At 40.8% G+C, this 144,179-nt stretch overlaps 1 long non-coding RNA gene across 1 annotated transcript; it reads left to right on the top strand.

The window, feature by feature from the left end:
- Positions 1 to 64,566: 64,566 nt before the first annotated feature.
- Positions 64,567 to 143,268, top strand: LOC117082737. Its single transcript, XR_004436752.1, has 3 exons — positions 64,567 to 64,886; positions 141,699 to 141,753; positions 142,710 to 143,268. It is a non-coding gene; the product is annotated as an uncharacterized LOC117082737 (long non-coding RNA).
- Positions 143,269 to 144,179: the final 911 nt, after the last annotated feature.

Raw genomic sequence — 144,179 nt, 5'->3', positions numbered from 1 at the left:
CACCCAAAGGCACTGAAGTCATACCCAAGAGGTGCCTGATGCACAGTCCAGATTTAAAATTGGTTATTGCTTGAAAACCATCTTCTTAGAATATGTTCATCTTTAGCAAATTGCTGATCCCTAAGTAATGACCCCTGTAAGAGTTAAGTAATGTCAGCAGGATACTTGTTTCAAGCACCATTCCATCCATGAACAGAGCCAGCATTTGCAAAATATGTTCTTTGCTTCCTCTGTCAAAATACGAAGCTTTCATGAATGCTCCAGAGATTATATCTGAAAACAGATTTACTCCAGACATCTAGTCTAGCACATGCAGCCTTAGTTAATATCCTATAGAGAAAATAAAGAGTTGAAAGAATAAAACTGTTCATTTTATACACATGGGTAAGAAAGCATATCTTCACTCATTTCCAGAGCATCTTTGACTTTCCAGAAGCAACTTTCTTTTAGACTGGATGATTCAAATACAATTTGAAAATAATGTGAATTTTTACACTGTGTTCTCATATATGGCCCCTGAAAATTTTTCTTCTCTGAAAATATAGTATTGATTCTTTTATGGCCAAACTAAGCTACAACAAATAAGGTACGATTCTATTTTCTTTTTCATTGCAAACAGTCTCTATTGTTTAAAATAATATGGTCCCCTGGAGGCCAAGGCAGGAGGATTGCTTGAGGCCAAGAGTTTAAACCCAGCCTGGGCAACATAGCAAGACCCCCATCTCTACAAAATATTAAAAAATTAGCCAAGCGTGGTGGTGTACACCTGTAGTCCCAGCTAATAAGGAGGCTGAGGAAGGAGAATCACTTGAGCCCAATAGTTCAAGGCTGCACTGAGCTATGATTACACCACTGCACTCCAGCCTGGGCAACAGAGCGAAACCCTGTCTCCAAAAAAAAAAATATGCTTCTCTGGCTGATAAACCTGTTGCTGAGAAACTTGCCACTGGCTACTAAGCCAATCCTTGGAAAACTGATTGTAAACAAAGTATTCTGGATCTTGCTACACAGCTGCTCAACTCTTCTATTTGAGAATGAAGTGTAATGAAATTACAACTTAAACTTATTGAGAGGAAGAGTTCAGTAATGCTGTTGAAGACTTGGAATCCTTCTAGCTGGAAAAGCAACAAATGGCCAAGGTGCAGAAGGCTTCACTCAAGCTCAAAGGCAGCAAGCAGAGAAAACCTAGTCCCTCAGACTATCGGCCACTGTGATCCCTCTCCATTAATACATCAGGCTTAATTAGTTAATTAACCTATTAGAGGTTAGATATTTAATTTTTAATTAACCAATTATTAGCAATTTAAATAAAATTTATGTCTACCATGAGAATTCTACATGCCTATAAGAGCTTTTAAAGTCTTAACAAGACTAAATTAGAAACTATTATCTCTATGTACAAATAAAGTACCTGGGCACAGAGATGCTAAGGAAGTCCTCCAAAGTCATATAGCTAAGAAGTGCCACAGCTGGATTTAAACTCAGGTGACACTATAGAGTACCCCAATGCCTCCTTAATCTACATCTTCAATGCTTTTTTTTTTTGAGATGGAATCTGGCTCTGTTGCCCAGGCTGGAGTGCAATGGTAAAATCTTGGCTCACTGCAGCCTCTACGTCCCAGATTAAAGCGATTCTCCTTCCTCAGCCTCCCGAGTAGCTGGGACTATAGACTCATGCCACCATGCCCAGCTAACTTATGTATTTTTAGTAGAGATGGGGTTTCACCATGTTGGCCAGGCTGGTCTCGAACTCCTGATCTCAGCTGATCTGTACACCTCAGCCTCCCTCAATGCTCTGTTTGTCAAAAACAACAATTTGTCACATAGCGTGACAAAGAAATCAAGGGGAAGGAGTTGACCTTTATTATGGCAAATTAATCTTGTACAGATCCCTTGATCCCAGCTCCTTCTATCTCTCAGAGCCTAGGAGGAGTTGGGGGGAAATGGTGCCACAAAGTTAACATTGAGCTTCATCGATATCCTCCAGTTGCAAATGTTACTAGATGCTTCTTCCAACAAACTATCTGCCTGAGGACAGTGCACATGAGTGCATCACAGGCTCTGTGAAATCTTGTGGTAAAGAAACCTGTTTACCTGAGGATCCCTTTTTGAGAAGCATCTACTTGACACTCATTTGGAAGAAGGCAGTTTCAAAATCACCGAGGTGCAGAATATCACAAAATAATAAATTTGAAATCACAGCCCCTTGGCACCAAGCAATTCCCACTGGTACTCAGAGTGCAGCCATCACAGCTTGTCCTGGCATCCCAAACAGAAAATGTATGCATGGGTTTCTCACTAAGAGGAGTCAGACTATTCATTGGCTCAACAAGTATTTATGGGGCATGAGCGGCCAGGCACGGTGCTGGGTGTGGCGTTTCCATCCATGAACAGAATGGCCAGTGTCTGCCTCACAAAACGTACAGTCCAGTGGGGAGGGTGAACTTTGCCCAGTTGTACATGTGATGAGTATTACAAAAGAGAAGACAAAAGAGCTAAGGATCCTGTAACTGGAGGAACTGATCTTGCCCAGGCACCAGGGAAGTGACATTTCATCTGAGCCCTGAGGAATGAGCAGGAGAGGAATGGATTGAGGTGGGCTATGCAGAGAGACCTATGTGGGCAAAGGGCCTTTGTCCTGGTAATTTTCTACTCACCCTTCCAGCCTCCACCTGGCCATCCTCCCTCCCCAGGAGCTAGGCTGAGGGCCGCCCTACCGCTATCCATGGCACTTGTCACCCAGAGCCCTGGTGAGCTGTTTGCTTGTATGCAGCAGCCCTCACCACATGATGAGCATCTCAAGGGCTAGGAGTCTCGTTTCTTGTATCCCTGGTCGATTGCCTGATCTTCAGCACACATGGGGCACCCATCAAAATGTTAGTGAAAGGAAAGGAGGAAGGGAGGGAGGGAGGAAAAGAGGGAACAAAGTAATTAGCGAATCTCTAGCTACAGGCACAGGTTGATTCTCTGCAATGTCTCCCTTTCTGTCATACAGAAAAAGAGCACAGTTAGAGTTCACAGGGACCGCGCCCCCGCCACACATTAATTTATTCTCCAAACATTTGTGGAAGATGCTAGAGACACAGATGCAGTGTGTTTACAAGGAGCTTATGATCTAGCGGTGGAAGCGCAACAGTAGTGCAATTCTTTCATCCTTTTGCCCACACAAAGCAGCCAAGGCACAATTAATTTTGATGTCAACTACCCAGGCAGGACTTTGTCCCAGCCCAGAGACCCGCACGAGGCCAAGGGCAGAGATGAATCCCCCTCTCCACTGTAGTTGCAATATACTCTTCTGCCCATTCCCTTGATCTTCCCCTCAAGGAGCGGGGACAGTCTGAAATCCATCTTCCCCAAGGAGAAGGGCCTCGCGGGCCAGCGCAACTTGCTCCTCTGCAGACCTCGCTGTATTTGTGCGTCCCAGGCGTGGTAGGCTCGGCGCCCACTCCGCCCTCCCGCCCCTCCCCCGCGCCACGTCACCCGGTCACGTGAGTGACCAGGCTCCGCACCCCAACCCCCCTCCGTACTCCCGCCAGACTCAGCTGCTCTCCTCGGGAGCTGCGGAGCCGGGGGCGGGCAGCCGCGTCTGCCCTGCCCCTCCTCGCCCCTTCCCCCGCAGCCTGAGGAGGGCGTTAAGCAAGGGGCTTCGGAGAAATTAGAACCAGTGTTCTAAATTAAGGGGAGCAGATGTCCCTGTTTTGCTTGCGAGGCCTGGGTGGCCTGCTGTTCAGACAGAAATGGTTGAGGCGCTGACCTTCCGGGGCTGCTGTCAATCTCCGCGTGCAGATGGCCAGCCCGGAGCCTAGCAGCTCCCCTGCGTTGGAAATGCGGCAGCCGGGGATGCCGGCAGCTTGAGAGAAAAGTCTGCGTGGAGGAGGGGTGGGGGTGGTGAGGGGAGGCCCGGGGAGACAGAGGGCAGGAGAAAAAGGCCGGCCCCGCTCACAATGGAGCCCCTGTGGCGGCCCCTCCGAGGACAATGCGGTCCCCCGGGACCCGCGGTGGGTTGCGCCAGGCCGGTCCGCGCTCCAGCTGCCTCTTCAGAACAAGGCAGTGCAAATGTGCCCTCTTGATTCTAAATCCTCTTAGGCGCTGTCCATGTGAACAAGGAAAGGGGTGGCCCTAGGATCCTTTACAATCGGGAGGCCTGGGGAGGACTGGAAGCCCTGGAGCTCCAGAAAATGTCTGCACCACGCATGCAAATGGGTCATTCGCTTGGAGAGAGGCATCTGGCGACATCGGCAGAAAGGCTCCCTGCCCAGTAGACGGTGAACAAAACCTACAAAACCAGCTAGCCAACAGCGTGCAGTAAACACTCCTCTCTGGCCCTTCAATGCCACCCGGAGTCCTGAAAAATTTTCAGGGTGTTTCCCCTGGAGAGACATCCCATGAAATGTTCAGAAAAGCCAGCTGAGCTGTGCAGTCATTAGTCACCCAGGTATTTACACTGTTTTTCCTATTTCCTTTCTCTTTTGGCCTCTGTGGTCAGTGGTATAAAATTCCTAGGAACTCCCACCTAAACACCAGCTTCCTGTTTATTCTCGCAGTGGCTTTAATGTTTCGCTGTTAAAAGCAGTTGACCAAAACTCTGAAACAATCAGCAGAGGTTTGCAGGTGAATGGCCAAAAATTTTTTTAATTAAAAAGTATGTCTGTTGGTCAGGTCAAAGGTCCAGGTTCATTTTTACTACTTATGTCAGAATCACAGAGGGGAAAAGGTAAAATTAAAATGTAACTTAATGCCTAAGATCTTGGTTTAGTTTCATTTGGCCCCTGTGTCTACATGAACCTATAAAATACGATACACTAAAGTATGAATGTTTTCATTTCTAGCAGTGGAAGACCTTTCTTCGCTCCCCCCCCCCAATGTGGCATGACATTCTTTTGTTAGAGAAGGTTAAAGTTCATGCATTAGCACAATCTGTGTGCTCCTGCGTGTGCCTTACACCTCGCTATGCCTGTTCTGCCTTAAGTTCCTGTGGTAAAACCTTGCATTTACAGAGCCATCTGAACTGCAGCCTCTCTGGCCTGGAAAAGGACCCTTGAAGTCACCTCATTCAACCCTTTTCCAATACAGAATTCCTTGTGTGGTCCCTAGGGAGTGCATAACGATTCTCTGATAGGATCCCTTAGTGATGGGACCCTTTCTACCTTAGATTTTTTAAATTTATTTTTTTAAAGTAATCAATTTATTTTTTAGAGACAAGGATCCACTCTGTTGCCCAGGCTGGAGTGCAGTGGCGAGATCTTGGCTCACTGAAAGTACTGCCTCCCAGATTCAAGCTATTCTCCTGCCTCAGCCTTCCAAGTAGCTGGGACTGCAGGCGTGTGCCACCACGCCTGGGTTATTTTTATATTTTTAGTAGAGATGGGGTTTCACCACCTTGGCCAAGCTGGTCTCGAATTGATCCACCTGCTTAGGCCTCCCAAAGTGCTGAGATTACGGGTGTGAGCCACCGCGCCCAGCTCCAGGCTAGTTTTGAACTCCTGGCCTCCAGTGATTCTCCTGCCTCTGCCTCCCAAAGTGCTGGAATTACAGGTGGGAGCCACTGTGCCTGGGTAACAATCTTATTTTTCATAAATGTCTTCTAGCTATAAAACCAAAATAAGTCTCCACTTTTGAAGTCATGCAGAATAAATCTAATTTCTTTTGCACATGATATTACCCTACAAATATTTTGGAGATAGCTCTGCTGTCCCCACACAGTCTTCTCCCTGCTAAACATCCTCAGATCCTGCAGCAATTTCTCTCATGGGTATGAGTCTCTCTCATCACCCTGAGTTATCTAGCGATGCTCTAGTTAGTGTAAATCCTTTCGAAACTAAAGACAGAAATTCAACTCATGCCGAAACTCAGCTTCTCAGGTAGCACGAGGGAACATGGGTTAAAACCAAAAGAAAGATCGATCAGACCATGTTCAGGTTACTCAGACAAAACTACATTTCACTTTCTCATTTTAGTCCTTTTCTCTTCCAGGTCAGTTATGCCACACTCAGTTATGAAGCCTAGGAAAGAAGAAAAAAGCCCTACTGTGTGCTAGTTCATGTGCTTGCATTTTATCCTCACAGAGAACCTCTGAGTGGGTACTATGGTCTTTCCCCTTTTATAACCTCAAAGGTTAATTCATCCACCCAAGGTCACACAGCTAATAGGTAGGAGGGTTCATACGTCTGACCTGCAACTTACTCTTTACATTATGCAAAGCTGCTGCTGCAGACGTTTCCAGCTAAAACTTATATCCCAAATTTGTTTTTCAGCATATTCTATGGCATACAGTTTTTATTCAAGGCCAGCTTGTAGATATCATATTTATACAGTGACAAGAACTTTTGAAATACAAGTTAAGAACTTTAAGGAGAAAAAAAAGTTCTTTTTGGAAGCAAATGAAACAGAAATTCCAAGTTAAAGCCAAAAGTCATCCTGAACATGCTTTTAATCCAATGGCATTACTTAACAGCAAAGTGTTATATTACCCTTGAATTTCCTGCCTAAGCTAAGGGTAGGCCAGGCCCTTGATGCTGTTTAAATTGTTCCATGTAACTCAGCTATATCACAAGCAATGCCATCACTCTTTACTTGTGCCTGATCTCCAACTTGTCAGTTAGTCAAGAAGGAGGAAAGAATCTGTTTCCCTTGCACACACTGTAATTTTTTTTTTCCAGTGTTGCTAAGCCTGCCAGAACAAAAGTAAAACCACAAAACAAGATTTAGATCAGTGTCTTGATCAGCCCACTGCTATTTTACAGTTTTAGGAGGGTTGGACATCAAACACTTGAAACTGTCATCTACACATTCCTTCTCAGAATAAAGAAGCATTGGCCGGTACCCCTGCTAAATTATTCTCTACCCCCAAATGTTGGAAACTTTCTCTCCAGGAAAATGCTCTACAGAAGGCACGTTGAATTAATGGAGTTAGTTCTGAGAAAGGTTCTTACTGTCTAAGATGAACTGTCATATGCTGACTTCCGGCCAGGTGGACTCAACGCCTTAGCAGGAATGTTGCTTAGACATTTAGCTTTTTCTAATTTGGTTGCTATTATAAACAGTGCTTGAAAAACCTAAAGTACCTCCCCGCCCCCGCTAAAATTACTATCACGTTGATCTGTTTATCTTCTTTGTAATTGCTTATCCCAACCGAATGTTTCATTGCTTGCATGTTTGTTTACGTTCTACTTTCTTTCTCGGGATCATGACTTGGGCATGACACTAGTTACCTCTTCTATCTTGTTTATTACCACATAGTAAGGACTCAGGAAATATTTTTGAATGAATGAGTATATCTTTCATACACATGTATTTTACTGTTGTACAATTATCTTCTTAAGATAAATCTTTTGAATAGCCAAATTCATAGACGCAGAAAGTAGGATGGTGGTTGACAGGGGCTAGGGTGGTGGGAGGAATGAGAAATTAGTGTTCGATTATTTGCTTTTATTTTATTACTATTATTACTTTTGAGAGACGGTCTCACACTGTTGTCCAACCTGGAATATAATGGCGTGATTATGATTCACTGCAACCTGGAACTCCTGGACTCAAGCAATCCTCCTGCCTCAGCCTCCCAAGTAGCTGGGACTACAGACGCACACCACCACACCTGGCTAATTTTTTTTAAATTACTTTTTGTAGAGACAGGTTCTCACTATGTTGCCCAGGCTAGTCTCAAGCTTCTGGTCTTAAGGGATCCCCTTGCCTTGGCCTCCCAAAATACTGGGATCACAGGCATGAGCCACTGCACCTGGCTGAGAGTTAGTGTTTAATAGGTACAAAGTTTCACTTGGGGAAGATTAAAGAAAAGTTCTGGAGATGGACGGTGGTGATGATTGCACAATGTGAATCTGCTTAATGCCACTGAGCTGCATACTCACAAATGGTTAAAATGTTAGTTGCCTCACAGCTTGAACAAGTAAAATTGAAGCTGTAATTAACCTTAAAAAATATATGTGTGTCCGAGATAGAATTGTAGGAATCTCCCTTCTGATCCGTCTCATTCGGGATACTGCTGGCTTCCACAGTCAGGGCAGGGTTCTGCTCTACCTAACAAGCCTTCCTTCATCCTCTTTTTTTCCTCTACATTCTTGATGTGTTAGTACCATGAGTTTTATTTTCTTGCAAGGGATGGCTTGGTGGTGGATTAGGAGGTCTGTTTGGCCTTAAGTCTCAACCACAGGCCGCAACGCAACTTAACCAGTGAGCATCTGTTGGGGGCAATTGGGAAATAACAATAAAGTGGTAATATGAGTATATGTGTACAGATATGTAAAATTTTTTTAAAAAATAAACTAGAACAAAAATATTTTACATTTACCTGTAAAATGGTTAAAATGGTAAATGTTATAGTATATATATTTTACCACAATCAAAATAATTAAATTTGTTGAATTGCCATTCTTGGGCTAAGGGTAAGTATGCATATTTTAAGCTGTGGTATGTATTTCCAGACTGCCCTTCAGAAGAATGATGCCAATTTACATAAAAACTAAGCAACCATCAGGGCATGAGAATACCCATTTCAACAGTAGGTTTTCTCAGTCTCTTTATTCTTTGCATTTGATAGGCAAAGACAAGACAGACACAGACACGGACACACACACACTTTACTGTTTCATTTATTATTTTATTTGTGAATATTAATATTAGTTCAATCTTAAGGTTGAACATCTTTTTTTTTTTTTTTTTTTTTTTTTGAGACGGAGTCTTGCTGTCGCCCAGGCTGGAGTGCAGTGGCTCGATCTCACTGCAAGCTCCACCTCCCAGGTTCACACCATTATCCTGCTTCAGCCTCCCGAGTAGCTGGGACTACAGGCGCCCGCCACCACTCCAGGCTGATTTTTTTGTATTTTCAGTAGAGACGGGGTTTCACCATGTTAGCCAGGATGGTCTCGATCTCCTGACCTTGTGATCTGCCCGCCTCGACCTCCCAAAGTCCTGGGATTACAGGCGTGAGCCACCATGCCCGGCCAAGGTTGAATATCTTATCATATGTTTGGCATTTCTTCTTTTATAAGCAGCCTACATGTATCTTTTCTCATTTTTATTGGGCTCTTTAATTCTTTTTATTGATTTGTAGGAGCTCTGTATACAGTAAAGGTATTAATTCGGTCCATCATATCATTTGCAAATAATTTTTCTCCAGTTCTTTATTTCTGTTTAAATGTCATTTGTGATCTTTTGCCACAGGAAATTTAAAATTATATATTGTATCAAGATAATCTTGGGGTAAGAAAAATCCTCGTTCCAAGATTATACAAATATTCATCTGTGTTTTCACCCAGGACATTTCTGGCTTTGTTTGATGCATCTGTATTTTGATAATAAGGAATCAGGTAAAGATATAACTGAATTATTCTTCTTGCAAATCCATTATTTGATCATAATTTGTTATATCATCCATGCTTTCTATCAGTTATTTGAAATGTCATCTTTTCTTTATAACAGGTAACCATATTCTTAGGTCTATTTCACTGATCTGTCTATTCCAGCACCTAGACCATGCTGGTTTACTTACAGTGAAAGCTGTTATACCAATCTATCTAGATGGCGTTTGTTGCCGTAAATCCTCAGTTAGTGAGTCATCTCTGTGTTTGGGAATTAATGGAAGACTGGAAAAATTTTAAGTTATATATAATCATAAATTGGAAAGGCCCAGTGAGATCAAGAATTTTCTGTAAATGGGAGTTGGCCAGTGTGTTAGAGGTAGGTCCCTAGAAGGACCAGCAATGGTAGGTAAGGAGAACCGTCACTTCCTGGCAGAGCGGGACACCTGGCACAGTGTCAGGCTTTGTGCTTAGATCCAATGTATTTCCCCCAGCTAGATTCACTTAGCAGCCAGTGTGTTGGACAGCAAGCTGGTGGGCTTTGCCCTCTTGATAGTGAATGTTCTCTCTGCCACCTACTTTGCAATCTTAACCAATCTGCTAATTCCGAGACTAATAGCAGCTATCCAATATGATTGTTATAAAGATTAAACACTACATGTAAATGCACTCTGAAAGTGATCATATTGAAATATTGATCGTCATTATTTTTACTATTACTACTGTTGGGGAGGGATGCTTCCCTCCCATGTCTTCATGCTTGTGCCCATTCACCTGCCTCCTGGCCTTGCTGCTTCTCGTGAGACAGACTCCTCCAAGGAAGCGCTGCTATCAGGACAGTCAGACTCAGAGGTCACCTGTTGGCCTCCTTTGATGATGGATGGGATTGCTGCTTGCAACGTGATGGACACTCCAGGAGTCTCCCTTCTGATCTGCCTCATTCGGGATACTGCTGGCTTCCACGGTTAGGTCAGGGCTGTGCTCTACCTAACAAGCCTTCCTTCATCCTCTTTTTTTCCTCTACAAACATTCCTAATGTGTTAGTACCATGAGTTTTATTTTCTTGCAAGGGATGTCTTGGTGGTGGATTAGGAGGTCTGTTTGGCCTTAAGCCTCAACCACAGGCTCCAACGAAACTTAACCAGCGAGCATCTGTTGGGGGCAGTTGGGAAATAACAATACAGTGGTAATTTGATTGCTATTCCATGTGTGTTTTTAGACTTATTCCCCTTGTGTTATTACACACAATCAAACCTCATGGGAGGAGGACCGATTGACAGGGGATTTGGCATTCCTAGTTCTCCAGCACAAATACCATCCTGACTGTCAAATCCTCACCTCTTTAACCTCTGACCTCTATCAATGACCAATCCTTAGCATGGATCAATTACTCCCATAAGGAGGATACTCTGCACAGCACAGTACCCATAGTAAGAGTTCAGTCCATGTTTGTTATTATGATTGCTACTGCTTTTATTGCTACTGCCCATACAGAAAGCACAGAAGTGGCGTGCTCTGTGAAAGAGGGTAGCTCAGTGCCCACGTCTCCTTCGCTGTAACCTTGGCCTTCTGCCTGACTCCTTGCCCTTCATATGGTCTTCCTTCTGGCCCCTCAGGCCTGGGACTGCATACCTGGCTCTCCCTTGATCATCTGCCCTCTGAATCCAGCCCATTTTTAAGCCAGTCCCTGCCTTTCCTTCTTGGGTTTGCCTGTGCCTCTGCCTTTTATCTCCATTTCTCAGGCAGCTTGCCCTGGTCAATAAAAGAAAACCGAATTACTGTTCAAGGTATCCTGGGTCACAGCAGAAAGGTGAGAACTTCAAGGCCATCAGGGAGTTCTATGAGGTGCAGGCACACTGCAAACCATAGGCCTGGGGACACTGACAACCTCGTGGCCTGCTCTTATTAGAGGAAGGCTGCCGCAATCCTCAGGCAATGTCCAATCATTAGTTTAATGAGCATTTACATTTATTGAATATGTGTGCCACATACTGGGAATAAGAGGTGGGCAAGACAGACATGATTCTTTCTTTCTCCTTTTTGACTCAGGGTCTTGCTGTGTCACCTAGGCCGGAGGGCCGTGGCATGCTCTCATGGCTCACTGCAGCCTCAACCTCCTAGGCTCAAGCAATTCTCCCACCTCAACCTCCCAAGTAGCTGGGACTACAGGCCTTCACCACCACTCCTGGGTACATTTTGTATTTTTTGTAGAGATGGGGTTTAGCCATGCTGTCCAGGCTGGTCTTGAACTCCTAGGCTCAAGCAATCTGCCCATGTCAGCCTCCTGAAGTGCTGGGAATACAGGTGTGAGCCACTGTGCCCAGTCCAGACATGATTCTTAGCCTCGAGGAACTTACAGTCCAATGAGAGAGACAAATGCCATCAAAACTAATGAATGAAATGACCCACTGTGGCCACTGTGTCCAGGTGAAACAGGGTGCTGAGATCAAGACCGAGGGGCTGGCACGGTGGCCCACTTTAGATGTGATATCAGGGATGGCCCGAATCTGAATCTCTTAATCCAGCTTTCAATATGAACAGTTTTTTCTCATCCCATAAATATTTGGAAAGATTCCGACCAACTTTTCCTAAATTTGTGACTTTTCTCTTGACAAAAGAAAAAAAAAATCACATGAGTCAGAGAAACCTGAAAAATAAAGTGTCACTGTTCCCAGTCATAGTTTCCTCTTCTTTTACCCTTTGACACCTTTTACTTTATTGCTTTTAGATCTGGATTAATTTTGTCTGGCCCGAGCCCCATGCTAATTTGCATGGCTATTCTGTATACGGGTCAGATGCACGAAGACAGCAGGCCAGCCTGAATTCACAAACTAGTTCACATCCATCAAGTGGCACTGAGCTCAATGTACTCACTGCAGAAGAATGGAGGATAATGAAAAATCCTACCACGGCCTAAAATCCTGACTCATCAGGGTTGCCCTGTGGTCAAGCTTATGGGTAAACCACTCCATCATCCTTATGTTCTACTTGTCAAACCCTTGTGGGATTCCATTTTGGGCTTTGGACATGTAATTATGGTTCCCATTATTTCCAAAGCCAGACTTAAGCCTCAGATTATATAATTAATTGTAAGTGGGTGGAGTGCCTTCTTGTATTTTACACTCTCGTCCATGATGCTAATACAAATCCTTCTTTCGTTCCGTAATACCACATATTGCCGAGCCACACGAGTAGATAAAATGTGCATTAGTGTTGTTGTATTTGTTGATGCTGTGAATGGATGACTGGGAGGCTTGCTTACAACTGGAAAGTCTGTTTTTTTTCCTGTATTTGTTGACATAGTCCACATTCTTTTAGTCTCCAGAAGTGTCTGTTCATTCATTCATTCATTCATTTTAGGCCTATCATGCATGAGGAACTATGCTAAGTGCAAGGTAAAAAACTTGGTTTCTAGCCTCAAAATCACACAACCAAGATGGTGCCCATCTTGAGATGGGATGTGGTGGGCTGCTGTATCTGAATCACCTGGACAGCATCTTTTTTTTTTTTTTTTTTTTTTTTTTTTTTTTTATTATACTTTAAGTTCTAGGGTACATGTGCATGACGTTTATATCATGTATAACTCCCCAATGCAATCCCTCCCTCCTCCCCCCTCCCCATGATAGGCCCCAGTGTGTGATGTTCCCCTTCCCGAGTCCAAGTGATCTCATTGTTCAGTTCCCACCTATGAGTGAGAACATGCGGTGTTTGGTTTCTCTTCTTGTGATAGTTTGCTAAGAATGATGGTTCCAGCTGCATCCATGTCCCTACAAAGGACGCAAACTCATCCTTTTTGATGGCTGCATAGTATTCCATGGTGTATATGTGCCACATTTTCTTAATCCAGTCTGTCACAGATGGACATTTGGGTTGATTCCAAGTCTTTGCTATTGTGAATAGTGCCGCAATAAACAAACGTGTGCATGTGTCTTTGTAGTAGAGTAATTTATAATCCTTTGGGTATATACCCAGTAGTGGGATGGCTGGGTCATATGGTACATCTAGTTCTAGATCCTTGAGGAATCGCCATACTGTTTTCCATAATGGTTGAACTAGTTTACAATCCCACCAACAGTGTAAAAGTGTTCCTATTTCTCCACATCCTCTCCAACACCTGTTGTTTCCTGACTTCTTAATGATTGCCATTCTAACTGGTGTGAGATGGTATCTCATTGTGGTTTTGATTTGCATTTCTCTGATGGCCAGTGATGATGAGCATTTTTTCATGTGTCTGTTGGCTGTATGGATGTCTTCTTTTGAAAAATGTCTGTTCATATCCTTTCCCCACTTTTTGATGGGGTTGTTTGCTTTTTTCTTGTATATTTGTTTGAGTTCTTGGTAGATTCTGGATATTAGCCCTTTGTCAGATGAGTAGGTTGCAAAAATTTTTTCCCATTCTGTAGGTTGCCTGTTCACTCTGATGGTAGTTTCTTTGGCTGTGCAAAAGCTCTTTAGTTTAATTAGATCCCATGTGTCAATTTTTGCTTTTGCTGCCGTTGCTTTTGGTGTTTTAGACATGAAGTCCTTGCCCATGCCTATGTCCTGAATGGTACTACCTAGATTTTCTTCTAGGGTTTTTATGGTATTAGGCCTAACATTTAAGTCTCTAATCCATCTTGAATTAATTTTCGTATAAGGGGTAAGGAAAGGATCCAGTTTCAGCTTTCTACTTATGGCTAGCCAATTTTCCCAGCACCATTTATTAAATAGGGAATCCTTTCCCCATTTCTTGTTTCTCTCAGGTTTGTCAAAGATCAGATGGCTGTAGATGTGTGGTATTATTTCTGAGGACTCTGTTCTGTTCCATTGGTCTATATCTCTGTTGTGGTACCAGTACCATGCTGTTTTGGTTACTGTAGCCTTGTAGTATAGTTTGAAGTCAGGTAGCGTGACGCCTCCAGCTTTGTCCTTTTGACTTAGGATTGTCTTGGCAATGCGGGCTCTTTTTTGGTTCCATATGAACTTTAAAGCCGTTTTTTCCAATTCTGTGAAGAAAGTCATTGGTAGCTTGATGGGGATGGCATTGAATCTATAAATCACCTTGGGCAGTATGGCCATTTTCACGATATTGATTCTTCCTATCCATGAGCATGGTATGTTCTTCCATTTGTTTGTGTCCTCTTTGATTTCACTGAGCAGTGGTTTGTAGTTCTCCTTGAAGAGGTCCTTTACATCCCTTGTAAGCTGGATTCCTAGGTATTTGATTCTCTTTGAAGCAATTGTGAATGGAAGTTGATTCCTGATTTGGCTCTCTGCTTGTCTGTTACTGGTGTATAAGAATGCTTGTGATTTTTGCACATTATTTTGTATCCTGAGACTTTGCTGAAGTTGCTTATCAGCTTAAGCAGATTTTGGGCTGAGACATGGGGTTTTCTAAATATACAATCATGTCATCTGCAAACAGGGACAATTGACTTCTTCTTTTCCTAACTGGATACCCTTGATTTCTTTCTCTTGCCTGATTGCCCTAGCCAGAACTTCCAACACTATGTTGAATAGGAGTGGTGAGAGAGGGCATCCCTGTCTTGTGCCAGTTTTCAAAGGGAATTTTTCCAGTTTTTGCCCATTCAGTATGATATTAGCTGTGGGTTTGTCATAAATAGCTCTTATTATTTTGAGGTACGTTCCATCAATACCAAATTTATTGAGCGTTTTTAGCATAAAGGGCTGTTGAATTTTGTCAAAAGCCTTTTCTGCATCTATTGAGATAATCATGTGGTTCTTGTCTTTGGTTCTGTTTATATGCTGGATTACGTTTATTGATTTGCGAATGTTGAACCAGCCTTGCATCCCAGGGATGAAGCCCACTTGATCATGGTGGATAAGCTTTTTGATGTGCTGCTGAATCCGGTTTGCCAGTATTTTATTGAGGATTTTTGCATCGATGTTCATCAAGGATATTGGTCTAAAATTCTCTCTTTTTGTTGTGTCTCTGCCAGGCTTTGGTATCAGGATGATGTTGGCCTCATAAAAAGAGTTAGGGAGGATTCCCTCTTTTTCTATTGATTGAAATAGTTTCAGAAGGAATGGTACCAGCTCCACCTTGTACCTCTGGTAGAATTCAGCTGTGAATCCATCTGGTCCTGGACTTTTTTTGGTGGGTAGGCTATTAATTGTTGCCTCAATTTCAGAGCCTGCTATTGGTCTATTCAGGGATTCAACTTCTTCCTGGTTTAGTCTTGGGAGAGTGTAAGTGTCCAGGAAATTATCCATTTCTTCTAGATTTTCTAGTTGATTTGCGTAGAGGTGTTTATAGTATTCTCTGATGGTAGTTTGTATTTCTGTGGGGTCGGTGGTGATATCCCCTTTATCATTTTTTATTGCGTCTATTTGATTCCTCTCTCTTTTCTTCTTTATTAGTCTAGCTAGCGGTCTGTCAATTTTGTTGATCTTTTCAAAAAACCAACTCCTGGATTCATTGATTTTTTGGAGGGTTTTTTGTGTCTCTATCTCCTTCAGTTCTGCTCTGATCTTAGTTATTTCTTGCCTTCTGCTAGCTTTTGAATGTGTTTGCTCTTGCCTCTCTAGTTCTTTTAATTGTGATGTTAGAGTGTCAATTTTAGATCTCTCCTGCTTTCTCTTGTGGGCATTTAGTGCTATAAATTTCCCTCTACACACTGCTTTAAATGTGTCCCAGAGATTCTGGTATGTTGTATCTTTGTTCTCATTGGTTTCAAAGAACATCTTTATTTCTGCTTTCATTTCGTTATGTACCCAGTAGTCATTCAGGAGCAGGTTGTTCAGTTTCCATGTAGTTGAGCGGTTTGATTGAGTTTCTTAGTCCTGAGTTCTAGTTTGATTGCACTGTGGTCTGAGAGACAGTTTGTTATAATTTCTGTTCTTGTACATTTGCTGAGGAGTGCTTTACTTCCAATTATGTGGTCAATTTTGGAATAAGTGCGATGTGGTGCTGAGAAGAATGTATATTCTGTTGATTTGGGGTGGAGAGTTCTATAGATGTCTATTAGGTCCGCTTGGTGCAGAGATGAGTTCAATTCCTGGATATCCTTGTTAACTTTCTGTGTCGTTGATCTGTCTAATGTTGACAGTGGAGTGTTGAAGTCTCCCATTATTATTGTATGGGAGTCTAAGTCTCTTTGTAGGTCTCTAAGGACTTGCTTTATGAATCTGGGTGCTCCTGTATTGGGTGCATATATATTTAGGAGAGTTAGCTCTTCCTGTTGAATTGATCCCTTTACCATGATGTAATGGCCTTCTTTGTCTCTTTTGATCTTTGATGGTTTAAAGTCTGTTTTATCAGAGACTAGGATTGCAACCCCTGCTTTTTTTTGTTCTCCATTTGCTTGGTAGATCTTCCTCCATCCCTTTATTTTGAGCCTATGTATGTCTCTGCATGTGAGATGGGTCTCCTGAATACAGCAGACTGATGGGTCTTGACTCTTTATCCAGTTTGCCAGTCTGTGTCTTTTAATTGGAGCATTTAGTCCATTGACATTTAAGGTTAATATTGTTATGTGTGAACTTGATCCTGTCATTATGATATTAACTGGTTATTTTGCTCGTTAGTTGATGCAGTTTCTTCCTAGCCTCGATGGTCTTTACATTTTGGCATGTTTTTGCAATGGCTGGTACCGGTTGTTCCTTTCCATGTTTAGGGCTTCCTTCAGGGTCTCTTGTAAGGCAGGCCTGGTGGTGACAAAATCTCTAAGCATTTGGTTATCTGTAAAGGATTTTATTTCTCCTTCACTGATGAAGCTTAGTTTGGCTGGATATGAAATTCTGGGTTGAAAATTCTTTTCTTTAAGAACGTTGAATATTGGCCCCCACTCTCTTCTGGCTTGTAGAGTTTCTGCCGAGAGGTCTGCTGTTATTCTGATGGGCTTCCCTTTGTGGGTAACCCGACCTTTCTCTCTGGCTGCCCTTAAGATTTTTTCCTTCATTTCAACTTTGGTGAATCTGGCAATTATGTGTCTTGGAGTTGCTCTTCTGGAGGAGTATCTTTGTGGCGTTCTCTGTATTTCCTGAATTTGAATGTTGGCCTGCCCTACTAGGTTGGGGAAGTTCTCCTGGATGATATCCTGAAGAGTGTTTTCCAACTTGGTTCCATTTTCCCCCTCACTTTCAGGCACCCCAATCAGACGTAGATTTGGTCTTTTTACATAATCCCATACTTCTTGCAGGCTTTGTTCATTTCTTTTTCTTCTTTTTTCTTTTGGTTTCTCTTCTCGCTTCATTTCATTCATTTGATCCTCAATCGCTGATACTCTTTCTTCCAGTTGATCGAGTCGGTTACTGAAGCTTGTGCATTTGTCACGTATTTCTCGTGTCATGGTTTTCATCTCTGTCATTTCGTTTATGATCTTCTCTGCATTAATTAATCTAGCTGTCAATTCTTCCACTTTTTTTTCAAGATTTTTAGTTTCTTTGCGCTGGGTACGTAATTCCTCCTTTAGCTCTGAGAGGTTTGATGGACTGAAGCCTTCTTCTCTCATCTCGTCAAAGTCATTCTCTGACCAGCTTTGATCCGTTGCTGGCGATGGGCTGCGCTCCTTTGCAGGGGGAGATGCGCTCTTATTTTTTGAATTTCCAGCTTTTCTGCCCTGCTTCTTCCCCATCTTTGTGGTTTTATCTGTCTCTGGACTTTGATGATGGTGACGTACGGATGGGGTTTTGGTATAGGTGTCCTTCCTGTTTGATAGTTTTCCGTCTGACAGTCAGAAGGACTGTCTGTTGGTCTGTTGGAGATTGCTTGAGGTCCACTCCAGACCCTGTTTGCCTGGGTATCAGCAGCAGAGGTTGCCGAAGATAGAATATTGCTGAACAGGAGTGTACCTGTCTGATTCTTTCTTTGGAAGTTTCCTCTCAGGGGTGACGCCACCCTGTGAGGTGTGGGGTGTCAGACTGCCCCTAGTGGGGGATGTCTCCCAGCTAGGCTACTCAGGGGTCAGGGACCCACCTGAGCAGGCAGTCTGTCCGTTCTCGATCTCAACCTCCGCGTTAGGAGATCCACGGCTCTCCCCAAAGCTGTCAGACAGAGTCGTTCGCGTCTGCACCGCCCCCGCTCTTTCCCCTAATGGGCTGCAGCTGTGCGCTGTCCGCAGAGGTAGAGTCTACAGAGACAGGCAGGCTTCCTTGAGCTGCTGTGAGCTCCACCCAGTTCGAGCTTCCCAGCGGCTTTGTTTACCTACTTAAGCCTCAGCAATGGCGGGCGCCCCTCCCCCAGCCTCGCTGCTGCCTTGCGGATAGATCGCCGCAGACGGCTGTGTTAGCAGTGAGGGAGGCTCCGTGGGCGTGGGACCCTCCCGGCCAGGTGTGGGATATATTCTCCTGGTGTGCCTGTTTCCTTAAAGCGCAGTATTGGGGTGGGAGTTACCCGATTTTCCAGGTGTTGTGTGTCTCAGTTCCCCTGGCTAGGAAAAGGGATTCCTTCCCCCTTGCGCTTCCAGGTGAGGCGATGCCTCACCCTGCTTCAGCTCACGCTGGTCAGGCTGCAGCAGCTGACCAGCACCGATTGTCCGGCACTCCCTAGCGAGATGACCCCAGTACCTCAGTTGAAAACGCAGAAATCACCGGTCTTCTGTGTCGCTCGCGCTGGGAGTTGGAGACTGGAGCTGCTCCTATTCGGCCATCTTGCTCCGCCCCCACCTGGACAGCATTCTAAAGTCATTAGTGAGTCAGGCACGGTGACTCACATCTGTAATCCCAATGCTTTGGAGGCCAAGGCACGAGGGTCACCTGAGGCCAGGAGTTTGAAACCAGCATAGGCAACATAGCAAGACCCTGTCTCTACAAAACATGTTATTTTAAAGTTATCTAGGCATGGTGGCATGCACCTGTAGTCCCAGCTACTCAGGAGGTTGAGGCAGGAGGATAACTTGAACTGAAGAGGTTGAGGCTGCAGTGAGCTGGGATCATACTACTACACTCCAGCCTGGGTGACAAAGTGAGACCCTATCTCCTAATAATAGCAATAATAATAATAAAGTCATATATGCCTGCGCATCCCACCCCAAACTCATCATTTGAGATTCTGATTTGATAGGTCCAGAGGGAAATCCTGGCATGTGGATTTTGAAAAAACTATAATCAGAATTACATCCTTGAGTTATGAACCACAGGTCTAGTCGTCTTCCCAGAACTCTGCAGAACTCAGCTGCTTGCTGGAGATGTACAGCCATGAGCTTCTTTGAACCAAGCTGGATAGTCAGAAGGCTGACGGTGCCTGAGTTGGTCTGATGGTAATCCTGGGCTCCTGGTCTTGAGAACCTGCCCTCTGTGAGAGACTGGGCCCAGTCCTAGGGTCCGGCCCGCTCTGGTCACCTATTCTGATACAGTTTTGATCTTTGAGCCCTCCAAATCTCATGTTGAAATATGATCCCCAGTGTTGGAGGTGGGGCCTGGTGGGAGGGGTTTGGGTCATGGGAACAGATCCCTTATGAATGTCTTGGTACTGCCCTTGCGGTAATGAGTGAGTTCTTGCTTTGTTAGTTTCTGTGAGATCTGATTGTTTCAAAGGGCCTGGCAGCTCCCTCCTCTCTCTTTCTTGCTCTCTCTCTCACCATGTGACACACCAGCTCCCCTTCCTCTTCTGCCAGGATTGGCTGCTCCACGAAGCCCTCATCAGAACAGATGCTGGCGCCATGCTTCCTGTGCAGCCCGCAAACTGCGAGCCAAATAAACTTTTTTTCCTTGTAAACCTACCCAGCTTCAGTATTCCTTTACAGCAATGCAAACAGACTAGTACAGTTCCCACGCCAACTCTAGCCAGGAGCATCTTTGCTGTTCTTCATCCTGGGCTGTTTTGGCCCCCCTATGCTCAACTTACCTGATCGCCTGGCCTCTGAACTCGACTCATGACCTTTACTTTGGCCTCTAAAACCCCACCTTCTGATGTTGTCTCTGGAGCGACACCTCATGCCTGTCTTGTTCTCCTTCTGAGCCAAGTGAGCACAGGTCATAGATGTCAGACACTGGGCTGAGCGGTTACTTTTCTGTGGGCCCCGGTGTGGGGAGCTGACAAAGCAGTCAGAAAAGTAGCACTTAGGAAAGTGTTGAATCCCAAAGGAGGGGATGGATGGGAGGGCTCAGCTACCCAAAGGGGCTGTACAGAACGGGAGAACTCAGCACGGTGTCCCAGACAAAGAGAAAGTACCTTCTCTGGCGACAAAGGAGAGCCAAATTAGACAGTGGGGAGAGTAGGGGCTTCTTTGCATCAGGGGTCCACTGGGGGTGGGAAGAGGCGTGACAGGACAGTGAAAGGCCTGAGCAGAAAGCCCATCTCAGAAAGGATACAGCCCTGCCTGCAGCCGCCTCTCCAGCTTGCTCTCCATGAGAGCTGCACCCTCACTGCCATCCTCCTCCAAGTCCCTGTTCCGATCCATTCGACTCAGCCCTGTCCTGGAGTGCACAGGAGGAAGCTCTGGTGACCCCTGGAAGCATCCCCAGGAGCAGTGCCAAAAGACCATTTTTTTCCCTTTTTTAAAAAAAAATTTTAATTTCCAGGATACATGTGCAGAATGTGCAGGTTTGTTACATAGGTATACGTGTGCTATCGTGGTTTGCTGCACCTATTGACCTGTCCTCTAAGTTCCCTTCCCTCACCCCCCGACTCCGCAACAGACCCTGTTTGTGTGATGTTCCCCTCCCTGTGTCCATGTGTTCTCATTGTTCAACTCCCACTTATGAGTGAGAACATGTGGTGTTTGGTTTTCTGTTCCTGTGTTAGTTTGCTGAGAATGATGGCTTCCAGATTCATCCATGTCCCTCCAAAGAATATGACCTCATTTTTTATGGCTGCATAGTATTCCATGGTGTACATGAACCACATTTTCTTTATCCAGTTTATCACTGATGGACATTTGGGTTGGTTCCATGTCTTTGCTATTGTAAATAGTGCTACAATAAACATACGTGTGCATGTATCTTTATAGTAGAATGATTTATATTCCTTTGGGTATATACCCAGTAATGGGATTGCTGGGCCAAATGGTATTTCTGGTTCTAGATCCTTGAGGAATTGCCGTACTGTCTCCCACAATGGTTGAACTAATTTACATTCCCACCAGCAGTGTAAAAGCGTTCTGGTTTCTGGCCAGGTGCGGTGGCTCAAGCCTGTAATCCCAGCACTTTGGGAGGCCGAGACGGGCGGATCACAAGGTCAGGAGATTGAGACCATCCTGGCTAACACGGTGAAACTCCGTCTCTACTAAAAAATACAAAAAACTAGCCAGGCGAGGTGGCGGGTGCCTGTAGTCCCAGCTACCTGGGAGGCTGAGGCAGGAGAATGGCGTGAACCCGGGAGACGGAGCTTGCAGTGAGCCAGGATCCGGCCACTGCACTCCAGCCCGGGCGACAGAGCGAGACTCCGTCTCAAAAAAAAAAAAAAAAAAAAAAAGTTCTGGTTTCTCCAAAATAATTGCCTTTCTGACTAGAGTGAGATGGTATCTCATTGTGGTTTTGATTTGCATTTCTCTAATGATAAGTGATGATGAGCTTTTTTTCATATGTTTGTTGACTGGCCCTGGTTTGCCTCATGCAAAAGCCATCATCAGCTTGTGAATTCTGGTTCTTTTTTAAAAATGTCTGTTGTCAAGTCTATGATTTCAGATATGATATTCTGCCTGCACATGGCCCATATTGGTGACAAGTCAGAGAAGGTATTTTCAGCAGTTTACAAATATGATCATTTTACATGCATAGCGTTTGGCCCAACCAACCCAGGTTTAGGTACCATCAGTCTCTTGAGTGGATAAACAGAGTGAATTCATAAACTCTTACTGAAACTAACATGCTTTGTAAGTAGAAAACAAAATCAGGATCATGAATTGGCTAGTTTTATTTTTTCTAGTGGCTATTTGCTGATTCTTGGCCTTAAATGATAACATCTTTTTGTTGCATGTCATTTGATCATTCATTCGTTCAGCTTTCACCGAACACTTGTTATGTGGGATTTCCTGTGACGCTTTACAAGCTGGCCTCAAACTGTGCCTCCAGCCTGGTCTCCCACACATTCCTGTCATGTCCCTGCACCCGTCTAGCACATTTACTCTCTGGCATACCTGCAGTATACGGATGAATAAGACATGGTCCCTGTCCCTCAACTTCTCCCAGTCTGGCGACAGTAACAGCCAGGCATCTGTCATTTTGAGGTGATAAAGGGTATGGTGACATTTTACCTAGGTCTTGAAGGACACAGAGCAGGTAAGCGACAGGTGCAAAGCCCTGAGTTGGGTGAGTGGAGAGGTCAGGGAGATCAAGGACGGAGTGCCTGCCTCATGCCTCATGGGGACTAACTGGCAAGAAGCAGGACTGGAGAGACAGCTCCCCGCCCAGGCCTGCCTGAGTGCTCTGTGATCAGCTGTTAGAGGTCCTAGGTACTGCATGTGACATTCCTGCCATGCTGCCTCTTCAATGTGCCCAGATTCCCAGGTCACGCTCCCTCAGCCACCTTTCCTGACTTGCTGTTAAGGTGGAAGGGAAAACTCCAAACTTTGTTCTTGGGGGGTTGTGAGGGAGTTGCCAAAGTCTGCTTGTTTCTCTTCCTTTTGACTTTCAATCAAACAACATGTAACTGCTCCCTGGATCCCTGCTCAGGTATGCAGCAGACCTTGCAGTGCATGAGTCTCATGCCTGGTGTGGACTAGCCTCACTGGAGACTCCTATCTGAGCCCTCAGAAAAGTCTGCAGGACACGTCTAAAAATAGGTAAGCGAAGAAGCCCAGACTCAGGGAGAAATGCTCTTACCAGGCCCCAGAACAGCCAGCTGTATCAAGTTCAGGCCTGTTCCCCGCCAAGCCACAGGGTCGTGAGAGACTTCCCCTCTTGGCTTTCCGAGTTGGGAAAGGAGGGGAGGAAGTGGAGCGGCAGGATGTGGTGGAGGGGCTGTGTGCTGCCTGCAGGGCTGGAGGCTCAAAGCAGAAATCCTCCGAAGGACTTTTTGAACAGCCAGTTAGGCACACATGCGCATACACACACAGACACACACACACACACACACACGTGCGTGCGCACAGAACCCCCAAACAGCCTATTGGCTTTGGTTTCCTTCAGTGAAATCTGGGATCAGGAATAATCTCATCTGGGGTGGCCAGTCACTCTGGACTCACGGTTTCCAGGGTCTTCTGAGTATATACAACCATCCTCCAGACCGCAGAAAACACGGTATTTACTCTGACAAAGCCACAAGAGCCCCAGGTTTATGTCCATGAAAGATCAGACAAAATCCAGGGCAGCAACTCATCAGTGGTGACTGGCAAATAACCTGATGTGCAACTAATGTACGAGTCCCTTTTCTGACCGTCCTGTGTCATTATGTCTTTCCTCTGCCCTTCCATCTGTTTAGTGGGTCCACTGGGGGGTGAGACAGTTTTGTTGCAGGGGACGTGGGTCCAGGTGGCTGGAATTATCAGAGGTTTCAATCCTGATTTGGTGTGTTCTAGGATGGAAAAGACACTTCCTATTTACTTCTGACCTCTTTCCACAACAAATAAAAAACATACACCAAAAAGGCACTCCCGGGAAGATGAAACAACATAGTCACCCCTGGATCCCCCAGGGCAGCTTCAGAGGGCTTCTATTAGCAGGGTGGATGAGCTATTTTCCCAGGATATTACATGTGAGAAGCTTTGAGCGTGTATCTGGTGAGTCACACTGAGAGGGATGACCAGTGTTTTAGAGTCTGACAAGGATCGTTCCTGAAATACATAATGCAACCATCATCAGCATTTGGGGACTCATACATTGTAGAGATACTGATATGCTCTACCCTTTTAAGTCTTCAAGCAACTAAAGGGAAAGATCCTCTCAAATAGGTGGTTCTCTTTCCTAACCCTAAGAAGAGTCTTTCTTTAAGTTCTACTGTAAGATAGGATTGATGGAAAAGGAAGGGACAGGGAATTAGTATTTCCTGAGTGACTACTGGATTCCACCTCATGAATGGCCAGGGAAATGGCATTCTCACCCGAGCAGGGCTCCTCCATTAGACTAGTGTAGGAAGCCCAGAGGGAGGATGGCACATGGTTAGGACTCGCCAGAGATCAGGCATAGTGGCTCAGGTCTGTAATCACAACAACTTTGGGAGGCTGAGGCAGAAGAATTATATGAGCCTAAGAGTTCGAGACCAGCCTGGGCAACAGAGTGAGACCCTGCCTCTACAAAAAGTAGAAAACTAGCTGGGCATGGTGGCACATGCCTGTAGTCCCATTACTTGTGGGGCTGAGGTGGGAGGATTGTTTGAGCCCAGGAGGTAGACTCTGCAGTGAGCAGTGATGACAACATTGTGTTCCAGCTTGGGTGACAGAGTGAGATCCTGTTTCAAAGAAACAAAAACAAAACAAAACAAAACAAAAAAGCCTGGTATAGTAGCTCATGCCTGTAATCTCAGTACTTTGAGAGGCCAAGGCGGAAGCATCACTTGAGTTCAGGAGTTCAAGACCAGCCTGGGCATCATAATGAGACCTCATCTCTCAAAAAAAAAAAAAAAAAAAAACGCAAGCCTAAAGTCACACACTGCCCAGTTCATATTCTAGTTCTGTCACCTACAAGCAATGTGGCTTTGGGAAAATTGTTCAACCTCTTTGCAACTCAATCTCTTCTTCTCTAAAATGGGAGAACTGAATGGAGATTTCTCAAAACTCTAAAAATATGACTTCCATTCAATTCAACAATCCCACTACTGGGTACCTACCCAAAGGAAAAGAAATCGATATATCAAATAAATACGTGCACTCTCTTGTTTATTGCAGCACTATTCAAAACTGCAGAGACGCCAAATCAGCCTAAGAGCCTACCATTGGACAAATGGATAAAGAAAATGGCTGCATATATACATAATGGAATATTATTCAGCCATAAAAAGGAATGAAATCCTGACATTTGCAGCAACATGAACTGAAGGTCATTATCTTAAGTGAAATAAGTCAAGCACAAAAAGATTAATACCACATGTTCTCACTGACACGTAGGAGCTAAAAAATCTGATTGCATGGAGGTAGAGAATGAAAAGACGGAGAACAGAGACCAGGTGGGGTGAGTGGCAGAGTCAGGGAGAGGATGAAGAGACGTGGGTCAAAGGCTACAAGCCTACAGTTAGATAGGAGTAAATCTAGCATTTGAGAGCAGTAGAGTAGGGTGGCTATAGTTTAACAAAAGTATATTATACCTGGGCGATGGATACCCTAAATACCCTGTCTTGATCACTCCACATTATATACACGTAACAAAATTTCACGTGTACCCCACAAATGTGTGCAAATAATGTAAAAATTTTAAAAATAAAATAACACGGGAGGACTGAATTCCCTGCCCCGTGGGTTCCTGTGAATTGAATGAGCCCACACACTAGCACTTGGCACAGTGCCTGGCACAGAGTAAGTGCTCAATGAATGCTAACTCCCCCTCCTACTGTCATCATCATTTACAACCAATAGACCTGAAAACGTCTGATGTTAATTAAACACCTTGATTCATTTGGAAAGATTGATCTGGCATTAATCGGAACTACTGTACAAAAACGATGACTTCTTTGGATACATATTTTTTGGGAAAAGGCCCAAGGTGTGGGCCATAAAATAAACTGAGAGTTGCCTTTTGGGAGCATAGAAACATGTCACGAGTTCTAACACTTCCACACTCATAGAACTAAAGCCTCCCAAGTAGAAAAAAACTCCACTCCCAGAGGGTACTTAACTCTCTATTTGGACCAAGCTATTACTTGAAGCTTCTCCCTTTTATTTCAAAAACTTCTTGCATTTATTCAATTTAGCTCTAAAGATGTGAAGTGTTACGGAATAAATTTGCTTATGGTAATGGATGGGCATTTTGACAACCCAGGACCTTGCTTCTAAAGCATTTTTATGACCACTTGATATCACCAAACAGTGAAACAGCGTAAGACACCAATCAATGAGGTGCATATTCTACTCAGGCAGCAGAGATTAGGTGGCCTGTTTAAAAGTGCCCAACAGGCTGGATGCGGTAATCCTAGCACTTTGGGAGCCCGAGGTGGGCGGATCACCAGAGATCAGGAGTTCAAGACAAGCCTGGCCAACATGGCAAAACCCCGTCTGTACTAAAAATACGAAAATTAGCCGGGTATGGTGGCAGCTGCCTGTAATCCCAGCTACTTGAGAGGCTGAGGCATGAGAATCGCTTGAACCTGGGAGGTGGATGTTGCAGTGAGCCGAGATCGTACCATTGCACTTCAGCCTGGGCAAGCCTGGGCAACAGAGTGAGACTCCATCTCAAAAACAAAACAAAACAAATCAAAGCAAACAAACAAAAAACATGCTTAGCAAACCGGTGACAGGCAAACTGAGATGCCATTGGGCCACACTCCTTCACACAGAGGTCAAGGAAGGAGCTGGCCATCCTCTGCCGATATGTCTTTAATTAGAAACAGAGGAAGTCAGGATTTTTTATCCACTTGAGAAACACATGAAACTTTACCAGCTAAATTGAAAAATCTCTGTTACTAAAAGTCTGTGTCATTGCACTTCAGGAGAGCGGGCCCAGTGGCATACATTTGTGATGTGGCTGTCCAGTCACACTGGTTGTGAAGAGTAGGAGCTACTGGAGAACCATGACACAGAGGATCAGGGGCAGGGCCCTGGCCATGTCTTTCTCAGCCGTCCTGCGAGCTGTCAGGATGGTCACCCTTCTTCTGTTCTCTCCTCCTAAGGCAAAAATTTTATACCACTTTTTTTTTTCCCCAATCCAGACGCAAAACCAAAAACTCAAATCCAACTGTTCTCAGTCACGTGAAAGCATTCCAAGACCTCAGAAATGCTCATTCACCAAAGACTGTTTTCCTGACTTGTAATTTGGTCAGTTATCACCGGTTTTAGACAGGTTCCGGGTGGTCCAGTTTCCTCTGGGAACTCTGTAGGTTTCACGGTTTCCGCTTCTAGAGTTTTTTGCTTGCCTAGGAGTTCCAGGGCAACTGAACTTGCCGAGAAAGTGAGCACCCACCGCTCAGCTGCACAAGGTCCTTTGGAAAACCCAATTAGGGTTCCTGCCCCTTTTTTTAACACCAGGAGTTGGCCCTAGCAGGCCTGTGTGGAGGTGGAGGCAGTTACATTTTGATCCGTAGTATACCTGCCTTAGAAAGATGCTGGACTTAAAATTTCAAACCATTTCATAATGATTTATACATTTTCTAATAAGTGCCATTAGATCTCCTTCCACCTTTCAGGTGTCAGAACTGCTAAGCCTCATGCAGCTTCTTCCCTAAGGGCCCAAGTAGGTTGTTAGTGGGGTGGGTTGAGTCTCTGATTCCTGCATACTTTAATGCGATCTTCTAATTTGAAGTATGCAAACTAGGTTTGCTCCCTTCGGAATGATCCCATGCAATTTGGTTGAGGAGCTGAGCACATTTCACAGCAAGAACATAGGGACCATCCAAAAGGGATAGAAATTGCTCAAATGAACAATTTGCATTTACTATCCTCCTGGGGAAAAATAAATGCAAAAACATCTGTTGTGAAAGTTAAGGTATAATCTTCAACTCTTCCAACTTTCCCCATCCTTGGTTTGTACAGCACAGCACTAACTAAAGGCAAAGTGGTTTTTTTGTTTTGTTTTGTTTTGTTTTTTTTAGAAGCACACACAGAGAGGCTAATTCACCATAAATGGTCCAGGCCACCACTGTGGAGACTGAGAACAAGAAAGTGAAAAGCAGGCCAGTCAGCTTGTAGAAGAAGTCAGTGGTGGGTTCCTCTGACAATGGAACTGGTTGAGAAGTGTCAGCAATCACACCTGGGCATCCCAGGGCTGTCCCCTACCCAGAGAAGGCCATTATCCTGCTCTCTGTAATAATAAACATCAGAAAGCACAGCCTGGTTGTCTAAATGAGCAGGAATCTTTTCACACTTTTCCACCCCAATCTAATATTTCTCCTTTCAGAGGTAAGAAGAACCTGTATTCATTGAAGCTAAGAAGATAGTTTTTTTCCAACTATATATATATATTTATATATATATTTATATATTTGTGTGTGTGTGTGTGTGTGTGTGTGTTTTTGTTTGTTTGTTTCAGACGGAGTTTCGTTCCTGTTGCCTAGGTTGGAGTGCAATGGCATGATCTCAGCTCACCACAACTTTCGCCTGCTGGGTTCAAGCAGTTCTCCTGCCTCAGTCTCCCGAGTAGCTGGGACTACAAGCATACACCACCACTCCCGGCTAATTTTGTATTTTTAGTAGAGACGGGATTTCTCCATGTTGGTTAGGCTAGTCTCGAACTCCCGACCTCAGGTGATCCGCCCACCTTGGCCTCCCAAAGTGCTGGGATTACAGGCATGAGCCACTGTGCCTGACCTAAATATATATATATATATGGAGCACAAGTGCAGATGTCTTACATTCATATATTGTGTAATGAAATAATAAAGTCTGGACTTTTAGTGTATCCATCCCACCTGAATAGCGAACATTGTACCCCACAGGTAATATGTCAACCAATAAGAAGACAGTTTGAGATACCAAGTGGAAAGCCACCTCTTGGAGGTTACTAGATTCCGTCTTTACTGTCAGTTCCCGGGGAGCCCAGGAAGCTCACATGGGTATCAGATTATCAGATGGGATTTTACTCCACATAGCTGCATAGCAATTGTGAGAAGATCAGGCAGTACCAGATCTAGAGTTCCGTATTCATTTAGGGCAGATATTTTATCAAATGTCAGTGTACAAGTCAGTTTTCTTCCTTCCCCTCAGAATTGCTTTTTCTAATTTCATTATGTCCCTAGGCTTGCCATTAAGACCAATTAGAAGAGAAAAAGATAATGTCTGGGAGTGTATGGGCTGAACAGATAAAAGCTATCACTTGCAGATCACAGTGGAGCTTTCCTGCAGGAGTGACTCTCCTGAATCCAAACCACTTGGAGCTTATCTATAGGATGCCTTGACTTTCCAGGACAGATGATAGACCTGCTTCAGTCTGATTTGCAAAAGTATGCCATGCTTTTCAGCTATGACCTTGACTTGTCTCTCCCTGTCTCTCCAAGCAGGCCACTCTTCAAATGCAGTTTAGTTCCATTGACCAAGGATGTTAGAAGCAAGCTCTGGGCTCAGACCTGTCAATGGGTCCTGTCTCCTTGCTCCTCAGGATGGAGGAACTCTGTGCCAAGATTTTATCTTTGCTGATCTTGGCACATTCTGACATCCTGCATGTGTGGGCCCCAGACGAGCCCCAACTGTGTCCAGCTGGATAGATGTCACCAGGGAAAACCTCTCATCACAGCAGGTCACTTCCTTTCTCAGGCTACAGCCACCAGAGCTGGGTCAACTGGGTCTAGGGAAAGTAGGCCAACACAGAACTGGCTGGAGAAGGAAATCATGCAGGGTTTATTTAGAAGTGTCTATGATCCACAATGAGATTAATACCTCATCTCTGTGTAGGGAGATTTTGGAATGATCTCCATTTCCCTTCTAATTCTGAAGGCTGTGTACTGTAGTTCCAACACGTAATTCACCCAAATTAGCACTGATGAACTAGCTTTTCACATACAAATGTCTTTTCCAAGCGTCAGCGTATTTTTATTTTGTGTCTCCAAATATTGCCAATGATGTGTGCCCAGGGTGTGGATATAGCAGGGCCAAACTTGGGTTGCCATCTGCACAAGGAGATGTTCCTCATATGTGCTCCTTTGCCAGTTTGCTGCCTGAAATCCTTAAATGGGAAACTCAGTCTTTAATTCTACCATCTGATATAAAGACTCTATGCCAATGTGATGGGAGAAGATGCTCATTGAAAATTTCCCACCAAGATTTCAATGAATCACACAGATTCTTGCCTGAAGCTAAGCTTTTTAGGCAGTTGGTATTGGGGATGGGGAAGGACGTTTGAAGCAGGAGGTCCTGTGGTCCCCAATGTGGAAGAGGCTGCCTGGAAGTGCACTAAAAGGAGTATACAGAGAAAAGGAGGACAATTTCACCCACTCCACAAAGTGCTGAGTCTCTCAGTTGATGACTCCCCTGTCAGCTGAGTCTGCCTGTGGGCCAGGCATCTTGGAAGGAGAGAGGCTGCCTTGCTGCTCTCAGGCCATACTAACAGAGGCTTAGCCTCTCAGGCTTCCTTGGGCACCAAGGCTAGCAGCACCCAGAGCTGGGTGTTTGGTTTGCCCTGAACTGCACTGACTCACTCCCAGCAGAACTGGGAGGAGCTGATCTCGTCGTGAGGCCCAGTTCTCATTTACCTGGTTATAGGCACAGTGACTCGGCCCTGTGGTTTTCAAGCCTTCGCCAATGACGCACCTTCATGGGCAGGAATCCATGGGCCCACCCGGGTCTCTGTCTTAGTTCATTTGTGTTGCTATAAAGGAATACCCAAGGCTGGGCAATTTGTAAAGAAAAGAGGTTTATTTCACTTACAGTTCTTCTGGCTGTACAGAAAGCATGGCGCTGGCATCTGTATCTGAGGAGGGCCTCAGGCTGCTTCCACTTATGGTGGAGGGTGAAGGGGAGGTGAAAGGGACCTGGTGTGTAGTGATCCTATGGCAAGAGACAGGAAGACAGAGAGGGAAGGAGATGCCAGGCTCTTTTAAACAACCACTTCTCATAGCAACTAAGAATAAGAATTCACTCACTCCTGCAAGAATGGCACCAAGCCATTCATGAGGGATTCACCCCCATGGCCCAAATGCCCCACACCAGCCTCACCCCCAACACTGGGGATAAAATTTCAACATGAGACTTGGTGAAGACAACAAACTGTACCTAAACCATCACAGTCTCCATTCAAGGAGCACTGATATTGAAGCGGAGTCTACTCTTGACCCAACCACCCTTTCCATCAGATCCTCCAAAGGGCAAACTAACATTTAACTGGACAGTCCAGAAAGAGGAATTTCTTATCAGAAAGAGCTCCGCAAGAAGACAACCTGACTTCCCCTTTCCTTCTCTTCTTTACTACTTTCTTTGCTTGACTTAGCCAGGCAAGCTCTTACCCCAGTCTACTCTTCTTGATGGCACTGAAGGGAAGGACGTAGAAAAGACTCACATCTAAGTTTTCTCATAAAAACTTTTTGAACATTTTGGTCAAAAGTACAGTGAGCACATGGTGTTGTATATAAATGTATCTAAAACATTGAAATGGCTGGGGATGTACAGTCACCAGTCACTTAATATGCTGTTAGGTGATTTCATCATTGTGCAAACATACCAGAGTGCACTTACGCAAACCTACATGACAGAACTTCCTACACACCTAGGCTACATGGTATAGTATTGTTCCCAGGCTGCAAACTTAACCCAGGGTCCCTAGGTTTTTGGGTATGGACTGTGAAAAAGTACCCACTAGTACCTGTTGCACCTTGAGTTCTTATTGTTTCCAAAAGTTCTAGGAGGAAGCTCAGCCCTGGAAAAGCAAAAACCCATTGGATCCAGAGGTGCCTGAGTTGGAGATGAAATTTGGTGAACTTCCCCTCATTACCATACTAAAATCCCTGCCCAGAGAGGAACTTATTTGTCATTTTGTATACATGCGACGAATGTAGAAGCATGATCAATGACTGCACATGGGCTATTAATATCTTGCTCCATCTCAACATACAGTAACTCAGCCCACCAGCCCAATAAAAGACCTGTTTTCACCTTTGATTGGAGGAGGCACTCCTTTGGGAATTATCCCCTGTGTCCTCCTCATTTCTTGCCAGTAATAAAATCCCCTTAAGTCCCCATTGGTTAAGTCCCCATTGGTTGTGGTCATTGGACTGCCACCTGCCAGGTGATGGCACTCACCCGTTGTATGGGTAACCAGACTTATACAGTGTATCACTGTCCTGGATACTGCAGGCAATTGGAATGCAATGCTAAGCATTTGAATAACTAAACATAGAAAAGGCACAGTAGGACCAGGTGTGATGGCTCACATCTGTAATCCCAGCACTTTGGGAGGCTGAGGCAGGCAGATTGCTTGAGCCCAGGAGTTTGAGATCAGCCTGGACGACATGGAGAAAAGCAGTCTCTACAAAAAATACAAAAATTAGCTGGGAGTAATGACCCGTGCCTGTAATCCCAGTTACTGAGGAGGCTAAAATGGGAGAATCCCTTGAGCCCAGGAGTTTGAGGCTGCAGTGAGTCATGATCACACCTCTGTGCTCCAGCCTGGGCAATAGAGTGAGACCCTGTCTCAAAAAAAAAAAAAAAAAAAAAAGATACAGTAAAACTATGGTATTATAGGTCAGGTGCGGTGGCTCATGCCTGTAATCTCAGCACTTTGGGAGGCCAAGACAGGTGGATTTCTTGAGGCCAGGAGTTCAAGACCAGCCTGACCAACATGGTGAAACCCCATCTCTACTAAAAATACAAAAAATTAGCCAGGCATGGTGGCGGGCAATGTAATCGCAGCTACTAGGGAGGCTGAGGCAGGAGAATCGCTTGAATCCGGGAGGCGAGGGTTGCAGTGAGCTGGGATCATGCCACTGCACTCCAGCCTGGGCAACAAGAGTAAAACTCTTGTCTCAAAAAAAAATGATATTATAATTTTATGGGATCAATATCCTTCATGTGTCTGTCATTAACTGGAATGTTGTTATGCAGTGCATGACTCTTCCTGGTCTCGACCACCTGGGACCTGTCTGAAGAGACTGGATACCAGCTAGTTCAGCCTTTATCTTGACAAAATCAGAAGAGTTGCCAGAAAGTCCTAGAATCACCAATTGTATTTTAAATATTGTGTGTATAAATATAGTAAGCAGTATTTGGTTTTACTACCAGCATTTATTTCAGCATAATTAAAGTCATTTCTTCTTAAAAATAGACTGTCATATTTATATTTATAATCTGAGTTCAAGATTCCAAATTTTACTAATTCTTTTACTATTTCATCTTTTTAAAAAATCATCTAACATATGAAAAGAAAATGGAAAGATTACTCACTTAACTGGAACCATGTTTGAAACAGCTCTGAATGTTTCCTAACATTTCCTGATTGATTGCCTGGGAAATAAATACACCCAAATGGTAGCATTATATTTATAATTGGAAGTCAGGAATATTTCCCTTACTGCTCTGCCTCTGAAATAAGAGTCCCAAGAAAGTGCATAAAATATCAAAAGAGTATTTTCAATATCTGCCAAACCTGAACATTTGCATCTCAGCAAGCAAATGTGCAACTAGTGAGTAAACTGCCTCTTTGTCAAACATAAATGTGGTAAATTCTAAGGCAAATCTTTTTCGACTAAATTGTCTCAGCATGCAGAGCAGCAGGGAGAATGTTTGCTATAGGACACAGGCAAAAAAACAATCTTTATATTATTTTTTCCAGGAGGGTATTACATTACGTTTCAGACAGAAATGATGAGCTATTCATGATGAAATGGCACATTTTCTTGCAGAATCACCTACTCCATTTAAATGTGTTCGATTCTTTAGAAGGTGTCCCTAATGTCCCACTGAGTCACAGTCTCCTCCCTGCCTCCTTTCCAAGTTCTTCCTTCTCAGCAGAGGAGATGTTAATGAATTCTGAAACATGACTCCTTGCTCTGGATGTCCACGTAGCCTGACCTCTCTAGACTCACTCTGACAGCACATACATGCTTTTCAAGAGACACAATTTTGTCTTGTCTGGAGAGCAATGTAATTAGAAAGCAATTTGGCCCACACACGCAGCTTCCATGGTCACTTGGCACGGCCTCAGCCTCCTTCTGGCGGGGCTGGTTTTGTTCTGCTTTGGCTGGCCTCCTAGATGTCTAGCGGCTCAGTGATCCTCGTCCTCGCTTGCTCGGAGCCCAGGCTTGGCCAGACTTAGAGAGTGTCAGGTGCTGTCTGCTGGGAAGCCGTGGGGGCTACACTGGAGCCCGGCGTCGGCCCCGTGTCCCACATGGCCTCCGGACATGTGCGGTGACGCCTTTGCACAAAAGAGACTCAGAGACCTGACATGAGCTGCTCGACCACTCTGTCTGGCTGGCTTCCTTGACTTTATTTGCTGAGCATCCAGAGTACAAAGAGAATCCGGTGGCACATCCAGCCCCCGCAGATCTCCCTTACTACATTGCTCACAAATTTTTCCTCATCTCCCAGGCTCCAAATTGGCAGCGATCTTTAATTCCGCTCCCTCCATTTCTCTCTGGGTCCAACAAGTTGCCATATCCTACACATTTGGCCTTCTCATTTCTGCCCTCCATACTGTAATTCAGGCCTCTTATCCAACCATTGTAACAGCCTCCCAGCTGTTGTTTCTACAGGGAACTCCACTTCCTCCAATTCTATTATAGCATTTCCCGGTGGTCAGATTAGTTTTCCAAATATATAGCATTGGCAATGTTATAATATCATCCTCCTGCTCACAAATCTTCAGTGGTTTCTCATGGTCTATAGTTTATTTGTGCGTTCTGGCCCACTGCCTGTTTTTATAAATAAAGTTTTATTGGAACATAGCCACATCCATTTGTTTATGTATTGCTTATGGCTGCATTTGTGCTATAATAGCTGAGTTGAGTCATTGTGACAGAGACTACATCTCTTTCAAAGCCTAAAATACTATTTGGCCTTTTACAGAAAACATTTGCTGGCCTCTGCTCTAAACTATGGTTCTGATTTTCCTTTCTGGTTTTCTTTCTTTCCCCCCCCCCCTTTTTTATTTGAGACAGAGTCTCGCTCTGTCACCAGGCTGGGGTGCAGTGGCGTGATCTCAGCTCACTGCAACCTCCACCTCCTGGGTTCAAGAGATTCTCCTGCCTCACCCTCCGGAGTAGCTGGGACTACAGGCACATGCCACCACGCCCGGCTAAGTTTTTGTATTTTTAGTAGAGATGGGGTTTCACCATGTTAGCCAGGATGATCTCGATCTCCTGACCTCATGATCCACCCGCCTCGGCCCCCCAAAGTGTTTTTATTTCTTTATAGCCTGGGCTTTCATGCTGTCTTGCCTTGGCTTTCACTAATGCACTCTCTGCTTAGGGAAATACACCCCTCCAGGCCCATTTCAGGGGCACCCTCTGCATGGAGGCTTTCCTAATTCCTGTTTCAATGTGACCTCCCCTCACTTTTTACTTTGCTACAGCATTTTGAGTGTTCTGGCTTTTACTACAAATATTAATCAGTATCCTATTGCTTCTCCTCTCACCCCAGTCTCTAAGCTCCTTACGGGCAGAAGATACATCTTACCCATCTTTAAATCTCCCCAGGGTTACCTGAGTATAGTTACTCAATAGATATTTGGAGATTTTCTTGACTAGGAAACTAGGAGTCTTTTCTTCCAGTGGCTTCCAGAATAGATAATCAACATTCCCCTGCTGGGGAGAAACAAGGTGGGAGAATGAATACAACCTCTGCCCCCCTAGGAAGGTTTTAAGAGTTTTATTTTGTGTTTCCTGTTTTGTTTTGTTCTTTTGCATAAGAGATTGAGGAAATACACAGCTACTTTATAAGAGACTCCTTAAGAAAGGGATGGAGTCAGGACCAAGGAATGCACAAAGGATGGGGTATTTTGCCATAAAAAGTAACTGCAATACACTGAATGTTTGTGTCCTCCCAAAGTTCATATTTTTAAAAAATTAAATAACTGCTTTTATTGTAATATAATTTGATATTTTGATATGCATATATATTGGGAAATGATTACTATAGTCAAACTAATTAACATATCCATTACCTCACATAATTAACCTTATTTTTATAATGAGAACACTTAAGATTCACTGTCTTAACAAATTTCAAGTATACATTGCAGCATTATTAGCTATAGTCACCATGACGTACATTAGATTTCTAGAAGCTAATTCATCCCGCATAACTTAAAGTTTATACCTTTTGACTGACGTCTCCATTTCTCCCAGCTCTCAGCCCCTAGAAACTGTAGAGATCCATGTTTTTGCAAATGACAGGATTTAGAGTTTACTTCTTTTCTAAAGCTGAATAATATTCCTGTGTGTGTGTGTATCACACACACATGCATCTATCTACGTATTACCTATCTATCTATCTATCAGTTTCTTTATCCATTCACCTATTGACAGACACAGATTGTTTCCATATCTTGGTTAGTGTGAATAATGCTGCAATGAACATGGGAGTGTAGCTACTCTTCAATATACTGATTTTATTTTCTATAACTTTGTAATATACTTTGGAATAGAGAAGTATGATGGCTCCAACTTCGTTCTTTTTTCTCAAGACTGCTTTGGCTATTCAGGATCTCTTATTGTTCCATACAAATTTTATGATGGTATTTTCCATTTCTGTGAAAATTGCCGCCAGAATTTTGACAGGGATTGTGTTGAATCTCTGGATAACTTTGGGTTGTATGGACATTTTAACAATATTCTTCCAGTCCACAAACACAGCATATCTTTCCATTTGTGTCTTCTTCAGTTCCTTTCATCAATATCTTACAGTTTTCTATGTAATAGGTCTTTCACCTCCTTGTTTAAATATATTTCTAAATACTTTATTACTTTTTATGCTACTATAAATGAGATTTTTATTGATTTCCTTTTCAGATAATTTGTTGCTGGTGTAAAGAAACACTACTGATTTCTGCATGTTGATTTTGTATCCTGCAACTTTACTGAATTTATTAGTTCTAACAGTTTTCTATAGAGTCTTTAGGGTTCTCTACATATATAATCATATCATTTGCAAACAGAGATAACTTTACTTGTTTCTTTTTTATTTGGATGGCTTTTATTTCTTTTTCTTGTCTAATCACTCTGGTGAGAACTTTTAGTACTATGCTGAATAGAAGTCACAGGGTGGACATTCGTGTACCAGACCTTACGGGAAATGCTTTCAGATTTTCTTCAATGATTATGACATTTGCTGTGAGTTTTTCATAAATGACTTTTAATGTGTTGAGGTAAGTTCATTTTATACCTATTTTGTTGAGAGTTTTTAGCGTGAATGGATATTGAACTTTGTTAAGTGATTTGTGTGCATCTGTTAGGATGATCATGTGATTTTATCTTTCATTCTGTTAATATAGTGTATCATGTTGATTGATTTGTATGTGTTGAACCAACCTTGTATCCCAGGGATAAATCCCACTTAGTCATGGTGTGTAATCTTTTTTATGTGCTGCTGGACTTTGTTTGCTAGTAATCTGGTTTGCTGGTATTGAGTGTTCTTGCTTTTTTATTTATATATCTAAAGATTTTATATTTTTTATATATCTAAAGAGATATTTGCCTTTAGTTTATATATCTAAAGAGATATTTGCCTTTAGTTTTTATTTTTCTTCCTTGAGGTATCTTTGTATGACTTTGGTGTCAGGGTAATGCTGGATTCACAAAATGAATTTGAAAGTATTTTCTCTTCTATTTTTTGGAAGCGTTTAAGAAGGATTGATATTAATTATTATTTGAATGTTTGATAGAATTAATCATTAAAACCATCATGTCCTGAGCTTTTCTTTGTTAGAAGGTTTTTGATTACTGATTTAATTTCCTTATCTCTTATTGGTCTCTTCAGGCTTTCTATTTCTTCTTAAGTCTTAATAGGTTATATATGTCTTGCAGTGCATCCATTTTTACTAGCCTATTCAATTGGTTGGTGTGCAATTGCTCATAAAAGTCCCTTATGATCCTTTTTATTTCTCAGGCATCCATTGTAATGTTTTCTCTTTCACTTCTGATTTTGTCTATCTAAGGGTTTGCTAATTTTGTTTATTTTTATCAAAAAATCAATTCTTCTTTGATGATTTTTCTGTTCTTTCTTTTAATTCTCTATTTGATTTATTCCCACTCTAATCTTTATTATTTCTAGCTAACTTTGGGCAAAGTTTGTTCTTCCTTTTCTAATTACTTGAGCTATACAATTTGGTTATTTGAGGCATTCTTTTTGTAATGGAAACAAGCATTTATTGCTATAAACTTCCCTCTTAGTAGTCTTGTTGCTGCATCTCATAAGTTTTGATGTGTTGCATTTGCATTTCTGTTTGTTTTGAGGTATTTAAAAAATTCTTGTTTGATTTCTTGACTCAATGATTATCAAGGAAATGCCATTTGGCTTCCATATATTTGTGAGTTTTCCTGCTTTCTCGCTGTTATTGATTTCTATTTCATTCCCTTGTGGTCTTAAAGATACTTGGAATGATTTCAGTCTTAAATGTGTTAAGACTTGTTTTGGGACTTACTTGTGATCCATCCTGGAGAATGTTCCATATATGTTTGAGGAGAATGTGTATTCTTCTGCTGTTGGGTAGAAAGTTCTAAATATGTCTGTTAGGTCCATTTAGTCTAGAGTGTTATTCAGTCAGCTATTTCTTTATTGATTTTCTGTCTGGATGGTCTGTCCGTTATTGAAAATGAGGCAGTGAATTCTCCTACCGCTATTTTACTGCTGTCAATTTCTTCCTTCAGATCCATCAATATTTGCTTTATATATTTAGGTGCTCTGGTGTTGGGTGTATATATTTTCATAATTGTTAGATTACTTGACCGTTTTATCATTTTGCAATGACTTTTTTTTGTCTTTGGAGAGTTTTTAACTCAAAGTCTATTTTGTCTGATGCAAGCATAGCTAGCCCTGTTTTCTTTTGGTTACTATTTGCATAGAATAATTTTTCCTTCCCTTCACTTTCAACCTATGTGTGTTTTTGAATCTAAAGTGAGTCTTCTATAGAAGAAAATTGATGGATCTTATTTTTTAAATGCATTCGGCCACTCTAAGCCTTTTGATTAGGGAGGTTAATCCATTTATATTTAAAGTAATTATTAATAGGTAGGACTTACTCACTGCCATTTTGTTAATAGTTTTCATCTATTTTGTTATTGTTTTGTTTCTCTCTTTCTTGCTGTCTTTCTTTGGTATTTGATAGTTTTTGGTAATGATTTGTTTTGATTCCTTTCTTTTTATCTTTTGAATATCTATTATGGACTTTTTCCTTGTGGTTACCATAGGGTTTGCATAAAATATCTTATAGTTATAATAATCATATTTTAAGTTGATAACTTGACTTCAATTGCATTAAAAACTACACTTTTACTCCCCTCCTCTCACACTTTGTTTTCTTATAGTCAGAGTTTACTTCTTTTTATATTGGGTAGCCATTGACAAACTTTTGTGATTCTGGTTATTCTTTTTTTTTTTTTAGACAGCGTCTCACTCTGTTACCAGGCTGGAGTGCAGTGGCACGATTTCGGCTCACTGCAACCTCCGACTCCCTGGTTCAAGCGATTCTCCTGCCACAGCCTCTCGAGTAACTGGGATTACAGGCACGTGCCACCACGACCAGCTAATGTGTGTGTGTGTGTGTGTTTTTAAGTAGAGATGGGGTTTCAGCATGTTAGCCAGGATGATCTTGATCTCCTGACCTCATGATCCGCCCACCTCAGGCTCCTAAAGTGCTGGGATTACAGGCATGAGCCACCACTCCCAGTTGATTCTGGTTATTCTGAAAATATTTTTAAACTTTTATATTAGGGTTAAAGGAAATTTGTGCACTGCTATTACAGTATTATGTTATTCTATATTTGACTCTATATTTATCTTCATTTATAAGATTTATGTTTTCATATGCTTTTACACTGCTATTTAGCATAATTTCATTTCAACAAAGAACTCCCTTAAGTATTTCTTATAAGGCAGGTCCAGTGATAATGAACTTCCTCAGTTTTTGTTTGTCTGGGGAAGTGTATTAGTCAGGGTTCTCTTAGAGGGAGAGAACTAATAAGATATTTATATATATAATATATAATGTATTTATAATATGATATATTATATATTATAAATATATAATATAAAACTATATTTATATTTTGAGTGGCAGCTCAAATGAGTGGCAGCTCTGACTCTGTCAAGGGAGGGTCAGCACACGGTGGCTCCAGCTCCAAGAGATACAGTGGCTCTGGCTCCAGGCAGCGCCGGCAGCTGGAATCTGCATCAAAATATAAATATATACAAAATATAAATATATACACAATATATACAAAGGGGAGTTGATTAAGTATTAAGTTACACGATCATAAGGTCCCACAATAGGCTGTCTACAAGCTGATGAGCAAAGAGAGCCAGGCCAAGTCCCAAAACTGAAGAACTTGGAGTCTAATGTTCGAGGGCAGATAGCATCCAGCACGGGAGAAAGATATAAGCTGAGAGGCTAGGCCCGTCTCACCTCTTTACGTTTTTCTGCCTGCTTTATATTCACTGAAAGCTGATTAGATTGTGCCTACCAGATTAAGGGTGGATCTGTCTTCCCAAGCCCACTGACTCAAATGTTCATCTCTTTTGGCAACATCCACACAGACACACCCAGTATCGATACTTTGTATTCTTCAGTCCAATTAAGTTGACACTCAGTATTAACCATCACAGGAATAATTTATCTTTCCTTCATTCACAGAAGATAATTTTGCCAGGTGTAGAATTCTTGGCTGATAGTTTTTTCTTTTTCTTTCAGAACTTTAACTTTATATCATCCCACTCTCTCCTGGTTTGAAAAGTTTCTGGTTAGGAATCTAATGGTAGCCTTATTGAGGTTCTCTTACATGCGATAAGCCACTTTTCTGTTGCTGCTTGCAAAATTCTCTCCTTGTCTTTGACTTTGATAATTTGATTATAATGTGCTTTATTATATGATGCACTTATAATTTTATATCTGAAAATGAAGTCTTCTTTTGGTTTATGCTATTTGGGAACTTTTGAGTTTTATGAATCTGGATGTTGATTTCCCTCTCAAGATTTTGGAAGTTTTCAGCCATTATTTCTTTATGTAAGTTTTGTGCCTCTTGTTTTCTCTCTCCTCTTCTGAAAATTGAGTGACTATATTGGTTCTCTTGGTGGTGTCCCTTAAATTCCATAAGATTTGTTCATTCTTGTTCATTCTCTTCTCCCTTGTCTGTACAATCTCAAATGATCTGTGCTTAAGTCCACTTATTCTTTCTTTTCCTTGACTGAGTCTACTGGTGAACCTCTCTATTTTTCATTTCATTGTATTCTTTAGCATCAGAATTTCTGGCTCTTTTTTTATTTCTATCTTTTTGTTAAAATTTTCACTTTATTGATGCATTCTTTTCTGATTTAGTTGAGTTCTGATTTAGAGATCTGTGTTTAGAGATCTGAGCTTCTTTAAACCAATTATTTTGAATTCTTTGGCGATACATAGATCTCTCTTTCTTTGCGATTGGTTACTGGAAAGTTATTGTATTCTTTTGGTGGTGTCATGTTTCCCTGTTTGTGTGTGTGTGTGTGTGTGTGTTTCTTATAGTTTTTGTGTTGTTGTCTTTGCATTTAAAGAGGCAGTCACCCATTCCAAACTTGAGGGACTGGCCTAAGTAAAGAAAGAGCTCCTTCTATGGGAAGGCACAAGGGCACCAACTGGGTAAGATGTGCAGTGGTGGCCGGGCGCGGTGGCTCACGCCTGTAATCCCAGCACTTTGGGAGGCCGAGACGGGTGGATCACGAGGTCAGGAGATCAAGACCATCCTGGCTAACATGGTGAAACCCTGTCTCTACTAAAAATACAAAAAATAGCTGGGCATGGTGGCGGGCGCCTGTAGTCCCAGCTACTCAGGAGGCTGAGGCAGGAGAACAGTGTGAACCCAGGAGGTGGAGCTTGCAGTGAGCAGAGATCATGCCACTGAACTCCAGCCTGGGCAACAGAGCGAGACTGTCTCAAAAAAAAAAAAAAAAAAGATGTGCAGTGGCTTCTGATCTGGGTCTGCTGGTTCCAGGAGTGCAGCCAGGGCTTGAGTCTGTTGGACACATGGGCATACACTCAGATACCTGGTCCATTAGATGTGGTATGCATGCACTGTGGCAACAGTGAGCATGCAGGAGCCCAGGCTAATGGGCAGTGGGTACAGTTTCAGGGGCACCTGGTCCCATGGCTGCGAATGTGCAGCTGAAGTGGTTACCTGTTCCCATGTACATATGGGTGCATATTCAGTGGCACCAGCAGGCACTGGGATTGCTGTGCAGGCCTGTGCTATGCAGCTGTTGCCTGGTTCCCAGGCCTAGGCACACACGGACTTACCAGGGTTAGGGCTGGGGATGAGTGGCAGCTCTGACTCTGTCAAGGGAGGGTCACCACATGGTGGCTCCAGCTCTAGGAAATACCGTGGCTCTGGCTCCAGGCAGTGCCAGCAGCTGGAATCTGCATAAAAAGCAATCACTAGAGTCATTTGTAGCTAGGGCTGTTGGGATCCTCAGTGGCAAAATTGTTGAGGTTCCCTACTCTCACTCTCCTCCCATAAGGGGAGCTCATGGACAAAAGGATTCTTTCTGGCCCTGTGCCAGCCTGGAAGATGGAGTGATGCGGGCAGAATATTTTCTAACCCTTTCAATGCATCCATCCACAGTCTCTGAACTCCTCTGCGTCACTTTAGGATTCTAGTGTGGGATTCTCCCCAAGCTATCCTCATCCATGCAAAGTTGACTTCATTCTTGTTTTGGTGTGCAGGTGAGGTCTGGGATCTTCTATTCTGCCATCTTGCGGACATTACTCCCCAAATTTATATGTTGAGTCCCTAATGCCCAGTGTGATGGTATTAGAAAGTGGGGCCATTGGGAGGTAATTAGGTCATGAGGGTGGTGCCTTCAGGAGTGAGATTTGTGCCCTTTTAAAACGGCCCCTGAAAAAGCATTCTGACTCTCTATCATGTGAAGATAAAATGAGAAGTCAGCAGTTTGCAACCTGGAAGAGGACCTTCGCTAGAACCTGGCCATGCTAGCGCCCTGATCTCAGACTTCCAGCTTCTATAAATTTCTCTTGTTTAAAAGCCCCCGCCCCCCAGCTCGCTGCAATATGTGATACTTTGTTATAGCAGCCTGAACTGACTAAGACAGTAGTATTCACTAGTTCCAGGGATTGGGACCTAGATATCTTTGGGGGCCATTTAGCCTCCCGCAGGAGCTATACAAGAAAAACAAGCAGCAGTACTTCACATGGGAATGGAATTCTGCTGTGAGGGGAAGAGGCTGTGGAAGCAGGAGACACTGGTGGCTGGTTAAATGTGGAGCGAAGGGACGAGGGAGGAAGAAAATTATTGAAAGGTTTCATGGTACAGGGCAATGTTCTTAGAATAAGGACTCTGAATGCCAGAGAAGCACAGAAAAAAAATGTGGGTTTGCATGAATGTGACTCATTGGCGACAAAACATGATGTAGGCAGGCAGATCCAGACTTTGTAAGGACTGTAGCTTAGATTACCTTGAGAACATTGTTAAGAACAATAGTCCAAAGTTAATATACAAAATTGAGTAGGAATGTGAATTTTTTAAAGAATGCGAACAGAAAAATCACAATAAATCAAAAATTGTGCAGCCTGGGCAACATGGGGAAATGTTGTCTCTACAAAAGCATATATAAATACAAAAAAATTGACTGGGCGTGGTGGCACAGCCTGTAGTTGCAGCTACTCAGGAGGCTGAGATAGGAGGATTGCTTGATCCAGGAAGGTGGAGGTTGCAGTGAGCCAATATTGTACCACTGCACTCCAGCCTGGGCGACAGAGTGAGATCCCATCTCAAAAAAAAAAAAAAAAGAAATCATAAATTGTGTAAAGCTGACAAATACCACAAACATATGTGCTCTAAAAAATAACATTCTTTTATTAACTGATGCCACTTTATGATGCTGTCATTCTAATTTCATGTCTGTATACTTTTTGAACACCGTTTTGTAAAACAATTTTTTTTTTTTTTTGAGACAGAGTCTTGCTCTGTCGCTCAAGCTGGAGTGCAGTGGCCGGATCTCAGCTCACTGCAAGCTCCGCCTCCCAGGTTCACGCCATTCTCCTGCCTCAGCCTCCCGAGTAGCTGGGACTACAGGCGCCCGCCACCGCGCCCGGCTAGTTTTTTGTATTTTTTTTAGTAGAGACGGGGTTTCACCGTGTTAGCCAGGATGGTCTCGATCTCCTGACCTCGTGATCCACCCGTCTCGGCCTCCCAAAGTGCTGGGATTACAGGCTTGAGCCACCACGCCCGGCCTGTAAAACAATTTTATAGTATTTTCTACAGCAGGAAGAGATGGCTAATTCAGTCATGTCCTCTAGCATGATGGATCAAAATGTGGTTTCGTAATTGATAGTTTAGAGAGGTTTCTTTCATCTGTGCAACTACTATTGGCAATACCATAATACCACATACATTTTTAGGATAGTTGTCAAATTTGAAAAAATCCTCTTTCAAGTCTCTTTCATATATGGACTATTAAAACTGTATTTTCTCCCTACTTACAGCACCATGATACTAAAACTAAAACTAGCCCTGAAACTACAGGAATTGTGGTCATTTCATTTTGTGCAATTCTCATTTAAAAAGTACAAAATGCATGATGCACTTATCACTGTATATGCTTCATTATCAAATATAAATCCTGACAGGAAAGACTTTCCATTTGGGTTCAGCAATTAGGAAAAGCAAATTTTTCGCTGACAGTTTTATATATCTGATGTTTGAAATAATTTACCTGTCTATGGCTCTGTACATTTCAAACCTTATTTATCCTGCTAGATAGTGTAGGACTCATTGATATCTCCTTCATGTCATGATGCTGGTGAGTTTCTACATTGGGTGGTAGGAGTATTCCCTGCAGTATTCTCAAACTGGGATGACTAGTAGTAACTTAGCTGTACTCAAAAGAAACCACCATCTACATATATAAGCCCCTAAACCAAAATGAAATGTGTCCCCAGTTGAACTTCCCCTTAACCAGATGTCCAAAATGTCCATGAGCTCTTTAAAGCCATCCAAAACAAGGGGAACTATGATAGTAGAAAGAGGCAGTTGCCTTGACAGACTTTAGTTAAAATATCTTACTTTTGAAAAAAAAAAAAAATATGACCACATTGTGCGGGTCCTTCTCAGGACCTTGGAAGGAGCCAGGGTAAGTGAGGAGGAGCCAGGGTAAATGAAGAGGAGCCAAGGTAAGCTCAAGGTTCATTAGCTTCTTGGTCAATTGACCCCTGTATCTAGGAATCACTCAGATGTGAACCCTTTAATGAGACTGCTCAGGAGAGAGAGCTGAGGGAATAGAGAGACACGCTCTGGGCTAATGAGGTTTCCAGATCCAGAGGGTACTCTTATCATTCAGTCTTTGCTATTGCATAGCAAATGCCCTCTTCTACATTTTTAATTTCATCTGTTTTTTAAAACAAATCTTGCAGGTTTGGCCAGGTGCCATGGCTCACACCTGTAATCCCAGCACTTTGGGAGGCCAAGGCGGGCGGATCACCTGAGGTCAGGAGTTCGAGACCAGCCTGGCAAACATGGTGAAACCCCGTCTCTACTAAAAAAATGCAAAATATTAGCCGGGTGTGGTGGCGGATGCCTCTAGTCCCAGCTACTAAGGAGGCTGAGGCAGGAGAATCGCTTGAACTCGGGAGGCGGAGGTTGAAGTGAGCCAAGATCATGCCACTGCACTCCAGCCTGGGCAACAAGAGCAAAACTCTGTCTCAAAAATAAATAAATAAATAAATAAATAAAAATTAAAAAAAAATAAAGGAAGAAACAAAGAAAAGAAAAAAACAATTCTGCAGGTTTGTAATGGGAAACAGTTTGGTAGTTTCTCGAAAAGCTAAACAGAGAATTACTGTATGGTCTGGCAGTTTCACTCTTACGTATATATACCCAAAGGAATTCGGAGCAGAGACTCAAACAGATACTTGTAAGTCAATATTCATAGCTGTGCTATTTAGCATAGCCACGTGTCCATCAACAGATGAACAGATGAACAAACTCTGGTATATGCATGCCAAGGAATATTATTCAGCCATAAACAGAAAAGAGTTCTAAAACGTGATACAATATGGGTGAACATTAAAAATATTACACTAAGTAAAATAAGCCACATAGAAGAGGACAAATAGTTTATTATTCTACTCACATGAAATATCCAGAATATGCAAATTTATAGAGATAAAAAGTAGATTAGAGGTTACCAGGAGCTGGGGAAAGGGAGGAGGGGTGAGGAACTATTATATCCAAGTTTCTATCTGAGATGATGAAACAGCTTTGGACATAAATACTGGCAATGGTTGTACAGCATTGTGAATATAATTCATGCCACTGAATTGTACACTTAAAAATTATTAAAATGGTAAGTTCATATTCTGTATATTTTACCACAATCAAATAAAAGAAAAAAAGAGCAAGGTAAGATTTGAGCATCAGAAATGAATTTGTCCAGATCAGGTTATTCATGTATAAAAAATATTTACCTAAAATGATCATAACAGCTGAGGGGTAGTTGCACGTGCCTGCAATCTCAGCTACTCAGGAGAATGAGATGGGAGGATTGCTTGAGTCCAGGAGTTCAAGATCAGCCTGGGTAACACAGTGAGAACCCATCTGCAAATTTAAAAACAGATACAAAGTGATCACAATCTCTTGAATAAGAATTCTATAGATCTTACTTCACACCAACCACATGTATATCAAAAAAAATCTCGCAGATTACTGAGCCAATGAAAATGAGTATTAGGCCGGGCACAGTGGCTCATGCCTGTAATTCCAGCACTTTGGGAGGCCGAGGCGGGCTAATCACCTGAGGTCAGGAGTTCGAGACCAGTCTGATCAACATGGAGAAACCCCATCTCTACTTAAAAAAATACAAAATTAGCTGGGCTTGGTGGTGCATGCCTGTAATCCCAGCTACTTCGGAGACTTGAACCTGGGAGGCAGAGGTTGCGGTGAGCCAAGATCATGCCTTTGTACTCCAGCCTGGGCAACAAGAGCAAAACACTGTCTCGAAAAAAAAAAAAGAAAGAAAGAAAATGAGTATTCATCTGGCATACATTCGCCAAACCTCCCTACGCTTGTCAACAATCTATTATGGGTGGATTACACGGCAGTGAACATGTAGTTTGGAGAGATGGTGTGGGTTGTATTTACCACTGTTTGCCTTCTAAAAAAGAACAAACTTACTTGATGGTGATTCAGCTGGCCTAATTTCCTTCAGACCCTGAAGTGCCTAAGGTCTGCTTAATGTGCCTCAATGTCTATCTGTTTAGACACCGACAACCAGCTGGAAAAGCAGGGAGGCCCCAGCCCCTCATACCGAGGCCCAGGCAAGCTTGCAGTTTCACCCTGAGCATGAAAGCACTGATGAGGAGAATCCTTAAGTGGATGGAAGATACGTGTGCTACCAGGACATTTTGAGTCATCTCTCTAAATGTATAATCATTTGCCATTCCTGCCTCCCATTCCTCCTTTCCCCCAGATCCCAGTTACCTCTCAGTTTCTTTATCTAAGACTCAGCATGTCCAAGGGGGAGAATATAGTCATGGGTTCTGTATTAGTCCATTTTCACACTGCTATAAAGACATACCCAAGACTGGGTAATTTATAAATAAAAGAGGTTTAATTGACTCACAGTTCCACATGGCTGGGAGGGGAGCCTCAGGAAACTTACAATCATGGCAAAAGGGGGAACAAAGACCTTCTTCACATGGTGGCAGGAAAGAGAGAGCTAGCAGGAGCAGGGAAAATTGCCTTATAACACCAGCAGATCTCGTGAGAATGCACTCACTGTCACAAGAACAGCATGAGGGAAACCACCCCCTTACTCCAATGCTTCCCACCAGGTCACTCCCTAAACACCTGCAGATTACAATTCAAGATGAGATTTGGGTGGGGACACAAAGCCTAACCATATCAGGTTCTTAATCTCTGTTTCTGGTTGGGTCAGTAAAGCCCCTTCCTCATCCCTCTTTTCCGCTCATTACTAGAGACAGAAACAAAACCGTGGATTCAGGCTGCTAAAAGCCCAAAACAAAACAGAACAGAACAACAACAAAATAAGGTGAGCTGGACAAGCTTGGTAGAGCCTATATTGGGTAAGGTGAGTTAAGTAATGTTTGATTCTGAAACAAATTCCAGAATGGCTTAGCACAATAAAGGTTTTATTTTCATTCAAGCAAAATCTGATATGCTTGTTCCTACTGGGCAGTTGGCTTTCCATGTAGTCATTTAGGCATCTCCACTCCTTCCATCTTGTGGCTCCACCATCTTATAGGGCTTTCAGGTTCTCTGCTACATTCTGTGTATGTGACCAGTAAACAGGAGACACAGGTGGTGGAAAGCAGCTGAGGTTGTTTCTGGGAGCCAGGCCTGGAAGGGATGCACAACACTTTTGCTTACATCTCACTGGCTGGGACCCAGTCCCATGACCCCCACCTAGCTGCAAAGGAGTCTTGGAGACAGGTTCTGGTGAGTGTATAACAGTGTCCCTGCACAGGGACTTTAAAAGTCATGTGACCAAATGCCTTTTCCCACCTTCTGTGCTATTTTATCCTCACTCCACCATCATAAGACAGGAATAGTCTTGCCTTACAAGAGGAGGAAATGGAATCACAGAAACCTCGAATGCAGGACTGAAGCCTGGATAAGGAAGCCTGGGATGTCTTGACTCTGTGTGCCCCTCCACCTTCCTGGCTGGGTGCCTGTGGTGTCTTCTTTCGTGACCTGCTCTGAGTTTCAGGGCAGGCTAGGACAACCTCCTCCCAGAGGGAGATCAGCTTGGAACATCTGGGATCCATATGCTGCTGGCTTCCTTAATAGCTCTGAGTGCAATGCAAGGTATTGGTCTTAAGCCCTGAAATCCTGCCTGGTCTGCTTTTTGTCTCTCTGAGAGATCTCCTCTCCGCCTTTGCACTATTTGAAGGTGGATTTCAATGGGCACCCCCTTCTATAACAGCTGACAGGGAATTCTCAGTGGAGGCCAGTTGATTTTGGAGCAATTCCTGCTGTCAGTCCTGCAAAGTCCAAGTTTCCTGACCTATGGGGCATGATGACAAACCCATCTGCTTTTGCAGTTAGTCATTTGAGGGGCTTAATTGTAAAACGTTTGTTTAACATTAAGCTGAGGTGGTACACAGAAAAGGATACATTTATTTGACCAGTCATCCCACTCCCTGCCCTCTTGCAAGTCTGCTCCAGGACCAAGCAATGCAGGTTGTCAGGATATCCAGGACATGTTCAGCAAGAAAAGCCTTTTGCCCTCTCTCTGTGTAGATCTCCATCCAGACATCTGTCTTGGCATTTTATTTTTCATGAAAGTGATCTTAGAGATGAAGTTGGCCTCTGCCATGTGACTGTGAGAAAGTAAATATTACATCAACACAGCATATAAAAGCAACAAGGCTGAAAAATACAATTGCTTTAAGGTTAGGGAATGTAGCTTTCAAATGTTCAATGAAAGGGATAAGATCTGTATTTCTGTTTTCTCTTTCACTATTTCTGAACATATGTGCATTCAGATTTGCTTTCTCTGTACCACAATGAAGAAGCAAGGGAGGTGCTTTTGGGGGGATGCTTTCAAATGTGCACATCTGACCAAAAGTGGGGTTTATCTCATTACATAGCCAGACATCCTGGAGGTAGGGTGGTGCCAATGTTGGCTGATTCAGTGGTGCAAAGACATGATTTTTTTACTCTGCAGTCCTCAGGCATTCCCCCCTCATAGGCACAAGATAGCTGCTGCAGCTCCAGACATCACATCCTCACACAACTATTGCTAAAAGCTGCAATGTCTTTTCTCCTCTTATGAGAGAGAAAGATCTTTGTTAGAATCTCCCAGTAGGCTTCCACTTGTATCTCATTGGCTTGAACAAGGTCAATTCTTATCCCTCATACAATCATTGACCAAGGGGAATGAAATTATCATAACTGGTTTAGACAAGTGGTTTTCAAACTTCAGCACAAATTGGAATCTACTTCTGGGGTAGACTGCTAAAATATAGATTGCAATGCTCCAACACCAGGGTTTCTGATTCAGTAGATTCTAGTAAGTTGTCTGGTATTCTGCTGTGGCTAGTCTGGGAATTATGCTTTGGGAACCACTGGTTTAGATTGATTTGATTCATTTTCTAGTGCTGGAGAAAAGTCACCTTTATTGAAATCTGCTCTGAAAGCAGAGTCAAGGTTGGGGGAACTAGGAAAAAGCATTAGAATAAATGAGTTAGTGAAAGAAATCTTATTAGGTAGGCACCCAGATTCATCTGCAATACATATTTTTAAATTTTTTCCTCCATTTTTTTGCCTTATTTTCAAGACCACTGCAGATTAGATGGTTTTCATGAAATATTTTCATTAATTTGATTCCTACAGCAAGTCCTTTTCCTTTGGGACTAACATAAATCCTAAATCCATCACTGTGTACTGCACACACTAAATTATGTAGAGCTTAAATTATTTCTCTCTGTATCTATTACCTTTTGCCCTTCTCTGTAAAATGTTATCAGTCTTAGTGTTTGTTCAGTCAGCCAGCTTTATTAGATCCGTCTTAGGTTTCTCACCATCCTCCTTAGCTCTTCCCAACCTAAACACTTCTCTGTCATCAGCAAATTTTTCCACATGGCCATTCACTGCATCCTCTAAGTCATTAGCAAGTATATTGCGCTAAATCACTGGAACTGCTAACTTGAACTTCGTGTATTAGCAGCATCTGAAACAACTATACCAAGACTGGCAGTACACTTAGATCAGTGATTCAGTTTCTTGGTTGAAAAATAAAAAACATATAACTCATATTTGATTCCATTCTTTCCTGTGCAGAGTTTGCAGTAGATTCATTGTGCTTGTGTTATTGTGATTGCAGTGTTATATGTAAGAAATCTTTGCCTAACCCAAGGCCAGAACAATTTTCTCCTATGTATTCTTCTAGAAATTTTCTAGTTTTTGTTTTTATGTTTAGATCTCTGATCCATTTTGATTTAATTTTTGTATACGATACAAGAATTGAACCAGAATTAATTCTTTTGCCTATGGATATCTTATTTTTCTATCTCCACTAGGTCAAAACATTATACTTTCTTCCTTGAATGGTCTTCATACTTGCATGGGTCTATTTCTGGATTCTCTCCTTTTTCCTCTGTTGATCTAGTTGTCTGTCTTGACACCAGTATTGTACTTATTTTAATTACTCTGTTCTTAATTACTCTACTGTGTTCCGCTAATCTATTTATCTCTCTTGATGCAATACTATAGTATCTTAATTACTGCAGTTTTATAATAAATAATAAAGTAAGATAATGTAAAATATTTCTTCCCATTTTTTTTCCAAGTTGTTTTGGTTTTCCTAGTTCGTTTACATTTTCAAATGAATTTTAGAATCAGCTTGTCAACTTCAACAAAAAATTTCCACAAAATGGATTTTGATTGTGAATTTATGTTTCTGTAGATTAATTTGGGGGAAATTTGATATGTCAGCTAGACTGGGCATCTGACACATCAAACTGGTAAATCTATTTAGATGTTTCACTTCTCTCAGTATTGTTTTGTATTTTTAAGTGTACAGGTCTTCTACATATTTTGTCAGATTTATCTCTAAGTATTTCACATTTTTATGCTATTGTAAATGAAATGTTTAAAAATTTAATTGGTAGTATACAGAAATAACTGATTTTTGTATAATAATTTTATATCCTGTGATATGTCTAAAGCTGTTCATTAGTTTGAATAACTTTTTATAGCTTCCATAAGAGGTTTTACATAGTGTCATTAGGAAATAAAGACAGATTTACTTCTTTTTCTATCTGAATGCCCTTATTTCTTTTTCTTGCTTCATTTATCTAGTTAGAACCTCCAATAAAATACTGAAGAGAAGTGGTGAGAGTGAACATCCTTGTCTTGTTCCTAATCTTCAAGGGAAAGCATTTGTTCCTTCACTATAAATGTTAGCTATAGGCTTTTCATTGATAACCTTTTTCAGTTGAGGGCATTCTCTCTGATTCGCAGTTTGCTGACACTAGGAACTCTAGTTATACATATATTAGGCCACCTAAAGATGCACTACAACTCATGGATGTTGGTGGGGGGGTGGTATTTTGGTTTTTGTTTGTTTGTTTTTTAGTGTTTTCCCTCTCTATTTACTTTTGTTTTGTTGCTATTGCTGTGTCTTTGCTAATCTTTTCCTGCATAATGTCTCATCTGTTTTAATCCCATTCAGTACATTAAAAAAAATCTCAGATATTGTAATCCTCATAGAATTTCACTTTTTGTGCTCTATGTTCCATGTCTGTACTTATCACACATATCTTTCCTCCAATTTCTTGAACATAGCGGAACAGATGATGGTTTAATTGCCTTTGTCTACTAATTATGTTATCAGTGTCACTTGTGGATCAGTTTCACTTGGTTGATTTGTTCTTCTGACTGTGGGTCGTATTTTCCTCTTTCTCTGCATGCCTAGTAATATTGATTGGATGCCAGACATGGTGAATTCTACCTTTTCAGGTGCTATATATTTTTGTATGACTGGAACTACTCTGAAACTTTATTCTGGAGCACAGTGACATTACCTGGAAATAGTCTGAGCATTTCAGGTTTGCTTCTAAGGTTTCTTAGGCAGAAACAGAGCAATGTAGTCTGGGTCTAATTCTACCATACCACTGAGGCAAAATACTTCTGAATGTTCTACCTAGCACTTCATGAATTATGACATGTTTTGTTCTGGCTGGTGGGAACAGAAACTGTTTCTGGCCCTGTGTGATCTCTGGAAAGTGTTCATTTTAATCCTTTTGGGTAGTTCTTTCACTGAACTTGGACATTTCCTCACATCCATGTGCTGATCAGTTGTCAGCTAAAGCCTCATGGGAGACCCTCCGCATGTTTCTGGAATTCTCTCTCCATATAGATCCCTTCTTTTCTGCCAAGTTAATCACCTTGGCCTCCCTAGACTCTCATCTCTGGCTCTTCAACTTGGACAGAATATGAGGATCTGCCTAGGTACCTCGATTATAATGCTCAGGTGTTTGGTCAAACACTAGTCTAGATGTTGCTACAAAGGTATTTCATACTTTCATATTCATATTCATATTCATATTCAAGTATGAATAACATTTACAATCTGTTGACCTGAAAGAGATTACATTTGGTATTATAGATGGGTCTCATCCAATCAGTTGAGTCCTTTACAGCAAAAACAGGTTTCTCAGAGAAGGAATTCTGCCTCAAGACTGTAACTTGGAAATTCTGTCTGAGTTTCCATTCTGACAGCTAGTCCTGTGAATTTTGGACTTGCCAGCCCCCATAATCAGTTGAATCAATTCCTGAAATGTATCTCCATGTGGATAAATCTAGATCTATCTTATAGATAAAGAATTCTTACAAATATGTTGGCAGTTCATCCTATTATAAACCTGTAAGTTCCCCAAGGAAAAAGACTATGCCCATTCTATTCACTCCTCTAACTCCAGCATCTAAGCGGAGCTGGATGCGTAGTAGGGGCTCAATAAATAATTTTACAATATTTATGGTGGGTGAATGAGGGCCCTCAGGCTCTAATTATCTCCTAATTAATGGAGATAATTAGGAGTGAATGACAGCCTGAGGTCCCTCATTCACTCACCATAAATATTTTCACAGAGGCCTTCTGGGGACAATATCTCAAACCAGGCGTGGACAAGTTAAATGTGTGACAGCAGATTCCCTGCACTAAGCAGGACAATTGTTATTAACAGTTCTTTTGTTCTCTCTCAGTTACTTTCCTGTACTCACTACCATGTATTTACTTTACAAATAAGTGTTGCAAACTATGTACGTGTGTATGATTTCATTTAATCGCTTCCAGAAGGTTATCATTCATAAGCTGCAACGTACAAGGCAATCTTTTAAAATGAAACACATCTTCTCCTAAAGTATGTCAGTGTTTATATTAAACAAATACGTGCCTGCAGCTTCCACAGTGGAAGCCATATGGGTAAGTGACAGATATTATTTTCTCACCCACTTCAAGTCTGCATACTTCCTTTCTAAATAGGGCTGCCCCAAACCTTCTTCCCCTCCACTTTCTCCCTTCCCTGAAGCAGTCATTGGGCCTAGTGAAAAATTTGCGAGTCTGGGCCAGGAAAGTGAAGTTGGGAGACCAAAGTAGGGGCAGTGTGATGTTGGACTGATAATGAAGGAAAAATAAAGCCCCAATTATTGTTGGGGGTTTTTTGCTGGGTATTTTTAGAGACGAGGTCTCACTTTGTCACCCAGGCTAGAATGCAGTCATGTGATCATAGTTTACTGCAGCCTCGATCTCCTGGGCTCAAGCTAGCCTCCTGCCTCAGCCTCTCCTGAGTACCTGGGACCACAAGCGTGTGCCACCATTCCTGGCTAATCTTTTTTTTAAATGCTTTGTAGAGATGGAGTCTCACTGTATTGTTCAGGCTAGTCTCAAACTCCTGGCCTCAAGCTGTTCTCCTGGCTCATCCTCAAAAAGAGCTGAGATTACAGGCATGAGCCACTGCACTCAGTCCCAAAGTTTTTAGACTGAAAATCCAGGGCAGTTTATATCCACCAACCTGATTTACACTTTGCAAAGCAGGATTTAATAGCTATGTCTTTTCACTCCAGGGCCTAGAAAATTAAGAGAGTAAGCAAGGAATCTTTTCAACAAGGAGAATATCCTTTTGCTAAAAAAAAAATTTGAGCTTTTCTTTTTCTTACAGTACTGTTTACACTATCACCATTAACAAACCCTGGTGTTTGTGGCAATGTGTTTTCACTGTTAAGCATCTAAACAGAGATTATGAAGTGGGACTTTAAGCAGAAAATCTGTGTTCATCTTCATTCTATCAACCTATTTGCTTGGGTAGATGTATGTATTAATTCAGTTATAGAAATAGTAACTTAAATAATGGATGAGCTCTTATCACTTTCTGTAGACAAAGAGATTTAAGCAACAGGAGAAAAGGCAATTGTATTCATTCTAGTAAACATGTATAATTTATAGTAAAGAGAAAGAAATTGAGAATAACAATGGGAAAATATTAGATATTTTAATGTATCCACTCTTCTTTTTCTTTTCACAGTGGATTTAGGAAATTGAAATGTGTAAGCCAAAGCAGCTGAAATTTTAAGTCCTCGGGTATTCTGACATGTGATTCCTTCAGTCACATAGAAATTTAAATTTCTTGCTTTGGAAAGAGGCAAGATAATGGGAATAAGAAAAAAGATACTCTGATAATCCAAGGATGAATTTTAATATGGTACTTGATTTACTCACCTAACCATCATGATTTGATTCATGCTATGAAACTGGCACAAATAAACACTAAATGAGGCATTTTAGAATAAATTTAAGATGGAAAGCTTTGGTAGAGAGGGAACTATGTTGTACATAATTTGGTAAATCTCATTTCCCTGAAACTTTTTACTTTCTTTACAATTTTATTGGCTTTTTCTTGCCAGTTTTTATTCTTCATAGTTGAATCATTATGACTGTTAAAAAGAAAGCCAAAATTCATGAAAAAACATATAAAAGAAGACTAGATTAATTTTGAAATTATGGACACTCCAGGAAGCAGTAAAGTTAGCACACCTGGTATACAACATACTTGGACTGTTTTCATATTTAATGAAAAATATATTCCACTGAGTATTAACACTAGACAACAGTACCTAGAAATCCATTAATAGTTTTCCAGCTTATTGGAAGATTGAGGTTTTACTATTCCCAGTATTCAGAGCATTATGTAAAAATGCCTTTAAATTTCAACAACTAACCCTGAAGTCATGCCAAATTACTTCCTGCCCCCAATTAGTGGAGTGTACCATTAAATGAAAATATGAGAATTTCAAGAATATCCACAGAGACACTACAAATTACATAGATATTCAATCATCTAATATGAGATGGATCTATGACCAGAACAGGAAGATTCTCTAAAGAAAGTGAAATATTTATTTAAAGGGCCAGTGGATCATGGGATATATGAAGGGTTTGTAATGTTCAGTGAAATGTTATGGTCTCACTTCAGGGAGTGTGAACTGTCCAATTTCCTCTAAACAGAATTTTTGTTGTTCAACAAAACCAACTATTACACTATACCAAGAAATAACAACCTAATAAATAGCGATACAGATGGATTTTCCCTCCTCCCTGTGAAACTTCGCTGGAATTTCCTGCTTCTCTTTTATGTAAGGGATTTCTTTTTCCATCGTTCTTCTTCTTACTCTGATTGGTTTGTATCATTTTCGAACATGCATTTTTTAAAGAAATATCAGATTAAAATATTCTCAGCCTTACATTGTCTCATAAAGATTGCACTATGATGAAAACCAGACCCAGATTGTAGGTCTGTTTTCATTTTTTTTTTTCCTGAAACACAAACAAGAACAATTTCAATAAAAACATTCCACTTCCCACCAGAGACACTGACGATGGTAACTCAGGTATTACCCTATCTGCAAATATGCATCTAACACAAGGGGACTGCATGGAAGTATTTTAAAAGCTTAACCTAAGATTTTCATATTAAGAATGGAATGCCGTATCTTTTGATTCCGTAAAACCCTAATTTTGAAGAAAGGCACGTTTTAAAATGGTGTGGGTAATGACCTGGGACGGCTAACAGGTATCCTATTGAATAATAAGCTCGCTTGTTCCCCGTTTAGCAGTAGGGAGATGGCACTCAAAGATAAATGGAAAAGGCTGCTTGCGGCAGCATTGTTTATAATAGCCACTAACTGCATGCAGTTTGACTGTCCATTGGAGGAAACGGATGAAATAAGTTGCAGGATGAAGGGGATGCTGGTGGAGGCTTTAAGAGCAGAGAGGGTAGAAACCAGCTGCCTCATCATGGATCCTGGTCCCAGAGTCACACCTTAGGCAAGTTACTTGAACATCAGTTTTCTCATCTGTAAAATAGGGACAACAACAGTGGCAAACTTGGCCAGGTGCAGTGGCTCACGCCTGTAATCCCAGCACTTTGGGAGGCCGAGGTGGGTGGATCATGAGGTCAGGAGTTCAAGACTAGCCTGACAAATATGGCGACACCCTGTCTCTACTAAAAATACAAAAATTAGCTGGGCGTGGTGGCACGCACCTGTAGTTGCAGCTACTTGGAAGGCTAAGGTAGGAGAATCACTTGAACCCAGGAGGCGGAGGTTGTAGTGAGCCAAGATCATGCCACTGCACTCCAGCCTGGGCAACAGAGTGAGGCTCTGTCTCAAAAACAACAACAACAACAACAAACAACAAAAACAAACAAACAAAAAAAGAATAGTGGCAAAGTCTTAACGTTGAAGTGAAGTGTGAGATACAGTTTCTAGTGTTGTTGGTGTTCAGAACAGTGCCTGGCACATAATAGATACACGATATGTGGAACAAGTGCAGCGGTTCACTCCTGTAATCCCAGCACTTTGGGAGGACGAGGTGGGCAGATCAGAAGGTCAAGAGATCGAGACCATCCTGGCCAACATGGTGAAACCCCATCTCTATTAAAAATACAAAAATTAGCTGGCCATGGTGGCATGCACTTGCAGTCCCAGCTACTCAGGAGACTGAGGCAGGAGAATCACTTGAACCCGGGAGGCGGAGGTTGCAGTGAGCAGAGATCGCACCACTGCACTCCAGCCTGGGCGACAGAATGAGACTGTCTCAAAAAAAAAAAAAAAAGATATGTGTTGAATAAATATAAAGAGCTGGCCAGAGTGTCCAGTCAATAGGTGTCATGCAGATGGTAGCTATTATTATGGTACATCCATGCAAAATGGAATATTAGACAGTAATTGTAAAACTTTATGTATCACTATGTAAAAATAGGTTAAAATGAAAAATAAGATAGAAAAAAGCATGTATAAGGTGCTACAAACTTTATAAGAAAATGACCAAAATGGGTATAAAATGTACAAGTATTTTAATATACATGTATACACACATGCGCGCACACACACACGCAGCCTGGAAGCATCCATCGGTGCTGGTATGCCTATTTTCCTTTGCACGCTCTTTTTACTGTTTGAATTTTGACCACTTACATATGTGGGAGGATCCTCTTCTAGGAAGCAGACTCTGAATTGAGACTAGTGTGTCAGAAAATTATTCGCTCTTGAAATCAAAACTTGTAGAGGGGAAGAAAAGGAAGCAGGACTGGGCAGATGGAGAAGTTGATCTACTGTGGATTCCCAACCAAGGCCTCAACCACTCAGGGAGCTCTGAAGCCAGGATAGCCCCTCAGAGTTGCCCCAAGATGGGACAAGGGGCCAAGCCCTCCTACCTCCAACTGATCAGTCACTGGCTGCAAGCGGTCCCTGGAAGGGGGCACATCCTGAGAGAGATTTTCTTCAGCTAAGGCAATGCCTAAAGAGGGCTGACCATCCAGAGCCTGTTCCAGCAAAACTCCCAGCAACTGGCAGGTAAACTCTTCCTTCCTAAAGGGAGACCATGTGGTACATTACAGAACCTACTACATCATTCATTCTTTCAATAAATGAACAACATAGATGTCAATTTTTATTTTATTTTATTTTATTTTATTTTGTTTTGTTTTGTTTTATTTTATTTTCTGACACGGAGTCTCGCTCTGCCGCCAGGCTGGAATGCAGTGGCATGATCTCGGCTCACTGCAACAACCTCTGGTTCAAGTGATTCTCCTGCCTCAGCCTGCTGTGTAGCTGGGATTACAGGCATGTGCCACAACACCCAGCTAATTTTTGTATCTTTAGTAGAGACAGGATTTCACCATGTTGGCCAGGCTGGGTCTCGAACTCCTGACCTCAGGTGATCCACCTGCCTCGACTTCCCAAAGTGCTAGGATTACAGGTATGAGACTCCACTCCTGGCATTATCAAATATTTAATTGTCAGTGTCAATGGTGAAAACACAGAGCTAGCCCAATTATGGGGAGCAGGTAGCCTCTGTGATGTGATTTGAGGGATGCCATAGGGCTATCTGCCCTTCCCCCGAGTTTTTTCTGCACTATCCTGCCAAAAGTACATGAAGTTTTAACAGTTTGTTAAGGGATGGCTTAAGGCAGTGCTTCCTGGAGAAATTTATTTGTGTTCATTAACTGCCTTAATAAGTTACTCAATAATTGTTTCTTATCTATGAATAATTCAGAAAAACATGGACTTGGCCAGTAGAGAACAAAACATTGACATTGTCCAGTTTTTCTAGCTTAGACTTACTACTATTAGTAGGAGTTTAGGGTCGATTCTCTGAACAACCAAAGGAGCATGAATAGAATACAGAGAAATATTCTACAAAATGGGTTGTGTGCACTTGACAGGGTGCAAAAGACATCTGCTGGCCCTTTCTTGGAAGTATAGATGTTTGCTATGGAAAAGAAATTTGAGACCCTCTACACATCATATTTTTGCCTTAAAAAAAAGAAAAGCGAGGAAGAAGTAGATTTTCTAGTATCATATTTAATAAACATATGGAGGCCCCCTTATTTGGTCTGTAAGCCAGATAGTCTCATTTCAAGGACAGTACAGGAGAGCTGCAGTGAAAAGCCCTAATACCACAACAGAGATGGAGGGGACAAAGAGGGCTTCACTTTTAGCTTCTTGCAGTATTTTGCCTGTCACTCATTCTTGGAGAACTACATTGCCAAAATTATTTAGTTTTTTAGATTTTTTTTTTTTTTTTTTTTAGACAAAGTCTTACTCTGTTGCCCAGGCTAGAGTACAGTGGTGCCATCTCAGTTCACTGCAACCTCCACCTCCCGGGTTCAAGTGATCCTCATGACTCAGCCACTGTAGTAGCTAAGATTACAGGTGCATGCCACCACGCCCAGCCAGTTTTTGTATTTTTAGTGGAGACGGGGTTTCACCATGTTGGCCAGGCTGCTCTCAAACTCCTGACTTCAGGTGATCTGCCTGTTTTAGCCTCCCAAAGTGCTGGGATTACGGGTGTGAGCCACTGCGTCTACCCAAAAATTATTCAATTTTTTTTTTTGAGATGAAGTCTCACTCTGTCACCAGGCTGGAGTGCAGTGGCACGATTTCAGCTCACTGCAGCCTCCGCCTCCTAGGTTCAAGTGATTCTCCTGCCTCAGCCTCCCAAGTAGCTGGGACTACAGGTTTAGTCCCACCATGCCTGGCTAGTTTTTTGTATTTTTAGTAGAGATGGGATTTCTCCATGTTAGCCAGGATGGTCTCAAACTACTGACCTCAGGTGATCTGCCCGCCTTAGCCTTCCAAAGTGCTAGGATTATAGGCGTGAGCCACCACGCCTGGCCTATTTAGTTTTAGCTAAACAAAATTATTATGTGGCATTGATCATTTGGTGACATGGTATCTTGGATTGGATCCTGGAACAGAAAAAATATATTGATGGAAGAACTGGAGAGATACAAATTAAATATGTGGTTTAGTTAATAGTGCTGTACTGGTATCAATTTCTTAAGTTTGATAAATATATTATGGTTATGTAAGATGCTAGTATTTGAGGAAGCTGGGTGAAGGGTGTATGGGAATTCTCTGTTCTGTCTTTGCAATCCTTTGGTAAACCTAAAATTCTTTTGAATTAAAATTTATTTTAAAAATATATTTGAAATATAGCTTTTTAACATGCATTATTGTTACCAACAAACATTGAGCCATGAATAGTGTTGCTTTGCAATGTTAGAAACTAATTTGAAATGAAGAACCCACAATATTAAAATGAGCCTCTGGTTTTGTTTCAAGTGTAAAGTTGTGTGAGTCTCAATCCAGTATTTTAAAACTTCTTATTAAATATTTGTACATACTTAGCAACCACTTATGAGATTTCTTATCTAAAAGCAAAGCTACTGTTGAAGAAACTGCTGCAGTATAAACCAGTGAAATTATTTACATAAAAGCATAGTAAAAAATCAAAGTGTCCTCTTTAGTTAGAAAAATCTTTTGGAAGACACAAAGCACAAAACGTTAGTGAAAATGATAAACCACAGGGTGCTTGCTGAATGGGTTGTTGCTGAATGAATAAAAGTTGAGATGCTTCCAACATGATTCCATAATTGAACTGCTAGATTCTGTTTGAATAATGAAATACATGAATAAATGCTTTTATATGGCTTGCCAAAGAAAAGATGTACCAGAAAAAGATATATTCTCAATAGTAAATGACTTCTTTAATTTAAAAAATGGGGAAGGGGGAGTGGGGGTTTACCCATATGAGTCTAACCATTCAGGGAGTAGCTGCTTTGATGGAATTATAAAAGTAGAGTCATCAGCCGGGTGCGGTGGCTCAAGTCTGTAATCCCAGCACTTCGGGAGGCCGAGGCGGGCAGATCACGAGGTCAGGAGATCGAGACCATCCTGGCTAACACGGTGAAACTCCATCTCTACTAAAAATACAAAAAATTAGCCGGGCATGGTGGTGGGCACCTGTAGTCCCAGCTACTGGGGAGGCTGAGGCAGGAGAATGGCATGAACCCGGGAGGTGGAGCTGGCAGTGAGCCGAGATCTCATCACTGCACTCCAGCCTGGGTGACAGAGTGAGACTCTGTCTCAAAGGAAAAAAAAAAGAGACATCAAGGGGAAATCCACAGGCATGGCCCCTCCTGAAACATACATTCGCTGCATCATCAGCCATATGGATATTATTGCTGCAAAAAGTTGAACCAGAAATCCACAAAATGTTACAGGGTGTCATCAGCGTGGTTACTTGATCGAAAAATAGAAGAAGAATCTTAATGAGATGGGGAATAATGGTGAAAATCTTTTGTGCCCTTGGAGGGTTAAAAGTTATTTCGTGGCAAAGCACTTAAAAGTGTTGTTAAACTTGAGACAGATAACACGTTATTCTTTTATAAATACAAAGGTTCAAATCTGGTTTTTTCTGAGGCCAATATCATCAGATATTCATCAGATATCTCCAAAACTATGTTTGATCTGTCCATTTGAGATAAAGGCGAGGAGAAAATAGTGTTACAATGAGGGAGAAAGTAATAATTCTTGAAAGAAATTTGTGCTATGGAAAGAGCTCTTCGGAAATGCATGCTTGGAAATATTCTCAAATACATGCGGGTTTTGTTGCCAAAAACAATACAAAAACTCACATCTGTACACATTAAAAACCCTGGAAATATAATTTTCTAACCTGCCCCAGTTTTTTTTCTAAGTGAAGAATTTTATCATGTTTTGAAAATATTTGTTGGAAATATTAAAAATGTCAAATCTTCCAATTAGTTTGCAACAACCACTATTTGATAACCAGAAAAGCAGAAATTTACCGGCTCATAAGACACTTTGGCATAATTAGTGGATGGAATTTAAAAATCAGTATTATAGGTTAGTAAGGATAGTTTTCTAGAAAGATACTTCTTGTACGTGAATCTACATACAGTATTTTTGTGAAGCATATTTGAATCTATTATAACTATTAAAATATACCAAACTTGGCCGGGTGCCTCATGCCTGAAATCCCAGGACTTTGGGAGGCTGAGGTGGGCAGATTACTTGAGCCCAGGAATTTGAGATCAGCCTGGGCAACATGGTGAGATTCAGTCTCTACAAAAAATACAAAAATTAGCCAGGCGCCAGGGTGTGCGCTTGTGGTCCCAGCTACTCGGGAAGTGGAGACAGGAGGAGGCAGAGGTTGCAGTGAGCCAAGATCCTGCCACTGTACTCCAGCTTGGGCGACAGAGTGAGACCCTGTCTCAAAAAAAAAGAAAAAGAAAAAGAAAAAAATATATATATAGAGAGAGAGAACTCGAAATCAGTATCACAAATTGTGTTTGATATTGCTATGCCACAAAGTGTTAAACCAAGATTTTCACTAATCAAAATTTTTTAATCTTATTTCAACTTTTTTCTTTGAAAATTATTTATTTTTATATTTTATAATGTTCATAATATGTTAATATTTAATATTTAACATAAAATAGTAGCTATTAAAGCCTAGTGACATGTAAATAAATATAGATATTAGATATGAAATATTTTAAAAGTAAGTATATTAGAAACACATGCTCAAAAGTTTTTTCTGATGGGGCACATGATATGTGGTCTTTTATGGAGAATAGCCAGTGAGAAACAGCAAATAAAATGGGTTCTTTTAGTTCTTTATAAAATCTATCAGAGAAAATGTTCCCTACAATATACATAACATACCAATCCTAAAGTATGCATTGATCCTCTATTGCCAAGCAAGCCAAATTGGGAAGCTAATTACATAAACGTTTTTAGAACTGTTCAACAAAGTCATCGATTTACCTCTGGTTAAAAGTCAAATTCTTGGAGCACAGCCCTAGAGATGTTGATTCAGCAAGATGAGTGTAGACCCAAGAATCTGGATTTTTCAAAGCACTGAAGCAACTCCTAATTTTGAAGATGAGAAGAGGAAGATCTAGAGAGTTAACATGACTTGGTCAATGGTATATGGGGAGTTCACCAACCAGAGCCAGAGCTAGAGCCTCCCCAGCCCCGTTATTTCCCTGTGCAGCGCCTCCCTTTGGCACATCCTGCTCCTCAAATGAAACTCTGGTGCCTGCCTACTTAGATATTAGCAGACTGGAGGAAAGCAATCAAGGGGCTCCAATTTCAATGCTTCAGCTAGAAACCACTCGTCACTTGCAAAATATCCTTTGAATTTTCTGGTGAGACTAATGGCCACAGCACTTTATAGAGCTAAAAACAAAAGGCTATTGTTGAGTTTGTTATTGTTGCCATGTTGCTAGGAGAGCCTCTGCGATGGAATGTGCCATTCAATACAAGCTTTGCTTCTCTGGTACAACCCTACCATGTGCAGGGGACATGGCCCAGGTGCAAGGGGAGTGAGACCATACATTGCAAGGCCAAGGCCAGAACAGGAAGAGAAAGGGGAGATTTCCTCTTGGGCTTTGTGGGAGAAGAATCAAAGACTAGCACACAAGTCCTAAAATCACAAGAGGGTTCTTCAAATTTAAGAAATAAGCATACTTGAAAATTCCAAATGTTATGCTGTTTTTGCTTTTGTGGTCCCTAAACTTGCCCATTGCTCATTTGGTTATAGCAAACAGCAGTAAAATGGTCCTGAAATGTATATGATCATATTTTGTTGGAAATAGGCCATGCCCTGGCCCCAAGTTTGATTTGCTGCTCTTGGAAATACTCCAAGCATGGTGGTGGTATAAGAGTAGGATATTTGCCCAAACACCTAGTTGATCAGATCACCAAATACAGGTAAAGAAGGTGGCAGATGAACAGAACTGGATACACGTGTGTAAGACAAGTGACAATGTCCTCAATTATATGCTGGAATGAAAAGCACGTGTCCACCACTTTAAGCACCTGAATTCCAAATGACATCACCTTCCTTTGTTATTTGCATCCTAGAAAATACACCTCCAAGGATAATGTGTGCATATATATACATATATTTCCAGGGTGAGAGAAAGTATGAAGAATAAAGGGAGAACTGACGTACCATTTAACATTTTTGAAATGTTTGAAAACTGCCATTGGGAAAATCGTATATTTTGCTTAAAAAATGACACATTTTATTTAAAAATGTTCCTGCATTTTTTATTTCAGGAGAAGGGGAGGTAAGGGCTGTTGTTTAATAAAACCTCTCAAGGCTGAGCATGGCTGTCATTTCTGGAGTCTTTCTGCTGAGGCCATTTCTCCTGTGATCATGGGCTAAAGGGCAGAGCCGCATGCCCCCACACCTGCTTCTGAATTCTGAACACAGGCCAGAGGAGGGGAAGGGCAGGATGTTTGCAGAAGCAGAGCTGACCCTTGGGTAAAAATGGGAAAACACAAAGTGGTCAGGATAGATTCCAGAGTAGTTGGAGTTATAGGGAAATCTTCACTTCCAGTGCTCTCTAGATCCTCAGCACTACGCCCTGGCCAGCCCTGAGGTAGTGGAGCCCCCTCTCCTGCCCTCGACTGGCCACCCCTCTCACTGGATGAGTGATGTGCTCTGGCTCAAAGACCGAGGGGGCAGGTGGAGGATGCCTGCTGCGGAACGTGGGTGCTCCCTCCATCAGCATCTACTCACTGGGGAGAGGATCTGCAGCCGTCACCTCCAGGTAGAGGTCCTGGTAGAGCTGTTGAAGAAAATGGTAATGTCTGCATGGTCACTGGGACCACAACTCAAGGGTGGAGGAGACGGTAATGGGATGGGGTGAGGAGGAGGCTCCGGGTTCCACTCAGCTGCCCAAAGGCTGGAGGGATAATCTATGACCCTATCCCTAAGGGAGGGATGAAAGCCTTTGCCCTCCATGAAAGGATTCGAGGGGCCTGAGGACCTTCTTAGTGGCCCTGAGGTCATGATGCTAGTTTGTGCTGTGTTGTGTAGGCCACCTTTGTATTTTGCTATTGTGGGAAAACAGAGGCAGTGCAATGACTGAGGAAGAAGAAGAATGTAATTCTGTTGGGGGCTTGGAAATCTCCAGCAGGGTCCACCCATGGAAGAGGACACCCCTGGGCCAGGAGAGAGGAAAACAAGAGTGCCCAAGGCCTCAGCTTCTCCACTAAGCCCCTGTCCCCTCTGCAAGGGGAGAGGGCCACCAGCCGAACCAGTGTTACCTTGCCGAGATCCCAGAACTTGGGCTCCAGAAGCAGCAGTCAGAAGCTTCTGGAGCAGCTCATAGACCCCTGACCCAGGCCCCCTACACTCTCTGGTGGTCCTGGAGCAGCCTCCCGCTGGAACCGTCCTCTCACTGCTTCTGTAGAATTATGCCACAAGGGAGAAGCAGCTGGCAATACATGTGACTGGATTTTTCTTTTGTTTTGTTATAATGAGAAAGTGAAGGAATACTCGTGGGCCAATTTGTAGAGAGACAGAGAGAGAGAACATATTAAATATGCTATAAGGAAGGTGGTCTCTCATTTCCCTGCACATTGTTTGGCAAAGATGATGTCATTTCATTCACATGTCGAAAGTAATTGGTCCCTTACCAACCACCTATGAAATTAAGAGCATTTCACATAGATAGATGAAAGATTCAGGGAGCACGGTTTTCATTTATGATTATTTTAGTAATTTCAAAGTGAAATGTTTGCCAGACTAAACAACAAAGTTCTTTGCTTGTTTCAAGAGTCCTCGGAGTGTGAATCATGCCTTGATAGACTATTTTTTTTTTTTTCATTTGTAGTCTTCACTGAATCTCCAAACGATGGTACACCTAATTAGTCATCACCAGCAGATTATTGCTGGAGATAGACAACGCAAATCCAAAGACTTCTTGCAAGGTTTTCTGATGGAGTTCCTCAGACACTCTTTATTTTTCCAGTTCAGCTCACAGTCTTGGGCATCAAATGCTTTTTCTCACTCTCTAACTTTGTCCCCATCATTTCTAACAAAAACACAATTACATTTTGCTCTCAATTCAAGATTCCAGGACCAGTAAGATGATACCAGGGTTGGGTATCCACTGAACAGGAATGGCCAGAAAGATCCAGGAACTGAAATTGGGTTAGCAGATTACAGCTTTGGTGACCCTGAGAAGTTGAGCCCCCAAACCATGGCTCTACCCTAGGAGAGGCAGAGTCAAGGGGTTTGGCATCAGGCAGATATTGCAAACCCAAGAAGGCAATACCCACAATTCAGGAACTCAAAAATCAGAGATGCAGCTAGGTAGCAAACACAGGGTGTGGGAGCCAGGAATAAGCCAGGAAGAGACTGGGGAAAGTCCCCATGGCTGTCACATGCCTCCCACCAGGGCCAACTAGAATCCCAACCGCAGAGGCTGGGCCCATTGGCGACCCCAAGCAGCACCCACAGTCTGGAGTGTAAAAGGGGGTGGAAGCGCAGCCACCTGACAGTGATTGTAAGGGAGCAACTATTCCACGTTTCTTGATACATGCAGCAGTTCCAAGATGATGTACGTAAGCATTCTCAGTCTCATTGGGTTCTTCTGTACATCAACTGTAGTGACGTCTGCATTTCACAAAACATGTGAAACTCAAGGTGGCTGTGTACAAACATGAAGAAGGGATGCAATATTCAGCTTATGTAGATGAAGATGAAGTATCATTTCATGTGGTGACAGGGTAGCTGGCAGTGGTAAAGAGTGGTGAACTTTTGGGGAGGCATGAAAAAAAATATTGTACATAGAGCAGAAAGTCAGAAAGCAAAAATGTGAAGGTCCCAGGAGCTATTTTAGAGCAATGCTTCCCAGCCTTTTTCTAACCCATGGCATTCAGAGAAATTATCATTTTTCTTTTCTTCTTTGACATTTGTTTTAAATTCCAGGGTACATGGGCAGGATGTGCAGGTTTGTTACATAGGTAAATGTGTGCCAAGGTGGTTTGCTGCACAGATCATCCCATCACCTAGGTATTAAGCCCAGCATCCATTAGCTGTTCTTCCTGATGCCCTCCCTTCTCTCGCCCCCCACTCGCAGGCCCCATTGTGTGTTGTACCCACCATGTGCCAGTGTGTTCTCATCGTTCAGCTCCTCCTTGTAAGTGAGAACATGCCATATTTGGTCTTCTGTTCCTGGGTTAGTTTGCTGCGGACAAAATGTGGCATGAGAATAACGTGTAATAGGAGCACAACATGAGGCTTCTCACTCCATCCATGTCTCTGCAAAGGACATGATCTTATTCCTTTTTATGGCTGCATAGTATTCCATGGTGTATGTGCACCACATTTTGTTTATCCAGTCTATCATTGATAAACTTGGCATTTGGGTTGATTCCATGGAGAAATGATCATTTTTCTGAGGCACTCTTGGATAAAGGTTTGCTTGCCGCTGAAGGCAAGAGGTTCTGGGTTTCAGCCCTTGGGCACTTGCCTGGATGCCCTAAGGGTTACATTGGGGGCTAAGGGTAGTCACTCTCTCCTCACACTTGGAACTCATTCAAGGTTCTAAGTTGAGGAGCTCAATTCTAGAAGACTGGGAAGGAATAAACAGAAATGAAGCATGTCACAGTGGACTTTGGATCAGTCTACAAAAACCCATACCTGCTGTGGGCCAAACTCCACTTACACTAGGTGTAAATTCCTGCTCTCAAGGAGCTCCCAGAAGACAGACAGAATGGAGAAAGAAAAGCACTTGTTATGACGAACTGTGACCCACGGGGTGCGATGAGAAGGTGAGTTTATTCTTATCGCCACCTCCTTTTAGAGCATTTGCTAAGGCCCACCCTTTCACAGCCTGGGGAAAACTCAGGGGCCCATAGCTTTCCTCATCACCTTTAGACATTAAAAGTGTCCCAGTTGCTTAAATCTCAAAACATCAGCTCTTTCCAGTAATTAATAAGTTGAATCAAATGTAATAATCAAAAGTATCATGCTTCATTTACGCGTAAAACTTCTCCTGGTCCCCCACCCCCATTGCATTGAGGATGGAGTGCAGTGGTAGTCATGGCTCACTGAAACCTCAAAATCCCAGGCTCAAGAGATTCTCCTGCCTCAGCCTCCTCGGTGCTAATGGCTGCTGCAGCCAGGTGTTCACTCCAGCTGGTTTCTGAGTTCCCCAGGATCAGATCAGGGAGGAGAGAAGGAAGATGAGCAAAGGCCTGGAGGCCAGGGTCGCAGCAGTTGGAGGCCAGGGTTGCAGCAGCCCTTCTCTTGTGCGGTGCCTTCACAGGTTCTTTTGAGACCCTCCAACTCTCCATTCCCTGCTGGACCACTATCCTGGGGCTGTGTCCCCTGGAGCCCCTTGGGGCCCTGAATGCATCTCTTGCTGCATTGCTTATGGCTCTTCCTCAGCCCCAGGGAATCTGAAGTCACTTCCTATTGGGGCTGCCTCACTCTCTATTTGGCTCCTCTTACTCCCTCCTTTCCCCGAACAGCCCTCACCAGTCATGGGAAACACGACGAGTCCTTTGTACCCAACTCTGAGTGCAAGCTGACCCCAACACCACAGAGCAACCAACTAGCCAGACTCCCCACTTCTCAGCCAAACACCAGCCCACTGCATCCCCCAAGCATCAGGAGGCACCCCTACACCTTGGCTTGAGGTAGGGCAAGTGACCTCATTCTTTCTTCCAGGTGAAGCCCACAGCAGAGCTTTCCTCCAAAAATTCCCTACTGTAAATTTCAATTCTTTTCTTGGCTTCTCTCTCATCTTTTATATAGTCTGGAGGTGGGTGGTTGGCTGAGAGTACAAAACTGGTTTCCATAAGCACTTTTTGCAAATCTTGCATCTCACTTTGGAATGTTCTATCTATTGCTTTGGGGCCTCACTTGAAACTGAGACTAAAATAATTCCAATTTAACACCTAGTACAGCAAAGAGCATCCCCCTTTTTTGTTTCAGGGCATAGCACATACAGAAAATGATGATATTTGTGTGGTGCTCTTGGGTAAATGGATGTGCTTTCCATGGTGAGAGCTAACTGGCCAAGAGCTCCAGCTGCTCCAGCTGCCCAATGTGGTCAACTCAAGGCCTAGGGTATAAGCACAACCTATTTGCAACATGCCAAGTGCAGGGTCTTCACAGATTCTTTCGAGACCTTTCTATTACCCCTTCCCAGCTGGGCTATAATCCGGACCCACGCCTGTGTTATTTGATGTTGTTTGGGAAGCTGTGTGCGAGGCTGTGGATGACACTGGGAGTGATGCAGAAGAATAAACTATTCATTCAAGCTGTAGCATCAGGCTGCCTGGAGGGGGTGATGCCTGAGCTGGGTCTGCGTTTTGAAGGATGAATAAGAGTTCTCTAGGCAACTGCCTTAGTCTGTTTTCTGTTACTTAAAACAGAATACCTGAAGCTGGGTAATTTATAAAGAAGAGAAATTCCTTCTTTCTTTCTTCCTTCCTTCCTTCCTTCCTTCCTTCCTTCCTTCCTTCCTTCCTTCCTTCTTTTCCTTCCTTCCTTCCTTCCCTCCTTTCTCTCTCTCCCTTTCTTTCCTTTCTTTCCTTTCCTTCCTTTCCTTCCTTCCTTCTCAGGGTCTCACCCTGTGGCTCAGGAGAGAGTGCAGTGGTGCAACCGTAGCTCACTGCAACCTCAAACTTGCAGGCTCAGGCAATCCTCCTGCCTCAGCCTCGCAAGTAGCTAGGACTACAGGTGGGTGCCACCATGCCAAGCTAATTTTTAATTTTTTGGGAGAGATGGGGTCTCCCTGTATTACCCAGGCTAGCCTTGAACTCCAAGCCTCAAGCGATCCTCCTGTCATGGTTTCCCAAAGTGCTGGGATTACAAGTGTGAGCCACCATACCCGGGCAGAAATGTATTCCTTATAGTTTTGGAAGCTGAGAAGTCCAAGGTCGAGGGGCTGCCCCTGGTGAGAGCCTTTTTGATGCTAGGGTCTCTACAGAGTCCTGACGTGGCATGGGACATCATGGCATGCTAGCTCGGGTCTCTCTTCCTTACGGATCAAGATCCCACATGAGTTTCGGAGGGCACAAACATTCAAACCATAGCAGTAGCCACCAGAGCAAGGACATTCTGGGGAACACAGTGTTTGGTACAAGGGGTGCACTCAAGCATGTGACGGGCAGGAGGGAAGTGGTTGGGTGGGAGGCTGGAGGCTCCATCCTGGGCAGCCCTTGCTTTCAAGACCTCCTCACGGCTGTGCCCTGCAGCAATTTCACCTCAGCCTCATTCACAATTCCTTCTTCTTCTTCTGACATCTAATTAATTATCAAGTTCTTGTTTTCATCTTTTAATTATTTTCCCATCATCCCATTCCTTCCAGGCCCACACTCACTGCCATGGTCTTCATTGTCTTACTACTGTGAAGGCAAACGTCACACGCGTGATCATCCTTGCCCTGTTTCCCTCTGCCAATCCAATTTCTATGCTGCAGCAGCAGTGATGTTAAAATATCAGGCCAGGATTAACTTCCCCCTCCAATCATTTTATTTCTCACTCCATGAACTCTCCTTCCTTCCCGTAACCTGCCCAGGCCCAGGCACTTTCCCCAATGACTTCATCGGATCTCCACTCAAATAGCACTCTAACAGAGACCCTCCTATAAATGACAGCACCCTACCTCCAAGACTCCATTTCCTTACCTGGCAGCATTGATTGTCACTTGACATGTTGCATGTTTATTTCATCGTTGTCTGCCCCAGCAGAATGTGAGCTCCAGCAGGCAGGGATTTGATCTTGTCTCTTGATGCCTCTCCCATGCCTGGCTGGTAGGAGGCCCTCAGTGATAGTTGTTAAATAAATGGGTGGGTAATCCCAGCGGTGAGGCTGAGGCAGGAGGATTGCTTGAGGCCAGAAGTTCAAAACCTCCCTGGGCAACATAGCAAGACTCCCGGCTCAACAGATAATTTTTAAGTTAGCCAGGCATGATGGCTCACACCTGTAGTCTCAAGTACTCGGGAGGCTGAGGCAGGAGAATCACTTGAGCCCAGGATATTGAGGCTGCAGTGAACCATGATCACGCCACTGCACTCGAGCCTGGGTGACAGAGTGAGACCCTGAGTCTATAAACAAATAAATAAGTGAATAGAGTGAGGTGTGAGGAGACAAGCAAACTCTGACTCACTTTATACTTACAATTTCTTTGTGGCATATAAAGCCATCCTTTTTAATAGCAACCATTCTATATTTATTGAAGATTTACTCTATGAGCAGTGCAATGCTAGCTATTTTATGTGTGTTATTTCAGTCTCCACAATAACCTATGAAATAGGTACTATTTCTAGCTCCCCTTTTCATGTAAAGGCCCCTCGACTTTGGACTTCTCAGCTTCCAAAACTATAAGGAATACATTTCTGCCCAGGTATGGTGGCTCACACTTGTAATCCCAGCACTTTGGGAGCCCATGACAGGAGGATCGCTTGAGGCTTGGAGTTCAAGGCTAGACTGGGCAATAGAGGGAGACCCCATCTTTGCCAAAAAATTGTTTTTTTTCATTTACTTATAGTAAATAAAAATATGTAATAATACATTAAAACATCAGTAATGTACACTTTACATTGCACAAACTCTGGCAACTTGTTTATTTTTTCAGATCTTTTGCCATGTACACATACACGCACATATAGTTGACCTGGAGTTTGTGTATGTGTTTATTTGCTTCTTTCTTGTTTTTGCTATTTTACAAAAATGAGATCTCATGATATATATTGTTCCACAAGGTGATGTGTTTCAGAGAATTTTTTTTTTTTCATGAAAGTTACCAAGATGGACCTCATTGTTTTTTTTCGACTTGCATATGTAGGATATACCATGATGCATTTAATCTCTTCCTACTGATTGACATTCACATTGGTTTTTTGGTTTTGTTTTGGCTGTACTCTGTTACAAACAATTTTGCAATCAATCTATCTTTCTATATTGTCGATCGGGGCCCAGGTATGTAAGGACATCAGGAGGGAGATTCCTAAATGTGAAATTGCTAGGTCAGCAAACACGCACGTTCTATTTATTTATTATAATATGATACTAGGGTTGTGGTTTCTGTAGCAAACATGCCTTGCGGCTGACCCACATCCCCTCCCAGCTCCCATCTCCTGTGTCTGTCCCAGCTCTTTGCCTGAGGCTTTCTCTGGCCGCAGAACTTGTTCTGTCTGTGTCTGAGCCATGGAGTTAAGCCCCCTCACCCCGCCCCACCCCAGCAGCCTTCAATCAATGACCCACAGGAATTGATGGTTAAATACCTCCTTGGCTGGGTGGGTTAATTCAGGTACATGTTTTATGCTGGATCACAGTTTCCAGTTGCCCACAGTGGTAACTTGATTGACAGCACACTCTTCATTCACTCCCTCGCCTGCCCAGTCTCCCTTCCTTAATCCCCCACTGATATTTCTTAGGGTGAACCCCTAAACAAACGCTTGCACTCAAATCTTGTCTCCAGGTCTGTTTCTGGGGAACCAAAACTAAGAAACTCTTTTTAATTATGAAAAAAAGTAAAGTTTGTTCTTTAAATAAAAGTGATGCATATACTTTGTTTTTTTAAGTATAAAAAGACAGAAAATTAAAAGTAAACATCATCTTCTAACCCAAAGGTAATAACAGTTAATAGTGTCCTTCATTTATTCCAAGAAAGAGACATGATTATACAAATATATATACACACATCCTTTTATATTTACAAAAATGGAATAACACTAAACACAATGCAGCCAGGCGCGGTGGCTCAGGCCTGTAATCCCAGCACTTTGGGAGGCCGAGGCGGGCAGATTATGAGGTCAAAAGATTGAGACCATCCTAGCCAACATGGTGAAACCCCTGTCTCTACTAAAAATACAAAAAATTAGCTGGTCGTGGTGGCACTTCCTGTAATCTCAGCTACTCGGGAGGCTGAGGCAGGAGAATCACTTGAATCCAGGAGGCGGAGGTTGCAGTGAGCCGAGATCCAGCTACTGCACTGCAGCCTGGCAACAGAGCGAGACTCCATCCCAACAACAACAAACAAACACGATGTTTGGCACTTTTACCCACTTAATGATACATCTTGGAGAGCGTCGATACTTACATATACAGAACTTTTAGTGGCCTTGCATTTTAGGGCCACACCACACGGTTTTTAATCAGTCCCCTATTAGAGAACATTCAGTTGTTTCTAATATGTAGTTACCATCAATCTGTGACAAATATTTTTGTACATATATTTTAGGTCATTTAAAAAATTTTAAATCATAACAGAATCGCTGGGTCAAGGTGTAGGTGCATTTTGTTTTTGTCTTTTAGATATTACTGTTTCTTCCTCTTCAAATAGGCTGTACTGATTTCTACTTCTACCAACAGTGTCTGAATGCCTGTTTCGCCACACCTCCTCAACACTGGATTTATCAAACATCTTAATATTTACTAATCTGTTAGGTGAAATAAGTATTTAATTATTTTATTGTGTGTTTCTTTGAGCATCTATTCATATATTTATTGTCATTTATGGTTCATCCATGAATTATCTGTTTCTATCCTGGACGTATTTTTCTATGGGATTTTTTGGTCTTCTTCCTTTTGGTTTCCAAGAGCCTTTATATAGGGTATGGCTATTAACCTGTTAGATATGGTGTTTATATGTCCTCCCATTCTGTGACTTTTCTTTAACTTTGTTTAATAATGATGAAATATTCTCTTATACAAGAGTTTTACATTATTAAATCAAGTCTATTCATTTATTTTCTTGGTTTCTGGATTTTATGTGATGCTTGAGAAGTCTATTCTCCAATTTTATAAAAATATCCATCTGTATTTCTCTTAGTTCTTTCATTTTTACATTTGCATCATTAATTCATTTGGAGTTTATTTGGTGTTTGTTGTGTTTGAAGAAACTACAAAGAAATGAGAGTGAAGCAAAGAATACAAGCCTGGCTTAAAAGTGCTGAACACCAGTCAGTGGCTTTTGCCTGTAATCCCAGTGTTTTGGGAGGCCAAGGCAGGAGGATCATTTGAGGCCAGGAATTCAAGACCAGCCTGGCCAATAAAACATTACAAAATTAGCTGGGTGTGGCTGAGGCGAGAGGATCCCTTAAGCCCAGGAGATTGAGGCTGCAGTGAGCTGGGATTGCACCACTGGACTCCAGCCTGGGTAATACAGAGAGACCCTATCTCTTAAAACAAACAAACAAAAAAATGTACTGAATGCTTGGGTGGTGATATTGGGGAGTTGCCATTGATCAGGACCTGCTAAGGGGTTTTCCTTCATGAGGAAGGTGGTCCAGGGTCATTTTCCAGGGCTATTATCGGTGTGTGCCAGAGCTAGCAGGTACTGGCTCATGAGTGCCAATTTATTATGTGTTATATGTTATACAGCCATTCTTATACGTTAAGTCCTATTACATTATAATTAAACAAATAATATTTTTCAGAAAGGTAAAAACATTTAAAATCTACCACTTCCAAATCATTTTACCATGTTGTCTTCTTACATATGCCTCTGAGGTTATTTACTGCCATCGTATCTATGTGGTGGAAATAGTACATAATGTTGATATCACATTGGTTGCTTGAATTGGCCACGGTGGGAGTATTCACACCTCGGATCTCAGCAAATGCTACCAGTCAGGTTCCTTTTTTTTCCTTTGGACATTAGCTGATAAGCATTTACCAGCACACCCCGACTTTGCCTGTCTCCAGATATGCTTATTCAGGGAAGAGGCAGGTGTGCTGGAGAGGAAATCCCAGCATCCGTTAGGGAATCAGACTTGAGAACAGTTAGGTTCTGCCCAGTCCTACCACTCTACGATTCCAGGATACTCGTGATTATTCTGCATGGCTACATTGCCAAGGGGAATTTAGCTCAGAAAAACCTGCTTTAGGGGATTTCTCCAGAGTCTTCACATTCCTAACCTGGATCTCATTTTGGTGTAATTTGGCCCTCCGATGAGGCGTGCACAGGATTTTCCCTGCAATGTCTCAGATTTAGATTCCAACATGGCAGTTCAGACCTATAGATAGAATTATTTATCATCATTCATCTGTTTTCCATTTAATATTAAGTGTTCTTAAAACATTTGACTCTCTGTAAATGCTGTCCAAGTAGCCACAATGTATTGACATTTTTACTTACTCTCTTCCACATGGCAGCTCATATTTTGTAGAGAGCAAAAGAAGGTTGGGGAAAACAGGGTTTGGGATCTCACACCCACTCTTGAAATAAGGGAAGCATTATTTATCCCAGTTATAAAGAAGAGCCTTTGTTTTATCTTTGTAAGTCAGTTTTTTTAAAGAGCTAAAAACATGTAAAATACATAAAAATCACAGGAAAAAATATATGGTTCAAGTAGCTGTTACATAATTGTATGAGAACCTTCTCACTGAGAATATGAGAAAGTGACTTTTTCTGCTTCAGTATTGTATTTTAAAGATAAGACTTGTAAGTGTTAGCACAAATTTAGAAATTCCTACTAAATCAATTAGAACAATAATTTTATGCCTTCATGTCCTGAAACAGACCCATGTACCATATTAATAATGTTTTGAGGGGTACATTTCACCAGGAGCTTTAATTATTTTTTACAAATATACCTTGGAAGTCATTTTTGCCCACATTTCACAGATGGTTAGATTGGTCTATTCACTGGCTCTGAAACATTCCAACCTAATTTCCAGCTTCTCTCCATCTTCCTACCTTAAATGCCATCCGCCTCTTTACCATGGAATCATCTCAAGTCTTCAAGATTTTACAGTTTTTCCATAATTATTCCCAAGTTGAGTGATGCATTGCTTTTCTGGACTTATAACAATTTTTCATATCACCCATTTGGCACCTGATTATACTTTCTCTTGTAACTTACATTGTTAGGCAATTTCTACTGTCTTTACAGTTGACCCTTGAACAACGTGGGTTTGAACTGCATGGGTCCTATTATATGGAGATTTTCTTACATCTCTGGCACCCCTGAGACAGCAAGACCAACCCTTCCTCTTCCTCCTCCTTCTCAGCCTGTTCAATGTGAAGACCAAGAAGATACAGATCTTTATGATGATCTACTTCCACTTCATGAATAGCAAACTTATTATCTTCTCCTTATGATTTTCTTAATAACAATTTATTTTCTCTGGCTTCTATTATTGTAAGAATATAGTATAGAATACATAGAACCTACAAACTATGTATTAATTGACTGTTTATGTTATCAGTAAGCCTTCCGGTCAATAGTAGGCTATTAGTAATTAAGTTTTTGAAGAGTCAAAAGTTATGCATGGATTTTTTATTGCAGTGGGACTCAGTGTCCCTAACCCCTGTGTTATTCAAGGGTCAACTGTAGTTTTACCTCAACATTCAGACAAGAGGTTCTGATTCTGAGATGTGTAGACTCCTTTGGGACTTTAGGGAAATTGGTGATATCATAAAATTATATGTAAAATTTTGTGTACGTGCCAATGTGCTTTTTTAGGGGCAAAATTCCTTATTGTTACCAGATTCTCAAAGGGATTTTTGACCCAAGAGTCTAGTCTCCTGGAGGAATGTAATTATATGATATGCTTTATTATATTCTTCACAATGTCTTCAGTAACTCAGCTGAGTAATTAAATGGGCACAGGATAGATCTAATGTTTTCACTTATTTGCCATCAATTAACATCTTATTTTCCAAACCATGGAAGATGGATAATAACTTCTATTTCCATCTCACAGATGTAATGAACATATATGAAGATAATAGATGTGTCAAAGTTTTGAAAAGTTAAAAATAATACCTTATGGTTCTGATAGCCCATGTTGAGAGATGCGATAAGGAAATTCTGCACTTCCAGAATTCACCATCATTTTTATTACCTTTTCTGAATCTTCTTCTAGAGCAGCAGAGCTTGGAAAATGTCTTGTCCCTTGACTTCGACTTCAGCAGCATTGATTTCCAATACCACCTCTCACCCAATAGCTTATTAATAAAAATTGCCTTATCTCCTGTTCATTACTCTCCAATTTTTGACAATCTTAAGTCCTGATTAATTACCATTGTCCCCAGTACTATTCCTATTATAATTCTTGGCGGCTGCAATATTCTTGCAGATGCTGCTTCTAATATCCTGACTCCTTATTCCTGGACCTTCACTTTTCCAGTGATCTTGTCCTCCACTCCACTTTAGTCACCACCTCCCATGGTCAAACCTAGACCTTGTCTTTACCAATAACTACAATCCTTCTGTTGTAGGCAGAATAACAGACCCTCACAAAGATGTCTACTTTCTAATCCCCAGAATCTATGAAAATGTTAGATTACATGGCAAAGGGAAATTGAGGTTGCAGATGGAATTAAGGTTGCTATGCTGGATTATTCAGGTGGCCCCAGTGTAATCACAAAGGTCCTTAAATATGGAAGGCAGAAACAGAAGAGGTCAGAAGGGTGTTCTGGATAACTCTACCCACTATCACTGGATTTGCAGATGAAGGAAGATGGCCATGAGCCAAAGAATGTGGTTGGCTTCTATGTCCTGGAAAGGACCAGGAAATGGATTCTCCCTAGAATATCCAGAAAGGAACAAAGCCATGTCAACACCTTCATTACAGCCCAGTGAAATCTATTTCAGAATTCTGATCTCTAGAACTACTAATCACACATTTGTGTTGCTTTAAGCCAATAAATTATGATAATGCATTACAGCAGCAGGAGGAAACACATACACCTTCCTTTCATTAGCAGATGAGGCCCAGGTTGCCTTCATGCATCCCACTCTATTTTTGCAATGTACTTCCTCTAGTACCCTACTCTGATAATATTTTGATCCCGCTAAATCCTGTAATCCATTGATCCTATAACCTTTTTACTGCCTCTCATTACACTCCCCTGTGTTTTTCCTACTTGAGCAGCTCAGATTCGATGACCAAGTGCTGGAATCACTCACCTGCAACTCTCAACTGCAGAGTAATTCAGTTAAATCCAACCCTCTCCCTATCTTGTACTTGAATCTGCTAGTTGAATATGGTTGGAAAAAAACACACAGCCAATCTGACTGGTCTCACTTTAAGTTCATGACTCTAAAATATCACATGGGACCTTAGTGTGCCAGGAAGTCCCTGCTGGGATTTCACGATCCTTCCCTCTCTAACTTTCCTAGGAGACTATTTCACAAATTGTCTTCTCTCTGGAAATATCCAAATTCTTTTTCTCTATCTTCACTCTCTGCTGATTTTGTGTGTAGGTAACCTTATTACTTATTCCATTGAGAAAACAGATGATCAGAAGACTTCCTTAAATCCCCACCACCCTACATACCCACTCACCCACCTACACGTCTTCCCTCCCATAGCTGTGAACCATTGGTGAGGGCAGGGAAGATTCACCAGTCACATCTCCTGCTTCTGTCTCCTTTGGTTCCATGAAATCACTTTTCCCACTTTCCATTGGATCACTCTCATCAGCATACAGACATTCTGCTATTTCTCCTGTCTTAGAAGAACCCTGTCTGGGCCCCACATCCCCTTCTGTCTCTGCCCTACTCCTCTGCCCGCCGAGAGGTGTCTGCACCCCTCTCCTCCTCCCATCTTCTCTTGAACTAATAACTCCAGTAGGGTTTTTGTCCTCTCCTCTACCCTGAAACTACTATTGTCCAAGTCACCAAGGCTTCCCCAAGGCTAAATCCAGTCATCAGTTTCTGGCCCTCATCTTACCTGACTTGTCAGTAGCACCAGATACTATCTCTGGTCTGGATTCTTGCAAACGTCTCTAACTGGGTTCCCATCTCCTGCCTTTGGGACTGTACAGTCTATTTTCTACTGGGCAGTGGAGGATTTCTGTTTCATTTTGGTTTTAGTGAGTCACATTATGTTGCTCCTCAGCTAATCACACTCTAATAACTTCTCAGCTCACTCAGGTAAAAGCCAGACTTCTCTCAGGGACCTTCAAGTGCTGCGTAAAATGGCCTGAGGTCACTGCCTTCATCTGCAGACAGGCTCTGGGCTCACTTTGCTCTAGCTTCGGACCTCCTGGCAGCTCCTCAGACTCACCAAGCACCTTTCTCCCTCAGGCCTCTGTCCACTGACTGTGCCCTCTGCCTAGAACAGTCTTCCCCAGAGGCTGATGTGGCTTGTTCCCTTCTCCTTCCAGATTTCTTATCAAGGTGGTGTTCCTGACACCCTCCAACACGAAGGAAAAGCACGTCCTGCTCTGTCCCACCCCTGCTTCTTCGTTTTACCTTATACTTTTTCCCATGGCATGTATCATTATCTGAGATTGTATATATATAATATTATTCAGTTACATATAATAAATTATATACTAGTACAGGCCTATGCCCCCTACATGTGACATTCTGGTCACATATAGGACATTAGTTCCATAAGATTCTAATACTATTATTTTCCTGTACCTTGTCTATGTTTAGATATGCCTAGATACACAAATATTTACCATTGTGTTCCAGTTGCCTAATGGCATTGAGGACAGCCACACACTGTACAGGTGTGTAGCCTGGAAGCTATGGGCTATACCACATGGCCTACATGTGTAGTGAGCTAGACCATCTAGGTTTGTGTGCACTCTGTGATGTTCGCACAGTGACAAAATGGCCTAACGATGTATTTCTCAGAACATATCTTCATCATTAAGTGAGCCGTGGCTGTTTATGTTTATGTAATATATTATATATGTATATTAAATGTATTTATAGACACATACAGTATATATATATGTATGAGTGTATTTCTATGTGTGTCTGTCTACATATGCATGCATAATTATTTCCCTCACCAACTAAACTATAAATGCCACTGAGGCAGGGAGCTTTTTTGTTCCTGGCTATACCTCCAGCAGCTAGGAAAGTGCCCCGTGTACTGCTGAATACGTTTGTTGAATCAATAGAAGAAAGAATAAATGAATGAATGAATTTAAGTAAAGCTGAACGCACACTCAAATGGATCACAGCTTGACTGCAGATCTTTGTTGTCATTGTTTTGCAGCCAGGCAGGCAAGATGAGCTTCTCCTAGCTTTGTGTGTGTCAGCTTCAGTACTTATCAAATATTGATAAGTTTGATCTTGGGATTTAGTCTACCTAATGTGTTTCAAACCTCAAGAGGCATCTTTTCTAGGGAAGTCCTAGAGTTCTGTGATGTCACCACTACCTAGATTTCTTTGTTGTCTTTTGACAATCTTCCCTTAAATGCATGCTTCTCAGGGGATAAGAATAAGGAATAGAAGTTAATTATTGATGTTGTCAGTGAATGTTTTCTTCGATATATGTGAAAATCATTGCCTTTTTTCAGGAGAAGCTTACCAGAGTAAAGAAGCACTGTGTTCTCCACGGTGAAAGTGAGAAGCTCAATTCTAAAACACCATTTGAAAATCATGTCTGTCCAATAAACAGTGTATAATGATTGGGATACCCTAATACCATTCTTATATTTACTAAGGGATGTGCGGAAATACACACTCCTAGAAAAATTAATCCATTTAAATTTTTCTCTTTCATTTTTAAATTCTTTAAGCCTCAACAACCCAAGAGTGTAGGATACATTTATACCTGGGCTATTAGAGCTATTTTAAGTTTTAACTATTCCAAGTTTCCATCCTCTCACAAGGAAATGTTAGCAACTCATGGTTAATCTGGGCCATGAGCAGAAAGAATTTTTCCCTTTCTCTTATTTTGATGTAAAGGAAAAATTTCTGTAGAAACACATGTTTTTGGAAACACTGGACTTAAGAGAACACTTTGTGGTGGAGAACTATGGAATTTTGATCAGACCAAACACTGTACTACTTATATCCATCCCTCTGAATGAAAGATACAGCACATGTAATAGTGGGAAACTGAGGTTTGCCAGGGCTTAGACAATGTGTTTATGACCAATTCAAGGGATCTTAAATGGCAGATAAGTTATTTTCAATGTTTCTGTAATTCTCAAGTGCAGGAATGATGCTGCATGATAGCTGACCACCAATGGTGGGTGTTAAGAATTCCATTCATTGGGTATTAATAGCATCAAGATTATAACTGTCTTACATCCTTGCTTATTTCATAATCTATTTCTGGAACCAGAGATTTGGAGGTTCACCAGGTCTGCAATCCTGTCAGCTTTGACTTGATCAGTGGGAGCCAAGCGCATTAACCCAAAAGATTCAACTGAGAGAGGGAGGGGGAAAAGGAAAACTTTAAGTCTAAGTTTGTTGGAACCCTGCGCAAAAGAAATTGTACAGTCCAGATAACTATCTGGGAGAGTTGCTAACAACTGGGGAATAGCTGAATAGCCTGATATGAGAATTCAGAGAAGTTTATGGCAAAGTGAGTGTTAACTAAAAAATGTATCATTTATTTATTTATTAATTCACTAACAAAGCTATAATTAAGCACCTACCTTGTGTTTGGCAAGTGGCAGAGAGCCGGTCTGTATGCCAAAATTATTTTGGGGGATAGAGATTTAAGAAGGCCACAAGTGTGGTGAAAATGTTATCCAAAAGGGCTTGGTTCCATTTTTTAGCTGCTTGACCTTGGACACGTTACTTAACTTTTGAGTCTGTAGAATGGGAATAATAACTCCCAGGTTAAAAGATTTCTGAGGATTTAGTGAGACAATTCTATGAACAGTAAGACAATGACTTGGAAAGCATCTCACATGGTTCATGGTCCATGGAAGGCATTCAACAATGTAGGTTTCTGTCCCCTTCTCCCAGGAAAGGTGTGTTAGTCTGTTCTGCATTGCTATGAAGGAAGACTTGAGACTGGGTAATTTATTTTAAAAAGAGGTTTATTTGGCTCACAGTTCTGCAGACTGTACAAGAAGCATGGTGCCGGCATCTGCTTCTGGTGAGGGCCTCAGGAAGCTTCCAATTATGGCAGAAGGTGAAGGGGGAGCAGGTACATCACCTGGTAAGAGAAGGAGCAAGAGAGACGCCATGCACTTTTAAACAACTAGCTCTTGCGTGAATTAACTCATTACCATGGGGAGGGCTGCCCTCCCCATGGTAATGAGTTAATTCATGAGGGATCCACCCCCATAACCCAAACACTTCCCACTAGGCCCCATCTCCAATATTGGAGGTCACATTTCAACATGGGATTTGGGGGCAGTACAAAACATTCAAACTGTATGAAAAGGGGATGGCTCTGAGCGATTCCCAAGGAAGGTAGGAAGGAGTCCTGGGAAGCAGGTCTGGCTCTAAGAAATGGCACTCCTGGATTCCGTATAGCGTCTGTAGAGAAACACCCCATATTTCCCATGAAATGCATGACTCAAGTGTTTGGGTTGACATCCTTGGACCTTATAGGTTGGCAATGGTGCCCGACTGCTTCCCTTTGCTCACAGCTGAAGAGGAAAAATTTGAATTGTGACTGAATAAAATGTCAACTGTGTGTATATATATGTGTGTGTGTGTGTGTGTGTGTGTGTATATGTGTGTATATATGATGGAATACTACTCAGCCATTAAAAAGGAATGGAATAACAGCATTTGCAATGACCTAGATGAGATTAGAGACTATTATAGACTATTATTCTAAGTGAAGTAACTCAGGACTGGAAAACCAAGCATCGTATGCTCTCACTGATATGTGGGAGCCAAGCTATGAGGACACAAAAGCATAAGAATGATACAATGGACTTTGGGGACTTGGGGGAAGAGTGGGAGGGGGAGCAAGAGATAAAAGACAACAAATATGGTGCAGTGTATACTTCTCAGGTGATGAGTGCACCAGGTTCTCACAAATCTCCACTAAAGAACTTACTCATGTAACGAAATACCACCTGTACCCCCAATAACTTATGGAAAAATAAAATTTAAAAAAATTGTGTCATATGTAAAGTGAAATGCTGGAGAAGGATGTGCTTTGGCCATTTCTGAAAGTCTCCACCAACTGCAGGTTTAGGCAACATTTTTTATTGGCATCGGGCAACTCCTGGTCTCAACAGGATGTCATTACCAAAGCTGGGGTCTGTTTGTGTGGTCTTGCAGCATAGCACAAGAGGTGCTAGGAACAGCAGCCCTGTCAGCAAAGCGAGTGTCTATACTGCCCTCTTGCCCAGTTCCACAAGCAGCTTCCCAGTGGCTTCTGGGGCTGGATCAAGTAGATTCTCTTTCAAGTCCCTGCCAGAAGGAACCAGGGCCTCAAAAAATAACCAAAATAAATCAATCAATAAATAAAATCCAAATAGTGTCTTGTTTGTAAACTGCTATGTATTTTTTTTTCTTTTTTTGGAGACAAGGTCTTGCTCTGTTGCCCAGGCTGGAGTGCAGTGGCACAATCATAGCTCACTGCAGCCTCAGAACTCCTGGGCTTAAACCATCCTCCTACCTCAGTCTCTCAAGTAGCTAGGCCTACAGGTGCACACCATCACATCTGGCTAATTTAAAATGTTTTCTTTTAGATGCAGAGTCTTGCTATGTTGCCCAGACCGATCTTGAACCCCTGACCTCAAGCGATCCTCCCACCTTGGCCTTCCAAAGTGCTGGTATTACAGGCATGAGCCACTACACTTGGACCCAAACAGGTACCTGTTAAACTGGCTTTACCTTCACTCACCCTTTGAGCCTGAGAGTGAAAGGAGAAGTGTTACCTGCCAAGTCTGTAGCAGAAGGAGTGAATGTGGTAGCTGGATCACCAGCTCTGGGCTCCAGCCCACCCTTGTGGCTGGTACACTGGGGCAGATTACTGAGACTCTGCAGGTAATGAGGCTGAACCTGAGGCTGAGGCTGAGCCCGAGGCTGTCTTCCTGTATGATGGGGGAGAAATGATAATCACTCATGGTTCATTGAGCTGTTGAGGGATAAATGAGCTAATATGTGAAAGGGATCAGGACAGTCCTCAGCGCCTCATTGGACTTCCTAAGTTAATTCTCACTGCTCCATTGGCTGAGGAGTTCGTTTGTCACAGCCTGAGAAGAGGTGGCTGCCTGCGTGGAGCGACTTAGACGCCCGAGGCCCTCTATGCCATGAATGAGACACAGCAAAGGGTGAGGTGAGAAGTGCCCTGGTGAGGTTGGCCACCTTTCGGCTTTGGGACCTTGGGCTTGGTAATTAACCAAGCCTTAGCTTTTGCATCTGTGAATGGGGATGATGATATTACTTAAATCATAGGATTGTTGAAAGTCTTTGAAAAAGTGCTTACAAGTTGCTTATCTTTGTAACTTGGCGCATGTTCAGTGAGTATGCACTCTTCATCATCTTATCATCATCATCACCATCTTTCCCATCTGGAAATCACTCCGCACATTAGAACCACCTTGGGTAAGACAATCTACATAAGGACAAGCGAGGGGAAACACCCTTCCTTTTCCTATTAATATGTGATGATGATAGGGTTGTACTTTTAGTTGTTTCTCAGATGACCCCATGAAAAACTGTGCAAAGGATATAAACAGACACTTCCCAAAAGAAAAAATACAAGTGGCCAATAAACACATGAAAAAATGCTCAACATCACTAATCATCAGAGAAATGCAAATTAAAGCCACAACGAAATATCCTCTTACACCAGTCAGAATGGCTACTATTAAAAAGTCAAAAAGCAACAGAGGCTGGCACGGATGTAGAGAAAAGGGAACGTTTACACGTTGTTGATAGGAATGCGAAGTAGTTCCATCTCTTTGGAAGCCAGTATGGAGATTTCTCCTGGAATTTAAAAAATAGAGCTACCATCTGAGCCAGCAATCCCACTGCTGGGTATCTACCCAAAGGAAAATAAATCATCACATAAAAAAGACACCTGCACTCATGTGTTCATTACAGCACTATTCATAATAGCAAAGTCATGGTGCCAACCTAAGTGTCCATCAATGGATGGCTGGATGAAGAAAATGTGGTCTCTATACACCATGGGATACTATACGGCAGTAAAAAAATGAAATATGGGCCAGGCATGGTGGCTCACACCTGTAATCCCAGCACTTTGGGACGCCAAGGGGAGTGGATCATGAGGTCAAGCGATTGAGACCATTCCGGCCGACATGGTGAAACCCCGTCTCTACTAAAAATACAAAAATTAGCCGGGCATGGTGGCACGCGCCTGTGGCACTCAGGAGGCTGAGGCAGGAGAATGGCTTGGACCCGGGAGGCAGAGGTTGCAGTGAGCCAAGACTGCATGACTGCACTCCAGCCTGGTGACAGAGTGAGACTCCGTTTCAAAAAAACAAAACAAAAAAAAAAAGAAAGAAAGAAAGAAAAAAAAAAGAGAAATCATGTCCTTTGGAACAACATGGATGGAGCTGGAGGCCATTGTCCTAAGACAGCTAACTCTGAAACAGAAAATGAAATACCACATGTTCTTACTTATAAGTGGGAGCTAAATGATGGGTAAACATGGACATAAAGATAAAATAATAAGACACTGGGAACTCCAAAGACAGGGAGAGTAGGAGGAAGGCGACGGTTGAAAAATGAACTATCATGTACAGTGTTCACTGTTTGGGTGATGGGTGCACCAGAAGCCCAATCCCCACCACTATGCAATACACCCATGTAACAAACATGCACATGTACTCCCTGAATGTAAAAGTAAATTAATTTTAGAAACAGAAATTTAAATAGACACAAAAATGAACATAGAAATACAGTGGTTTCTGTGGAAGACCTGGAGCAGGGCGCTAGAGTGAAATGGGAAGAGCCCTAGGTTTGGAGACAAAAGCCCTGACCTTGAATCTTGGCCTTGCTTGCCCCTGCCGTCTTCCCCTGAACAGCTTACAACCTCTCTGTCACCAGCGAGATCCCTGAATGCACGGGAAAGAAGAAGGAGCAGGCAAGCTTCCACGATGGGGCAATACCAAGGCCCAAGACATCAGCAGAGGTGGGAAAGCTCAGCCCAGGTCAAAGAGGTGCCCTGGATGTGGCTGCCTGAAGGGAAAGTGCCTTCTGAAAGCTCTGAACCCCAGCCGGCCTGGGAAGTGGTGCTGAGGCGACTGTCCTCAGCAGTGGCATCCCTTTGTCATTCTTTTTTGGGAAATCCCATTTTGTTCCATCATCAGCTGTGGAAGGAGTGGAGTGGCTTCTGGGTAGCTCCAGATACAGGACTCTGCAGACAGGAGGGCAATCCCTGGGCAGAGCCTCACAGAGTGTCCAAGAGAAAGACAAAAAATGTTGCTCTTCCTTTCTCCCTCTCTGCTGCTAGATTAAGTAAATGGTCCTAATTATCAACTCATTCACTGAATTCCTAAACAAGAACCATAAAGAATCCCTTTACACACCACTCTCTTGAAAGGTTAGAGGGGGAAAACTAAACTCTATGGTAACAGCCCCAAGACAATTAAAATGTGCTGCCCGCCCCACCTCCGCCCCCACCCCAGCAGCTGTTGAAATGCCTCAGCCGCCCACTTCCCCAGCCTGGCTGGCTTCCCCTGCCCCGCATTCCTGGCAGGTCTAGGAGTTGAGAGAAAAATCCACCAGAACAAGAAGTGCCTGGGTGTTCTCCAGTTCCTAGCAGGTGGAAGGTGGGGCTGTTCGGATGAAAATGGTTTTGACAGACGTGCAGAATTCAAGGGTGTTTCCCACTCAGCAGGCGGGGCTCTGCCAGGCAGTTCCCCAGAAACCCTGTGTTATGTTCTCGTGGGGCCGTGTTTCCCTTTTTCTATGAAGTCCTCACTCTTTTCACCTGTGTTGGCCTCTGCCAACACCCTTGGCCTCCATGACAGTAGAAAGCCTTGTGTGTAGCCCTCTCCTTTAATTTGCTCTGGAATGAGTTCATGGAGAAGCCCTGAGTCAAGGGCATTTCTCTCCCCATGTAATGCTGTTCGAGGCCTTGGGAGCTTACTTACGTCTTCTCCAAAATGTATTGTGAGGCACGAGGCACATGGCTTTTGCTTTACATTTTTACCCAGAAATTATGGTATCGAATTTTGATACTAAATGACAAGTGCCATTTACCCTTGTAAATGAATTGGGCCATGGCTTATGTTTTACTTTTTCGCCCCACATGCAGTCTCCATGAGGGAGAATGTTTTTTAAAGGCTTGACGGTACTGATACTGAGTTGCAGAGTCATTCGCAGGAACGATTGGTAAGTGACTCAACTACAATGGCGGCGATCAGCAGCTTCCATGAGTCCACTTTACTAGATGCGACAGCTCTCTTCATGTCTTTACAAAGTATTACAAGAATTAGGAAGTAGGTTTTGTAGGAATTCTAAATTGGACAAGGCATTGTGGTGGTGCAAAAAGAATTCTTACTCCACTCTATTAAAAAATAATCATGCCTATGGTTTCCACAGCTTACCTTTCTACTTGTTATAAAATGCATGAACTGCAGGTGTGCTGATACTTTTGTGCTGGCCTTCAGCCTCTAGATGCTTGCTGTTCCTAATCACACCCGAAGTCCCTCCTTTTCACCTGCAGCTGTCGGTCCCATGGCTGTCTCTTGGGCCCTGCATGGGGCAGGCTAGAGATACGAGGAAGGTGATGCCCCACAGCTCAGCAGCTCTTTGCAAATATAATGGAGGTCAGGGAGACAACTCTGAGGTTGTTCCACGCCATTTCCCGCAGGCCCCTGCCGGACTAGCCCGGTGCCTGCAGTGTTTTCCCTCTCATTCATGCACCAACGTCAGCTTTCTCCCCTTCTCTGTCTCATTTCCCACCCGCTGCTGCTCCCTGGGATGACACCCCAATGTGTCATCAGCCTCAAATCCTTGGTCTCAGGTGTGCTCTCAGGGGATGCAAACTAAGACATGAAGCTCCGCCTAGGACAGGTAGGGGAGGCCCCTGAGAGCCAGCAAACCCTCCACTGCTTCACCCACCCATGCTTTGAGACTCTGCTCCAGAGCTCCCCAGGGCCTCCCCCACCTGCCTCTGGAGGAAGCACTTTCGGCACTGGCTCCTCCTGTTTCCCCACTGCCCAACCAAACCAGCCCCCTCTTCTCCGCCAGAATGCCCTCCCAGACTACTACTGGGAACACTTCCTTTCTGGAACTTACATTGCGTTTACAGAAGGTACCAAGAATTTAGCACCCGATGCTACGGTAATCCCCTCTGTGTTGGTTCTACTTCCCTAACTAAACTGTCAGGTTCTGAAGGGCTGGGGATCATGGCAAATGCTTTTTAATTCCGTTTAGTTTTGGGATCTGTATTATCCCGTTCCATGCCTAGCATAGTTCTCATGACAGAGTAGGTACTTAATTAGTATGTAGATTCACTCAACATTCAGCAAATAGGTATTGAGTACCTGCTATGTGCTAGAGGCTGGGGATATATTTCTCCCAGATTAACTGCTAGTTGGGATACAGACAATTAGCAAAAATAAATGACTAATCACATGGTATGTTAGGAAGTATTAGCAAATACCAAGAAAATACAGTGGGAAAACGAAAGAGATCCTTGGCTTGGGGGCATAGGGACGTTGTGATTTTATTTTTATGTATGTATCTATTAACAAAAATTGTTTATATTTCAGGTGTACAATGTGATTTGTGGTATGTCTATACATAGTGAAATGATTACTACAATCATGCAAATTAACATATTCATGTCCTCACATAGTTTCCTTTTTGTGTGTAGCAAGAACACCTAAAATCTCTCTTTGCAAATTTCCAGTATATAATATAGTATTATTAACTATCATCATCACAATGAACATTAGGTCTTTAGACTTATTCATCCTATATAACTGCAACTTTGTACCCTTTCAACAACTTCTCCCCATTTCCCCCACTCCCCCACCTCTGATAGCCACCATTCTACTCTTTGTTTCTCTTTGTTTCTATGTATTAGACTTTTAAAGATTCCACATATAACTGAGATCACAGAGCATATTTTTTTTCCTGTATCTGGTGTATTTCACTTGGCATAATACCTTCCTGTTCATCCATGTTGTCAAAAATGGCCGAATCTCCTTTTCAAAGGTGTAACAACATTCCATTATGTGTGCTTATATATGTAATCACAATTCCGTTATAAGATAAAGGATAACAAGTGTTGGCGAGAACGTGGAGAAAGGAAAGCCTTATGTGCTGTTGGTGGGAATGTAAATTGGTACAGCTATTATGGAAAACATTATGGATGTTCCTTAAAAAATTAAAAATAGAATGACCATATGATCCAGCAATCCCACTTCTCGGTATATATCCAAAGGAAATGAAATCAGTATGTGGGAGAGATATCTGCATTCCCATGTTTATTGCAGCATTCACAATAGCCAAGACATGGAAACGACCGAAGTTGTGATTTTAAACAGTTTCTGCAGAAAGCTGCATTGAAGAGATTACCTCTGATCTCTAGACTCAAAGGAGAAGAGAGAACCAGCTCTACACATATCTGGAGGGGGACTGTTCCAGGCAGCATGAACAGCAAGTACCAAGACCCTGAGATGCGAGCATGTCAGATACATTAAGGGGACAGCAAGGAGGGCAATGTAGAGTCCACAAGAGCCACAGTAATGGGAGGCTGGAGATGCAGGAGCCAGACCCTGAGGGCCTGAGACCGTTGCAAGGACTTGGGCTTTGCCTCTCAGTGCAATGGGGCAGGAGCAGGTTTTGCTGAGAAGTGACACCACCTGACTCGCATATTAACAAGATCTCTCTGGCTGCTGTGCTGACAATAGATTCTAGATCCAAAAGGGGAAGCAGGGACACCCTTGACTGGGGTGAACTGCGACCTTGTCTTGAGAGGTGAGGGCAGTTTGGCTGGATATGTTTTGAAGATAGAGCCTACAGGATTTTCTATTGAATTGACGTGGAGTGTGTTAATTTAAATGCCTTGGTTTAGGTGGTATCTGTCAGGTTTTTCCATGGTAAATGATTGCTTTTCCTTCTGTAATTAATAAGTAATTTGTGGGGAGGCATGTTCAGATGATATAGATATCCTTTTCCTTATCAAACTTTTACCTGCTATCCTAAGCATACATTGATACTTTTTCTTGAATCAATTATTACTATGATAATTGTCAAATGGGGATTTTACAAACCCTGTCACTCATTCCACATTCATTAATTGGTACTCCATTGTAATGAAGTTTTGTCCTCTCCCTTGATTATTTATTTAGATAAATGTGGACTCATGTATTCCTGTTTTGCTCACCGGATTACCATCTGTTAATGTCATTGTATATTTTGATGCTCAAAAATGTCCCAGATTTTTGGTCAGTGGGACCCATTTCAAGCTGGCTCCTGTGTCCTTTTTGACAGACCTCCATCATTCTTTAAACACAAACTATGTTCCAGGCTCATGATGGGCTCTTTTTGTCCTATACCTGGAATCAACTGTTTCTCCAAGGAGCCCTAGTTCCTTTTAGTGGAGAATGGTATTTAGAAACCAAGATCTGGGCATATTATATATTTTTAAATTATGGGGTTTTTTTAGTCCTCCTTGCTACTGCTAAAGTAAGAATTCTTATATCTTCATTTTTAAGAGTTAAACTTTACCTGAGCCCAAAGGAAGAAATATGGAATGTTAGAAGCTGTCAACTTTAAGATGTTCTTCATATTGAGACACAAAGTGATGACCATTGTAAAATCCGAAGTGAAGTGTCTTGCCACACCGGAACACATTTTGTGATATTTAACTATGGCAGGACACAGTGATGTTAACATTCTGTACTTATCCTAGGGTCATTCACGATCTAGAAACAATAGAATATGTTTAAAATCTTCTCCATAAAGGGGATCTAACTGTTCTTGGTTTTATTTTCTCCATGCATACAGTACCTTTTATATTTCCACTGGTGTGCAAAAATGGAAGAAAGAGGCCTGAACAAGGCCACTTTTGCTCCATGATACCCCTTTTCATCACAATGATTACTTAACTTCCTTTGTGCTTTTCTCTCTCTGTTTCTAGGTACTAAGAAATACATAATCATTATAATAATAGCAGGACGCAATCCATGAATGACTTTCACTTATGCTATCTCACCTGACCTCACGACAAAACCTTTTAAAATAGGCAAGGTAATTGTTCTTATTCAATTTACCAATGGAGAAAGCAACAGAAAGCCTCATTGACTTTCCTAAAGTTTCATACATGGCAAATATGATCTGGACCACTTTTTCTAACATCCAGCTTGCTTTCCTCTGTGTCTCCAACCCTGCCGGCATATTTGAATTAAAAGACTGGGGCCCAAGCCCCACCTTGAGAGGTTCTGCATCAATGTGTGGGGTGGCAGGCCAGCCTCGGCAGTTTTCACAAGCTTGCCGCCATGCCCATGGGCAGCCAGAGGTAAGCAGAGGTGAACTGTGTGGTGCACCGGTCCCCCACTGGGTTACAGAACAGGTAAGTCCAAAACCTCACACGTGTAACAGGTCGAACAAAGGGAGTGACTGTGACGAGGCCAAGGCTGGGCAGGTCTGAGAAAGAAAAGACTCCAAGCCTGGAGAGGCATAAAAAGGGTTCTGGGGACCTGGCTGTGGCCTGGGCCCATGTGCCAGGGACCTTCTTACCTGCTTCACTCATCCTCAGACACCATCCAGGTGACTGGTTAGAGCAGAGTGTGGGCGTGGGCACCACACAGCAACTCTTGTGCTCTGGGAAAAAGGAGCCACTGCTGAGTGGGGGCTTGCTATGTCCTTTCCTATTTTAGACCTTATCCTGCTTTACGATATAGGATTCTATGTCTCCACACTAGATGTGGAAAATATTCTCCTAAGTGTAAAGAGGGAAGTAAAACAGGAATGGTCACTTCCATCTCTATCTGCTTTCTGTATCTTCTGTTACTCTTACTCCTAGCCACAAGCAAAGAATCTGTCCCTTTGTTATTTTTCTTGCTGTTATGGCTTTAAATGCCTTCTCACACCTTTCAGATCTTTGCAGGTCAGAATTCAGACTGAACCTTTGCCCTTCTTTGACTTTTGTAGGTTTAGGCCACTCTGTCATCTTCATTCTTGGTCAGGTTCCCTTGCTTCCGTCCTTTTGGCCTGCCCACTGAAACTATGAACTTGTAGATGAGCCGCATCTCTAATCACATGGTTTCTTTAGATCTCTTCCCTCTTTTGTCCTTTACAGGTTCATTTGTGGTTATATTGTTGGCTAAGTCCTTCCACTTCTCCTTTTAGAACTTCTAGTCTTGGCGTGGAGCATCTTTGTATTCAATCTATGAACTTTCTTTTCCTAAATCTTGGGCCCAGTGGAAACTAGGCATTGTGAACTGTGGCCCACAGCCCCAGTGTGGGCCCAGCTTACACACATTTGATTTGGCGGATGTGTTATTTACAAAAGTTTGATTCTGAGCTCCCTGTTTTCTCCCACCTCTTCCTATCATCGCATACATCTGCCTGCTTCACACATTTTCTGTACCTGCCTGGCTGTTGTAGACATTTGAGTTTCTGATCTCTGCCTGGTGTTCTTCCCTCTGTAATGATGCGCCTGATGTTCTGACCCTACTGAAGGCCCATTTCAGCAGCGAAGGCTGCAGAGGTCCCACCGAGCCTTTGCAACTCTGGCAGGGAGCATTTCAGGCAACAGCACAAAGTGGCACAAGCCTCTACCCCAAGGCAGGCCTGACTCTTCACTGTCCTGGAAACCAACGGTATTCATGATCACTTGTTTGTCTGCTCCCACTGGGCACCTTCCTAGGAATGTACTCACTCCCTGGCACTTCGTATCAAGTCGGTTGACCCCAGCAGTGCCCCTTCCACCAACCGTACTCCTTTCCCAGTGTTGCCTCATGCCTGCATCTGTGTCCTAAAACCTGGCCAAGTGTCTCTGCTCCTGTCCTCCCCTCTCCTGTCCAGGAGGCTGCAGCCTCCAGGGTCTGGAGCCTGGCTCTTGGATGGGCCCCACTAAACATCCAGATTTCCATGTTTCTCCTTGTAGGATGCTCCTGGGGCCCTGACTACTCCACTTCCTCCACAGCCTTTCCCTGGGAGCCCCCTGGCATTCCTGCTCCTCTCCTGCTGTGCAGCTCCCAGGCTCTGACTTCCCATCCCACTCTCTGGAATGGCTTGTTCCTTTGCAAACTGCATCCTGTTCTTGCTATTATGAGATCTAAGATGACTAGATGACTGATTGCTTTTTTCCAAGCTTCCCAAAATGTCTCCCTTATCAAATAATCGTTTCTTGATGACCTCACTAAGTTCTGAACAGTCATGTACCTTCTTGCATTGGCCGACTCCCCACCTATTCTCGTGTGCAATGAGAGCAGCTTTTCACAGTAAGCTCCTCAAACACTTCCTGATTTTATCCACAAATGGTTGCATGATTTTTGACACAATTTTGCTATGTCTGGAACCCCGATTCTTTGAAAATTGGTTCAAACGATGTTGCGAAACTTATTTTCCGGAATGCTCAGTTAACTAAACCATTTCTATCAGCCCTTCCCAAACCATTGCTCGTTGCCAAATCCTTGTGTTATTATCTTCGGCAAATAATTTACAAATTAGGGTATCCCAAAAGAAAAACTCTGGCACCTTTTCCTAAATGGAAGGGAAAGCTATCATCAAAGGACAGCATCATGTGCAGACAGAACTTACTTAATAAACCTGGGATAATGATACTGGTAAATGGAAAGAGAACGTTCTATGGAACCCCTAGCCTTAACACATCTCAGCAGCAGAGCTTTGCTCAGCGGTGAGAGAAGCTTTCTAAAGCTACAAAAATTCCAGTTTACATTTCAGAGAGAACTCGTGTGCCATGCCAAAAGCAGTAAACTTGACATATTCAAAATGTTACATCCTTTAAGGTAAACCAGTTCTAAGTGGAGACCTTGGCCTCCTGGCTGCTGGTTGCTACAGGAAATCTTATTGACAGTGGAAAATGATGATACCTAAAGGACTAATAAAAAGAGGAATGAAAGTGGAGAGTTTCTTCATGCCTTTAATCAAGGTTATTTTCATTTTCCCCTTCATGATTATTGCCTTTCAGTAAATCTGCTCAGTGCCCAAGCCCTCAAAATGACACAGCATATCTGAGAGTGCCTGGGTGACAGCGCGTGGGAAAAACCGAACACAGAGAGGACTGCAGCTCCCCGCAGGGTGCTCATGGAGGGCTACGCAGCTTCTGTGCAGGGTCCACTGCATTTCAGGGCTGCTTCACTCCCCACAGGCCCCAACCAGGGGGCAGGGTGAACAATGAGGTGGCCAGGGCCAGCCCCTCTTGGCCAGGTGGTCAGGCTGCGAGGACGCAGGGAAAGGGCTCAGGCAATTAGTGCTTCAGAAAATGCTGCGGTGAATCAGTGCCAATTCCAGACTGATTACTGCTACCCAGAACTTTTCCTTCCTGCCCAGTCATTATGTCCTCCCCGGGGGTGAGCTCACAAGGCCCAGAGTTCTTTCAGTGCCTGGTTGAATGAGGCTTAAAACAAATAAGCAACAACACTTGGTCCATGCACCCTTTTCATCTTTGGAGGGGTGGATGAGGGTGGGTAGGATGCAGGGAGTCAGGAATTGGGGCTGCATCCTGTTCTCAGGGTCCCCTGAGCCTGCCCACTGGTGTATTAGACACCCACCGCCCACAGCAGCACCCAGCTGCGATGCCATCACTTGCCCCCATGAGATTCCTACACCCGTCAAAGCTCCTCGTCTCTAAAGGTTTTCAGGCTGAGTCCAAAGGCTTGTCAGGGAGATTGTAAAATGACTTCCTTCAATGGGAATAGGGGGTCCCTTCCACATTTTTCTTTTTTTGGAGACAGGGTCTCTCTCTGTTGCCCAGGCTGCAGTGTGGTGGTGTAATCACAGTTCACTGCAGCCTCAAACTCCTGGGCTCAAGAAATCCTCCCACCTCAGCCTCCTGAGTAGCTAGGACTACAGACACATGCCACCAAGGCCGACTAATTCTTGGTATGTTTTGTAGAGACAGGGTCTTGCTATGTTGCCCAGGCTGGTCTCAAATTCCTGTCCTTGAGTGATCCGCTTTGCCCGCCTCGGCCTCCCAAAGTGCTGGGATTTCAGGCATGAGCCGCCATGCCCAGCCCCCACCCTCCAACCTTAAGATTACAAACTGAACAACCTGAACCTCTCTGGCCTCAGCTCCTCCTTTGTAAGATGAGGATAATAGCAGCTGCCTTTTCTGGTTGTTGCGAATGGAAAGAGGGAACACTTAGGAAGAGAGGTAAATGCTCAGCAAGTGTCGATCATTAGTATGATTCTCACTCAGCAGAAAGCCAGGCATTGCCATTTACCTCTAAACTGTTAGGAAATCAAGCCAAATGTGGAAAATTCACTGATACCCAGGATCCCTAAGGGGTATTGTCTTTTAGTTGCAAGAGTGGATATTCAAATGGCAAATGCTAAGAGGACGTTTCTCCTACAGAATAAGGAAAGAGAAAATCTAAGATTCCTTGTCTGCCAGGCCCAGAATTTAGGTCATAAGTTTATCTCATTCAAGTGCAGGAAGGCACATCTTCAACAGGGAGGAAGAAGTCCAATTCCAGAGACTTCACGAAGCTTGTTTGTGGGAGTGCAACAATAAAGGTGCTTATGTGAGACTTTTTATCATCAACTGGAGAACTTTCAGCAGCCAAACATTGAAGCCGTACTCAGAGTATTAGGCTGAATTTGTTGAAGAGTATTTGTTTTCTTTTTTGATGTTGCCCATGCAGCATTGCAAATAATAGAATTTCATTGTTACACAGCTCATTATTTTCTTCAATGAGCTGGAATACAAGTTATGAGTAATGGGTTAGTAGTGAGTTCACAGGCATGCAGAAGAATAAAAAGGAAAAAAGGATCTAAAAGAATACTATTAGCATTAATTATGTCTGTGCATTTCCCATTTACAGAGACTTACTATAAAATATTTTTTTCATTTTTCCTAATCGGATTGCCTACTAGATTTATAATCATAGAAGAGCTGTTTTAGAAACCAATTCCTTATACAAGAGAAAATTCTAATTCTGAAAAATAATTATCTGGGATGTGTTATTTTATCTTTCTTGACTTGTGAATGTGGTTATTGATCTCTAAATGGAATTTCCAAACTAGTGACTTTTTTTTTTTTTTTTTTTTGAGACGGAGTTTCGCTCTATCGCCCAGGCTGGAGTGCAGTGGCCGGATCTCAGCTCACTGCAAGCTCCGCCTTCCGGGTTTACGCCATTCTCCTGACTCAGCCTCCCGAGTAGCTGGGACTACAGGTGCCCGCCACCTTGCCCGGCTAGTTTTTTTCTGTATTTTTTAGTAGAGACGGGGTTTCACCGTGTTAGCCAGGATGGTCTGGATCTCCCGACCTCGTGATCCGCCCGTCTCGGCCTCCCAAAGTGCTGGGATTACAGGCTTGAGCCACCGCGCCCGGCCCAAACTAGTGACTTTTATAAAAATATGATATACTGTGGAAAGAGGTAGGAAATAAGAAGCAGGAGGGAGGGAAAGGAAAGACAATTTGCAGAACAAACTCGAACAATAACTTTAATGGTCTTCATCCATCCCTATAAATCAACAAATCATTTTCCCATAGGTCAGACTGTCACAGTAGAATTTGGACTCATTCTGCTCATTTTGGAGATGGTTACAAGCGCTCGGACTGGTGCCATGTTATGCATTTGGAAGAATGATTGCATTATAAAACCCATTCCAAGCTTCCCACTGTTTCAGCAATGGAAATAGTGAAGAATGTTTGGACTGATTTAAAATGTGAAGATGTAATTCCAGTATCATAGAAGTTTTCTGCCACCCAAACATTCCCCCAAATAAGTCTCAGTTGTGTGCCTAATTAAATTCTGATGTTAGGTAAAACAAAAACAAAAAAAAAAAAGAAGGGATCATTTTTTCTAATAATAAGTAGTAACTTGCATATAGCTCATAGAACTATTCAATATTTAAATTACACTACTATCAAAACACTAGGCTTAGCACCTAGCAGAAACTAGTCCACTTCTATGGAATAGATTTGGGGACTCCATTTCCAGAGGTGTGGCTGATAAGATACCCTAAGTGACCCTCATGATTAAAAATAAAAATACCAGATTAAATGTTGAAAGAACATTAATTTAAATGCATTACTGAGCTGGCACTAAATTAAGAAATGTGCAGAGCCCCAAAGGGAATGAACACATGAATCTTGGAAGGTAGGCTAGTGTAAGACTCCACTTATGTCCCCAAAGTGTGGCTGAACCCTGGAGATGCTAAGTGTCTGCTCTGAGAACTATACAGAGTCCAGAAGACAAAATATTAACCTTAGGGTCTGCCCAAAGGGGAATCTCATAGGAGACCCCATAATTATCTGGACTGCTAAAGGCCATAGTCCCAAAGTAAGGATGAACGAGCAGTAAACCCTGATATTCAGAAGGGGGCAGAAAGAAAACATGCTTGTCTCTATGCCAAACTGGAGGTGGGGAAAAATACATTCCTTTACTCCTTCTGAGAATTCGAAAGCACAAGCCAGCAGTCCAAATTCACGCTTCCTGAGTGGCACAGAAAAACTCAACCTGAAAGGCTAACACCTGTAATCCCAGCACTTCGGGAGGTGGAGGTAGGAGGATCACTTGAGACCAGGAGTTTGAGACTAGCCTGGACAACATAGCAAAACTCATCTCTACAAAAATAAAAAGTAAAATAAAATAAAATGTTTCCAGGTTGGTGACTGAGAAGCGGGGGCAAATCCTCTCTAGAAGAACTCCACTTCAACTTAGGCCTCAATGAATTCCCACATAGAAAATCTTCCAGAACAATCAGGCAAAATTCACTAACATTCAAGGAAAACAGACATCACTGGTGAAATTCATCAGAAAAAAAAAAAACAAAGAAAAACAGAAAACAAACTCACAAATACCTTCTATATTGGACATATCAGGCACAGAATAACTTGTTTAATATGTTTAAAGTGAATATAATAATTGAAATTGAAAATTCAGTGGACTTTATAACAGATTAGACATGGCTAAATGTAATGGGAGATAAATCCAAAGGAATGAATAAAATCTGGAGAATAAAGGATGAGAAACATGAAAGAGAGGCTAAGATGCAAGAGGGATAAAGTTAGAAGGTTTAGGCCAGGCATGATGGCTCACGCCTGTAATCCCAGCACTTTGGGAGGCCGAGGTTGGTGGATCACCTGAGGTCAGGAGTTTGAGACCAGCCTGGCCAACACGGTGAAACCCTGTCTCTACTAAAATTACAAAACATTAGCCGGGGGTGGTGGTGGGCGTCTGTAATCCCAGCTACTCCGGAGGCTGAGGCAGGAGAATTGTTTGAACCCAGGAGGTAGAGGTTGCAGTGAGCAGAGATCGTGCCATTGCATTCCAGCCTGGGCAACAAGAGCAAAACTCCGTCTCAAAAAGAAAAAAAAAGGTTAGGTTTACTATAAACCTAACTTCAGTTCCAGAGTGAGAGAATACAGAGAATGTGAACTCTTCAAGGATAGACTTCTTTTTTGGGTTGTTGAAAGACAATCCTTGGATGCAGTAAGCCCAATGAATTCCAACTAGGATACATTTTTGTAAAATCACACTAAAACAAAAGAAAAACAGAAGATCCTAATAGCAGCCAGAGAAAAAGACAGATCACTTACAAAGAAGTGCAATTACATTAGCTGATGATTTCTAAACAGTGATAGCTGGAGAAAAGGTGGACGTCCATGACTTTCATCAGTATAAATTGGTTTTGCCTGTGATCGAACTCCATGTAAATGAGATCACACACTAGGTAATTTTTTTCTGTTTATTTCTCTCAACACTCTGTCTGTGAAATTCATCCCTGTGGTTACATCTAATAGTAGTTGGTATTTTCTTTTCTTTTTATGGAGTATCCCATTTCATGAATATATTATAATTTATGTATTTTTATCATACTGCTAATGGGCATTTGAGTTATTTCCAGAATTTTGCTATTATGAATACTATCCTTCTATGACTCCGGTTTTTTTCTTTTTCTTTTTTTTAAAAAGTGTGTCTTACACATCCTGCAATGTCGTGAACTTTTTCTCCATAGAAAACTAATAAAGAGGGTGGCCGAGGTGGGCGGATCACCTGAGGTTGGGAGTTCGAGACCAGCCTGACCAATGTGGAGAAACGCCATCTCTACTAAAAATACAAAATTAGCCCAGCATGGTGGTACAGGCCTGTAATCCCAGCTACTCAGGAGGCTGAGGCAGGAGACTGGCTTGAACCGGGAGGCAGAGGTTGCGGTGAGCCGAGATTGTGCCATTGTACGCCAGCCTGGGCAACGAGAGTGAAACTCCGTCTCAAAACAACAACAACAACAACAACAACAACAAAAAAGCAAAAGAAAGAAAAGAAAGAAAGAAAGAAAGAAAGAAAGAAAGAAAGAAGGAAAGAAAAGAAAGAAAGAGGAAGAAAGAAAACGAATAAAGATTTACATGTTAACAAAACACCATTCTTACAACACTGACTTGATTTCACATCCAGGAAGTTTAAACCCTTAATAACATACCTCACTACATTCTTGCTGTGGTTTAATGATTACTTTTTTCAACTCTTATTCCCTTGAAATTTTTTTAGCAAAAGCTAATGTAGGGTTTTGTGTGTGATTCCCACTCCAGTTAGCTAGAGTGTGTGAAAAACCACACCTTGTCCACATTAAGAAAGTAAAAGGCAGTCAACTTTAGATCCTAATCAAAGCAAACTTAAAAGCATACACAGTGCATGGAAAGCAAGTAGTGAGTACCTGCTGATTAAGAGAAGACAAAGAAGAAAAACATGTGCACAATACTTCTAAGTTTAGGTCTTTTCTGAATAGCCACAGTTTTATACAACCCCTATGTATGTTTTGCTATATTTGCGCATCCCTTCTGGCCACATGATGTGTTTTCCCATCATGATCTCAAAACCAGCGTTATCATTCTTGCCTGTCCTTTCCATAGCCTTCAGTGCTGGGCTGTGCTTGACCTGCTTGCAGCTAGAGTGTTTCATACTGTCCTATCACCTTTCTTCAGTTGTTGTCTGCATGTGTACTAACTCCCTAACGAGAATGTAAATGTCATGATTATCCCTACAGACTCTTGAGTCCCTCCCAAAGGACCTATAATTTCTCACAATAACCAGATAACCTGCATGTGATAAGGTAAAAGGTAAAGGAACGTTGATCAGAGTCAAGAATTTCCAGGCTGCGACATAATGCACATCATTAAGTTCTCATGATAAGCAAAAGTTTCAAGGAACTAGCTGATAGTTGAGGTCGAGAAGACAGTGATTCTACTTCATATATGTTATATATACAAGCAATCTCAAGGCAATAGTCTAATCATTGAAATTTAGGAAAAGCCCCCACCCACGGCATGTTTAATGGCAAGTTTCTGCCAAGCATGTGATTTTATGGTTGCTAAATAGAGCCTTAAACATTGAGGTTTATGTATCAAGTCTGACATAGTATTGTCTACACTATAGAAAGAATAGCACCATAAGTAAAAGTAGCCTGGAAAATGGCAATGATATACTCATGCCATTAAAGATCAGTACACCTCCTGGCTTTTATTTTGGAGGCTAAAGCTGGAGATTTTTAGCATTAATAAAGACAGTGTAGTAACCATAGAAACATAGCATTTATTAATTTCCATGGTAAAGAAAGCAGTTCCTTCCATGGAATGATTTGAGGTGCTCTAGCAAGTACTTCTGCCTAAAGAGCTCTCCTATAGGTCTGAACTATTTAAAGCAATGGGAAGTCTCTAAAATAATACACAATCCATTTAATAAGAGGCATGGCAATTTTGATTGAAAGTTAAAATATACCTACTATAAATAAATGTAGAAATTTAATGGCAATGGGCCAAACAATCCATAGTAAAAGGGAAAACAGCAAAGGACAAAATCAATCTTCCGATTGCAAGGAAAAGGAAAACTGACATTTACTGAAAGTCTACTCTGTCAGACACTTGTTATACTTCATTTCATTTAATCCTCACGACCATCCTTTGAGTATATATACATTTATTTCCATCCTTTTCTAATTGCTAAAGTAATACATGCACGTGGTACAAAAGTTGGAAAATACTAAAGAAGTACCAAGCAATAAACACCACATACCTTACCATGTACAGTGACCACTGGTAACAGTTTGATGTATTTCTCTTTGCATACTCTTTTACATAATTAAGATTGTAACAGATTCCTGTTTAGCTTATCGTTAAATAGTCTTAGCATATAAGCTAAATAAAGGCATAAATTTTTGTTTTTGCTCATTGTTTAATCATCATTGCTTCACACATAGTAAAACTCAATAAATACTTGTTGAATGTGTAAATGTGATGGTTATGTCATACTAACCATCCCTCTCTTACTCTAAATATTTTGATTTTTTAAAAAAATGTATAAATCTTTATCAGAATTTCTGATTTTTTCCTTAAGATTGACTTTCAGACATGAAATTCATAGGTTAAAAATTATAGATTTTCCTGAGTTCAAAACACATATTGACAATTTGCTTTCTTAAAAGTTTCTAGCTGAGCTTACCAGCATTATATGAAAGTCTCTATTTTATTCAATCCTGATAGGCACTGCATAGTTTCTATTTTAAATATTCTCTTACATTTTACAAAGTAATTTCTTAATATATTTTTTATTATTAATACGCATTAGTATATTATATGGTAGACTTTTTCCTTATTATTGCAACTGTTTCCGCACAATTAGTTATTTCCTTTAATCCAATTTAGGCTTATTTTTCCAATAGCAAGGCTTTCAAACTTTATGTTATCAATTATTTCCCTTGAATTATTTTTCATTGCTTCTATGCTTGGAAATTCCTTTTCCAAGAAGGAGAAAACAATCACTTTGTTTTCATCTAGCTTTTCATGGTTTCATTGTCACCTTTATTTCATTAATCACCTGAAATTATTTGGGATCATGGCGTCAACTGAACATATTCCAGTTGATAAAAATTGTTCCAGCCTCATTTATTTAAAAATTCCTTCTCTTCTTCTTTGATTTGTGATTTTTCTTCATGTACTAGATTTTGACATAAATTAGGGTTATTTTAGTTTATTTAGGCATTTATTCTCATGCAAGTCCATCTGTGTTTTTTTAATTAAAAACATTTTATTGTAATATAGGTGCACATTTTAAAAAAATCAAATAGTAGAGATTATGTTTATAATAAAAATTAACACCCCTTCCCCTCCAATATTTCCTTTCCTACCCATAGTCCTGTTCACCGGAAACAATTTTAACCATTTCTGTTTTTATTTTTTTCTGATATTAACTCTATGTAGTTAAATAATAAAATATGGCCTTAGTCATTATCTATTGAATTCCTGCCAATGAATTCAATAGACAAATTCAATTTATGACTAGTAAAGACTTAGCACATTTATATTATTTTAACTCCTTTTCTTCATCCCTCAATATATGATAGTTTCATTGCTGTTTTTGATCCTCTTTTGGTTATCTTTGTGAATTAAAACACTATACAGCATCTAAACTTCTTTTTCCTGTTCCATCAGTTTTTAACAGCGTATCTTGATTCCCTATTCTGCAATATGAGAATATTACTGCCACTACCCTTTCCTATGAATTTTAACCTTCTACCTTTTATAGATCTTATTTTATGTTGTCAAAACATGTTATGTACATTTTGCCTCTATGCACAGTTAAGTACTTCAAGGCTTGCCTATTGATTGATTCTAATATAGGAAGTCAATGAAGAGTGTTAGAATTATCACGGCTATATAATTCTTCTTCATTCTAGGGCCAAATTTCTTCTCTCTTGTTCCAAAAATTTAATACCATTTTCCTTAAAAGAGAATGTGCTAGGACCAAGTAAGATCAAGTGGATTCTTTCTTAATTCTATCAATTGCTCAAAATAATAATAAATGTTTGATTGAATACAGTGTTGATGACATATGGACATGGTTTTGTTTATGGGAAAGTTTTAAATTACTGATTCAATATCTTTAGAAACTACAAGACTATTCTGATTTTCTGTTGCCCAGGCTGGAGTGCAATGGTGCAATCTCAGCTCACTGCAACCTCCGCCTCCTGGGTTCAAGCAATTCTCCCTCCTCAGTCTCCCGAGTAGCTAGGATTACAGGCATGTGCCACCACACCTGGCTAATTTTTGTATTTTGAGTAGAGACGGGGTTTCACAATGTTGGCCAGGCTGGTCTTGAACCCCTGACCTCAAGTGATCCACCTGCCTCGGCCTCCCAAAGTGCTGAGATATCTCTATTTTCAAAATTTTGGGGATAAGTTTTTTCACAATAAAATGCTAATTTTAATGTCTGGAATATCTTTAGTGATGTGTCCTTTTTCATATGGCAATGGCTAAAGTCTATTTTTAAAATCAATTTTGCTAGATATTTATCAATTTAATTAATCTTTTCAAGAGGTAAAATGCTGGTGGATATATAATGGTATCTTATGATTTAAATTTGCATTTACCTGATAACTAATAATTTGGGGCATCTGTTCACATATTTACTTGCCATTTAGATCTCTTTTTTGAAGCCTGTGTTTACATATTTTGTTCATTTCTCTATTGGTTATGTGTGAGTTCTTTACACATTTTAGTTATGCGTCCTTGATAGGTTATAGTATTACAAAAATTATCTTCTACCTTCTTGGCTTGTCTTTTCATTCTCTTCATGTTGTCATTAGATCAAATTTCTTAATTTTGTATAGTCTTGTTTATCGATGATGATTTTTTTCTGTGTTTGTTTGCTTGCTTGTGTTCTATTTATCACTACATTTAGAGCTTTTAAAGTCTTTCCATACCCCAAAAACATGAGGATTTTTCTTCTGTTTTATTCCAGAAGTTTATTGGTTTTGCCTTTTATATTTAGATATATAATCTGTAATTGATTCTGAGTATAATTTCTTTTTACAATATGGATATTCAATTGATCCAGTACCACTAAATGAAAAGATCTTTTCCTCATTACACTTCAGTGTCATCTTTATCATAAATAAAATGACTCTATGTTTGTTTGGGTCTGTTTCTGGACTTTCTATCATGCTTCATTGATCAGTTTGTCTCTCCTTGTGCAAATAACACACCGACTTCATTACTATAATCTTATAATTAGTCTTGACATATGGTAGTGTAAGTATTTCAAATTAGCTTTTCTTCAAGATTATCTTGAGCATTTCTGGAATTTTATATCCCATAAAAATTTTAGAATCAGCTTATTGATTTTCACATCCTCCCCAAAAAACATTTGTTGAGATCTTAATTGAGATGCATTTACTCTATAAATCAACTTGTGGAGATGTCACATCTTAATAATATTCATCTTTCAATCTAGACTGTGGCAAACTTTATTTAGGTCTCTTTAATTTGCTTCCATAGTATTTTTAAATTTTCTCCATAGAAGTCTTGCATATTTTTTATTAGATGTATTCCTTGATATTTGATTTTTTGATGCCATTATAAGCAGTATACTTAAATTTTTATTTTAAAATTATTTGTCACTAGTATATAGAAATACAAAAAATTTTCATATTGATTTTTTAATCTAATGTCCTTACTATATTCACAACAAATAACAGTGTATAGATTGTTTTGAATATTCTAAGTCTAATGGCAGTTTTATTTCTTCCTTTCTAATCATTCTTTTTGCTTTATTGTGCTGGCTAAGACCCCTATTACAATGTTAAGTAAAAGTAGAGATATTAAGTAACTTTGTCTCATTTTTTATCTGAAAAGGAAAACTTTTCGTATGCCAAACTTAAGTATAAGGTTTGCTCTAATTTTTTTGTACATGCTTGTACATCCAACTAAGGAACTTCCCTTCTATATCTACTTTGCTAAATTATTTCCCTTTTTAACCATTATTGAGGTTTAAATTTTATCCAAAGCTTTTACAGCATCTATTGAGATGATAGTAATTTTTCTCTTTTATTCAGTTACAGTGTTGAATTGCATTTTACTGATTTTTATAATGTTAAATTAACCTTGCCTTCCTGGAATAAACCCAACTTTTACTGTAATGTAACATGCAGGGGTAGAATGAGGTGGGGGGATGGGTGGGTAAATGTTTATCCTACTTAAAGCTTTTAGTATTTCTTAAATTTGTGGCTTGTTTTGTTGGCTTTGGAAACAGGTTTATTATTATTTCAATATTGCATTTTTCTCATTTCCCCACCCCCTCTCATTCTGGAAGGACCTTCCGAACATGCCCCATATGTTTTCTACACTGCATTTCTACTCTTCTTGTTCTCTGTGCTCAAATCTGGTTATTTTCTACTAATATGACTTCCAATTTACTAATTCCTTCTTCAGTTGTATTTAGTTTATGATAAAGTACATCTAGTTACAGCTGAATTTATCATATTTTTTAGTTTTTGAATTTTTGATTTTCTTTTAGATTTAATTGTCTGATAAATTTTTCCATATTGATTTTAATTTTTTTTTTTTTTTTTTTTTTTTTTTTTTTTTTTTTTTTTGAGAAGGAGTCTCACTCTCGTCATCCAGGCTGGAGTGCGGTGTTGCAATCTCAGGTCACTGCAACCTCCGCCTCTCTTGTTCAAGCAATTCTCCTGCCTCAGCCTCCCAAGTAGCTGGGATTACAGGCATTCACCACCATGCCTGGCTAATTTTTGTATTTTTAGTAGAGACAGAGTTTCACCATGTTGCCCAGGCTGGTCTGGAACTCCTGACCTCAGGTGATCTGCCCGCCTTGGTCTCCCAAAGTGCTGGGATTACAGGTGTGAGCCACCGTGCCTGGCCGATTTTGTAATACGTTATTTTAAAGTACGTGTCTGATAATCCTGATACCTAAGTCATGAATGTGTCCTATTTTTTTTGGTATGCCTGGTATTATTATTTTTTTATTTTTAGCTATTCCTTTTTTATTTATTTTTATTTGATTTTACTTTGAATTCTGGGATACATGTGCAGAATGTACAGCTTTTTTACATAGGTATACATGTGCCCTGGTGGTTTGCTGCATCTATTGACCCATCTGCTAAGTTCCCTACCCTCGCCCCCCTATCCCACAATGGGTCCTGGTGTATGATGTTCCCTTCCCTGTGTCCCTGTGTTCTCATTGTTTGACTCCCACCTATGAGTAAGAACATGCAGTGTTTGGTTTTCTGTTTCTGTGTTAGTTTGCTGAGGATGATGGCCTCTAGCTTCACCCATGTCCCTTCAAAGGACATGATCTCATTCCTTTTCATGGCTGCATAGTATTCCATGGTGTATATTTACCACATTTTCTTTATCCAGTCTGTCATTGATGGGCATTTAGGTTGGTTCCATGTCTTTGCTATTGTAAATAGTGCCACAATAAACATACATGTTCATGTGTCTTTGTAGTAGAATGATTTATATTCCTTTGGGCATATACCCAGTAGTGGGATTGTTGGGAGAAATGGTGTTTCTGTTTCTAGATCCTTAAGGAATCACCACACTGTCTTTCACAATGGTTGAACTAATTTGCATTCCCACCAACAGTGTAAAAGTATTCCTGTTTCTCCACAGACTTGCCAGCATCTATTATTTCTTGACTTTTTAGTAACTGCCATTCTAACTGGCGTGGTATTCTCATGGTATCTCATGGTATCTCATTTTGATGGTATCTCATTGTGGTTTTGATTTGCATTTCTCTAATGATCAGTGATGTTGAGCATTTTTTCATATGTTTGTTGGCCATGTGAATGTCTTCTTTTGAGAAGTGTCTGTTCATATTCTTTGCCCACTTATTGATGAGGTTGTTTGTTTTCTTGTAAATTTGTTTAAGTTCCTTGTAGATTCTGGATATTAGACCTTTGTCAGATGGATAGATTGCAAAAATTTTCTCCCATTCTGTAGGTTATCTGATCACTGTGATGATAGTTTCTTTTGCTATGCAGAAGCTCTTTAGTTTAATTAGATCTCATTTGTCAATTTTGGCTTGTGTTTCAATTGCTTTTGGTGTTTTCGTCATGAGGTCTTTGCCCATGCCTATGTCCTGAATAATATTGCCTAGGTTTTCTTCTGGAGTTTTTATGGTTTTGGGTTTTACATTTAAGTCTTTAATCCATCTTGAGTTATTTTTTGTATAAGGTATAAGAAAGGGGTCCAGTTTCAGTTTTTTGCATATGGCTAACCAGTTTTCCCAGCACCACTTATTGAATAGGAGATCCTTTCCCCATTGCTTATCTTTGTCAGGTTTGTCAAAGATCAAATGGTTGTAGATGTGTGGTGCTATTTCTGTGGTCTCTGTTTTGTTCCATTGGTCTATATGTCTGTTTTGGTATCAGTACTATGCTGTTTTGGTTACTGTAGCCTTGTTAAATACAGTTTGAAGTCAGGTAGCATGATGCCTCCAGCTTTGTTCTTTTTGCTTAGGATTGTCTTGGCTATATGGGATCGTCTTTGATTCCACATGAAATTTCAAGTATTTTTTTCTAATTCTGCAAAGAATGTCAATGGTAGCTTGATGAGAATAGCATTGAATCTATAAATTACTTTGGGCAGTATGGCCATTTTCATGATATTGAGTCCTCCTATCCATGAGGATATAATGTTTTTTCAGTTGTTTGTGTCCCCTCTTATTTCCTTTAGCAGTGGTTTGTAGTTCTCCTTGAAGAGGTCCTTCACATCCCTTGTTAGCTGTATTCATAGGTATTTTATTCTCTTTGTAGTAGTTGAGAATGGGAGTTCATGCATAATTTGGCTCTCTGCTTTTTTATTGTTTGTGTAAAGGAATGCTTGTGATTTTTGCACATTGATTTTATATCCTGAGAATTCACTGAAGTTGCTTCCCAGCTTAAGGAGTTTCTGGGCTGAAAGGATGGGGTTTTCTAATATAGAATCATGTCATCTGCAAACAGAGACAATTTTACTTCCTCTCTTCCCATTTGAATACACTTTATTTCTTTCTCTTGCCTGATTGCCCTGGCCAGAACTTCCAGTACTATGTTGAATAGGAGTGGTGAGAGAGGGCATCCTTGTCTTGTACCGGTTTTCAAAGGGAATGCTTCCAGAAATCAAGTTCTTTGAAAGCAATGAGAACAAAGAGACAATGTACCAGAATCTCTGGGACACAGCTAAAGCAGTGTTAAGAGGGAAATTTATTGCACTAAATGCCCACATAAGAAAGCTAGAAAGATCTCAAGCTGATGCCCTAACATCTCAATTAAACAAGCCAGAGAAGCAAGAGCAAACTCATCCAAAAACTAACAGAAGACAAGAAATAACTAAGATCAGAGCAGAATTGAAGGAGATAGAGACATGAAAAACCCTCAAAAAATGAATGAATCTAGGAGCTGGTTTTTTGAAAAAATTAACAAAATAGATAGACTTCTAGCTAGGACTAACAAAGAAGAAAAGAGAGAAGAATCAAATAGACACAATAAAAAATGATAAAGGGAATATTATCCCTGACCCCATAGAAATATAAAGTACCATCAGAGAACACTGTAAACACATCTATGCAAATAAACTAGAACATCCAGAAGAAATAGATAAATTCCTAGACACATACACCCTCCCAAGACTAAACCAGGAAGAAATCAAATCCCTCAATAGACCAATAACAAGTTCTGAAATTGAGGCAGTAATTAATAGCCTACTAACAAAAAAACGCCCAGGACCAGAGGGATTCACAGCCAAATTCCACCAGAGGTACAAAGAAGAGCTGGTACCATTCCTTCTGAAACTATTCCAAACAATTGAAAAGGAGGGACTCCTTCCTAACTCATTTTATGAAGCCAGCATCATCCTAATACCAAAGCCTGACAGAGATACAACAAAAAAAGAAAACTTCAGGCCAATATCCCTGATGAACATAGATATGAAAATCCTCAATAAATTACTGGCAAACTGAATCCAGTGGCACATCAAAAATCTTATCCACCACGATCAAGTCAGATTCATCCCTGGGGTGCAGGGCTGGTTCAACATATGCAAATCAATAAACGTAATCCATCACATAAACAAAACCACATGATTATCTCAATAGATGCTGAAAAGGCCTTTGACAAAATTCCACATCCCTTCCTGTTAAAAATACTCAATAAACTAGGTATTGATTGAACATATCTCAAAATAATAAGAGTTATTTATGACAAATCCACAGCCAATATCTATTGAATGGACAGAAGCTGGAAGCATTCCTGTTGAAAAATGGCATTATTTTTAAATGAGGACATCTTGATGTTAAAAACTGATGGCTTTGGATGCTGTCATTATTCTCTATCTATCTGTATATGGGAATTTATCTATCTTCTGTGAGGCATCTAGAATGGTTGGAGCCAATTGGTTGGAGCCAATAACGAATTCAGTTGACTTAAGGTAGAGTTGTAATCTTTTTGTAAATTGACATATAGTAACTACATATTTATGGGGTACAGTGTGATGTTTTGGTACATGTATACACTGGTAATAATCAAGTCATGATAATTAGCATATCCATAAAAAGGACAAAATCCTGTTATTTGTCACAACATGGTGAGCCTGGAGGACATTATGTTAAGTGAAATAAGCCAGGCAGAGAAAGACAAATATCACATGATTTCACTCACACATGGAATCTTAAAAATTTGATCTCATAGAAGTAGAGAGTAGAACAGTAGTTACTAGGGTCATAATGTTTATAAGGCTTAGTTTTTCTCCATGGTGAGGTAGCCTCCAGGGTGTTATAGCCTCCAGGGATCTCAAGTGACAGCTTGGGTATTCACTACCTCCCTGACTCCTTTGAGAGTTTCTGAAACCCAACTTTTGTCTCCCAAGCATGAAGAGAGTGTCGAAAATTTCATTCTGCATTTCAGTTGCCTCTGCTTAGTTTCCTGAATTTGTTCTGTATTCCTTAAGATTCATTAAATGACTTATAGGAAGTAGATAACCACACATTGAATAGAACATATAAGGATGAACACTGGAATTCAGAAGAGAAGTGAGAGAGACCCTCTGAGGCACAGAAACTCAAGATGGCAGCACAGAGAGGGAAGTGAAGCAGCTGGCCAGGATCAGCTTGGAGCATCGGAGCATGGACAGACTCTCCATTGTGGGGAAACAATAAGCCAGAGATCCCCAACAGTCCATAATCCCACCAGAGATACCTGCAATCCTAGCTACAGGAGAGCCCCAAGGCCCTCACAGGTCCTAAGCCTAGTATGGTGAGCTTCCTGGAGTTCACACAACTACATTGTCCCAGAGAGGGAATTGATGCTGGGTACCATCCACCCACTAGGATTCAAGCTGCTGCTGCACAGCATCATTTTGATAATGGAGCCAATATCATACTGCATCTCGTCCTGGGGCCCCAAAATCCCTACATTTCCAAATCCCTGGGATCCCACTGACATCACCCTATAATCACTCAGAGGGCTGCAGTGTCATAAAGGTAGCTAGACCTACCACACCAGTGGTGCAGCCATACCCCCAGTACCCAAGCACATGCAGTACTCCATACATGGAGGAACAGGCAGTTCAGCAGATAAGGGAGACTGTCCCCAGGACACAGAGAACTGAAGCATGCACTCTCTGGAGCCTGAGAGTCACTGTCCCTGGACTGCCACCAGTGACAGTGATCTCTCCCTCTCCAGTAACAGGGCCACTATATGCCTGCATGTGCTATCCAGGAACCCAAAACTTAATTTGCTCAGGCTATGACCACTAACACAGGTTCCTCCAACCACTTGGGGCCCCAAGTATTAGCCCTACTAGCTCAGCGAGACTGCTGCCAATGCCAACACATGCCACCCAGGGGCTTATGGATTGGTCACCCAGCCTGCTGAGGCTGCTGCCACCAGCAGTGCTGGTGTGTACCATACAAAGTCCCAAGGATCATCCTTCAGAGACAGCCATCACCATAGATGAAGCCCATGTACCCTACGTAGGGAAAAGAGGACTGGCCCATCCAGGGCATACTGCTGCCACCACTGAGGTCCATGTGAGCCACTTAGGGACCTGAGGACTGGCCCACCTAGCATCCCAGTCCCCAGTAAAGCTACACTGCAGCCTGCACAAAATACAGCAGCCTAAGCCACTGAGAAACTTGCAGACACTGCTGATGTTGATTATAGCTGAAGAAATCACACACATGGAGATTACGTTACAGTACCACTCAAAACCAGAGACAGGGCACCCTACCCAGCCAACACTATAGATACGTCTATGGAAAATTCTTTATGAAAACTACTCCATAAAATTCAGTGAATCAATTATTATACCAGATGCACAGATATCAACATAAGGACACAAGAAACATGAAAAAGGAAAGAAACACAACATCTCCAAATAAACATAATAATTCTCCAGTAACAGATCTCACAGTAAAGGAAATCCATGTGGCATGTGAAAAAAAATTCAAAATGATGATTTTAAAGAAATTCAGTGAGACACAAAGAATGTAGGTAGACAATACAAAGAAATAAAGAAGCCAATTCCTGATCTGAATGAGAAATTCAACAAATAGCTATCATTAAAAAAGAACCAAACAGAAATGTGGCAACTAAAGGATTTAATGAATGAAGTAAAAACTACAAATTGAGAGCTTTAATAATAGACTTGATCAAGCACAAGAAAGAATTTCTTAAGTTGAAGACATGCCTTTTGAAATAACCCAATCAGAAAGACACAAAAAGAAAAAAGAATAAAAAAGAATGGAAAAAGTCTATGTGACATATGGGACACCATAAGTGAATACATACTCAAATTTGGGGAGTTTCAGAAGAAAAAGAGATGGAAAAAGTCACAGAAACCCTATTCAACGAAATAATAGCTGAAAACTTGCCAAGTCTTGGAAAAAATATGGATATCCAGATGCAGGAAGCTCAAAGATCTCCAAATAGATTCAACTCCCAAAAAAGTCATCTCTGAGGAACATTGCATTCCAATTATCAAGAGTCAAAAACAAAGACAGAATTTTAAAAACAGCTGGAGAAAAGTATCATGTCACACATAAGGGAATCTCCATTAGACTAACAGCAGACTTCTCAGCAGAAACTTTACAGGTCAGGAGAGATTAGAATGATACACTCAGAGTGCTGAAAGAAAAAAAACCTGCCAGCCAAGAATGTTATACCCAACAAAACTATCCTTCAGAAATAAAGGAAATATAAAGTCTTTACCAGATAAACAAAAACTGAGGAGTTACATCATCACTAGACGAGCCCTACAAGAAATGCTCAAGGGATTTCTACATCTAGAAGCAAAAGAATAATATCTACCATTGTAAAAATACTCAAAGTATAAAACTCACTGATAGAGCAGATACACAAATGGGAAAGAGAAAAGAATCAAATTTCATCACTACAGAAAACCACCAAATTGCAAAGATAAACAATAAGAGAGGAAGAAAAGAAACACCAAACAATCAAAAACCAATTGATGAAATGACAGGAGTAAGTTCTCATCTATCAATAAAAATCTTGAATGTAAATAATTTATATTCTTCAATTAAAATATATAGACTGGTTGAATGGCTGAAAAACAAGGCCCAACTATATTCTGCCTAAAGAAACCATTTAACCAATAAGAACACAAATAGACTGAAAGTAAAGAGACAGAAAAGGAAAATCCACACAAATAAAAACTATGAAGGAGCAGCCGTACTTATATCAGCCAAAATAAACTTTAAGTCAGTAAGCATAAAAAGAGGTAAAGAGGGGTCATTTATGATTATAAAAGGATCACTTAAGCAAGAGGATATAACAATTTTAAATATATATGCACCCAACATCAGAGCACTTAGATATATAAAGCAAATATTTTAGAGCTAAAGAAAGAGATTGATCCCAATACAATAATAGTTGGGGACTTTAGTACCACACTTTCAGTATTAAAAAGATTCATCTAGACAGAAAATCAGCAAAGAAACACCAAACTTAAACTGCATTATAGACCTAACAGACATTTACAGAACATTTTATTAAACAGCTGCAGAATGCACAATGAAACTATAGTCGTCTTTTTTCTTGTCAGCACATGGAACATTCTCCAGGACAGACTATAATTGGACCACAAAAGAAATATCAGCAAATATTTAAAAATTGAAATTATATCCAGTATCTTCTCAGACCATAATGGAATGAAACTAGATTTCAATAACAAAAGAAATGTTCAGAAACTTTACAAATACAACAAAATTGAATAACATTCTCCTGAATGATCATTGAGTCAGTGGATAAATTAAAAAGGAAATATAAAAAGTCTTAAAACAAGTGAAAATGGAAACACAACAAACAAAAACCTACGGAATACAGCAAAAACAGTACCAAGAGGGAAATTTATAGCCATAAATGTCCATACCAAAAAAAGAAAACATTATTTTTAAAAACAACCTAATGATACAACTCAAGGAACTACAAAAGCAAGAACAAACCAAATCCAAAATTAGTAGAAGAAAATAAATGATAAAGATCAGAACACAACTAAATGAAATAGAGACTAAAAACTATAAAACATCAATGAAAATTTGGTTTTTTGAAAAGATGAACAAAATTGACAAACCATTAGCTAGACTAAGAAAAAGAGAGAAGATTTAAATAAATAAAATCAGCAATGAAAAAAAGGAGATATTACAACGGATATCACAGAAATACAAAGAATCATTAGAGACTATTATGACTACCTGTGCACCAACAAATTAGAAAACCTAGAGGAAATGGATTAATTCCTTAACACATGTAACCTACCAAGATTGAACCACAAAGAAACAGAAAACCTGAACTGACCAATAGTAAGGAATGAGATTAAATCAGCAATACAAATTTCCCAACCGAAAAAAAAAAAAAAGCCCAAGAGCAGATGGCTTTACTGTCAAATTCTACCAAACATTTAAAGAATAAACTCCAATTATTTTAAAACTATTTCCAAAAATTGAAGAGAAAATAATTTTTTCCAACTCATTTTATGAGGCCAGCCTTATACCAAAACAAGACAAGGACAAAACAAAAAAATGTAAGAAATAAGTTCATGTATTTATAACCAACTGATTGTTGACAAAGGTGCCAAGAATATACACTGGGGAAAGGACACCCACATCAATAAATGGTGTTGAGAAAACTGGATATTCATATGAAGTAGAATGAAACTTGACCTTTATCTCTCGCCAAATAAAAAAATCAACTCAAGATGGATTGAAGACTTAAATGTAAGACCTGAAACTATAAAACTATTAAAAGAAAACATAGCCAAAACACTTTAGAATGTAGGTCTAGGCAAAGATTTTATGGGTAAGACTTAAAGGCACAGACAAGAAAAACAAAAATAGAATATACCAAACTGAAAAGGTGCAGAGCAAAGTAAGCAATCAACAGAATAAACAAACAACCTGTGGAATTGGAGAAAATACTTGCATAGTATTCATCCAATAAGTGGGTAATATCCAGAATGTAAAACAAACCATAAACACTCAACAGCAAAAAAACACAAATATTTCTATTAATAAATAAGCAAAGGATCTGAATAGACATTTTTCAAAATAATGTATACAAATGGCCAATAAATGTATGAGAAAATGGTCAACATCACTAATAATAAGGGGAATGCAAATCAAAACCACAATAAGATAACACCTATCCTAGTCAGAATGGCTATCATCAAAAGACACACACACACACACACACACACACACACAAACAAATATTGATGAAGATGTAGAGAAAAGGGAACTCTTACACACTCTTGGTTGGAATGTAAATTAGTACAGCCATTATGGAAACAGCATGGCGATTTCTCAAGAAACTAAAAACAGAACTACCGTACAATCCCGCAATCTCATATTTGGGTATTTATTTGGATATATATATTTGGATATATATATTGGATAAATATGGGTATTTATCCAAAGAAAAGAAAATCAGTATATCAAAGTGATACCTACACCTCATGTTTATTGCAGCTCTATTAACAATAGTCAAGAGATGGAATCAAACTAAATGTCCATCAACATATGAATACATAAAGAAAATGTGGTCTATACACAATAGAATACTATTCAGACATAAAAATGAAATCCTGTCATTCACAGCAACACAGATGAGTCTGGAGGACATTGTATAAATCAGACACAGAAAGATAAATACTGAATATTCCCACTCATGTGTTTGAATTTTTAAAAATCCTGAGCTCATAGAAGTAAGGAATAGAATTGTGGTTATTAGAGGCTGGGAAGGGTAGAGGTAGGAGAGGATAGGGAGAGGTTGGTTAATAGATACAAAATTATAGCTAGATTGGAAGAATGAGTTCTAGTGTTCTGTAACACTGAAGGGTAAATTTGGTTGATAACAGTTTACTGTACATTTTTCAAAAAGCTAGAACAGAGGACTGAATATTCACAATACAAAGAAATGATAAATGTTTGAGGTAAAGGATGTGCTGATAACCCTGATTTGATTGCTACACATTGTATGCATGTATTGAAATATCACTGTGAATTCCATAAATACGTACCATTATTGCACATCAACTAAATGAAAATAAGTATTGAAGTCAATCAGAGGTCGTGACTCTCCACCTAAAGAGTTGATGATATTTGTTAAAAATTGGTGTATATATATAAGATTCATATTTTTAAAAAATCAACACATTCTGAAACATAGACCAGCAGGAAGAAAATACACATAAAAATCTGAGCTGGGATTTTTTTAAGTCTTCAAGATATGAATTTTAAAGTTTATACAAAGCCCCTTTTTTTAAAGGTAAGATTTCATTAACACTCTTTTTTAGTAAATTTCAATGTATTATTTATTAATTGATAAGTCATGGGCTATTTTGTGCTTCTGTGTCCTATCATATAAGATTGTTTCAGAAGGAAATTTGATAAAAATCAAATGTGGCTGGGCAACAAATGAATTCATTATATTGAAAGTGAATACATGTCTATATTTTAGAATAGATGATTTAAACCAAACATGACAGTATGGAAATTAACATTTGTTTTTATTCTCACTACAGAGAATACTGCACAGTGGTATTCTCAAGTCTCATTTCCCAGTTACAATAACATGAATAGATATTGATATAGCCTATTATCTCAGCAATAATGCATATTACAACAAGTGATTACTTATTAGCAAGAAAATGTTTCTCCAGGGCTTAATTTAGAATGCCTGAAATGAAATAACAAAATCACAGTCTTGGAAGTATCTTCTGTATAGTTATTGTTTAGGGAAATTTTTATTGCTTCACAACAGTTTAAGATCCTTAATTGGCTAGGTCTTCAAAATGAAAGCATGTGGTGAAGTACCAAGGTCTTGGACAGCTAATGTGAATGAACATATGCAATACTGTAAACCAGGCTTCATGGAATTACTGGTAGGTTTTGATTCAGATGTAGAAGATGTAGCTCTCTCTTTCATGCTCAGTGACTGCCCTAAGACTTCTGGATAGCCTGCTGCCTTAGCAACTTTCACCCATGCCTCAGGATTCTATGGGCAGATAGAAATTTGGACATGGATGGGTTAATTCACTAAACTCTACTCTTGCATGATCAGGATGTAGTCAAACATCAATTTAGGCAGACTGAGTTGAGGCTGGGTTGAGATGCAAAGCCTGGCTGATTCAATGCCTGAGAGCAAGTTGTCCTAGAAAATTGTAGTACTGGGGGAGCTAAATCTACTTTACATTTGACAAGCACCAGAGGAGTGTGATTCTGCAAGTTCTTGTGATACAAAGGTAATCTTCCAATTTTGAAAATACAGAGGCAAGGAGGAGTTCAGGTGTTCAGGAGAAAGATAAGGATGCAGGTCTGGAATTTCTGAGTCCCAAGGGAAAACCTGATCAAAAAGCATAAGGTAAGAATACATTTACCAGATATGGGGGTGCTAGGTCAGAGTAGGTGCTAGCACAGGGATGACTTGATGCTAAGTCCCCAAACTGATACCTATAGATTTCCTATATTTTCCCTGACCAGAAATGCAATTGATCATGGAGTCTGGGACAGAGCTGAGTCTCCAGGTAGTCACTATATGGTCCCAGCTGTGGGACAGGAGAGCTTTAGGGGCAGGGAATTTCCAGGTCATTATACCTTTCTATACTTTAGGGCCTTTTTTTGTGAACTTCTTTATCCTTTTCAAAGCAGCTTAATTTTTTATAAATTGATCATAATCTAGAGGCAGTTTTTGCCTAGATTGCCAGGCCCAGAGCTGGAGTGGAGACCTAGGTATTCTCTTCCTGGAATGGCTGCAGTTGTGCTTAGGTCTTATAGATGGCCCAGGGCCCTGGGTTTTTCCTTCTGAGCTTCCTTTAAATCTGCTGACTGAGGACTGAGTAATTGCTGGATATGTCCACGACTGAACTAAAATCTCCACCCTTCCAAAACATGAAAATAAATTTCCTTAATGGAACTGCTGGCTAGAGGAAAAGCATATATAGACTTTTGACTTGTACTTCTCTCCAAAGCTTTTTTCTATGATTCCAAACTCCAGGCTCTCAGTAAATTGCTTAATTATTTGGAAAGGTGCTGAGCAAGCAGCAGGTAGCCTTACTCAGCCGAGATCTAACCACACTGCAGTGGTATGTTGCCCTCATTTCCTAAGCAAGTCTACTGAAATGTAGACCACTCACTCAGCTAAACACATCTCTCATGTTCAGCCTTCTTAGTGCAGAGTATCAGGACTGGGCTTAGAAAGTAAAGGTATAGGCAAGCGAGGAGACCCTGGAACTCAATGACTAGACACATGCAACACAAAAAGCATGATCTTGTGGGCAGGTGAGGATGAGCATCTTCCACTGCAGGTGAAGAGAAATCCAGCAAAAGAGTGGATCTGATGTTCAGCTGATAGATGCAAATAGCAGGAAGTCAAGAGTAACTTGACTGAGTGTAGGGGGAAAGAGTGATCTTTAGGTTTTTGCAAACTCCAAATAAAATTTTAATACTTCCATTGATTATCCATTCATTCATCCATCATATATTTACATCATATATTAGCCCAGCTAATTTCATCCATCCAATATTTACTACAACCTACTATGTGTTCCAGTGCTGTCCTAGACATATACCAAGTTCAGCTTCTGTCAGAGGAGCCTGGTTCTCTAGGCAGAGGTCAGAATAGGATGAAATAAAGAAACTGCCATTTGTTAAGTATCTATTATGTGCTAGGCACCTTCATATTGATGATTTAATTTAACCATCAAAACAATCCTGTGGATATTATTATCTCCAGTTCTGACGAATGGCAAGGAAAACATGTTTCATGAATGCAGAATAAAGAGAAATCAAACCAGAGAAAGGACAGGCATTCATGTGACCTACACAAGGAACAACTTCTGAGTCTCTGTTTACTTATCTGTGAAACCTGTCTTGGAGGATTAGTTGTAAAGAGGAGATCGCATTAAGTAGCAAATATGCCAGTCTTTCCATGGGCTTTCACACCTGGGGAGGGTTGGTAAGTGTGTGTCTTCTAAATGCCCATCAGAAGTCTTACAGGAGGATGCCTAGGGAGGTTGGCAGAGTGCAGGAATGACAGCCTTGGCAGGATGATATACAGCAATCCTGGCTGGGAAGAGCTGACAGGGGACACCCTAGCCATAGGTAACATGGCTTCAGAAATCCAGAGCTCAGCCCCCAATCCGGAGGGACCTGGAAAACCAAGGCTGGAGTGAATGGAAACCAGGAGATTAGTCATAAGCACAAAGCAGAAGCCGGTCACCCTATCTGAGGTTAGAGAAGAACTGGTCAGATGACAAGAGCACTGCTGCATTTCAACAGGGCCTGTAGCATCAGCCCCCTGCACGGAGCAAGTCATTGTCAGAAGTCATTGCTCCCCCATTCCCATCTCCAGGAGTTATGACTCTCAGTCCTTCCTTCCATGACTCAGCAACTACTCAGCTCTTTCCACCTGTCTCAGACTTGCTTCTCAGATCCCAAGGGCTGACCCTCTGTGTCCCTGATGCTGTCTTCTCCCAGCTGATGTCAGCTTGGTTCGTAGTAAGCTCACTGGGTGCTGAGTCATCCAATGTCAAGGCCCTTTGATCTGCCCACCAGACCTGGGGAAGGCTGAGTCACCAGACCTGGGGAAGGCTGAGTCTGCCAGTGGAATAAGTGGTCCCAGATGGGGAAGGAAATGACTGCAGACACAGAGCACCAGGGACTTCCTTGGGGGACCTCCACCCTTCACAGAACATGGTCAGTTCCTGTTGCTGTCCTCTCTCTCTCTCTCTCTCTCTCAACAAGTTATGTTTATGGTGTAAAGGTACCTTGACAATATTGCTCCATAGGAGAAACCCTGCTTGGCTTCTGAATATTATGACTGTTTCCTTCTCACAAGTGAATGAAGGTGCGTGCAGCACAGAACTTAAAAATAGGACTTTCTCTGAATCTTGCTCGCGAGTTATACGATAATTGAAGAGCAGAGAAGAAAGTTTGTTTTGTTGCCACGTAATTCATGTAATAGGGTCTGGATACATGACAGAATTGTCACATTCCTCCTGGTTTGAACCCCTACCCAGAATCAATCCTGGGAAATTCTCTTCCTTGAACACCCAGCAGGTTTGCATTAATTTGTTGCTTGAACCCATGGCCACAAAACTTCAGCAGAAAAGGGTTTTAGCTATGAGAACAGAAAGAAATATGCATGTAGAGACGAGAATGTGTCAATAATAGAATATTTGAGTGAGTAGATCCGGGGAGAGAAATTATTAAAATGTTATGAAGAATTCCATTTTTCATTGAGAGCATCATTTGCCATATCTCATCTCTGAATTCAAGTTCTTCCACTCAATCATAACTTAGATAAACCTTTCCCTGATCATCTCTGTAACTAATAATTTCTTCCTTCTCAGAATTCCCAAAGGCTGTCTTACATTTCTCTTGTATTACAGTCATTACTTTGTACTGGGGTAAATCCAAGTTATGTGGGGCTTGAAGCTTAAACAATTTGGGGGGACCTCTTTAGGGAAAATAATTGAAAGTGATTAATACAAAATTAGGCATGAAAATGAATATTTACTTATAATTTGAAAAGCATCTATAGTTCTAGCTTGTAAGGAGGCTGAGGCAGAAGGATCACTTGAGCCCAGAAGTTCAAGGCTGAAGTTAGCTGTGATTGCACCACTGCAGTTTAGCCTGGGCAACAGAGCGAGACTCTGTTTCTAAACAACAACAACAACAACAAAAGAGAAATTACAACAAACTCATTTTGAAAAAGTTAACAGATACCACAGACATTCCACAATCTAAACAAATAATATTTGTGTTAGTCAACTACCTACCACAGTTACTTAATTGTAATATTTTCTGTAGAGAACATGGAAAGATAGTTCAGTCTTCCATAATGGTCATAATTTTTTACTGTCGATAATTGGAATGAATAAAACATACAACTTCACATACAGATGCACTTATTCTTTGAAATACTACTATGGGTTTGTGCCCTAGAAATCCATACATTATATTATTTTGTGTAATTACCAACAAAAAGAAAACAAACAGATAGTGCATGTAAAATTGGAACTGCTTACACTGTGTTATTGAAAGTATTCCTGAAGTCAGAGAATTCTAGGGTTTTTTCGGAGAATTGTTTTGACCAGGCACTGACGGGAACAAAATCCACTGTTCAGTTTTATATGTCTGATTAGAAGCATGTTCTACAGACTAGCTCCTTGCTCCATACACTTCAAACCTTGTATCTCCTCCAGCACTCACCTACTTCCTGTGCTGGGTGCAATAACTTTTTGTTTGGCAGCAAAATATCTGTAAGCCGCAGACATGTATTTCAATAAACTCAATTGAATGTGTCTTCAACACTTTGCCTTTTTTGGCCCTCAAAAATATCCTTTGCCATTCTAACAGTGGGGAAAGTCAGAGGAAAAAGAGACAGCAGTTTAACTAATTGAAGATTTTTTAAAAATTTCACTTTTGCAAATTTTACCAGAATACATGACCACATATATATATGTATAGGGTCTCTCCCAGAGTGTTGGAAGGGGCCCATGTAAGTGAGGGGCACCGATGCTTGAGTTTCATTTGCTTCATGGAAAATCTGCCTCTGCTTTTACTTTCTATTATAATAATTTATGTACTCATATAATTATGCCTACTATATTTGAGAGCATTTTTACACTTCCAGTTCCAGAGAGAGTTCTTTTTACGTGGAAACTGCTCAGTAAATTTTATTGCATTAACTAAGAAATTCATATACATTAAGGGGTAAGTGCAGTTACACGATTTCTCTCCCCACATGACTGAGTGTGCAGAGGAATTCCAGGCTGTCCACCTCAAGGAAAATTACAGTTCTGTTTCTCCTTGGAGAGGGCCCCAGTAGGTAGCTTTGGTCTTGAGTTTTTCTGGAATCCCAGGGGTTTTTTCCCACCAGTCTCAAGAAGGTCAGAGACTTCTTGGTGAGGATTTCTGTAAGAATCATGAATTTATTAGTTTAAATAAGACTAATAGTATTTTGTCACTATGATTTAAAATAATAATTATAGGAATAGATTGGTGAAATTATGTTACATCTATAAAATGGAATACATTACTAAAATGCATGCAATGGAATATTTATTTTGAAATGGAAAAGCATTTGTAGTATCCCATCAAGTGGATAATAATGCTCCACTTCAAAACCCTCACCGGTTCAAGCCTCTACAACCAGTTTTGTTGTTGTTGTTGTTGTTGTTCCAGCTTGCCTGCTCAAGAACCCCATAGCACTCTCTCTTCTGCAATCTCAGTGGTGCTTCCACCCACTCATCTCCCCACTTTCTACTTTCCTTCTATCCAGGTTGGATTCTACGGTCCATTACTTCAACTACTCTTTTGCAAATACTCTCAACTCCCTTGGCCCCTCCTTGTACCTTTGCTCTTTTGAAAATACTTACTTTAGGCCAGGCGCGGTGGCTCACGCCTGTAATCTCAGCACTTTGGGAGGCCCAGGCGGGAGGATCACGAGGTCAGGAGATCGAGACCATCCTGGTAAACACAGTGAAACCCCGCTTCTACTAAAAATACAAAAAAAATTAGCAGGGCGTAGTGGCGGGTGCCTGTAGTCCCGGCTATGCAGGAGGCTGAGGCAGGAGAAGGGCGTGAACCCAGGAAGCGGAGCTTGCAGTGAGCCTAGATCCCGCCATTGCACTCCAGCCTGGGCAGCAGAGTGAGGAGACTCTGTCTCAAAAAAAAGAAAGAAAATATTTACTTTGTTGCGGTAAAATAAAAAATTTGCCATCATAACCATTTTCTAGTGCACGGTTTAGTGGTATGAAGTACATCCATGTTATACTTGGTGGCAATCATCACTACTATCTACCTCCTGAACTCTTTGCATCTTGCAAAACTGAAACTCTACACCTATTATTTATTTAAAATTTCAATTTGTACTTTAGATTCAGGGAGTACATGTGCAGGATTGTTACAAGGGTATATTTCATAATGATGAGGGTTAGGGTAGGAATGAACCCATAACCCAGGTAATGAGCATAGTACCCAATCAGTAGTTTGGCCTCCCTTGCTTCCCTCCTTCCTTCTCTCTCCTGTAGTGACCAATATCTATTGTTCCCACCGTTATGTCCATGTGCACCCAATGTTCTGCTCCCATTTATAAGTGAGAACATGTGGTATTTGGTTTTCTGTTTCTGTTTTCATTTGCTTAGGATGATGACCTCTGGTTACATTCACGTTGCTGGAAAGGATATGATTTCATTCTTTTGTATGGCTGTGTAGTATCCCATGGTGTATATGTAACTGTATGTAAATATGTCAATTTATGTAAATTTGTAAATCTTCTTTACTGAATTCACCATTGATGGGCACCTAGGTTGATTTCATGCCTTTGCTATTATGAATAGTGCCTTGATAAACATAGGAGTGTATTTGCCTTTTTGGCAGAACAATTTATTTTCTTTTGGGTATATACCCAGTAATGGGATTGCTGGTGTGAAAAGGTATCTTACTGTAGTTTTGATTTGCATATTTCTGATTAGTGATATTGAGCATTTTTTTGTGTTCGTTGGCTGCTTGTGTGTCTTTTGAGAAGTGTCTGTTCATGTGCTTTGCCCACTTTTTAATGGGGTTTTATTTTTTGCTTGTTTAATTGTTTAAGTTCCTTATCATTTCTGAATATTAGACCTTTGTCAGATGTGTAGTTTGCAAATATTTTCTCCCCTTCTGTAGGTTCTGTTTACTTTGTTGATAGTTTATTTTGCTGTTCAGAAGCTCTTTAGTTTAATTTGGTCCCATTCATCAAATTTTGTTATTGTTCCAATTGCTTTTGAGGACTTAATCATTAATTCTTTCAAAGGCTGATGCCCAGAAGGATATTTCCTAGGTTTTCTTCTAGTGTTTTTATAGTTTTGGGTCTTACATTTAAGTCTTTAATCGATCTTGAGTTAATTTTTGCATATAGTGATAGGTAGGAGTCCTGTGAAACTCTGTACCTGTTACATAATAACTCCTCATTCCTTCCTCCTGCTAGCCCATGACAACCACTATTCTTCTTTCTGTGTTTATAATTTTGACTATCGTAGGAATCGCCACACTGTTTTCCACAATGGTTGAACTAGTTTATAGTCCCACCAACAGTGTAAAAGTGTTCCTATTTCTCCACATCCTCTCCAGCATCTGTTGTTTCCTGATTTTTTAATGAATGCCATTCTAACTGGTGTGAGATGGTATCTCATTGTGGTTCTGATTTGCATTTCTCTGATGGTGAGTGATGATGAGCATTTTTTCATGTGTCTGTTGGCTGTATGAATGTCTTCTTTTGAGAAGTGTCTGTTCATATCCGTTGCCCACTTTTTGATGGGGTTGTTTGTTTTTTTTCTTGTAAATTTGATTTAGTTCTTTATAGGTTCTGGATATTAGCCCTTTGTCAGATGAGTAGATTGCAAAAATTTTCTCCCATTCTGTAGGTTGCCTGTTCACTCTGATGGTAGTTTCTTTTGCTGTGCAGAAGCTCCTTAGTTTAATTGGATCCCATTTGTCAATTGTGGCTTTTGTTGCCGTTGCTTTTGGTGTTTTAGACATAAAGTCCTTGCCCATGCCTATGTCCTGAATGGTATTACCTAGGTTTTCTTCTAGGTTTTTTATGGTTTTAGGTCTAACATGTAAGTCTCCAATCCATCTTGAATTAATTTTTGTATAAGGAGTAAGGAAAGGATCCAGTTTCAGCTTTCTACTTATGGCTAGCCAATTTTCCCAGCACCATTTATTAAATAGGGAATCATTTCCCTATTTCTTGTTTTTGTCAGGTTTGTCAAAGATCAAATGGCTGTAGATGTGTGGTATTATTTCTGAGGGCTATGTTCTGTTCCATTGGTCTATATCTCTGTTTTGGTACCAGTACCATGCTGTTTTGGTTACTGTAGCCTTGTAGTATAGTTTGAAGTCAGGTAGCGTGATGTCTCCAGCTTTGTTCTTTTGGCTTAGAATTGTCTTGGCAATGTGGGGTCTTTTTTGGTTCCATATGAACTTTAAAGCAGTTTTTTTCCAATTCTGTGAAGAAAGTCATTGGAAGTTTAATGGGGATGACATTGAATCTATAAATTACCGTGGGCAGTATGGTCATTTTCACAATGTTGATTCTTCCTATCCATGAGCATGGTATGTTCTTCCATTTGTTTGTGTCCTCTTTTATTTCACTGAGCAGTGGCTTGCAGTTCTCCTTGAAGAGGTCCTTTACATCCCTTGTAAGCTGGATTCCTAGGTATTTTATTCTCTTTGAAGCTATTGTGAATGGGAGTTCATTCATGATTTGGCTCTCTGTTTGTCTGTTACTGGTGTATAAGAATGCTTGTGATTTTTGCACATTGATTTTGTATCCTGAGACTTTGCTGAAGTTGCTTATCAGCTTAAGGAGATTTTGGGCTGAGACAATGGGGTTTTCTAAATATACAATCATGTCATCTGCAAACAAGGACAATTTGACTACTTCTTTTCCTAACTGGATACTCTTGATTTCTTTCTCTTGCCTGATTGCCCTAGCCAGAACTTTTAACACTATGTTGAATAGGAGTGGTGAGAGAGGGCATCCCTGTCTTGTGCCAGTTTTCAAAGGGAATGCTTCCAGTTTTTGCCAATTCAGTATGATACTGGCTGTGGGTTTGTCATAAATAGCTCTTATTATTTTGAGATATGTTCCATCAATACCGAATTTATTGAGAGTTTTTAGCATGAAGGGCTGTTGAATTTTGTCAAAGGCCTTTTCTGCATCTATTGAGATAATCATGTGGTTCTTGTCTTTGGTTCTGTTTATATGCTGGATTACGTTTATTGATTTGCGAATGTTGAACCATCCTTACATTCCAGGGATGAAGCCCACTTGATCATGGTGGATAAGCTTTTTGATGTGCTGCTGGATTCGGTTTGCCAGTATTTTACTGAGGATTTTTGCATCGATGTTCATCAGGGATATTAAAATTCTCTTTTTTTTGCTGTATCTCTGCCAGGCTTTGGTATCAGGATGATGTTGGCCTTGTAAAATGAGTTAGGGAGGATTCCCTCTTTTTCTATTGATTGGAATAGTTTCAGAAGGAATGGTACCAGCTCCTCCTTGTACCTCTGGTAGAATTCAGCTGTGAATCTGTCTGGTCCTGGACTTTTTTGGTTGATAGGCTATTAATTATTGCCTCAATTTCAGAGCCTGCTATTGGTCCATTCAGGGATTCAATTTCTTCCTGGTTTAGTCTTGGGAGAGTGTAAGTGTCCAGGAAATTATCCATTTCTTCTAGGTTTTCTAGTTTATTTGCATAGAGGTGTTTATAGGATTCTCTGATGGTAGTTTGTATTTTTGGGGTTGGTGGTGATATCCCCTTTATCATTTTTTATTGTATCTACTTGATTCTTCTCTCTTTTTTTCTTTATTAGTCTTGCCAGCGGTCTATCAATTTTGTTGATCTTTTCAAAAAACCAACTCCTGGATTCACTGATTTTTTGGAGGGTTTTTTGTGTCTCTATCTCCTTCAGTTCTGCTCTGATCTTAGTTATTTCTTGCCTTCTGTTAGCTTTTGAACGTGCTTGCTCTTGCTTCTCTAGTTCTTTTGTGATGTTAGGGTGTCCATTTTAGATCTTTCCTGCTTTCTCTTGTGGGCATTTAGTGCTATAAATTTCCCTCTACACACTGCTTTCAATGTGTCCCAGAGATTCTGGTATGTTGTATCTTTGTTCTCATTGGTTTCAAAGAACATCTTTATTTCTGCCTTCATTTCATTATGTACCCAGTAGTCATTCAGGAGCAGGTTGTTCAGTTTCCATGTAGTTGAGCGGTTTTGATTGAGTTTCTTAGTCCTGAGTTCTAGTTCGATTGCACTGTGGTCTGAGAGACAGTTTGTTATAATTTCTGTTCTTTTACATTTGCTGAGGAGTGCTTTACTTCCAACTATGTGGTGAGTTTTGGAATAAGTGTGATGTGGTGCTGAGAAGAATGTATATTCTGCTGATTTGGGGTGGAGAGTTCTGTAGATGTCTATTAGGTCCACTTGGTGCAGAGTTGAGTTCAATTCCTGGATATCCTTGTTAACTTTCTGTCTCGTTGATCTGTCTGATGTTGACAGTGGGGTGTTAAAGTCTCCCATTATTACTGTATGGGAGTCTAAGTCTCTTTGTAAGTATCTAAGGACCTGCTTTATGAATCTGGGTGCTCCTGAAGGAAGCACTAAACATGGAAAGGAACAACAGGTACTAGCCATTGCAAAAATATGTCAAAATGTAAAGACCATCAAGATTAGGAAGAAACTGCATCAACTAGCGAGTAAAATAACCAGTTAATATCATAATGACAGGGTCAAGTTCACACATAACAATATTAACCTTAAATGTAAATGGATTGACTAAATGGTCCAATTAAAAGACACAGACTGGCAAATTGGATAACAAGTCAAGACCCATCAGTTTGCTGTATTCAAGAGACCCATCTCACATGCAGAGACACACATAGGCTCAAAATAAAGGGATGGAGGAAGATCTACCAAGCAAATGGAAAACAAAAAAAAGCAGCAGTTGCAATCCTAGTCTCTGATAAAACAGACTTTAAACCATCAAAGATCAAAAGAGACAAAGAAGGCCATTACATAATGGTAAAGGGGTAAATTCATCAGGAAGAGCTAACTTTCCTAAATATATACACACCCAATACAGATTTTTTTTCTTTTTAAAGATTGTTTTGGTTACTTGGGGTCCCTTGAGATTCCATGTGAATTTTAGGATGGATTTTCCACTGCAGAAAAAATATCATTGGAATTTTTATAAGGATTGCATGAATCTCTAGATGGCTCATTTTAATAAAATTTTCTTCTTATCCATGAACATGGGATGTGTTCCATTTATTTATGACTTTTTACACTTCTTGGCAATATTTTGCAGTCTTCATCATACAAGTCTTTCACTTCCTTTGTTAAGTTAATCTCTAAGTATTTTATTGTTTTTCATTCCATTATAAATGGAATTGTTTTCAAAATTTTCCTTTCAGATTGTTCATTTTTAGTGCATAAAGATGATATTCATTTTTGTATGCTGACTTCGTACCCTATTTTGTATTCTGCTACTTTGCAGAATTCCTTTATTAGTTCTAACAGGTTTTTTGTTTGTTTGTTTGTTTTTTTTTTTGTGATGTGGAATCTTTAGTGTTTTCTACATATAAGAGCATATTACCTGCAAAGAGAGGTAATTTTACTTCTTCCTTCCCAATTTAGATGCTTTTGATATTTTTTCTTGCCTAATTGTTTTGGCTGTGGCTTCCAGTACTATCTTGAATTATTGAATAAAAGTGGTGAAAGCGGGCATCCTTGTCTTCAATCTTAGAGAAACAGCTTTCAGTTTTTCACCACTGACTATGATGTTTTCAGTGGGGTTTTCATATATGGTTTTTGTTATGTTGAGGTAGTTTTCTTCTATTTTTTGTTACTTGAGTGTTTTCATCATATAATTTTGTATAATCTTGTCAAATGCTTATTCTGTTTTAATTAAAATATCCATGTTTCCCCCCTTCTTTTGGTTAATATGGTATATTACAATGATTGATTTTTATATGTAGAACCATCCTAGCATTCCAGGAATAAATCCCACATAATTATGATACATAATCCTTTTAATATGCTGCCTAATTCAATTTGCTAATATCTTGTTGGGGATTTTTGCATTAATGTTCATAAGGGGTACTATTCTGTAGTTTTCTTTTCTTGTAGTGCCTTTTTCTGTCATTGGTGTCAGGGTAATGCTGGTGCCAGAATGAGTTATGAAGTGTTTTCTCCCTTCAATTTTCTGGAAGAGTTTGAGAAGGATTGGTATTAGTTCTTTAAATGTTTGGCAGAATTCATCAGTGAAGCCATCAAGTCAAGGACATTTCTTTGTTGAGAGATTTGGATTACTGGTTCAATTTCCTTACTAACCATAAGTGTTTTTTGATTGTATAACTCTCTGTGATACAGTCTTGGTAAGTTTTGTGTTTCTAGGAATTTTATCTAGGTTATCTAATTTGTTGACATATATTGCTCATAGAATTCTCTTATAATCTTTTTTATTTTCATGGAATCAGTAATAATGTTCCTATTTTCTTTCTGATTTGAGCAAATTGAGTCTTCTCTCTCTTTTTTCTTAGTCTAGCTAAAGGTTTCTCAATTTTGTTGATCTTCTTTTTTTATTTTTTTATTTTTTTATTTTTTTTATTATACTTTAAGTTCTAGGGTACATGTGCATAACGTGCAGGTTTGTTACATATGTATACATATGCCATGTTGGTGTGCTGCACCCATCAACTCGTCAGCACCCATCAATTCATCATTTATATCATGTATAACTCCCCAATGCAATCCCTCCCTCCTCCCCCCTCCCCATGATAGGCCCCAGTGTGTGATGTTCCCCTTCCCAAGTCCAAGTGATCTCATTGTTCAGTTCCCACCTATGAGTGAGAACATGCGGTGTTTGGTTTTCTCTTCTTGTGATAGTTTGCTAAGAATGATGGTTTCCAGCTGCATCCATGTCCCTACAAAGGAAGCAAACTCATCCTTTTTGATGGCTGCATAGTATTCCATGGTGTATATATGCCACATTTTCTTAATCCAGTCTGTCACAGATGGACATTTGGGTTGATTCCAGGTCTTTGCTATTGTGAATAGTGCCGCAATAAACATACGTGTGCATGTGTCTTTGTAGTAGAGTAATTTATAATCCTTTGGGTATACACCCAGTAGTGGGATGGCTGGGTCATATGGTACATCTAGTTCTAGATCCTTGAGGAATCGCCATACTGTTTTCCATAATGGTTGAACTAGTTTACAATCCCACCAACAGTGTAAAAGTGTTCCTATTTCTCCACATCCTCTCCAACACCAGTTGTTTCCTGACTTCTTAATGATTGCCATTCTGACTGGTGTGAGATGGTATCTCATTGTGGTTTTGATTTGCATTTCTCTGATGGCGAGTGATGATGAGCATTTTTTCATGTGTCTGTTGGCTGTATGGATGTCTTCTTTTGAGAAATGTCTGTTCATATCCGTTGCCCACTTTTTGATGGGGTTGTTTGTTTTTTTCTTGTATATTTGTTTGAGTTCTTTGTAGATTCTGGATATTAGCCCTTTGTCAGATGAGTAGGTTGCAAAAATTTTCCCATTCTGTAGGTTGCCTGTTCACTCTGATGGTAGTTTCTTTTGCTGTGCAAAAGCTCTTTAGTTTAATTAGATCCCATTTGGTACTACCAAGATTTTCTTCTAGGGTTTTTAAGGTATTAGGTTTAACATTTAAGTCTCTAATCCATCTTGAATTAATCTTCGTATAAGGGGTAAGGAAAGGATCCAGTTTCAGCTTTCTACTTATGGCTAGCCAATTTTCCCAGCACTATTTATTAAATAGGGAATCCTTTCCCCATTTCTTGTTTCTCTCAGGTTTGTCAAAGATCAGATGGCTGTGGATATGTGATGTTATTTCTGAGGACTCTGTTCTGTTCCATTGGTCTATATCTCTGTTGTGGTACCAGTACCATGCTATTTTGGTTACTGTAGCCTTGTAGTATAGTTTGAAGTCAGGTAGCGTGACGCCTCCAGCTTTGTCCTTTTGACTTAGGATTGTCTTGGCAATGCGGGCTCTTTTTTGGTTCCATATGAACTTTAAAGCAGTTTTTTCCAATTCTGTGAAGAAAGTCATTGGTAGCTTGATGGGGATGGCATTGAATCTATAAATCACCTTGGGCAGTACGGCCATTTTCACGATATTGATTCTTCCTCTCCATGAGCATGGTATGTTCTTCCATTTGTTAGTGTCCTCTTTGATTTCACTGAGCAGTGGTTTGTAGTTCTCCTTGAAGAGGTCCTTTACATCTCTTGTAAGCTGGATTCCTAGGTATTTTATTCTCTTTGAAGCAATTGTGAATGGAAGTTGATTCCTGATTTGGCTCTCTGCTTGTCTGTTACTGGTGTATAAGAATGCTTGTGATTTTTGCACATTAATTTTGTATCCTGAGACTTTGCTGAAGTTGCTTATCAGCTTAAGGAGATTTTGGGCTGAGACAATGGGGTTTTCTAAATATACAATCATGTCATCTGCAAACAGGGACAATTTGACTTCTTCTTTTCCTAACTGGATACCCTTGATTTCTTTCTCTTGCCTGATTGCCCTAGCCAGAACTTCCAACACTATGTTGAATAGGAGTGGTGAGAGAGGGCATCCCTGTCTTGTGCCAGTTTTCAAAGGGAATTTTTCCAGTTTTTGCCCATTCAGTATGATATTAGCTGTGGGTTTGTCATAAATAGCTCTTATTATTTTGAGGTACGTTCCATCAATACCGAATTTATTGAGCGTTTTTAGCATAAAGGCCTGTTGAATTTTGTCAAAAGCCTTTTCTGCATCTATTGAGATAATCATGTGGTTCTTGTCTTTGGTTCTGTTTATATGCTGGATTACGTTTATTGATTTGCGAATGTTGAACCAGCCTTGCATCCCAGGGATGAAGCCCACTTGATCATGGTGGATAAACTTTTTGATGTGCTGCTGAATCCGGTTTGCCAGTATTTTATTGAGAATTTTTGCGTCGATGTTCGTCAGGGATATTGGTCTAAAATTCTCTTTTTTTGTTGTGTCTCTGCCAGGCTTTGATATCAGGATGATGTTGGCCTCATAAAAAGAGTTAGGGAGGATTCCCTCTTTTTCTATTGATTGGAATAGTTTCAGAAGGAATGGTACCAGCTCCTCCTTGTACCTCTGGTAGAATTCAGCTGTGAATCCATCTGGTCCTGGACTTTTTTTGGTGGGTAGGCTATTAATTGTTGCCTCAATTTCAGAGCCTGCTATTGGTCCATTCAGGGATTCAACTTCTTCCTGGTTTAGTCTTGGGAGAGTGTAAGTGTCCAGGAAATTATCCATTTCTTCTAGATTTTCTAGTTGATTTGCATAGAGGCATTTATAGTATTCTCTGATGGTTGTTTCTATTTCTGTGTGGTCAGTGGTGATATCCCCTTTATCATTTTTTATTGCGTCTATTTGATTCCTCTCTCTTTTCTTCTTTATTAGTCTTGCTAGCGGTCTGTCAATTTTGTTGATCTTTTCAAAAAACCAACTCCTGGATTCATTTATTTTTTGGAGGGTTTTTTGTGTCTCTATCTCCTTCAGTTCTCCTCTGATCTTAGTTATTTCTTGCCTTCTGCTAGCTTTTGAATGTGTTTGCTCTTGCCTCTCTAGTTCTTTTAATTGTGATGTTAGAGTGTCCATTTTAGATCTTTCCTGCTTTCTCTTGTGAGCATTTAGTGCTATAAATTTCCCTCTACACACTGCTTTCAATGTGTCCCAGAGATTCTGGTATGTTGTATGTTTGTTCTCATTGGTTTCAAAGAACATCTTTATTTCTGCTTTCATTTCGTTATGTACCCAGTAGTCATTCAGGAGCAGGTTGTTCAGTTTCCATGTAGTTGAGCGGTTTTGATTGAGTTTCTTAGTCCTGAGTTCTAGTTCGATTGCACTGTGGTCTGAGAGACAGTTTGTTATAATTTCTGTTCTTTTACATTTGCTGAGGAGTGCTTTACTTCCAATTATGTGGTCAATTTTGGAATAAGTGCAATGTGGTGCTGAGAAGAATGTATTTCTGTTGATTTGGGGTGGAGAGTTCTATAGATGTCTATTAGGTCCGCTTGGTGCAGAGATGAGTTCAATTCCTGGATATCCTTGTTAACTTTCTGTCTCGTTGATCTGTCTAATGTTGACAGTGGAGTGTTGAAGTCTCCCATTATTATTGTATGGGAGTCTAAGTCTCTTTGTAGGTCTCTAAGGACTTGCTTTATGAATCTGGATGCTCCTGTATTGGGTGCATATATATTTAGGAGAGTTAGCTCTTCCTGTTGAATTGATCCCTTTACCATTATGTAATGGCCTTCTTTGTCTCTTTTGATCTTTGATGGTTTAAAGTCTGTTTTATCAGAGACTAGGATTGCAACCCCTGCTTTTTTTGTTCTCCATTTGCTTGGTAGATCTTCCTCCATCCCTTTATTTTGAACCTATGTATGTCTCTGCATGTGAGATGGGTCTCCTGAATACAGCAGACTGATGGGTCTTGACTCTTTATCCAGTTTGCCAGTCTGTGTCTTTTAATTGGAGCATTTAGTCCATTTACATTTAAGGTTAATATTGTTATGTGTGAACTTGATCCTGTCATTATGATATTAACTGGTTATTTTGCTCGTTAGTTGATGCAGTTTCTTCCTAGCCTCGATGGTCTTTACATTTTGGCATGTTTTTGCAATGGCTGGTACCGGTTGTTCCTTTCCATGTTTAGGGCTTCCTTCAGGGTCTCTTGTAAGGTAGGCCTGGTGGTGACAAAATCTCTAAGCATTTGCTTATCTGTAAAGGATTTTATTTCTCCTTCACTTATGAAACTTAGTTTGGCTGGATATGAAATTCTGGGTTGAAAATTCTTTTCTTTAAGAACGTTGAATATTGGCCCCCACTGTCTTCTGGCTTGTAGAGTTTCTGCCAAGAGATCTGCTGTTAGTCTGATGGGCTTCCCTTTGTGGGTAACCCGACCTTTCTCTCTGGCTGCCCTTAAGATTTTTTCCTTCATTTCAACTTTGGTGAATCTGGCAATTATGTGTCTTGGAGTTGCTCTTCTCGAGGAGTATCTTTGTGGCGTTCTCTGTATTTCCTGAATTGGAATGTTGGCCTGCCCTACTAGGTTGGGGAAGTTCTCCTGGATGATATCCTGAAGAGTGTTTTCCAACTTGGCTCCATTTTCCCCCTCACGTTCAGGCACCCCAATCAGACGTAGATTTGGTCTTTTTACATAATCCCATACTTCTTGCAGGCTTTGTTCATTTCTTTTTCTTCTTTTTTCTTTTGGTTTCTCTTCTCGCTTCATTTCATTCATTTGATCCTCAATCGCTGATACTCTTTCTTCCAGTTGATCGAGTCGGTTACTGAAGCTTGTGCATTTGTCACGTATTCTCGTGTCATGGTTTTCATCTCTGTCATTTCGTTTATGATCTTCTCTGCATTAATTAGTCTAGCTGTCAATTCTTCCACTCTTTTTTCAAGATTTTTAGTTTCTTTGCGCTGGGTACGTAATTCCTCCTTTAGCTCTGAGAAGTTTGATGGACTGAAGCCTTCTCTCATCTCGTCAAAGTCATTCTCTGACCAGCTTTAATCCGTTGCTGGCGATGGGCTGCGCTCCTTTGCAGGGGGAGATGCGCTCTTATTTTTTGAATTTCCAGCTTTTCTGCCCTGTTTCTTCCCCATCTTTGTGGTTTTATCTGTCTCTGGTCTTTGATGATGGTGACGTACTGATGGGGTTTTGGTATAGGTGTCCTTCCTGTTTGATAGTTTTCTCTCTGACAGTCAGAAAGACTGTCTGTTGGTCTGTTGGAGATTGCTTGAGGTCCACTCCAGACCCTGTTTGCCTGGGTATCAGCAGCAGAGGTTGCCGAAGATAGAATATTGCTGAACAGCAAGTGTACCTGTCTGATTCTTCCTTTGGAAGTTTCCTCTCAGGGGTGACGCCACCCTGTGAGGTGTGGGGTGTCAGACTGCCCCTAGTGGGGGATGTCTCCCAGCTAGGCTACTCAGGGGTCAGGGACCCACCTGAGCAGGCAGTCTGTCCGTTCTCTGATCTCAACCTCCGCGTTGGGAGATCCACGGCTCTCCCCAAAGCTGGCAGACAGAGTCATTCGCCTCTGCACCGGCCCCGGCTGCTTCCCCTATTGGACTTCAGCTGTGGGCTGTCCCCAGAGGTGGAGTCTACAGAGACAGGCAGGCTTCCGTGAGCTGCTGTGAGCTCCACCCAGTTCGAGCTTCCCAGCGGCTTTGTTTCCCTACTTAAGCCTCAGCAATGGCGGGCACCCCTCCCTCAGCCTCGCTGCTGCCTTGCAGATAGATCGCCGCAGACTGCTGAGTTAGCAGTGAGGGAGGCTCCGTGGGCATGGGACCCTCCCGGCCAGGTGTGGGATATATTCTCCTGGTGTGCCTGTTTCCTTAAAGCGCAGTATTGGGGTGGGAGTTACCCGATTTTCCAGGTGTTGTGTGTCTCAGTTCCCCTGGCTAGGAAAATGGATTTCCTTCCCCCTTGCGCTTCCAGGTGAGGCGATGCCTCGCCCTGCTTCAGCCCTCGCTGGTCAGGCTGCAGCAGCTGACCAGCACCGATTGTCCGGCACTCCCTAGTGAGATGACCCCAGTACCTCAGTTGAAAATGCAGAAATCACCGGTCTTCTGTGTCGCTCGCGCTGGGAGTTGGAGACTGGAGCTGTTCCTATTCGGCCATCTTGCTCCGCCCCCGCCTTTTTTTTTTTTTTTTGAGAGGGAGTCTCACTCTGTCGCCGGGGCTGGAGTGCAGTGGCCAGATCTCAGCTCACTGCAAGCTCCGCCTCCCGGGTTTACGCCATTCTCCTGCCTCAGCCTCCCAAGTAGCTGGGACTACAGGCGCCCGCCACCTTGCCCGGCTAGTTTTTTGTATTTTTTAGTAGAGACGGGGTTTCACAGTGTTAGCCAGGATGGTCTCGATCTCCTGACCTTGTGATCCGCCCGTCTCGGCCTCCCAAAGTGCTGGGATTACAGGCTTGAGCCACCGCGCCCGGCCTTTGTTGATCTTCTTAACCATTTTTTGGTTTTATCGATTTTCTGTATTATTTTTCTATTTACTTATTATTACTATTTTCTATCTCATTTATCTCTGCTCTAATCTTTATTATTTTATTCCTTCTGATAGCTCTGGGTTTAATTTGTTCTTTTTTTCTAGTTACTTCAGTTGTAAAGTTAGGTTGTTTATTTGGGATCATTCTTGCTTTTTAGTGTAAGCATTTATAGTTATAAATTTCTCCCATAGCACTGCCTTCCCTATATCCCATATGTTTTGGAATGTTGTGTTTTGTTTTCATTTTTCTCTAAGTATTTTCTTTTTCTTTTTCTTGTGATTTCTTCTCTTATCCATTGGTTGTTTAATAATGTATTAATTTTCACAAATTGGCGAATTCTCCAGTTTTCTTTCTCTAATTGATTTCTATCTTCATCCTGTTTTGGTCAGAAACAAATACTTTGTATGATATCATATTTTAAATGTCTGTTAAGACTTAATTTGTGACATAAATAACCTACGGTCTGTCCTGGAGAATGTCCCATGTGCACCTGAGAATGTGTATTCTGTGATTATTGAGTAGAGTGTTCTGTATATGTCTGTCATAACCCTTTGCTTTATTGTGTTGTTCAAATCCTCTATTTCTTTACTTTATCTTCTGTCTGATTCTATCCATTATTGACAATGCTAACGTCTCTTTATTGTGGACCTGAATTATTCCCTTGTGTCCACTTACTTGTCTTTCTTTTATTCTTTTTTCCCTTTTCAAAAAATGTGAAGTTTTAAAAATATCCACTAGAATATAAGCTCTATGTGGCTGAAGATTTTTGTCTATTGCTCAGTGCTCTACTTGTAGTTCAGTGCTCTATCTTTGGTTCTAGTAGTTTGGGATATACTAGATACTCATTTTGAATGAATGGACATGGGAAAGTAAAAAATTAATATAGAAAACACATTGTACCCCCATGCTTTATCAAAATTTGAAATATTACCATATTTGCCCCAGATTTCTCTTTTAAGAAATTAAATATTACAGATAAAGTTGAAACCCCCTAGACACCTTTCCTGGATCTTATTCACCTTTCTCCATCCCCAGTGATAGTTGCTGTCAGTAATTTGGTGTTTATCTTTATTACATAAATTTTTTTACTTTGCGACATATTTAGAAATCTCCATAATAATATATAGCATTGTTCTGAAGGATTATAAATTTTATATAAATAAATGACGTCATATTTTACATACAATTTTCTATACTATATTTTATGAAATTTTTCCTTCTATGTTATATTTATGAAATTAATCCATGTTGATACATGTGGATCCAGTTCATTCATTTAAATGGTATTTTGTTTTGTGGGGTTTTTTGCTTGCTTGTATCAAAATTTGTTTATTTATTCTCCTACTGATGGACATTTAAGTGGTTTCCTGATTTTTGCCATTTCTAGCACTGCTACAATAAACATTCGTATAAAAGTGTCCTTGCACAGCAATCTTCAAATGTTCCTCTGTGAAGAATCTTTGTTTAGGGTTGGAAAGCTGGTGCACAGGGTATAGAGTTTCATCTCTAGTAGATGTTGTCAAATTGTTCTCCAAATATTTTGTGCAAATTAACATTCCCAACAGAAATATTTGAGAGTTCACCTTGCTTCACATCCAAGCCACCATTTGGTATCATCAGGCTTTAAGTAGTTTTTATCATCTTATGATGTGAAGTGGCGACTTACTTTTATTATGCATTTCTCTGTTTACTAGAAAAAGTTTAACAATGTTTTATATGTTCATTGGTCATTAGGCAATCCTCTTCTATAAACTGCTATCTAATATAACCGTCTATTTTTTAATGAGCGATTTTTTTCTCTCTCTCTTTTTAATTTGCAGGCAATCATTATATATGCTGGCAACTAATCCTTTGTCAGCCATATGCATTGTAAATACCACCTTTTGGTCTACGTTTTATCTTAACATTATTTATAGTATCTTTTTTATAAAGAAGTTTTATATTTTAATGGAGCTAAATTTATCAGTTTTTTTCTTAATTGCTTAGTATATTGTTCAAGAACTCTCTCTCCACCCTCAGGTCTTAAAGATATTCTCGTATGCTATTATCTAAATTTTTAAAATACTGCTGTACACATTTAGTTTTTAATTTAGTTTGGGAAATGAGGTAAGAATTAAATTTTATCTTTTTCCATATGGACAACTAATTGCTCCACTACCATTTTATTACCCCACTGATCTGTAATGCAGCTCTTGACATATTACGTTTCCATGTATGCATGGGACTGAGCTCTGTATTCCATTCCACTTGTCATCTTGTCTCTGTGCCAAAATCACATTGTAGCAATCATTATAATTTTACAAAAATTATTCATCTCTTCCTCACCTTGTTCATCTTCAAATTTTTTTGAGCTATTGTTGTCCTTTTCTTTACCATTTAAATATTAGGGACATTTGTCAAGTTAAATATAAAACTCTGATGGAATTGCATTGGATTTATAAATAAATTTGGAGAGAACTGCCATCTTTATTATAGTGAATCTTCCCATCCAAAACCATGGTTTTTACTTGGGACTTCTCCATTTATTTAGGACTTCCTTTACTTCAATAATGCTATATATTTTTTCATTATCTTGTACATCTTTATTAGATTTCTTCTTAGGTGAATAATAGTCTTTGTTGTCCCATTGTGAAAAGTATGTTTTTTGTATTGCTTTTCTGGTTATGAGTGTTATTGATTATGCTGTGCTTTGTATCAAAAAATCTAGATCAACTCTCAACTTTGATTTAGAATCATGTATTGGTTAATCATTAGAAATAATACCTCTTAGATTTTATGTGTATGTAAGTATGCTTCACATTTCTTTCCAATTCTATACCCTTATGTTTTTATTTGCCTTATTGGATCGACTATAACCTTTAGTACATTATTGAATAGAAGTGGTGACATAAAATATCTTTATCTTGTCCCTGACTTTAATGGTAATGCTTCTAAAGTCTCATCAATAGGCAGGATTCCTGCAGATTTTTGAATATTAGGTAAATAAAATTCACTTCTATTCCTAGTTTGTTAATACATTTTTAAAAATTATGATGAATATTAATTTTTCATCAAATGCTTTTTCTGGAGTTACTGAGATAATCATAAGGCTTTTCTTAACATCTAAATATGGCATACCATATCAAAATATTTTGGAATCTCTTCTTGAAACCATCCTTCCATTCCTGATATGAACCCAACTGGAACATAAACACTGCTGATTTTGATTTGCTAACATTTGAATTAGAATGTTTTATCTCTCTGCTGATAAATGAAATGGATCTATAGCTTTATTTTCTTGTATTTTTTCTGATCTCAAGATTACACTAGGTTTGAAAATGAGCTCTGTGGCTTTTCCTCTTTTCCAGCTCCCTGAAATAATGTGCATAAGTTAGAGACTATACCTTGAAGATACAACACCCAGCTGTAAAATCATCAGTACCCGGTGGCTTTCTGGGGGGGGAAGAGTTTTGGTTACTGACTTCACTTCTTTAACAGCGATTAGACTATTCATATTGTCAAATTTTTCATTCAACCAATTTTTGTAATTTATTTTTAAAGAAATTATTTCATCTAAAATTTTAATTTTGTTACTAGTAGTATTTTGTGGTTTTAAAAACATCTCCATCTGGAAAAACAGTGGTTCCCATGGGTGGGGTGGGGAGAGGAAGTGAGGAGATGTAGGTCAAAGGATATAAAATAGTAAATACGTAGTATGGACAGGTCTAGAGATTTAATGTGCAACATGAGGACTACAGTTAATAAAATTGTACTGTATTAGGAATTTTTGTTAAGTAGATTTTAGTAGCTATGTGAGACGACAAGTATGTTAATCTGCTTCACTATAGTAACTGCTTGACTATATGTATCCTATAATATCCTGTCACAAATCTCAAATATACACAATACAATGTATTTTTAAAAAACTCATATTTATAGGAAAGTCCCTTATTTAGATGCTAATATTATACATTTGTGCCTTTTGTATTTTTTCTTGATTGTTCTCTTTTTTCAAATAAAAAGCTTTTGGTTTTATTTATCCAATCTATTGCTCCTTTAATTAATTTCTATTCTTTATTATTTCTTTTCTTCTACATTTCTTGTGTTTATTTTGCTTTTCTTTTTCTAACTTTTTAATCCAATCGCTAATTTATTTTAAAATATCTTCTTTCCTTCCCTCCCACCGAGACGGAGTCTTGCTCTGTTGCCCAGGCTGGAGTGCAGTGGTGTGATCTCAGCTCACTGCAACCTCTGCACTCTCGGGTTCAAGTGAGTCTCCTGCCCCAGCCTCTGGAGTAGCTGGGATTACAAGCGTGTGCCACCACGCCTGTCTAATTGTTTGTATTTTTAGTAGAGACGAGGTTTCACCATGTTGGCCAGGATGGTCTCGAACTCCTTGACCTTGTGATCTGCCTGCCTCGGCCAGCCAATATATCTTATTTCTTAAAGATGTCATTTTGTGCTATAAATTGACCTCTGACTATCATAACTTTAGCCATTTGCTATGTAGTACATTCATTACTGTTTAATGCTAACTGTAATTTCTATTGTGATTTCCCTCTTTAACCTGTGTTATTTAAGTTTCCAAGCATATTTTTTCCTGCTGCATCAAATGGTAGTTCTACTTTTAGTTCCTAGGGAACCTCCACACTGTTTTCCATAATGTTTGTACTAGTTACATTCCCACCAGCAGTGCAGAAGTGTTCCCTTTTCACCGCATTGTCACCAACATCTTTTATTATTATTATTATTAGAGCCATTCTTGCTGGAGTAAGGTGTTATTGCATTGTGGTTTTGATTGGCATTTCCCTGATCATCAGTGATGTTGAACATTTCTTCATATGCTCGTTGGCCATTTGTACATCTTCTTTTGAGAATTGTCTATTAATGTCCTTAGCCCACTTTTGGATGGGATTGTTTGTTATTTTCTTGCTAATTTGTTTGAGTTCCTTGTAGATTCTGGGTGTTAGTCCTTTGTTGGACATATAGATTGTGAAGATTTTCTCCCACTCTGTGGGTTGTATGTTTACTCTGCTGACTGTTCCTTTTGCCATGCAAAAGCTCTTTACATTCATTCTTTAAAAGAATATCCTGTAATGACAGTTTATGATTGGTTACTTGTCTAAGTCTTTGTGATTATAAAAAGTCCTAATTTTATGCATTTTAATAGTTTTGCTTGGTATAAAATCCTCGATTGAAAGTTAATTTCTCTCAGCCCAGGAAGATATCACTGTCTTCTTACATCTCAAGTCCACTGTCCATCTACTGAGTGTTCCTTTGCATGGAATCTCTTCTTTCGGATAGCTTTTAATATTTGTCTCTTTTTTGTTGATGTTCTTCAATTTACTATGTTGTACATTTATTTTTATTTATCCTGCTTGCTACTAGTGTGCTTTTAATCAGAGTACTCCTGCCATCTTACAATTCTGGAAAGTCCCAGCTCTTATTTTATCATATATTGCTCTTCCATCCCCCTCTGCTGTCACTCCTATTAGGCACATATTATAGGATTTATGTCACTCTATCAAAATCCCTACTCTTGCCCACAAGGTTGCACCAATAATGTTTTGCCATCATTCTAAATGGAAAATTAAAATAAAATATAATGAAATGTTTATATTTTCTTAATGAAAAATGCTAATTCAGAAATACAATGAGTCATATTTGTATTTCAAACAAAGAGAAGACTGTAAGATTATTGCAAAATTCTGTGTACTATATTACATTACAAGGCTAAATATATAATTACACATTGAATTTGATAAACAAAAGAATCAGAAAGATTCTTGAGACCTGAAATTTATAAGTGACAATAACATCACTTATCTCTAACTTCAAACTAGTTATATGACATTTTTAATTGTTGAAACCTGAAGTCATTAAAAATTTGTTGGTACATATTTATAGAAGCATGTATTAATTCTATTTGTGGTTGTCTATGTGTATATGTATGTATATTTGTGTGTGTACATATATAGATATAAATCTTACATAAAATGACATACTCCAGCAGCCCTTACTTAAGTTTTCTTTATAACCATCATTTCATACCAATTTTTAAATAACAATGATCGTTAAAAAAAAAAATTACAATCTGATAAACTGTTTGTCTATTTTCTTCCTCTAAAATGTGATCTCCATGAGGGTAGGGACTTAATCTTTTTTGTCATTATTGTACTGCCTGGAACACTTCCTAACATGTAGTACTAGTTCCTTAAATATTTGTTGAGTGAATGGTAACATTTTTATATGTTCCAGACCTGAATTTGAATTAAAATTGAGCAAGAGAGAGACTTCCATTAAATATGTGAACTAGAAGGGTTACAGGTAAGCTCTGGGTCCAGATGGATCATAAAGCTGAGGAGTGTGGAGTGTGTGGCTGAGAGAGGTAGAACGAATTAGGCAATGCCACAAGTCAGAGGACTCAAAGAGTGTATAGTTCTGGCCACGACCAATGTCAATTGAGGAAAGCTAGGAGAGGAAAGCTGGCCAAATGTTTGGGGGTGTACAAATTTGTTCAAGATTAAGCCTGCAAGCTTAGATGCAAGCATATACAGAATCTGATGGATGGCTGCTCCAATAGAAACACCCTACATGGGGTCTGCAGCCACATCACCCTGTATGCACCCAGTCTCATCTGATCTGGGAGGCTTAGCAGGGTCAGGCCTCAGTAGTGCCCGGAAGGAAAATGCAGCACATAGGATGTGTCCTTCAATAGGTCCCACTGACATTCAAACTCCTTAGTATGGCACACAAGGTCCTTCACATCCTGGTCTCCCTGTCCAGCCTCCTCCATCATCACTCTACTATTGATCTAAAGTTGGCTCCATCCATTTTTGACTAATCACACATCCCTAAGCAGCACATTCATGTTTCTCACAGACTTTGGCCTCTTTCTTTCCTCCTGCACAGAATATTACACCTGGTCTCTTTACCTTCGTTTTCCCCTTAAGTCCCCTGCCTATCCTCTCTTGTGTTTCAGGTCTTCGCTGAAACATGGGCACTCTTGGGAAGTGCTTTCTGCTCCCCAGGCTCAGGTATGGTGCCTTTCTGATGTGTCTCCATAACACCACTCACTCCTATGTAACATTCGTCATGCAGTTCTGAAATTGCCACTCTTGAGGTCTGTCTTTCTAACCAGTCAATATGTTCCTCAAAGACAGGGATTGGGTTATGTTCCGGCACCTGGCACAACAAATTTTTTTTTTTTTTTTTTTTTTTTGAGATGGAGTTTCACTCTTGTTGCCTAGGCTGGAGTGCAATGGCACGATCTCAGCTCACTGCAACCTCCGCCTCCTGGGTTCAAGCGATTCTCCTGCCTCAGTTTCCCGAGTAGCTGGGATTAAAGGAACCCGCCACTATACCCAGCTAATTTTTTTTTTTTTTTTTGGTATTTTTAGTAGAGATGGGGTTTCGCCATGTTGGCCGGTCTGGTCTTGAACTCTTGGCCTCAGGTGATCTGCCTTGGCCTCCCAAAGTGCTGGGATTACAGGCATGAACCGCCATGTCTGGCCTGTCACAACAATTGACACATAGAAGGCACTCGGTCAATAGTACTGAATAAATGATGAGTGAAACAGTATGAATGAATGGACGTGGACAGGTGCAGTAAGGCCGTTGAATCATAGGCAGCATAAAGAGGCATGGTTATTTAGTTGGTTAAGTCTTAAACCCACTGAAGAAGAGAATGTTTGGTACAGGAGTCAAAAGAGCTTTAGGGAAGACCGGGAGGCCTTGGTATCCCAACGGAGTTGCTTTGAGCAAGGTTAAGTCCAAGTCAGGTTAAGGATATGGCAGGGCAAAAACATCAGGTAGCCAGAGTTTGTCTTTGGAAATTCCAGCCTTTCTTTTCTGGTGATTTCCCCAACCCCTGCTGCAGCAGTCTCTTATTTACTCTGACTCAAACACCAAATTCCCTTCTACTGCTCTTTCTACTTTCTACGACACCAGCTCTCTAGATATCTTTGTTCCTAATTTTTTTTTTTTTTGGTAGAGACTGAGGTCTCCCTATGGTGTTGCCCAGGCTGGTGCTAAACTCCTGGCCTCAAGTGATCCTCCTGCCTCAACCTCCCAAAGTGCTGGATTATAGATGTAAGCCACCTCTGGACATCTTATCTGTGAAATTTTAGGCACTGATCAGTGTGGAAACAGCCATGAACTGCAGGATGTTCTCAGAGGCTCTGACATTATGGCCCACAAGAAGCTGCCTACTCGGTTTCTAGTCAGTTAGGCGTGGACTTCATCAGTCACAAAATGAAGAATCAGAGAGCCTCCCAGGAGGACACAAAGATGCCTCAGAGAGGCATGGAGGTGTTAAAGAGGGAAGTGCCTGCTAGAATTTCAGTGGGTTGGAAATGCTCTTTAACGACGCACAAATCATAGGTATACATTTTCTGACAATTGGAATCTATTATTACTCTTGAACCAGCTGTTCTCCAGGCTGTTTCCTGTAATGGAAGGGATACTTTGAGTTTATATCTTTCCAATCCTACATCCTCAGAAATCTACACTGATACTAATAAAGGGACTCATTTCTCCTACAAGAACCCCTATGCGAGAAAAGTATGTTTGGGTATTGCCTAATGCACTCATAATAAATATACACAGCCATAAAACAGAGCAAAAGTCCTGGTAAGCCTGTTATTTGCAGTAATTGTAGATTGTGAGTGGACATTTTAAAGAGAAGCTTACAAGTTAGTTGTACTTTCTGGTAGTAATTACCTCCCACAAACATGACTCACTTCAGCAGTTTAAATGCAAGAGTTGGGTGTCCCAAAATCAACAGTTTTATAAATAAATCTCTGAATCATGAACTGAATGCATAAATGTTTAAATATTTCTCCTCCTTGATCTCAAAGATAGCTTGAGATTTAAGATATTGCACATATCTTAAATACCTTAGGGAAAAAAATAAAAACAAAAAAAGCAAAAAAGGTGATGGATGTCTCTGTACACTGCAGAAAGGCTTTAACTTTGGAAGTTGATATCCTCTTTGCAGGAATGAATCTCCAGCAACCAGAGTGTTAAGTGGATGTTTTCTTCAATCCAAGAGGGGAGGCTACTATCAGTCTGTTCTAATGTGGCCCATTTGTTTGTTTTTTGAGTAATACTCACAGGGCAGACTTTTATGGTAATGTAGCAACATTAATGCTTTTAGGTGGGACTCTCCTGCAGTCTCATGGGTAACAGAACATATAATGGAAGAAATGTGGCTGTGTCAGCATGGAATGCTGCAGAAAGAACAATTCATGCCAGAAGGAGACATTCGGGTTTTTGGAAGGCTCACTCAAAGACATTGTGTATCTCAATGAACTTGAGCCTTCCAATCAGTGAAGCTTTAAAAAAAAAAAAAAAAAAAAAAAACCTGAAAAAAAAGCACACTCCAAAATTATTAACAGAAACATCATCCACCCCACTAGACTCATTTTTTGGTGAAGTTCTAAAGTTTTATTTATGTCTGGTT

The sequence above is a fragment of the Trachypithecus francoisi genome, unplaced genomic scaffold (genome assembly GCF_009764315.1).
Source record: "Trachypithecus francoisi isolate TF-2019V2 unplaced genomic scaffold, Tfra_2.0 Lachesis_group9, whole genome shotgun sequence".
Lineage (NCBI taxonomy): Eukaryota > Metazoa > Chordata > Mammalia > Primates > Cercopithecidae > Trachypithecus > Trachypithecus francoisi.
Note: the sequence above shows the minus strand (reverse complement) of the source record. Positions and strands in the feature narration are given on the sequence as shown.